Source organism: Aquarana catesbeiana, linkage group LG06 (genome assembly GCF_042186555.1).
Source record: "Aquarana catesbeiana isolate 2022-GZ linkage group LG06, ASM4218655v1, whole genome shotgun sequence".
In the NCBI taxonomy this organism is placed as follows: domain Eukaryota; kingdom Metazoa; phylum Chordata; class Amphibia; order Anura; family Ranidae; genus Aquarana; species Aquarana catesbeiana.
In genome coordinates this window covers 395183074-395313002 of record NC_133329.1, presented here as the reverse complement: position 1 = coordinate 395313002, position 129929 = coordinate 395183074, and the positions used below count along the sequence as shown (strand labels likewise).

Genomic DNA, 129929 nt, shown 5'->3' with positions numbered 1-129929 from the left:
ATTATCCTAATCAGGATAATTATCATTACCATGAGGGGGATGCTTCATATTATAAGGGTCTCCCGCCAGACATTATGATTATTCCAACAGTCATCCAAAATCCTCTCATTATAGCCATCCGCCAATATCTACCTATAACCGATACTCCCCACTTCGTGACCAATATAATGAGGGAGTTTATCCATATCCTAATGTTGAATATAATCAGTCCTCTTATGGTTACCAGCAATCAAATCACAATCCTCGTCCTAATCAGGTTTTTCACGAGGACCCCCAGGGCAGAAAAAGGGGTCCGGAACCAAGATGGGCCAGAGGAGGGAGGAGGACTCAGAGGCGAAAAAAGAAGGCAAACATAACCTGTCAGGGGGTGTTCAATCTAAGTAGTATACAATTATCTCAAGAAGAAAAGATCGTTTTAGACGAGGGCCTCTAATCTGCCCCTCCGCGGAAGCTCAACAAATTCAATACCTTCAAATCTTACTAGGAATATTGCAAGGGCGGCCACGTCAGGTACTGTCCATTCAGGTTTATCCAACCCTTCCCTTTTTAATCCCTCAGCTGGCTCCAGCTTTAAACATGTTTAAAGATCTTGTTTTGAAAGACCTAGCTAAATCACCACCTAAACGGATTTATAATCCTTTACCAGACACAGGTCTCAAATCTTTGTGTGATAACAAAGATTTAGTCATTTGCCCCGCCAATAAAGGCGGGGGTATAGTACTGCTGGATAAAGCTGACTATATGGAGGAAATGTACAATAAATTGAGCGATCAGAATACGTACAGTGAATTACCTAGTGCCCCAACAACTAAATATAAGAGAGAGCTGACAAGTCTTATCGTTAAGGGTTTTGACTCTTTAATTTTAAATCATAAAGAAAAATCTTTCCTTATTCCTTTTGCCCCAAGAATCCCCATTATTTATTATTTACCTAAGATCCACAAAGATCCTCTTCATCCTTCTGGATGCCCCATTATTACTTCCAGGAGTATATTGACTTTTTCCTCCCCCTGCTAGTTAGGAACACTCCATCCTATCGATACCAAGGATGTGATTAATCGTCTATCCCAATTAACCACCGAAGGTGACCTCATTATGGCCACAGCAGATGTGGCATCTTTGTACACCTGTATTCCACATCAGAGAGGAATGGAGGCCGCAAAAGAATTTTTGAAAAAAGATTCTACTCTTGCTACACCTCAGGATGAATTTATTTTGGAGTTGTTGGAGTTTGCAACCCAACACAATTACTTTTGGTTTGATCGGTTTGATCCGTTTTTATTTACAGCTGAAACGCGTGGCGATGGGAGTGAAATTCAATTCCCAGTCTAGCCAACCTTTTTATGGCCAAGTGGGAGGAGGACAGTTTTTTAGATCTTGTGATAGAAAGGTCAGAACAACAATTTAAATTCAGCACTCACTTCAAAACCACCGACAGGAACAGGTTTATACCGATGGACAGTTGCCACCATAAGTCATGGCTTAGTTCGGTTCCTAAGTCTTCGTAGGAATTGTACTGACATTGGTACTTTCCAAATTCAAGCCAATATTTTGCGAGAGAGATTTCTTGACAAAGGATACAATCAGGTTGAAGTCAATGAAGATCTTGTTAAAGTTTTGAATACTGACCAAGCTCTACTGCTGGCTGACAAACCCCAACGGGATGGTGACGACAATTCCAAATGGTCTTTCCTTAAAACTTTTTCGACACAACATAAACAAATTAAGGCCATTTTTGAACACCATTAGGGGATTTTGAAGAACGATTGGATACATGGGTCTCTCGTACCTGAGAGACCCAAGGTTATATATTGAGGGGTGCCTTGATTTAAGAATAAGATTGCATCAACCATTATCAATCCCCTGATTAGGCCAACTTTTTTCCACAACTGGATAGGCTATTATCCCTGTAAAAAATGTTCTGTTTGTCATCACAATACTTGTGGACGTAAAGTTACTAAAGAATTTAGATCTTCGGTGACTAACCGGGTTTACACAATCAAACAATTTTGTACATGTGCCACGACCAATGTGGTTTACCTACTGACTTGTCCATATGGCAAGCAGTACGTTGGTAGAACCATACGGTCATTCACAGCCAGGGTGACTGAACACATCAACAAAATTAAACTCGGCAGTACCAAACACACAGTTCCCCGACAGGCCGACACTATCGACAACATCATGCTTGTGACTCAACAGGGACTCAATTTATCGGCCCGTGGAGGGGCGGAGCCAACACTAGAGGGGTATCTAGATTAGAAACTTTATGGATATACGAGTTGCAGACCCACCACCCACAAGGAATGAATGTGGAGTGGGATATTAACTCCTTTATGAATAGAGCATAACGATATATCCATACACTATATGGGGATTCATATTATAAGGAACTATTTCTGCATTCAACTATCTTATTTTGAATTTTATTCGGTTTTTATATATATTTTATTATTTTATTGATATGTTTATAATCTCCAGTACATTATCTTATTGTTACATAATGTCTAGCAATACTTTCAGTTTTCCATGGATGAGTTTAGAACACAACCCTGTATACATACTTGGTTTATTGTAATAAATCAATTTTTAATTTTATTTGTTATTGATGACCCCATTTTTGAATTGATGCCGTAATCAGGCATATTTATTATCAATAAATATTGCTGCTCCCATAGGCTGCCTTAATACGAGGTCTGGCTTATTACACTTTTCAACCTTTTTATAATTATTCATAACAAGGACTGCCTCTTCTCTGTGATGATGGAGCACACAAGGGGCATTGTTGTCATCGGTTTGCCTCTTCACAGCGAGGCTTGGTTGTTGTTGTGAGAACCACATACATTCTGCTGATTGGTTTGTGGCTGTAACCGGCAGTGACGACATCCGTTCGTCTCATTCATAGTGAGGCTTGGTTTGTCGCCATTATAATCATATGCCGTCCGCTGATTGGCCTGTGAGCGGAAGTTATGAGGTCTAGCCTCACTTTCACAATGAGGCTTGGATGTCGGATCTACAATCCCGTATTTTTTTGCTGCTACTGAGGGCACGATCTTAATTGCAATGGTTGCCGTTCATTTATACATGTGGCATCCTCATTATGCATGGTTTATTTACCTGTTCCTAGGTTTGGCAGTTAAATTAATCTTCTTATGGAATTCCCTTCCATGATCAAAACAGGAAATGATGTCATATGGAGCCTTTTCCGGCGTCATGCACTCTTTGGGGTCACCATTTCTATATAAGCGGTGTAGAGGTAGTGTCAGGAAAGGGTCCATTCGCTGGTAAGTTATATTATTTGGCATGCAGTACTGGGGTCCACCAGCAGGTGTCTCCTGGCAGTGTTGAACTGTCAGGAGAATATTTCCCTGCTGGTGTCCTGTCATCTTTTGGCTGCAGTACTGATGTCCACCAGCGGATGGATCCTGGCAGTGTGGAGCAGACAGTACCTCCTACAATCAGGTGTCACTTGAGGCCAATCACAGGCCTATAAATACCTGGCAAACATTCACATGTTTGCCTTGATTTCGTCATTGCCTCCTGACCTGCTAGCTATCTGAACCCTGAACCCTGAACCCTGAACCCTGAACCCTGAACCCTGAACCCTGAACCCTGAACCCTGAACCCTGAACCCTGAACCCTGAACCCTGAACCCTGAACCCTGAGCCCTGAGCCCTGAGCCCTGATCCTGTCCGGGACCCTATCCTGTCCCACCTGTTACCTTGGGTCCCTGCCTGCAGTCTGACCCATCCATCCTCTCCCTGTCCTGTGTTCCATACCCCATCTACTGACTTCCCTGTGTATGACCTTGGCCTGGCTTATGTTTACGTCTCTGGAACATTCCCTGCTGATCTGCTGTGTATGACCCTGGCCTGGCTATTGTTTATGAACCTGGTATTTCCCATTTATTGCATTTATCTGTCTATTGTTATTTGTAGGTCTCTGTCTGTGGTTGGTTATTGCACTGTGTCATATTGGAGTTGGTTGTTATTTATTACTCACTTTCCTTAATAAATTAATATATATTTTCACTTATATACGTTTGGGTGTCCTCTGTCGCAGATCACACGGTTCTGGTCACACCAGTTCCTGACAGTAAATCAAGGCCATCTCTGACCAGAAGTGACTGCGCAAAGGAACCATTGTAGTGCTATGAAAATGCAATCAGAAACAGTTGTTCTCCTTGCCTCACTGGTGTTGGAGGATAACAATTACTGTCGTCTGGTATTGAAAGAGTGGGCCAGGGATCAGCTCCTGGAGTGTATCCATCTGGCCCATTCTCTGGTTGATCAGGGTAGATTGCTATTTGAAAATGTTCAGCCTCTGATCTAGCTGTGTGCAGAGCTAGCCTTGTCCAGTACTCCAGAGGGCAGGGATGATTTTTCTCCCCCCTTCAGTTTTGATCAGGTTGAGTCTCTGGTGTGGTTATTAGAGGATGACCCAGCCTTTTTCAAGGAACATTATGCCTCTTGTTCCCCGCAGGTGTTGTCTGATTGCATCCATTCAGTGCAATCTCTGGTTAGTCAGGCTGTGTGTAAATCAATGTTTGTTCATCCTGTGCTACAGGCATGGTCAGATCTCTTTAATTTAGCCAAGCCACAACAACCCAGCCCTGCCATTAATCACCTGCCTTCCCAAGAATCTATTCCCCCATCGCTCATGGCAACCTCAGCTACAGCCCAATATACCCTGCTCCCCACCAAGTATCAATGCCCTGTTTCTCCTTCCTGTACCTATCCTGCCTTTAACCCACCTGCCTCTTCTCTAATACCTGCAACTTTCCCACAAGAACTCCCTCTGGCTGCTGTTCCCCCTTCCTTGCCATATCCCAGCCCTTCCTTTCAGTATGCCTCACCTCCTGTCTACAGTCCTACAGCCACCTACAGATCTCCAGCAGTTAAGCCAAAGAAGAAACGGAAGTTCTTCCCTACTCATACAATCCTGCCAGTAACCCAACCTGCTCCCAATTTCCAGTCTGATGTTCCAGCTTTGCAGTCTGATGTTCCAGCCTTCCAGTCTGCTGTTCCAGCTTTGCAGTCTGCTGTTCCAGCCTTCCAGTCTGCTGTTCCAGCTTTGCAGCCTGATGTTCCAGCCTTGCAGTCTGATGTTCCAGCCTTGCAGTCTGATGTTCCAGCCTTGCAGTCTGATGTTCCAGCCTTGCAGTCTGATGTTCCAGCCTTGCAGTCTGATGTTCCAGCCTTGCAGTCTGATGTTCCAGCCTTGCAGTCTGATGTTCCAGCCTTGCAGTCTGAAGTTCAAGCTTTGCAGTCTGAAGTTCAAGCTTTGCAGTCTGAAGTTCAAGCTTTGCAGTCTGATGTTCTAGCCTTGCAGTCTGATGTTCCAGCCGTCCAGTCTGATGTTCCAGCCGTCCAGTCTGATGTTCCAGCCGTCCAGTCTGATGTTCCAGCCGTCCAGTCTGATGTTCCAGCCGTCCAGTCTGATGTCCCAGCCTTCCAGTCTGCTGTTCCAGCCTTCCAGCCTGATGTTCAAGCTTTGCAGTCTGATGTTCAAGCTTTGCAGTCTGATGTTCCAGCCTTGCAGTCTGATGTTCCAGCCTTGCAGTCTGATGTTCCAGCCTTGCAGTCTGATGTTCCAGCCTTGCAGTCTGATGTTCCAGCCTTGCAGTCTGATGTTCCAGCCTTGCAGTCTGAAGTTCAAGCTTTGCAGTCTGAAGTTCAAGCTTTGCAGTCTGAAGTTCAAGCTTTGCAGTCTGAAGTTCAAGCTTTGCAGTCTGAAGTTCAAGCTTTGCAGTCTGAAGTTCAAGCTTTGCAGTCTGAAGTTCAAGCTTTGCAGTCTGAAGTTCAAGCTTTGCAGTCTGATGTTCCAGCTTTGCAGTCTGATGTTCTAGCCTTGCAGTCTGATGTTCCAGCTTTGCAGTCTGATGTTCCAGCCGTCCAGTCTGGTGTTCCAGCCTTCCAGTCTGGTGTTCCAGCCTTCCAGTCTGACGTTCCAGCCTTGCAGTCTGACGTTCCAGCTTTCCAGTCTGACGTTCCAGCTTTCCAGTCTGACGTTCCAGCTTTCCAGTCTGACGTTCCAGCTTTCCAGTCTGACGTTCCAGCTTTCCAGTCTGACGTTCCAGCTTTCCAGTCTGACGTTCCAGCTTTCCAGTCTGACGTTCCAGCTTTCCAGTCTGACGTTCCAGCTTTCCAGTCTGACGTTCCAGCTTTCCAGTCTGACGTTCCAGCTTTCCAGTCTGACGTTCCAGCTTTCCAGTCTGACGTTCCAGCTTTCCAGTCTGACGTTCCAGCTTTCCAGTCTGACGTTCCAGCTTTCCAGTCTGACGTTCCAGCTTTCCAGTCTGACGTTCCAGCTTTCCAGTCTGACGTTCCAGCTTTCCAGTCTGATGTCCGGGTGTCTGCCCTCCAGCCTGATGTCCGGGTGTCTGCCCTCCAGCCTGATGTCCGGTTGTCTGCCCTCCAGCCTGATGTCCGGTTGTCTGCCCTCCAGCCTGATGTCCGGTTGTCTGCCCTCCAGCCTGATGTCCGGGTGTCTGCCCTCCAGCCTGATGTCCGGGTGTCTGCCCTCCAGCCTGATGTCCGGGTGTCTGCCCTCCAGCCTGATGTCCGGGTGTCTGCCCTCCAGCCTGATGTCCGGGTGTCTGCCCTCCAGCCTGATGTCCGGGTGTCTGCCCTCCAGCCTGATGTCCGGGTGTCTGCCCTCCAGCCTGATGTCCGGGTGTCTGCCCTCCAGCCTGATGTCCGGGTGTCTGCCCTCCAGCCTGATGTCCGGGTGTCTGCCCTCCAGCCTGATGTCCGGGTGTCTGCCCTCCAGCCTGATGTCCGGGTGTCTGCCCTCCAGCCTGATGTCCGGGTGTCTGCCCTCCAGCCTGATGTCCGGGTGTCTGCCCTCCAGCCTGATGTCCGGGTGTCTGCCCTCCAGCCTGATGTCCGGGTGTCTGCCCTCCAGCCTGATGTCCGGGTGTCTGCCCTCCAGCCTGATGTCCGGGTGTCTGCCCTCCAGCCTGATGTCCGGGTGTCTGCTGCCCAGCTCCAGTGGTTCCCGTCTGCTGCCCAGCTCCAGTGGTTCCCGTCTGCTGCCCAGCTCCAGTGGTTCCCGTCTGCTGCCCAGCTCCAGTGGTTCCTGTCGTCTGCTGCCCAGCTTAATGACTCTGACATGCCAGCCGTCTGCCCAGATGTGCCTGATGACCAGCCTGACATACCTTCCTCCACCATTCTGCCTGATGCCATAGACCATGGACAATTAAGACCAGTTGGAGCGTCCGGAGGCCGCTCCTTTAGGGAGGGGTACTGTCAGGAAAGGGTCCATTCGCTGGTAAGTTATATTATTTGGCATGCAGTACTGGGGTCCACCAGCAGGTGTCTCCTGGCAGTGTTGAACTGTCAGGAGAATATTTCCCTGCTGGTGTCCTGTCATCTTTTGGCTGCAGTACTGATGTCCACCAGCGGATGGATCCTGGCAGTGTGGAGCAGACAGTACCTCCTACAATCAGGTGTCACTTGAGGCCAATCACAGGCCTATAAATACCTGGCAAACATTCACATGTTTGCCTTGATTTCGTCATTGCCTCCTGACCTGCTAGCTATCTGATCCTGAACCTGAGCCCTGATCCTGTCCCTGTCTCCCTGTCTGGGACCCTATCCTGTCCCACCTGTTACCTTGGGTCCCTGCCTGCAGTCTGACCCATCCATCCTCTCCCTGTCCTGTGTTCCATACCCCATCTACTGACTTCCCTGTGTATGACCTTGGCCTGGCTTATGTTTACGTCTCTGGAACATTCCCTGCTGATCTGCTGTGTATGACCCTGGCCTGGCTATTGTTTATGAACCTGGTATTTCCCATTTATTGCATTTATCTGTCTATTGTTATTTGTAGGTCTCTGTCTGTGGTTGGTTATTGCACTGTGTCATATTGGAGTTGGTTGTTATTTATTACTCACTTTCCTTAATAAATTAATATATATTTTCACTTATATACGTTTGGGTGTCCTCTGTCGCAGATCACACGGTTCTGGTCACACCAGTTCCTGACAGGTAGGGGGGGTCCATGCCCCAGATGACGACTGGTTAGTCGAAACGCGTCGGGTCGACCTTCATACACACATCGCTCTTGTACCTGTATTATGAAAAGCCCATTAACGTTCTTCTAAATGCGAGTGTTCATTTTATATATTTTAATAAATACTACTTTCAATACGGTATCACGCTGTGCTAGCTTTTTCTCTCATTGCATGACGTTTGTCACGTGGTATCAAGCCTCTGCCCTTTTACATGAAGTTTTGTGGTCCATGTTCCATATCCCATTGATGTTTTGACCTGTGATGTCGATCAACTGATGTGGAGCCAGAACCTGCTGCATTCATTGGGTTTATTAAACCTAACAAGCCTGCAATGACTTGGGCGGTATAAGCCTCCATGATCCTCCATGATCTGGTAAGCCTCCCCCTATTTACGGTGGTGGTGTTTCTGGGTATTTTTCATCTAAAGGGTCATACCTGTGGTTGAATTCTACATACGTTTGCTGGAGTACATATGTTTTGGACTTTTTGAATTGTGCATTTATACTTTGGACTGTCTATTCACTTACTAAAGTGTGGTGAGCACTATACTCACACAGTGTAATTCATCTATTCACTTGTGGTGGATTCAATATCATTCTTTTGAAGTTATTATGTCTAGTGGTGTTTATATTTAAAAATACACTCTCACGTGGTTTACACAATTAGCGCTGCACTCATTCACATCCGGAAAGTATTCACAGCGCTTCACTTTTTCCACATTTTTTTAATGTTACAGCCTTATTCCAAACTGGATTCAATTATTTAATTATTTCCCTCAAAATTCTACAAACAATCCCCCATAATGACAACGCGCAATCAGTGCAGCGCAAAAACCCAATCAATAATAAACAGTTTAAAGGGGTTGTAAAGGTAATTTTTTTATTTTTTTAAAATAACAAACATGTTATACTTACCTTCACTGTGCAGCTCGTTCTGCACAGAGTGGCCCCGAACCTGCTTTTCTTGGGTCCCTCGGCGGCTGTTTCAGCTCCTCCCCGCAAGAACTAACCACCTCAATGTGAGCTCCCTCGCATGGTGGTTAGTTGTTGCGGGCGCGCTCCCGTGATACAGCCGGCGGCTATAGCCGCTCGCTGTATCACTCGGCCCCGCCCCCCAGCGCGCCGCGTCATTGGATGTGATTGACAGCAGCGCGAGCCAATGGCTGCGCTGCTTCCAATCCATCCACTGTAGCCAATCAGCGGCCAGGCTGAGCAGCGGAATGGATGTCGGGAACGAGCAGCCGACTTTCGAGGGGTCAGGTAAGTAAAACGGGGGGGCTGGGGGCGGCGGTATTGTCAGTAGTTTTTTCACCTTAATGCATAGAATGCATTAAGGTGAAAACATTTTTACCTTTACAACCCCTTTAAGGGCCGGTTCACACCACATGCAGTCTACTGTTTTTTGTTTTTTTTTTTTGCATCAAAAACGCATGTAAAGTAGGTTCTGTGGTTTTCAATGGCATAGTTCAAACCAGTGCTTGCAATTCCAGAACAAAAAGTAGAGCATGCTGCATTTTTCCTGCACGGGACTGTACTGGAACGCAGTAAAACGCATGAAAAACGCACTGGAACGCACCCAAAACACACCAAACGCACTGGAACACAAATGTCCTTATTTAAAGTGAAGAAAAAAAAAAGAGGGGGGAGGGGGATGCAGTGAAACACATTAAAAAAACGCACCAAAAATGCATCAGGAACGCACTGAAACAAGATATGGAAGAGTGCGCAGTTTCATTAATTCCCAAGCTTAGCTCCGTAGGATGTTTGAGAGGGAGAGTGACCAATAGGAATCCTAATATTTCCACCTGTGCGAGTGGTTAGAGCGTACCAACTTTTCAATAGTTTTGAGAGCTTTCATTTAAGCTAGGTTGGTGGTCTAGTGAGAGAGACTGGGAGCTCAGTGGGATGAGAATCTACAAGAAGTGATTGTAGAGGAAGTAAAGAAGTTTGTTACAACTTGTGTTGAAACCGTTATAAGACTGTTGCCATAGGAGACAGCAATCCTACACATGCAGATATGGCGTCTTGCTGGATGCCTTTCCCTGCGTGGCTGTCTACAGTGCCATCTTAAGAGCATTATAGGCCCCCGGGCAATACAGTGCACTACACAAGCGCATCTACACAATCATACACAATTGCTCATCAAATGCAGCTTTACTGTGCCCGTTAAAGCAGCCTCACTGTGCCCATCAAATGCAGCCTACTGTGTCCATGAATGCAGCCTCACTGCGCTCACCATTGCAGCCTCACTGTGCCCACCATTGCAGCCTCACTGTACCCGTGACTGCAGCCTCACTGTGCCCATGAATGCAGCCTCACTGTGCCCATCATTGCAGCCTCACTGTGCCCATGAATACAGCCTCACTGTGCCCATCATTGCAGCCTAACTGTGCCCACCAATGCAGCCTCACTGTACCCGTGAATGCAGCCTCACTGTGCCCACCATTGCAGCCTCACTGTGCCCATGAATGCAGCTTCACTGTGCCCACCATTGCAGCCTCACTGTGCCCATGAATGCAGCCTCAATGTGCCCGTGAATGCAGCCTCACTGTGCCCACCATTGCAGCCTCACTGTGCCCCTGAATGCAGCCACACTGTGCCCACCATTGCAGCTTCACTGTGCCAAAATTGCACCCTCACCATGCCCACCATTACAGCCTCACCGTGCCCATGAATGCAGCCTCACTGTGCCAATTAATACAGACTCACTATTGCCTGGTAACACACACACACACAGTGGGCATCTCCTCCTGTGTATCACGGAGCTGGCTGGGTCTGTGTTCGGCGGCCGCGCTGTAACAAGGTCCCACCCCCCCCCCCGACTGGCTCGTGTGATAGGCGGAACACTGATTCAATCTACTATTACACAAGCCGGTCTAGGGGGGCGGGACCTTGTTACAGCGCGGCCGCCGAACACAGACCCAGCCAGCTCCGTGATACACAGGAGGAGGAGGAGGAGAGAGGGAAAGAGCGGAGCGCTGCAGCCGCAACTCAAAGTGGCCCCAGGGCAGGCGGCCTCCTGGGAAATTTCCCGGTATCCTGGTAGGCCAGTCTGGCCCTGGCTGGGGTCGCTGGGCAGGTGGGGCCCCGGGCAACTGCTCAGCGTACCCATGCGAAAAGACAGCCCTTGCTGTCTACCTATAGAAGTCTCGGAGTCTGCCAAATCAACATTGCAACTACTTAAGGGTGTCCTGGCCCTAACTCTTTCTCCCACATTTTATACATATATATTTTTTTAGCAGACACCCTAGGGAATAAAATGGCAATCATTACAATTTTTTATGTCACACGGTATTTACGCAGTGGTTTTTCAAACGCAATTTGTTTGGAAAAAATACACATTTATGAATTAAAAAAAAACAAAACACATTATATACCCCAATTATTTTGTATAATGTGAAAGATGATGTTACGCTGAGTAAACAGATACCTAACACGTCAAGCTTTAAAATTGCGCACACTCGTGGAATGGCGACAAACTACGGACCTTAATAATCTCCATAGTTGACGCTTTAAAAATTTGACACACCATTGGATTGTTTCTCGGGTGAGTTGATGGAAACAGTAAGCCCGAGAAACACCATCGAGCGGCGAAAAGGGGGGACGTTCTTCTGCAAGCATTCCAGCAGCTCATGAGCCACTTGGAACGCTTTCATGAGAAAGCCAGCTGCTGGCTGAAAAAAAAAAAATACCGGGTTATAGCTTCAGCCACAATCCCGGTAAACCACTTCAAAGCCACAACGTATGTATACATATTGCGGTCGGCAAGTGGTTAATAGTTTATATATAATTTTAAACTAATAGTAATATTTTTAGGAAACACTAAAAAAGCCCGTCCAGGGGGACCACAAAAAAAGTGTTATTTTCCCGATCCTCTGCTCTTCCAGCAGCAGGCGCTCTTGTCTACTACCCTATGCTCTGGCGGTAGACTGCCCATCGGAGTCTGCAGGAGCAGGTAAGTAAAAGTGCTTTTACAGCAGGCCTGTGCTGGACATCGGGACTACCGGGAGATTCCCGGTGGGCCGATTGGCAGCGGGCCACTACACCAATGACTCTCTCTCTGACTGTGTCAGACAGTGACTGTGTCACTGTCTCTCTCCGTCCGAGCGTCGCCGGGCGGCTCCGCTCCAGCACTCGGCGGGCGGGCCGGCCGCTGGCGTCACAAAAGAACAGGCATTGACACTCCCCCAGGCATCAATATAGCCATTTGGGCGGCCTCTTTGTCCCGGCACCGTGACGTCACTCACGGACAGAGGGCGGAGGTGGCCCGGGGACATAGGAGGAGGCGGAGCCAGGGCGATGTCACAAACAAATGGAGATGGACAAGAAAAGAGGAGGAGGAGGGGCCGCCGGGGGGAGCAGCAGCAGCGTGACATGAGAAAGAACTTACTACAGAGGCTGCCTGTGCTACTCTGCATGTGAAGAAAACAAGTAAACGCTGTGCCCTGATATGCCCTGATTGTACCCCATGTGCCCTGATGTGCCCTGATTGTACCCCATGTGCCCTGAATGTACCCCATGTGCCCTGAATGTGCCCTGATGTTCCCTGATGTTCCCTGAATGTGCCCTGATGTACCCCATGTGCCTGATGTGCCCCATGTGCCCTGATGTTCCCTGAATGTGCCCTGATGTACCCCATGTGCCTGATGTGCCCCATGTGCCCTGATGTTCCCTGAATGTGCCCTGATGTGCCCTGATTATGCCCTGATGTACCCTATGTGCCTGATGTTCCCTGATGTACCCCATGTGCCTGATGTGCCCTGAATGTACCCTGATGTTCCCTGAATGTGCCCTGATGTGCCCCATGTGCCCCACGTGCCCTGATGTTCCCTGAATGTGCCCCATGTGCCCTGATGTTCCCTGAATGTGCCTGATGTGCCCTGATGTGCCCTGAATGTGCCCTGATGTGCCCCATGTGCCCGAATATGCCCTGAATCTGCTCTGATGTGCCCTGATGTGCCCCATGTGCCCTATGTACCCTCATGTGCCCCATGTACTCTCATGTGCCCCATGTACCCTGATGTGCTGTACCCTGATCTTGCTGTGTTGTGTTGCCCCGAAGTGCGCTGTGCCCCGATGTGCAATGTACCCTGATGTGCTGTGCCCTCATGTGCTTTTACCCTGATGTGCACTGTGCCCTGATGTGCTGTGCCCTGGGCCATTCTGGATAAAGTCCAGGGCCACATTTTTGTCCCAGTCCAGCCCTGTTTTACAGCCTGCTAGATCTAATGCCTTAAAGCTGAACTCTGGGCACAAAAATGTAATTTATAATAATTACTCAATAGCCATTAAAAAAATAAAACTCAAATGCCTGTACAAACCCAGATATTACCTTGTAAAAGTAACAGTGACACCATCACTGGGCTGTACATAGCCTGTGCAGAGAGCAGAGCTGTGGGAGGGGCCCAGCAGGCTCCACCCACTACAGGCTGCCTGCAGTAAAACGACAGGAGGGGGCGGAGACTAGACCAGTCATCCTGCACAAGGAGAGAGAGCAGAGCTCTGAGAGGGAGCCAGCAGGCTCCACCCACTTCAGCAGTGGGAGGAAACTAGATCAGTCGCATTGCACAAGGACAGAAAACAGAACTGTGGGAGGAGCCCAGCAAGCCCCACCCACTAAAGGAGGGGGCAGAGACTAGACCAGTCACCCTGCACAAGGAGAGAGAACAGAATTGTAGGAGGAGCCCAGCAATCTCCACCCTCTACAGGCTGCCTGCAGAAAACTACAGGAGTGGGCGGAGACTAGACCAGTCACCAGGCACAAGGACAGAGAACAAAGCTGTGGGAGGAGCCCAGCAAGCTCTACCCACTACAGGAGGGGGCGGAGACAATACCAGTCACCCTGCACAAGGAGAGAGAACAAAGCTGGTTAGGTGCCCAGCAGGCTCCACCCACTACAGGAGGGGGCGGAGACTAGACCAGTCAGCCTGCACAAGGAGAGAGAACAGAATTGTAGGAGGAGCCCAGCAGGCTCCACCCACTAGAGGCTGCCTGCAGAAAACTACAGGAAGGGGAGGAGACAAGACCAGTCACCCTGCACAAGGACAGAGAGCAGCAGTGAACGGTCTTTATTACAGGAAGTCTCACACTGGATTACTGCACAGATTTGGAGGAAATACTCAAAGCACCTCGAGATTCATGAAGAATACACATGAGGAATGGATTTGGATGATATTTGCTGATCCCGGAGTTCAGCTTTAATGCTTTCCAAAACTGTACCTCTTTCTCTGTGCACAGGAAGAGAGGCACAGCGCCATCTGCAGGCTGTGGAGGTTTGTAAACTCATTTCCAGTAAGCACCATGACTGGTTGTCATGAAGATCACATGATTGGGAACTAGACTGATTGGTTCCCTATCATTGGTCAGAGACCTGCCATTTATAGAGCTAGGACAGCAGCACACAGCTGCGCGCTCCTAGTTCACAACCATAAAGTAGAGTAACCATAGGTGTGCGCAAGGGGTGTGCCAGGTGTGCCTGGGCACACCCTAATCCTGTGGTTGACAACCCGCCACCACCCACCACCTGGCAGGTGACAGGTAAACCGCAATCCTTCCTTGCTGACCCTCAGAACCTGGACAGGAGAGGCGGCGGGGTGGAGCTTAGTGGAATCAATCTGTATTTTCCTCCTGCAGCAGCTGAAAGTAGGCTTCTCCTCCTCTCCCTCTCAACATTCAGCTGCCACAGGAGGAAAATAAAGGGGATCTGTACCAATATATGCAACCCCCGCCATCCCTCCTGTCCCTGTTCCTCTTCCTTCTGTTGCCCGGGTCCCCCTGTGTGCTCCCTGGCTCCCTCTTTCTCCCACTGTGTGCTCCCTGGCTCCCCCTTTGCTCCCCCTTTCTCCCATCGTTTCAGGATGGAGAGCGGGGAAGAGGCCGGTAAATATGTCAAACGTATATATGTGTTGGAGCTTTGGAGTGCACACCCTAATGCAATAGGCTGCGCACACCTATGAGAGTAACCGAGCTGAGCCAACAGCTCCTGGCATGCCAGACGAGGTCCTAGAACTTTCTCACACCCCGATGATATTGTAACATGAATAATATTCTACATCAGTTTTTGCAATATTTGGCTGCCTTTGTTTCCAACATTAAAAGCTTCTTAAATAAAAAAAAAAATTGTTTTTTTTTTTTTGTTTTTTTTTCTGTAAACAGCATTATCGGTAGAGGAAGGCTTTACCAAACACAGTTCTGGATCTTTGCCCGGATGTAATTCCAGCTCTGTGATTGAGAGAGGCTCATTTTACACCTTCCTAATTGCATTTACCTGCATCCTGCTTGTCCCTGGAAACCCATAAAAACAAAAAGCCGCTGCGTCGGTTCTTAGGAGAGCGCTCTGTGAACTGGCTACACCCTGATAACCGGTGACAGTTCGCTTTATCAGATTGGATGAGAATACATGTGACTCCCAGCGGATGATATGCAACTGATATAACCCTCATCGGATGGCGTTTCGTTTCCTCTGTGTATCAGAAGCTGTTGCATTTTTTTTTCAGTTAAATACTGTTGTTACTTTTTTTCCCCCCTATCTCAGTGCTGCTGATCTACTCCGGCCTCTTTCAGACACTTTTTGTCCACATGCACTCTCCCGAGCATGAGCTGCACTTCTTTTTTTTTTTTTTTTTTCTCAGTTGATCGGGACATGGCTGCAAAGAGGCTGCAGGAGATCAGCAGTACTGAAATGCAACAAGGGATGAGAAAAAAAAATGATAAAAAGTATTAAAACTGAAAAAAAAAGAGATATATATATATATATTTATATATATATATATATATAGATAGATAGATAGATAGATAGATAGATATATCTATATAGATATATAATACTATCTATAGATATAGATATCTATAGATATATATATATATATATATATATATATATATATATATATATATATATATATACACGCACATATAGTATTATAATAATAATAATATAATATATATATATATATATAAAATATAAATATTATAATAATATATACAATAATAAATATTGAACACGTAACCATTTTTCTAGGTAAATACAGTGCATCTGGAAAATATTCACGGTGCTTCACTTTTTCCACATTTTGTTATGTTACAGCCTTATTCCACAATGGATTAAATTCATTAATTTTCTCAAAATCCTACAAACAATCCCCCATAATGATAACACGAAAGAAGCTTGTTTGAAATCTTTGCAAATTTATTAAAAATAAAAAATGAAAAAAATCCCATGTACAGAAGTATTCACAGCCATTGCTCAATACTTTGGTGAAACTCCTTTGGCACCAATTACAGCCTCAAGTCTTTTTGAGTATGATACTACAAGCTTGGCACACCTATTTTTGGGCAGTTTTTTGCTGGACCTCTCAAGCTCCATCAGGTTGGATGGGGAGCGTCGGTGCACAGCCATTTTCAGATCTCTCCAGAGATGTTCAAATCTGGGCTCTGGCTGGGCCACTCAAGGATATTCACAGAGTTGTCCCGTAGCCACTCCTTTGTTATCTTGGCTGTGTGCTTAGGGTCGTTGTCTTGTTGGAAGATGAACCTTCGCCCCAGTCTGAGGTCCAGAGCGCTGTGGAGCAGGTTTTCTTCAAGGATGTCTCTGTACATTGCTGCATTCATCTTTCCCTCCATCCTGACTAGTCTCCAAAGTCGTGTCGCTGAAAAACATCCCCACAGCATGATGCTGCCACCACCATGCTTCACTGTAGGGATGGTATTGGCCAGGTGATGAGCGGTGCCTGGTTTCCTCCAGACATGAGGCCAAAGAGTTCAATCTTTATTTCATCAGACCAGAGAATTTTGTTTCTCATGGTCTGAGAGTCCTTCAGGTGCCTTTTGGCAAACTCAAGGCGGGCTGTCATGTGCCTTTTACTGAGGAGTGACTTCCGTCTGGCCACTCTACCATACAGACCTGATTGGTGGAGTGATGGTTGTTCTTCTGGAAGGTACTCCTCTCTCCACAGAGAAACACTGGAGCTCTGTCAGAGTGACCATCATGACCATCTGTCAGAGTGACCATCATGGTTTCTCATGGTCTGAGAGTCCTTCAGGTGCCTTTTGGCAAACTCAAGGCGGGCTGTCATGTGCCTTTTACTGAGGAGTGACTTCCGTCTGGCCACTCTACCATACAGGCCTGATTGGTGGAGTGATGGTTGTTCTTCTGGAAGGTACTCCTCTCTCCACAGAGAAACACTGGAGCTCTGTCAGAGTGACCATCGCGTTCTTGGTCACCTCCCTGACTAAGGCCCTTCTCCCCCGATCGCTCAGTTTGGCCGGGCAGCCCACTCTAGGAAGAGTCCTGGTGGTTCCAAACTTCTTCCATGTACAGATGATGGAGGCCACTGTGCTCATTGGGACCTTCAATGCTGCAGACATTTTTCTGTACCCTTCCCCAGATCTGTGCCTCCATACAATCCTGTCTCGGAGGTCTACAGACAATTCCTTGGACTTCATGGCTTGGTTTGTGCTCTGACATGCACTGTTACCTGTGGGACCTTATATAGACAGGTGTGTGCCTTTCCAAATCATATTCAGTTTTACCACAGGTGGACTCCAATCAAGTGGTAGAAACATCTCAAGGATGATCAGTGGAAACCGGATGCACCTGAGCTCAATTGTGAGTGTCATGGCAAAGGATGTGACTACTTATGTACATGGGATTATTTAATTTTTTATTTTTAATAAGTTTGCAAAGATTTCAAAACAAATTTCTAGCACATTGACATTATGGGGTATTTTTTTTGTAGAATTTTGAGGAAAATAATTAATTTAATCTATTATGGAATAAGGCTGTAACAAAACAAAATGTGGAAAAAGTAAAGCGCTGTGAATATTTTCTGGATGCACTGTATACTGTATCACTTTAATGTAAATATAAGAGGGTCAGAGGTGGACCCTAAATGGTGAGGTTGACGGGTCCCTGACATCTTATGCAATACAACACATGCTACATTGATTGAAAGGTCAGAGCAATGGAGAAGTGACAGCTGAACTCGGAAGTGATGTAACGTGTGTCACTTCTGTATTCATTCTACAGAGGAGGGACAGCGGAGCCCAGAAAACATGATGGGGCCTACAATACCGGGGGCCTGTGGAAGCGATTGTGCAGCCTCCTGATTGCTTTCACCTGACAGCTTGTCATATTTACCCAATACAGCAGCCAGGAATGTGTGTAAAACCACCCCCTGCCGGGTGAAACTGCCATCACTACTCCTGTCAGCTTGTAGGTAGGAACTAGGGTTGCCACCTGTCCGGGATTTACCCGGACAGTTCGGGTTTGGAATCATGCGTCTGGGTTTCTGACGACCTGAAACCCGGACACATTATTCAGGCTGGATTACCATCAGGGTTGATGGCTGCAGTTGTCTAAGCCAACAGTGTCTGTTTCACTCTCTTTCACACTGCCCAAAGCCAGCACTAAACACACACACATTCAGACTGGAGAAGAGAGAGGGATCAATCTGCTCCTCCTCTTCCTACCGCCTCTACCCCTCTGTGTCTGCCCACACTCCAATCCCTGGCGTTGTGCTTCAGAAAAGGAAGTCCAGCAGCCTCAGATACATCTGGATGAGAGGTGCTGACTGCCAAGGGGTGAGTGAGCTCACCATCCATCCCTGTCTGTGACTGAAGTCTCCTCCCTTCTCTCTCCTGCCTCTGAGTACAGTACGGTAAATCTGGGTTCTCAGAGTTCCCCTTTACACCAGAGGCCACAGTGTTCCCCCTTACATCAGAGTTCCCCTTTACACCAGAGCAGTGTTCCCCCATAAATCCGGGTTCCAAGAGCACCCCTTATGTTTGAGTCCCCAGAGTTCCCCCTTACATCAGAGTTTGCAGAGTCCCCACCTTACAGTGTAAGGGAACTCTGCGAGATCAGATGTAAAAGGGGAACTCTGCCGATTCAGATGTAAAAGGGGAACTCTAAGTGACTTTGGTGATTAACTTCATATGATTAGAAATGTTGTTTAGTTGCAAAATATATGTATAGTTTTTTACTATAAAAAAATATAAATAAATTGCTGTGCACCGCTAAAGTGTTCGGGTTTGACTTGAAGAAAAGGTGGCAACCCTGGTAGGAACGCACCATGTGGTGCCCCCCCTCCTCACATGATACCACCGCGCCCGGGGCAGTCGTTCCTCCCGCACACCCCTTGTCCTGGCCCTGAACATCGCCCACCTAAAGCAACATGCAGCACTTCGCAGCCATGGCAAAATTTTAAACAACATGTCGCTTGGTGGGTGATGTGGCAGCCAAACGCAACTACTGCAGTTCTATGGGGCCGTGCCGCAACCGTCGTCACTACTGTTGTGAACGACTGTGTGTTAGTGTTTAGGTGAAACACTGTCAGGAAAGGTTTCACCTGCTGGTGGCGCTGTCAGATCTTTGGGCCGCAGTACTGGTGTCCACCAGCGGGTGTCTCCCGGCAGTCTGGAGCTGACATCATCTCCTGCAATCAGGCGTCACCTGAGGGGGAGGAGAGCTGAAGGTCAAACTCTGCCGAACTCAGTGGGGAGAAGAGACATCCCCCCATCCACACAGCACACAGGAACAGAGCTGAGGCTGACTTGCCAACAATCCTGATTTTCCCAGGACAATCCCGATTTTTGGACCCTCGTCCCGATCCGAGGCCGTCCTGATTAAAATCCCGGGAAATTTTCTTTTGTCCCGGGAATCGGGACTGTTTTTGGCGCTGCAGCTTACGGCTCCGCAAGAAAAGGCCGCTGCTGCAAGTTCTCTTTCCGGCTTTTTTCCCCTTGTGTTTAGTGTATCTCTTCCCAGCGCTATTCAAAGAGGCCGCTGCGCCCGTCCTAGAGGGCACCCCTGTGCTGACCGCTCAGCGATACGCCAAGTGCGCATATCCTCTCCCCGCTCTGCATTTATTAAGCTTTTCACTTTTCCAAAGGTGCAGACCCCCAGGACGTAGTGTCCGATCTTCACCGTGCTTCTGCTCTTCAGCCATCTTTGCATCCTTCTCCTTGTATCCACAATGCAGCTGGGAGGAGAGGGAATGCCCAGCTGGCTCCTCACAGCTGGCATTTGTCAAATGTCACCCAGAGCTGACCTGACAGGCTGAGCAGCTACTGGGGGGCCCTTAAAGGGGCCAGGAGGGGGAAGGTGTGCTATTTCTGAGCAGGGTGGGGGAGGGGTGCCATGGCACCTGCCTAACCAAGAGGGGGGGCACTCCACTGGGGACATCTGATGTAAGGAGGCCCTCCGATGGGGACACCTGAGATAAGGAGGGACTCTGCTGGGGACACCTGCTGGCATCTGATGGTGGCAAATGAGACGCTCAGGGCTCCCACTGATTCTGCATTATGGTGAGTTGAACTATTTAATTTTATATCACAATGTAATAATAGAAATAATGCGCTTCAATCATGACACCTGGCACCATAACAACCATGGTGCCGTGATGATTGAAGCGCCAACACCAGGTGTTTGGAGTATCTTTATCTGCCGATTGTTAAACTTTATGGAATACACATATTTCTATTGTGGTGTAGGATCTGGGCCTGCTGTCCCTCCATCCCTCTTTCTTTGCTTTCTTCTCTCTCCTTCCCTCCCCATTTCTTTCCTTTTCTCTCCTTCCCTCCCCATTTCTTTCCTTCTCTCGCCTTCCCTCCCCATTTCTTTCCTTCTCTTTCTCCTTCCCTCCCTATTTCTTTCTTTCTCCTTCCTTCCCTATTTCTTTCTCCTTCCTTCCCTATTTCTTTCTTTCTCCCCCCATCCCTCGTTTATCTCAGACCACGCCCCATTAAGCCACGCCCACTATTTAGTTTAAACCAAGCCCATTTTTTGCCCCAACGCACGCCCTTTTTTCCCCCCAAGGCTAAAAATGAATGTCCCGCCCCCTGATAATAAGTCTCCGCCTATAGACAAAAAAAGTGCCCCTGTAAATTTTTTTACAATGTTGGCAACTATGCTGAGGCTGTCCATCACAGACTGTGTCCTAGAGCTCCCTCCCATCACCATTTTTCTCTTGGAGTCGAGAAAACTTGTCAGAAGTGATTCATGCTGAGAGCAGAGGAAGGAGGCAGCAGACAGAAATGACACTTATGCCGCGTACACACGGTCGGACTTTTCGTCTACAAAAGTCCAACGGACGCCGACGGACTAAAGCTGGCTGGTAATCCGATCGTGTGTGGGCTTCTCCGGACTTTCAGCAGACTTTTTCAGCCTCAAATCCGACGGACTTTAGATTTGAAACATGCTTCAAATCTTTACGTCGTAACTACGACGGACCCCGAAATCCGCTCGTCTGTGTGCTAGTCCGACGGACAAAAACCCATGCTAGGGCAGCTATTGGCTACTGGCTATGAACTTCCTTATTTTAGTCCGGTGTACGTCATCACGTACGAATCCGTCGGACTTTTGTGTGGTCGTGTGTAGGCAAGTCCGTTCGTTAGAAAGTCTGCTGCAAGTCCGCCGAAAGTCCGCCGGAAGTATGTCGGACAGGCTGTCGGACTTTTGTAGACGAAAAGTCCGACCGTGTGTACGCGGCATTAGAGCTCTGGATTGAGACAAGTACACACTATAGAGCAGGGGGTCTCAACTCCTGTCCTCAGGACCCGCTAACAGGCCAGGTTTGCAAGATAACTGAAATACATCACAGGTGATATCATTTGCTGCTCAGTGATTGCAGTATTCTAGTCTGCATCTCCCCAAGGTAATACTTAAAATCTGGCCTGTTAGTGGGTCCTGAGGACAGGAGTTGAGATCCACTGCTATAGCGGGATATGCTTTGTTCATCTTTCATGTCTGAGGTTTACAACCACTTTAAAGCCAACGGCAGCCAAAGGCTTGTTTTTAACCCTTTGTATACCATGGCGTTTATAATGGACAAGGTGTTAAAGCAGATCAAAATGCAAAACAGGAATGGGGTAGTACTAAGTATTACCAAAAGGGCGGACTTTTTAGGCTAAGAAACAATGGAGAGAAGACATACTATAGACAATTAAATTTATTGGGATTAACATTTACATAGAATAATCAAAAATGGATAAAAATATAACATATATGCATCTATGTTTTTGTGCAGTGAGCCCTTGTGGGTCTACGCGTTTCGCCGTTAGGCTTCTTCAGGACACGGCCAAGGTTCAAAGACGAAACAGATAAGAGAATAGGTTTCTCAATCCGAAATGAGATCAGATAGGGAAACATATTCTCTTATCTGTTTCGCCTTTTGGTAATACTTAGTACTATCCCATTCCTGTTTCCTCAAAACTTACGTACGTGGCTGTTTGGTGTGCACTCTTCCTCTTTAGTTGCTCAGATCAAAATGGAGTCAACTGCAGGTCAAATGTACCTGTCCATGAATTCTGAATGATGCCATTGACACAAGCCCTTAAATCTGCACTATGACATGTCAGAAGGGACAGTCGTTTCGGATACTTTGATCATCCATTCTGACAACACAGCTCATGCAGGAGCAGAGCTCGGAAGGCCCCCATTAGTACTCATGCCCCTGCAGGCTTGTGCAAGGTCGATTGTGCCCTGTGAGAAAAGAGTCACATTTTCCTTCTTGTAGAATAATTAGAGACAAAAGGAATGTCATGTTTATACACGCATTCCATAGACAGCTGTAGAACGATCTCTCATACGGCCTGATTCACTCAACTAAAAAAGTACAAAAGTCAGCCTGTCTTTAAAAGTTCTCTCCACTTAAAGGGGAACTTCATTCTTTCAGTCAGCATTGAATATTTTTAATCCTCATGCCGGTAGCATCAGTAAATAAATGGGATGTTTGTTTTTTTTTTTTTTTCAGTTAAGCACACCGTCCTGCCTCCATGCCTGAGCTAAGGGCAGATGGATTCCAGGAAGTAAATGCTACATGTATCATCTGCCCTTACTCAAGATACTGCAGCCAGAAATGCTATAAGGTTTGGTTTTTCGAACTGATTTCTCAGCACAGTAAAGCATGGAGACATGGATGAATGGGGGGAGTTTGCTTTGAATATTAAAAATGAATTAAATAGCGTTTTTGGTGCTCAGATGCAGTGTAGTTTTGCTTTAACGAGCACACATTTGGACCCTTCTGAGGACACGTGTGGAGAATACCTCTGTCTCCACGTAGGTCAAGGGGTAGGTTGTTGTTCTCAATGCCTTGGAGAACCCAGACCTTGGTCCTTATGGGGGGCTGCTTTTTAATCCATTTAGGAATAAGGCTGTAACATAACAAAATGTGGAAAAAGTGAAGTGCTGTGAATACTTTTTGGATGCACTGTACGATAGCTCATCCTCTTAAGTTGCTGCAGTCCAGGGGAACTAGACAGGTGTCACAATTTTAAGCAGCTACCACGAGCACCACTGCCGTTCAAACAGTTGATGGGACTTTTTCTCCTTTTATATTAATGAATTTCCTCAAAATTCTACAAACAATAACCCATCATGACAATGTTAAAGAAGTTTGTTTGAAATCTTTGCTAATGTATTGAAAATACAAAATGAAAAAAATCCCATGTACTGTACATAAGTATTCACAGCCTTTGCCCAATACTTTGTTGAAGCACCTTTGGCACCAAACACAGCCTCAAGTCTTTTTGAGTATGATGCTACAAGCTCGGCATATCTATTTTTGGGCAGATTCTCCCATTCTTCTTTGCAGGACCTCTCAAGCTCCATCAGGTTTTCAGATCTCTCCAGAGATGTTCAATCGGGTTCAAGTCTGGGCTCTGGCTGGGCCACTCAAGGACATTCACAGAGTTGTCCCGTAGCCACTCCTTTGTTATCTTGGCTGTGTGCTTAGGGCCGTTGTCCTGTTGGAAGATGAACCTTCGCCCCAGTCTGAGGTCCAGAGCGCTCTGGAGCAGGTTTTCATCAAGGGTGTCTCTGTACATTGCTGCATTCATCTTTCCCTCTATCCTGACTAGTCTCCAAGTACCTGCCCCTGAAAAACAACCCCACAGCATGATACTGTCACCACCATGAGTCACGGTAGGGATGGTATTGGCCAGGTGATGAGCCGCACCTGGTTTCCTCCAGACATGACGCTTGCTATTCAGGCCAAAGAGTTCAATCTTTGTTTCACCATACCAGATAATTTTGTTTCTCATGGTATGAGAGTCCTTCAGGTGCCTTTTGGCAAACTCTAGGGTGGGGTGACATGTGGCTTTTACTGAGGAGTGGCTTCCGTCTGGCCACTCTACCATACAGGCCTGATTGGTGGAGTGCTGCAGGGATGGTTGTTCTTCTGGGAGCTTCTCCTCTTTCCACAGAGAAACACTGGAGCTCTGTCAGAGTGACCATCTGACACTTGGTCACCTCCCTCACTAAGGCTCTTCTCCCCCGAACGATCAGTTTGGCCAGACGGCCCGCTCTAGGAAGAGTCCTGGTGGTTCCAAACTTCTTCCATTTATGGATGATGGAGGCCACTGTACTCATTGGGACCTTCAATGCTGCAGAAATATTTCTGTACCCTTCCCCAGATCTGTGCCTCGATACAATCCTGTTTCGGAAGTCTACAGACAATTTCTTGGACTTCATGGCTTGGTTTGTGCTCTCACATGCATTGTTAACGTAATTGTAAACAATCACCTTGTAAAACAACCCAATTTGTTTAAAATAGAAATGAAAGGCAAAACATTTTGTATAGATATAAAAAAAACAAAAAAAAAAACATTAAAAACATACATTTTCCCCTTTTTTTATAAGTGATCACATTCCATCTGTTCTCAGCTGCAGAAGAGCTAGGGGAGGAGGAGCAGCAGCAGCACACTGAGCTTCCCAGTGAATGGCTGTGCAGGGAGGGGCCTGTCAGAAGTCTGATCATTGGAGAGCACAGCATAGCTAGAAAACTGACCATGCTGTGTTCTCCTGCTTAGTGTGGTCAGTTTTTAATGGGAAAGCAAGGGGACTGGCAGGGATTTCACATAAAGGAAGCAATAAAGTACAAGAGACTTTCTCATACAAGTACATGGTACAGCAGGCACATATCAGTTGGGGTAACAAACACTTTAACTGTGGGACCTTATAAAGACAGGTGTGTGCCTTTCCGAATCATGTCCAATCAACTGAATTTACCACAGGATGACCCCAATTAAGTTGTAGAAACATCTCAACGATGATCAGTGGAAACAGAGCTCAGTTTCGAGTGTCATGGTAGTTTTGAACTACATCCATAGGAAACCACGTTAAATGGAATGTAGTGCGTTTCTGCAAAACTGAAAAAGCACTAAAAAATGCCTAGGTGTGAACCAGGCCTTAAAAAGGGTTCCTGCACTACTTTGGTCCGACTTTCATGCGACTTGTGTGCCAATGACTACAATGTAAACCCTCAAAAGTTGCATGAAAGTAGCACCTGAATGTTATACATGCGACAGTTGTCCATTATCATTGGTCAAAGCCAAAGTCGCACCCATCGTAATGCAACTTTGGAGTGATACAAGTGTGAATGGAGCCTCAACGGGACTTTTTCTCTTTATAAACCAATGTCTGCTCTGTAGCTCCCTACTTATCTTCTGGGTGGACCTGGATGTCAGCCCGGCAGGGGAAATGGGGGGACATTAGAGAGGTGCGAAGAGATGCCACTCTGTAAAGCAGCCATTCTCAACCAGTGGTCCATGCAACCCTAGGATGCCTTCAGAGGTTGATAGGAGTTCCTTGAGTTGTGGCGGATTGGCCTCCCATTTGATGGTGCATGCATAATTCCAGGACCAACACCATTCGGCAAAGCCAGCTGCACGGCCCCAACGATCTTTTTTAGCTGTCTATATGGGAGACTTTCTTCCATCAATGGAAGAGGCATTTTTGTCATTGACATCTGAGGAACTGGTTTTAGTAATGGTTCAGAGCCCTGAAATAATATTGGGGGGGGTTCTTCTGGAGTATAGGTTGACGTAAAGGGAACCTGTCAGATACATATACCTGATACGTTACATCGAGTAGAGAAAAGAATCACATTTTGTTGCTTTGCAGTCTGAAATGAAGACAGACGTTTTTATTTTACCCAGCTGTATTTACTCAGTGCTACTTATAACATCCAAGTGAAAGATATAACACCGTCAGAAAAAAAATATCCAAGAACAGAATCACTGGAGTTGGAAAAAGGATCACCCCCTTGTGTCAGTAATTTGTTGAACCACATGTTACTCCAATTCCAGTCTTTAGTCTGTTGGGATTTGTCTCTAACTTTGCACATCTAGACTTTGCAATATTTGCTCGCTCTTCTTTGTAGAACTGCTCAAGTTCAGTTATATTTAATGGTGACCGCAGTCTTCAAGTCATTCCACAGATTTTCAATGGGGTTTAAGTCTGGGCTCTGACTAGACCATGCAAGGACATTCACCTTTTTCTCCTTCAACCACTTCGTGCTCATTGTTGCTGTGTGCTTTGGGTCATTGTCATGTTGGAAGGTAAACCTTCCCATTGAGAACTTTCTGGCAAAGGGCAGCAGATTTTCCTCAAGAATTTGACGGTATTTTGCCCAATCCATTTTTCTTCTATCCTGACAAGTGCTCCAGTCCCTGCTGCAGAGAAACACCCCCATACTAGGATATTACCACCCCAATTAACAGGATATTACCACCTCCATGCTTTACTGTAGGAATGGTGTTATATTAATGGCGAGCTGTATTGGATTTCTGCCAGACATATCCTTGGGTGTTGAGGCCAAATAATTCCATTTTAGTCTCATCCGACCAGAACACCTTTTTTCATGTGGCCTCAGAATCTTCAAGGTGAGTTTTGGCAAAGCTCAGTTGTAACTGCATGTGGCCTTTCTTGAGGAATGGCTTTTTTTTTTTTTTTCTTGCAACCCCCCCCCCCCATCAAAGCCACATTTGTGGAGAATTTGTGATCTTGTTGTCACATGCACACAATGACCACTCTTTGTCATAAATTCCTGCAACTGCTTCAGAATTGCTGTGGGCCTCTTGGCAGCCTCTCTGACCAGCTTCCTCCTGGCTCTTTCATCCAGTCTGGAGCGATGTCCTGACCCAGCGAGGGTCTGTGTTGTACCAAATACCTTCCAATTCTAAACGATAGACGTCACCGTGCTTCTAGGCATTGATAAAAAGCCTTTGACATTTTTTTTTTTTTGTATCCATCTGACTTGTGCCTGATCACAGCTTTATCCCGGAGACAGTGGTTTGCTACCTATAGTTATATTGTTTGCGTCAGTTGCACTACCAGGGACTGAAATGCTCCAGGAAAGCTCTTTTCATGCCGAGCTAATCAAAGTGACCACAGCTGAAAGTCAAATGGCTTTGTTTGCCATTGAGGTGGTGATTAGTTACACCTGATTGAGTTTACAAATTTTTTTTTTTTTTTAGGAGGGGGAGGATCCTTTTTCCAACTAAACGATCCGGTTTTTGAATTTAAAAAAAAAAAATTCTGACGTGTTGGTGTTATATATTTCACTTGGATGGAGTTAATGCAGCTGGATAAAACAAAAACTGTGTCTGTCTTAATTTCAGGCTGCAAAGCAACACAATGTGATCATTTTAATAGGAGGGCGATTCTTTTCTACACCCGCTGTATAGCACTTAAAATAAGATCAACCTTTTACATTTTTTTTTAACTGCCCAGGGGGCCAAGTGTACCATATAGTAAAGGCATAGCCCACTTTTAAGTACGCAAGGGGGTTTTATTTACTAAAGCTGGAAAGTGCAAAATCAGGCTCACTTCTGCATAGAAACCAATGAGCTTTCAGGTTTTACTACCAAAGCTTAATTGAACAAGCCGAGGTTAGAAGCTCATTGGTTTCTATGCAGAAGTGAGCCCGATTTTACACTTTCCAGCTTTAGTACATAAACCCCATTGTGTGCTTAAAAGTGGGGTATGCCTCTACTTGGTTCCTTTAAATCTGTCCCTAGGACTCCAAAGTTGCGCAACTTTGGATGGGTGCCACTTGGCTGTGACACGTCCCTCTGCAAAGTCAGAGATCTGGAATGAGGGGAAGCTCTGCTGATTTTATCATCCAATCATGTGCAAACAAATATGCCGTTTTATCTTCCTTGCATGTCCCCCTCAGATCTACAGCAACTTCACTTGTAGTGCAAAGTGGATTTGCCTTTAGTAAATCAACCCCACTGATTTGCTAAACCTGGAGCATGCAAAATCTGGTACAGCCCTACATAGAAACCAATCAACTTCCAGGTTTTATTGTCAAAGCTTAACCGAATAAGCTGACGTTAGAAGGCGATTGGCTACCATGCACATCTCCACCACATTTTGCACTCTCCGGTTTTAGTAAATCCACCCCATTGCTCCACTGATCACCAATGTTTCAAGTGCCTCTCCGAGATCTTAGGATTTTGTGCAAACAAAAAAACGGCTTACGCCGGAAACTACCTTAAGTGCAAAGGTTTTATTAAACAAGCCGGGTGCCACAAAAAGTGACATTTGAGCAATAAATTTATATTTTAACATTTTAATTACCTGTACAGATCGAGATCTGGCTGTAGATGCCAGCTTTGATTAAAGGTGAACTATACTTTAGAAAAAAAAAATAAAATAAAAATAAAAAAACGCAGTCCATGCATTAGGCAGAGGCAGCCCATCTATCATGCAATAAACAGATACCGGGCAACTCCTAAAATACAACTGGTGCTCTTTAGATGGACCCCACAGTAAGGACGACTCACTGGGGGGGGGAGATTTACTAAAACTGGAGAGTGCTAAATCTGGTGTTAGCTCTGCACAGAAACTAATCAGCTTCCAAGTTTTATTATCAAAGCTTAAAGTGGTTGTAAAGGCACAAGGCATGAAGGTAAAAAGTGTAGGTAAAGGTAAAATGTGTGCAGCAGCCCCCCCAATACTTACCCAAGCCCCCCTCTCGATCCAGCAACAGCCATGAGGGCCTTGCCTCTCCTGGGACTCGAACTCCTGATTGGCTATTGGCTCACGCTGCTGTCAATCACAGCCAGTGAGGCAATCAGGAGACGGAGGGGCGAGGCCGACCCGCGGCTCCATGTGTGAATGGACACACAGAGCCGTGGCTTGGGTGCCCCCCATAGCAAGCTGCTTGCTTGTGGGGGCATGCAACAGAAGGGAGGAGCCAGGAACACGGGCGCGGGAAAATGAGGAGGGCCTGGACCACTCTGTGCAAAACCCCTGCTCAGAGCAAAGTAGTAAACCATGTTTATTATTTTAATGGAAAAAAAAAAAAAAATGTACAGCTTTACAATCACTTTAATTGAACAAATTGAAGTTAGAAGCCGATTGGCTACCATGCACAGCTGCACCAGATTCTGAGGTTTTTTTTGTTTTTTTTTGCTCCAGTTTTAGTAAATCTCCCCCATTGTCTAACTGCAGCACAATTGGAAGCTCTAAACACACGCCATCCACGATTGCATTTTGGGGGTTCCCAGGTATAAATACCTTCCCGGACAATCAGCCCACTCCTGCCTGATGCCAGGGGCTGTTTAACATGTAAGCTATACTTCAAATATCAAAGGAGGACTTGACTTAAACAAAAATATGCGTAAACTAAAATAGTAATCAGGTCACATCCACTTGCCAGGTCTTCATTTTATATGCACGCTCCAGTCTGTACTCCGTCCGCCCTTTACTACGGCCTAAATGACGTGGGAGAGCTAGGTCTGCTTTTGGCTCAGATCGCACTGCTTGGAATGGCTTGGGTGGCCCTGAACATACACAGAGAACCTGCAGACAAGGTACAATGCAGACACATGGAAGTAGAACATTTGCTTAGTTTATTAGAATATATCTAAAGCCATTTTTTTTTATCTCCACCTTGGATATATAGTAGGGAAGGACTAGAACCCCTGTTGGGTTTTTTTTTTTTTTTTGCTGTCTGTGTCTCCTCTATGAAGATCCACCCTCTCATTTTGGCCCTGGTGACCACTGTCGCCGTGAGTGAAAGTGAAGGAGAATCCAAACTTTTGAATTGTCACTGGAACAATATTAAAAGTGGTTGCAAAGGCTTAAAGTAGGCAAAACTGTATTTTGGATAGAGTAAGGGAGGGTTATTAACCCCCATCTGATTTTTTTTTTATTCACCATCTGTGTCCCATTCTGGAGATTTCCCCTCACTTCCTGTCCTATAGCCAAAACAGGAAGTGAGAGGAAATCTCTGCAAATTAAAAGGGCATTCCTTGGGGACCGCCAGGTCACCAGAACTAGTGTCCCCATTGGAAGAGTTTCCCTTCCATCACTTTTCTGGGGACAACCCAAAATTTGGGATTTTTTTTTTTTTTCTACTTTCACGGATAATGGTAAAACAGAACAAAGAGCGAGAGAATCTCCTTAACCTGGGCACAGGCAGCAATAAAAACTGACAGGGGTTTTAATTCCTCTCTACTCCATCCAAAACTAAGAAAAAAGGTTTTGCCTTTATTTATACTTTAAGGTTTTTTTTTTTCCTTCATGTATTCAATGCATGAAGATTAAAAAAAAAAAAAAAAAAAACCTTCTGTGTGCAGCAGCCCCCTCCCCTAATTACTTACTTGATTAATTACCAATTAAATTACTTGTGCACAATCGCTAGATCGAGATGGGGCTTGAGTGCCTTGACTCTCCTGAGTCTCTCCATCCTCATTGGCTGAAACAGCAGCAGTAGGCTGCCAATCACAGCCAGTGAGCCAATGATAAGAGAGCAGGGGTGTGCCTGAGACATGCTGTGTGTGTGTGAATGGACACACAGAGCAGCGGTTCGGGAGCAAGCCTAACTCGGGTGCTCCCAAAGGCAGGAGGGAGGGGCCTGGAGCGCCAGCAGGGGACCTAAGAGGAGGATTGAGGCTGCTCTGTGCAAAACCATTATAGAGCAGGTATGACATGTTTGTGAGATTGTATATTTTTTATATATATTTATTTTTTATTTAAGAAAAAAAAAAAAAAAAAAAAAAAAGAACTGTCACTTTGCATTGGAAATCTTCTGGTTTAGAAACTTGTTCCAGTGACAACTGTGTAAAAGGTTTGCCATCAATTTGTAGAGATTTCCTCTCACTTCCTGTTGTGTTTCAAGATAGGGAGTGAAGGAGAATCTCCCCAAAAGGAACACAGACCATAAAAACACAAGGTAGCAAATTTCTTTCGCAGGAAAGACTTTTGCGCTATTCCCATCAACACAGACACTGTTGACAGCGGAGTCCCTCCCGCTGAGCCATTGTGTTCTCCCATCTGGGGAAGTGCCCCCCCCCCCCGGTGGGAGCACACGATAATCACATGTAAAAACCCAGCAGGCTGGTTGTCCCCAAGTTGATCGCTCAACTTGGATACATTCAACCTGCTCATACATGGTTCGAATCTTGGCCGGTTCCTGCTGATCCGACCAAGATTTAAACCTTCTCTGGCCGGCTTTATTCAGCCCATTCAAAACAAGGCCTGGCCCCACTGTGATGCATTACGTGCACAACGTTGTGTTGGGACAGGTTATTCAATGAAATGGGCTGCCCAATGCGTCACAATGGAGCAAAGCACACGTGTGGTCAGAATGAATGGCACAGCATCACAATAATGCATGGAACATGAAGTGCGCACAAAAAAAAAAAAAAAAATCTGGCTTTAGATATAAGGCTAATGTACAGGGCTGATTATGGCAGTAGACCACCCAGATTAGCAATGTTCAGTGGGTAGTGCCCAGTGTTTCAAATCTGCAGACAGGAAACCTGTACAAATCAATGATAGGCTGACACAGCTGTTCACATGTAATTATCCATGGAGTGATTACCTGCAGTTAGGGATCAATGTGTTCCATGGACAGGAAACCTGTACAAACCCATGATAGGCTGACACTGTCTGCAGCTGTTCGTACCCATAGAGCGATTACCTGCAGTTAGGGATCAATGTGTTCCATGGACAGGAAACCTGTACAAACCCATGATAGGCTGACACTGTCTGCAGCTGTTCATACCCATAGAGCGATTACCTGCAGTTAGGGATCAATGTGTTCCATGGACAGGAAACCTGTACAAACCCATGATAGGCTGACACTGTCTGCAGCTGTTCATACCCATAGAGCGATTACCTGCTGATGGGTATCAATGTGCGCCATGGACAGGAAACCCGTACAAGTCAATGACAGGCTGACATTGTCTGCAGCCGTCTGTTTACATGTAACTGCCCATTAATTAGTTATCTTGGGTAAGAAATAAATGTGTGCGGCTGGATGCAGAGTCTTCACATCCAGAGGCACACATTCCTTACCCCAGATAATTACTCCAGGGGCAATTCCATGTGCACAGCTGCAGACCATGCCAGCCTGTCATCGATTTGTACAGGTCTCCTATCCATGGCTGATCGGATCAGATTCCCTAATTGGATTGCAGAACAAAAAGTTTTTCTCTTTGAGATCAATATAAAAAAAAGCAAAAATAGCTAACAGTGTTGTGGGACAAACACAATTCCTGAGCACCTTATTGCCGCAAAGCAAGATTATTAGACAGCCCTTTTAATTTTTTTTTTTTTTTTAACAAACTCGGATTTCATACAAAAGCGAGATTAAACGCTTTCATCTCCTAAAGCTAACCTGTCACTTGGAGGAGCCAATGACAGAGACCTCCGATGCACATTACTCTGCTATGTGCTGCAATGGTTTCCTCCAGTTCAAAAATCCCCGTGTCTCATCCACACACTCGCTGAGAGGTGTAGCACAGCTTCAGTAGCTGCATACAGGGCCCCCCCCCCCCCCCCCCCGTGCCCCTGAGAATAACCAGCTCTCCACAGCTTTAGCTCTACTTTCATAGGAAAGAAAAAAAAAAAAAAAAGAAAAAAAAATAATAAAAAAAATAATAATATAGCATGCACAATTGCTACACAATTCATGTTGTAATTAAAGGTTATTAAAAAGGACCTTTCTTTTTCAATCTGATAAAACCACTTCAATTCATCTTGCACATGGACACAGATAAACAAAACAAAAAACTATTTAAGAGCAACAAAAAGTAGGAATCTGCAACAAAGTTTGTTAAAATCCCTGCAATGTACATAGATCACCCAGAGGGGAATGTTTTGCCCCCCCCCCAATAAATGTGGAGTTAATCTTTAGGGTACATGCACACAGCCACTGTAGAGGAGAGTATATGAGGGTCTTTTTCAGGGGTGCAAATCTTTTAGGGCACATGGCCGCAAAGCGTACATTTGGGTTTAATTCCCTGTCCCCGAACTCACAGGTGCAGCATACGGCCTGTTGCCAGCAGCCTGTAATATGCAGCATCTGTACATAGGATATATGCACATCCGAGTCGTACTTGCATAGGAGGGATGAATGCGCTGCCCTGAGGGCAAACACTCCACTGCATATCTCAGCCAGTCATTGATTCTGACGGGCTGCTGGCTGTACACAGCACCCAAATGTACACTGAGCGGCCCCTCACGCAGCCGTGTGCATGTCCCCTAAAAGATTGACTCCCCTGCAGAAGACGACTCCATATGCTCATCTCCACAGTGTATATAACCCTTAAAGTGATAAAAAAAAAAAAAAAAAAAAAAAAAACTCAAATTTTCTTTAGTAATTACAAACATGTTATATTTACCTGCTCTGTGTAATGGTTTTGCACAGAGCAGCCCAGATCTCGGGTTCCTATGACAGCCCTTTGGGCTCCTCCCCCCTACTGAGTGTCCCCCTAGCAAGCTGCTTGCAGGGGGCATGCTCACTCGCTCCCCCCCTGCTCTGTGTGTCTATTGACACAGAATGGGGCTCAGCCCCGCCCCCTCCTCCCCTTGCTGTGATTGACAGTAGCAGGAGCCAATGGATACCACACTGCTGTGTCTGAGCCAATGAAGAGGGGGAGAGCCAAGAGAGCTGTTGCTCTCGTGCACTTTGCTCGGGCTCAGGTAAATATAGGGGGAAGGGGGTATCACCACACAGGTGGTTTACTTTCATGCATAAATGTTAAAAAAGAAAAAATTCAGCCTTTAGAACCACTTTAAAGCTGTAGAGAGCTGATAGAGCAGGGGTCTCAAAACTGGTGGCCCTGCTGCAAAACTACAAGTCCCAGCATGCCTCTGCCTGTGGGAGTCATGCTTGTAACTGTCAGCCTTGTAATGCCTCATGGGACTTGTAGTTTCGCAACAGCTGGAGGGCCGCCAGTTTGAGACCCCCTGTGATAAGAGTCTCCAGAGGGGTCACTTAAACCTAAGAAGCACTGTAAGCAGCTACTGGAGCTGTGCCACAGCTGTACGGCCCTCTTGCAGCCGTTTGCATGTACCCTAAAAGATTTTGCTCCCCTGCAAAAGACGACCGCATATACTAAACTCTACAGCACCACGTTTCTTCTAACTCTCCTCAATTCCAGCCACTTTAGCATTCAACATGTCTGGCAATGCCTGTGCCCCCTCTCCGCTGTGCACTGGTTCCTGCCTTTGACCCCCTATATCACTACAGGACTCTGCAGTAACATGGGAAGGAACCAATGCACAGTGGGGGGGGGGGGGGGGGGGGGGGAGACATGGGTACTCAAAAGGGTTGATTTTGCTAAAACCACTTTCACACTGAGGCAGTTTTCAGGCCATTTAGCACTAGAAATAGTGCCTGAAAACTGAGGGCTCTCGATCTGGAGCGGTGTGCTTGTGGGACGGGAAAAAAAGTCCTGCAAGCAGCATCTTTGGGGCGGTTTGGGAGCGCTGTATACAGCGCTCCCAAACCGCCCCCGCCCATTGGAATGCACGAGCAGCGCTTCCAAAGCGTCTGAAAAGCGATTCGGAAGCACCGCTACACGGGTACTTTTAACACCTTCGGCCGCTAGCGAGGATTAAAGGTGCCCCGCTAGTGGCCGAAAGGTGCCGCTAAAATGAGCAGCGCTTTAGCGCTAACGCACCAGTGGCCCCAGTGTGAAAGTAGCTTAAAGGCAAATAGACTGTGCACTCTGCAAGTGCAGTTGCTCGAGAGCTTAGTAAATGAAGTAAAGCTTCACTTTGCAAAGAATACCCAATCACATGCAAGGAGAATAAAAAAAACAAACAAAAAACACAGCATTTGTGCTTTCACATGATTGGATGATGGAAGTCAACAGAGTCTCTGATCATTTACTAAGCTCTGGAGCAACTGCACTTTGCAAACTGAAGAGTCTATTTGCCTTTAGTAAATCAACCCAAATGTGTCACACACTGAAGACATTTTCTGAGGCTGCAGCACTGAAAAAAAAAAAAAAAAAAAAAGAGGAAAGTTCGGAGAAAAAGGGCCGCTGCAATGCTGAGTACATGCCGTCCTCTGTAGCTAGTGAGTAAAGCTTCTAAAGCTGTAGAGACCAGACAGGGTCTCCAAGAATGTCCTGGCACACCCTAGACCAGTGATGGCGAACCTTGGCACCCCAGATGTTTTGGAACTACATTTCCCATGATGCTCATGCACTCTGCAGTGTAGTCGAGCATCATGGGAAATGTAGTTCCAAAACATCTGGAGTGCCAAGGTTCGCCAATCACTGTCCTAGACATTTATTCGAGTGACAGAGGCACTCTGAATCGGATTCCAGATTACAAATCCAACAGAAAGCAAAGTGTATTTATCTATCACAGTGGAGAGCGGCCATTTGCGTTTCTCGGAGCCTAAATGTATCACTAAAAGCTGGTTTGGTTAATTAAATGACAGGTACACTTTGACAAAACCCCTCTGATCAGGGTACCTTTAAAACATGGTCTTTAAATCGCCAATGTGACCCCGTAAAAAGAAAAAAAAAAAAAAAAAAGTTATGTGCATTATGTGAAATAGTGACTAGTAACACTCCCGGTTACGTATGTAAAAAAAAAATGCCCATTCCAGTATAGAAATTGAGATTTTTGCATTATATAACCTAATGCTCTTGCGTTAGCTCCTGCAAAAACCAACAGTCGGTTGTTCCTACAGAACTACGGGACAGGAAGTCAGCCGTTTGTTTAAAGTATAGCTCCCCACTACACCACCTTGGCTTTAAGTATCCTCTGTTCTTGAAAATTCGCCTGAAAATACGTGGAAGTATTTCTCTCCATGAATTGTTGGTAACGCCTCTTATACACCAGGCCAGTCTATGGAAAATTAGGTCATTTGGGTCTTGTGGCTTTTTTTTAAAGGAGCCAAAAGCATCAACCCTCTTTTCTCCTCCCCAAGTTAGTGTGAACATGTACATGCGCATCCATATACGCCAGTCTGTATAGATTAAATTGCATCCACACATATAAGTAAAGAAGACAGCTAACAGCTCCAAGCCTTTCAGAGAGAGAGAGAGAGAGAAAAAATAAAAAAAAGAGAGAGAGAGAGGCGCAACGACTGCCCTGTACACGGGTGCCGATGCCACCCCCCCACCCCCCGGTTAACGGTCGGGTCTCTGCACGCAGAACACTTTTGCTTTGTGATCTCCAGATGCGGTCACCACAATGGAGGCATCCCTGAAACAAGAAAGACAACAACTTCGTTAAGTAAACCTGAACATAAAAAAGGTGAAGAAATGTCTGCTATAGGGAATGTTTAGGAATGGAAATCACGCTTAAAGGGTTGTAAATGCATTCTAAAACCTTTCTGCGCTGCAGCTGCCCCCCCCCCCCCCCTTTCACTTACCTGAACCCGGTCTTTCCAGCGACGGGGACGAGCACACCCCCTCCAGCCGATGTCTCAGGTCCCGATTGGAAAGATTGATAGCAGCGCAGCCATTGGCTCCTATCAATCAAATCCAATGACGTGGGAGCCGGGGGGCCCCGAGTCCTGCTGTCTGTGTCAATAGACGCAGCAGCAGGACTCTGGAGCGCACCCGCACGAGTGTCCCGAGGGAAAATGGCACACCGCATGGTAGTCGAGAAGAGGAGGAGCCAGGAGCACCGCTAAGGGATCCCAGAAGAGGAGGATCGGGGCCACTCTGTACAAATCCAACTGCACAGAGGAGGTAAGTATGACATGTTTGTTTTTATTCTTTTAAACTAACCTTTAGTTACCCTTTAACCTCACTGCGACCACCTAACACATGTTTAGCAGCAAACAAGTAAGCTTTAACCGCTTAAGGACCACCCCCACGTACATGGGCTACGACAGGGCGGCCCTTAAACGCAAAATCACGTACCTATACATGATGATTCTTTTTTTTTCTTCGGCACCGGGGCGCACGTCACCGGAGCCCCCTGCTCCTGCTGGGTTTGGACACAGTGGGAGCCAATCAGCGAGTCCAGCGGACCCAATGTCCACCGGCCACCCGCGATCATTCATAGGAGAAGCAGAACGGCGGTCTGCCTATGTAAACAAGGCAGATTGCCGTTCTGCCAGAGGGGAAAATGGAGATCTTGTGTTTCAGCTAAGCAGAAACACGGATCTCAGTTTTCCTTTAGTGAAAGCACCTCCCCCCACACGGTTAGTAAGCACTCATAGGGAACACATTTAACCCTTTGATCGCCCCTGATGGACCCTTTCCCTGCCAATGTCATTAGTACAGTAACTAGAACTGCACGATTCTGGCTAAAATGAGAAGCGTAATTTTTTTGCTTAGATGATAGATCACGATTCTCACGGTCTAACATCATCTTTCACACTAAACAAAAAAATTGGGCTAACTTTACGTTTTTTTTTTTTAATTCATTGAAGTGTATTTTTCCCAAAAAATTGCATTTGAAATACCACTGTGCAAATACACTGAAAAAAAAATATATTGCAACAATCGTCATTTTATTCCCTAGGGTCTCTGCTAAAAAAATTTATATAATATTTGGGGGTTCCAAGTAATTTTTGAGCAAAAAAAAAAAAATCTGATTTTAACTGTAAGAAACAAGTGTCAGAAAAAGGTTTAGACTAAGGCCTCATTCACACAAGGCGGACTCCGTTTCCACGGAGCCCGCCTCGGTCCGCCGGCTCAGCGGGAGATCAGTCCGTTGATCTCCGCTGAGCCGGCGGATGACAGGTCCCTCTCTGCTCACTGAGCGGGGAGGGGCTTGTCAGGCGCCGCTGCCGCCTATGGAGGGATCAGATGAAAACGGACAGCATGTCCGTTTTCATCAGATCTCGCCCGATCCGATCCTCCAGCGACGGACCTGGACGTAGGGCCATCCGTTTTTAGCGGATCGGACGGGGTCGGATGTCAGCGGACATGTCTCCGCTGACATCCGTCGCTCCATAGGCCAACATGGAGCGCCCGTTCAGGTCTACCGTCAAAACTGACAGATCGTGTGAAAGGGGCCTAAGTGGTTAAACTTCCTGCATTTACACCCAGAAGTTTTTTCTCTTTGATCTAAGACAGAAGAGTTACAATGTTGTTAAAAACTTGGTAGACTGCCCGGTTTGGCAGACTGCCAGAGTGAGCAGAGAACTCTCTATACTTGTTACATGAAAGAATCGGGAAACTCAGATGCAATACAGATAGTCGGGGGGGTTGAATCGAGATTGCGATCTTTTAACGATTAATTGTGCAGCTCTAACAGTAACAGTGCATATTTTTTAGCACTGATTACAATGTCAAAAACGTCGGTTAGGTGTCAGATTTGTCTGCCGCAATCCCACAAAAAAAATTGCTGATCCCGGCCATTACTAGTAAAAAAATAGATAAATAAATATCTCATAGTTTGTAGACGCTCTGGGTGGGCACCTATCGACGCCTCCGCTGGCAGTGCTTCATTCATTTTTTCAAGTTGCATGATGGAACATTTTGCATGCAAGACAAAACTATGACTGCATATATCCTTATCAAATAGCCCTGACGAAGGTGCTTGAACCAGAAACGCGTCGGGTTTCGGAGACCACTCTGTACTGGAGAGTAAAATCAATTGTTTATGTCATGCAAATCATGTAACCTGTCGTGTTTTTTGTCTTTACTTTTTAATTTTGTACATTTTTTGATATGTCTTTTTTAAACTAACGATCACTTTATGATTGAACGATTTTATGTATGTATATACAATAAATATATTTTTCTAATCTACCCATGTGTGGTTGTTGCCTACAAAGTCCCAACAAAGGGGGGTTTTCTTTTCTTGTTATATAACAGTGATGTGGCAACAACACACCTGTCCGACATGGTGAAATCCCCACCTTTACTAAATTGTGGAACAAGTACTCACTTATTGAGAGCGAAGTCAAGAATTTCCTCCGTGTGTCCGCAGTATTCACTGATCATTTTCCCTGATCGGGAATCCCAGAGTCTGACGGCCCCATCCAGGCTGCAGGTGTACACCACCGGAGAGCTCTCTTCCCAGAGAAGGTGTACAATCCCGGACTGGAGACACAAGAGAGAAGTCACCAATTATAGGTCATCCTCCATGTAGGCAGGCCTGTTTAATCAGCAGTTTTATCTACTTCTGTTCAAAGTGCTAAATTTAAAATCTTGTCTGAGAGATCAGAAAAAAAAAAATGGGTCTGAAGTTACAGTGAGGCGAGCTCTGAGAACTGATTGGAAAGAGGGGAAGCAGCCCCCCCCCTTCACACAGGAACAGAACTGAGGCTGTCATTCACAGGCTGTGTGCTGGACATTTATCCCATATCACCAGTTATGATTAAGCACTGTCTAATGTGTGAAACATATTAAATGGTACAGCTTTGGGGTCACTGGTGTCACCTGTGTCGTTGTTGTCCCCGGCTTTTATGAAATAAAGCACAAGAATCTGCAGAAAGTGGTGTGCAGCCGTTGCCTTCTTTACCATTCTTTTTACCTCTTGGTGTCAGGAAAACTTGTCAAAAGCAATCCATGCACATAGAGGAAGGAGGCAGCAGATAGATATGTGACTTAGTGCTCTGGATTGAGACAAGTACACACTATAGAAGGATAGGCTTGGTTCAGATTTCACGTCCGAGGTTTACAACCACTTTAACTTGGATTTCTTATCATTTTGGGTCCCAGAGACAATGGTCCCCAAGGAAAAAAAATAGGGGTTGATTTACTAAAACTGGAGAGTGCAAAATATAACACGGCTGTGCATGGTAGCCAATCAGCTTTTAACATCAGAGCTTGTTCAATTAAAGTTTTTGTTACCCCAACATTTCATATTCCTGATAAGTTTCTGCTGTACCATGTTCTTGTTTGAAATCCCTGGTGTTCCTGACAGTCTCTCGGCTTTCCCATTAACCACTTCAGCCCCAGAAGGATTTACCCCCTTCCTGATCAGAGCACTTTTTTTGCGATTCGGCACTGCGTCGCTTTAACTGACAACTGCGCGGTCGTGCGACGCTGCACCCACACAAAATTGACGTCCCTTTCTCCCCACAAATAGAGCTTTCTTTTGGTGGTATTTGATCACCTCTGCGTTTTTTATTTTTTGCGTTATAAACAAAAAAGGACCGACAATTTTGAAAAAAAAAAAACGCAATTATTTTTTACTTTTTGCTATAATAAATACCCCCCAAAAATATAGAAAAAAAACATTTTTTCCCTCAGTTTAGGCCGATATGTATTCTTCTACATATTTTTGGAAAAAAAAAAAAAAAATCACAATAAGCGTATATTGATTGGTTTGCGCAAAAGTTATAACATCTACAAAATAGTGGATAGTTTTATGGCATTTTTATTATTCTTTTTTTTTATTTATTTATTTTTTTTATTAGTAATGGTGACGATCTGCGATTTTTATCAGGACTGCGACATTATAGCGGACACTCGACACTATTTTGGGACCATTGTTATTTATACAGCGATCAGAGCTATAAAAATGCATTAATTACTGTGTAAATGACACTGGCAGGGAAGGGGTTAACCACTAGGGGGCGATGAAGGGGTTAAGTGTGTCATAGGTCATGATTCTAGCTGTGGGGGGGATGGGCTACTACTCACATGACAGCGATCACTGCTCCCGATGACAGGGAGCAGTGATTTCTGTCATATCACAAGGCAGAATGGGGAAATGCCTTATTTACAAAGGAATCTCCCCGTTCTTCAGCTCAGTGACACGATGGCGGGCACCCAGTGGACATTAAGCCCGTGGGACACGCGTTCACGGAGCACGTGGCGCGCGCCCACAATGCCACCCGTGCCATTCTGCCGACGTATATCGTTGTGTGGCGGTCGGGAAGGGGTTAAAAACTGACTACACCAAGCAGGTGAACACACTGTGGTCAGTTCTCTAGCTATACTGGGAACTCAGCTTGCTCTCCTCCAATGATCAGACTTGTCCTCACACACTTGTCCTGACACGCCTCCTCTGCACAGCCACTCATTGAGAAGATCAGTGTGCTGCTGTTTCTCCTCCTCCCAGCTTATATGGTGGGGGGAGGAGAAACAGCAGAACAGAGGATAGAACAGAGGAAATGTGATCACTTATAAAAAAGGGGAAAAAAAAAAAAAAGTATTTATAATGTTTTTTAATCTATGCACAAATGTTTTTCCTTTGATTCCTAATTCAAACTGAATGGGTTGTTTTACCATCGTTTACGTTAAGCGTTGACCTTAAAACCTGGAAGTCGATTGGTTTCTACGTAGAGCTGCACCAGAATCTGCACTCTCCAGCTCTAGTAAATCTACCCCAAAAGGGTGAATCTGCCAGGCAGGGACACAGATAACAAATAGAAAACGCGATAGGGACTCTCACCAGTCTATTCCAAGACTAAAATTAAACTAATTTCCATGACAAATGAAGGATACATCTATGCAATGTCTTTATCACGTGTTTATCTGCGCCAATTTGACTTTTAAATACACTTTGAAACAATACCATCATCTATTCCAGGAGTACATTTGGTTAGCTGTGGGATCGCATTTTATAGGTTTGTACATTATAAAATCAACACTATAAAACAACAAAACAAAACATTTAACCGCGTACCACGCACATACACAGACAAAAAGCGTAAAAACAAATTCATAGAATAGAGGACTATGTAAATCTGGATTTATGTCCGCCAGGCTGGGATTAAACCATAAAACACAAAGTCCTGCAAACCTGACGTCACCATTGTCCTCTTGAAAGTTAAAGTTGGATGTAAACCCAATGTCATCCTTTCTAAACTCCTGCCATAGGGGTTATCTATAATGATATACATGCCTCCTGCATGTATCTTTACCTGTCAAATGTCTCCCCTCTGTTATGAGAACCCGAAAAACTGCAGATTCTGTGGGCGGGTCTGTTGTCTGGAGCTCGGTGGGCGGAGTCGTGATGTCAGTTGACTCCCCGCCCACCTCTACACTCCCCGCCCACCTCTACACTCCCCTTGTCAATATACATTTTCTCCTGTGTATTTCTTACACTGAACTTCTGCTATGATCTCTAACATCCAGTGAAAAGACAGGAAAGTGACCACATGACTTCAGCATGCCAAATCATGCTGAGGTGTGGAACAGCCAATCATAGTTACATAGTAGGTGAAGTTGAAAAAAGACACAAGTCCAACCTATGTGTGTGATTATATGTCAGTATTACATATCCCTGTATGTTGTGGTCATTCAGGTGATTATCTAATAGTTTCTTGAAACTATCAATGCTCCCCGCTGAGACCACCGCCTGTGGAAGGGAATTCCACATCCTTGCCGCCCTTACAGTAAAGAACCCTCTACGTAGTTTAAGGTTAAACCTCTTTTCTTCTAATTTTAATGAGTGGCCCCGAGTCTTATTAAACTCTCTTCTGCGAAAAAGTTTTATCCCTATTGTGGGGTCACCAGTACGGTATTTGTATATTGAAATCATATCCCCTGTCAAGCGTCTTTTCTCCAGAGAGAATAAGTTCAGAGCTCGCAACCTTTCCTCATAACTAAGATCCTCCAGGCCCTTTTTTTTAGCTTTGTTGCCCTTCTTTGTACTTGCTCCATTTCCAGTACATCCCTCCTGAGGACTGGTGCCCAGAACTGGACAGCATACTCTAGGTGCGGCCGGACCAGAGTCTTGTAGAGCGGGAGAATTATCGTTTTCTCTCTGGAGTTGATCCCCTTTTTAATGCCAATATTCTGTTTGCTTTGTTAGCAGCAGCTTGGCATTGCATGCCATTGCTGAGCCTATCATCTACTAGGACCCCCAGGTCCTTTTCCATCTTAGATTCCCCCAGAGGTTCTCCCCCCAGTCTATAGATTGCATTCATATTTTTGCCACCCAAATGCATTATTTTACGTTTTTCTACATTGAACCTCATTTGCCATGTAGTTGCCCCACCCCATTAATTTGTCTTGCAAGGTTTCCACATCCTGCGCAGAAGTTATTGCCCTGCTTAGCTTAGTATCATCTGCAAATACAGAGATTGAACTGTTTACCCCATCCTCCAGGTCGTTTATGAACAAATTAAAGGGGTTGTAAAGGTTCATATTTTTTCACCTTAATGCATCCTATGCATTAAGGAGAAACACCACCTGGCAGTTACCGGCCCCCCAGCCCCCCTGTTTTACTGACCTGAACCCCTTCATTCAGTCGGCAGGGAAGCACTGTCTCTCTCTCTCTTCACGGGCTCTCGGTTCTTGATTGGATAGATTGATAGCAGCGCAGCCATTGGCTCCCGCTACTGTCAATTAAATCCAATGATGCAGGCGCCGGGGCCAAGTCCTGCATTCGGCCTCTATGGACGCTGAATGCTGGACTCAGGAGCGGGCCCGCAAGGTAATCCCCGGGAGAGCGCTTCTCCTAGGGGGTTATCTGCTGCGGGGTGGAGCCGCGAGAGCTTCCAGAAGAGGAGGTTCGGGGCCACTCTGTACAAAACGAGATGCACAGTGGAAGCAAGTATATGTTTGTTATAAAAAAAAAAAAAAAAAATTACCCTTTCCTCATAACTAAGATCCTCCAGACCCTTTATTAGCTTTGTTGCCCTTCTTTGTACTCGCTCCATTTCCAGTACATCCTTCCTGAGGACTGGTGCCCAGAACTGGACAGCATACTCCAGGTGCGGCTGGACCAGAGTCTTGTAGAGCGGAAGAATTATCGTTTTATCTCTGGAGTTGATCCCCTTTTAAATGCCAATATTCTGTTTGCTTTGTTAGCAGCAGCTTGGCATTGCATGTCATTGCTGAGCCTATCATCTACTAGGACCAAAATGATAGGAAATCTTATACTATACATTATGACATAAAAAAAGAAAAAAACATAAAAAAAAAAAAAAAAAAAAAAAAAAAAACACAATAAAACCTTCTGTTCTCTTTGTATTACTTCCTTTGTTGGAAATCCCTGGTGTTCCTGACAGTCCCTCAGATTTACTATTAAAAACTGACCACACTAAGCAGGAGAACACACTGTGGTCAGTTCTCTAGCTATGCTGGGAACTCAGCCTGCTCTCCTCCAATGATCAGACTTGTCCTGACATGCCTCCTCTGCACAGCCACTCACTGAGAAGATCAGTGTGCTGCTGTTTCTCCCCCCCCCCCAGCCCTTATGCTAGGGGGGAGGAGAAAAAGCAGAAATGTGATCACCTATAAAAAAAAAAAAAAAAAAAAAAAGGGGGGAGGGGGGAGGGTATATATAGTGTTTTTTAGTCTATACACAAATGTTTTTCCCTTTTATTTCTATTACAAATAGGCGCAGATAAACGTCCTGCAAATCTGACGTCACCATTGTCCCCTTAAAAGTTGAAAGGGAAAAAAAAAAAAAAAAAAAAAAAAAAAAAAAAAACATAAAAAAAACAAAAAACAAACAAAAAAAAAAACCACACACATACACACACGCATGTGTGTAGTAGGTCTGGAAAATGTAACACACGTCATTAAACAGCTGAATAAATATGAATACAGAGGACACAAGAAGAGGGTCCAGAATGGTTTATAAACTTTGCAGAAAATGTAAATCTAAGATCTGATAACAAAGCCGGTTCTCCTTTTTCCCCAATTTAAATGAGATCTTATCTCCTGCCATCCAGATACTGCATTATAATGAGCGACGGACGGTTGTAAACGTTCCGTTTTATAGCAGAACTCTTTTTAACCTTTAGTCCAGCTTGGTTACATCGAAGGCTTCATTCACATGGCCGTACTAAACCCGCTTCAATACCGGGCACCTTCACCCCCTTCCTGCCCAGGCCAATTTTCAGCTCTGTCACTTTTTGAATGACAATTGCAACACTGTGAAATTTGTAATAATTTTTTTTCACACAAATAGATCTTTCGATGGTATTTGAAGTGGAGCTCCACCCAAAAGGAGAAGCTCTGCTTATTTGACTCCTTTTCTTTGGGGGGGGGGGCGGAAGCAGATACCTTCGCTGCTGCAAAGTCATCCGGACGTTTGGCACCCTGCCCCTGGGCCATTCACATACATTTTGTTATAAAAAAAAAAAAAAAAAAATTACCCTTACAATCACTTTAAACAGGATTGGTCCCAGCACAGAACCCTGGGGAACCCCACTACCCACCCATTCCGAGAACTCCCCATTTATCACCACCCTCTGAACTCGCCCTTGTAGCCAGTTTTCAATCCATGTACTCACCCTATGGTCCATGCCAACGGACCTTATTTTGTACAGTAAATGTTTATGGGGAACTGTGTCAAATGCTTTTTCAAAATCCAGATACACCACATCTACGGGCCTTCCTTTATCTAGATGGCAACTCACCTCCTCATAGAAGGTTAATAGATTGGTTTGGCAAGAACTTTCTTCATGAATCCATGCTGATTACTGCTAATTGGAGCTGCACGATTCTGGCCAAAATGAAAATCATGATTTTTTTTACTGTTTAGTTTTTTCTTTTTAATTAAAGTGTATTTTTTTCCAAAAAAAAAAAATTGCATTTGAAAGACTGCTGCGCAAATAGACATAAAATATTGCAATAACCACCATTTTATTCCCTAGGGTCTCTGTTAAAAAAAAAAAAAAATATATATATATATATATATATATATATATATATATATATATATATATATATATATATATATATATATATATATATATATTTTAGTTTTTTTTATAAATTATCTACTGCTAATGATACTGTTGTCATTACTAAAATCTTGTATATAATCCCTCATCCCCTCCAAGAGCTTGCATCCAATTGATGTTAGGCTAACTGGTCTGTAATTCCCAGGAATGTAACTTGGCCCTTTTTTAAATATTGGTGTTACATTGGCTTTTATCCAATCAGCTGTAACCATTCCAGTAAGACTGTAAAAATTAGGAACAATGGTCTGGCAATTACTTGACTGAGTTCCTTAAGGATCCTCGGGTGCAAGTCATCTGGTCCCGGTGACCGAATAATGTTACGTTTTTCAAGTCTATTTCTAATTCTGTCCTCTGTTAGCCAGGAGGGTGCTTCCTGTGATGTGTCACGAGCATAAACATTGCAGTTTTGGTTACTGAAGCCCCCGATTTCCTCGTGAAGACTGAGGAGAAGAATAAGTTCAATACCTTCGCCATCTCTCCATCCTTAGTAACCAGATTCCCTCCATCATTCTTTATGGGACCAATATGATCTGACCTTCCTTTCTTACCATTTATGTACTCAAAAAAATTTTTTTTTTACTCTCCTCCGCTATGTGTCTTTCGTGTTCTACCTTAGCCGCCCTGATTGCACCCTTACATTTCTTGTTGCATTCTTTGTAAAGTTGGAATGCTGATGATGATCCCTCAGCCTTGTATTTTTTGAAAGCCTTCTCTTTTGTTTTTATATGCGTTTTTACATTGGAGTTAAGCCACCCAGGACTTTTATTAACTCTTTAGAATGCATTTCCCAGTGGGACACACTGGCTAGTACCCTTATTTAATATGCTCTTAGCATACCCATTTTTCCTCCATGTTCTTTGTTCCCAAGATTTTATCCCAATTATCTTCTTCTAGCAAGGTTTGTAGTTTAGGGAAGTTGGCTCTTTGGAAATCAGTGTCTTTGTATTCTCCTTATGTTTCCTATTTGTGTGATTTCTACTAAAACGAATTGACCTGTGATCGTTGTTTCCTAAATTGCCCCGTATTTCTAAATCCCTGATCAGGTCTGTATTGTTGGTAATCAGTAGGTCTAGTAACGCTTTGTTTCTAATTGGTGCGTCTACCATCTGACCCATGAAATTGTCCTGCAAGACATTTAGGAACTGGTGAGCCTTAGATGAATGCGCGGTTCCCTCCGCCCAGTCTATGTCTGGATAATTATGAATTATGATCCCCCATTATGATAACACTTCCCATCCTTGCTGCTAATCCAAATTGTGATAGGAGATTTGTCTCCACTTCCTCCCTCAGGTTAGGGGGCCTATAGCATACTCCCAGTATTATTTTCCCCTTAGCTTCATCCCTTTGGATCTCTACCCATAAGGATTCCACCTCCTCCCTTGCTCCATTAGCGATGTCATCGCTCACATTCACAATTGTACTATCTCTACCTCTGGACACCCCACCCCCCACCCTCACTCCCAGCAGATCTGCACCTTCCCCATTTAGGTGCAGTCCGTCCCTTCTACAGAGCTGGTAACCGACTGAGAAGTCGCCCCAGTTCTCCAGGAACCCAAACCCCTCCTTAACTACACCAGCTCTTCAGCCACTTGTTTACTTCCCTAATCTCCCTCTGCCTTTCTGGTGTGGCTTGAGGTACCGGTAGTATTTCTGAGAATACTACCTTGGAGGTCCTTTTTCCTCAATTTAGCTCTAAAGACCCTAAAATCGTTTAGGATATTCCATCTTCCTCTGATGTTGTCATTGGTGTCTTCCTCAGCCCCTCCGAGTAATCTGTCCACCAGAACCTGAGCTCCCAGTATACAACATACAGTTTGGCGCTTCAGGTCTTGGTCACAGATTTCCCTCTCTGTCCTAAGAATTGAGTCCCCTACCATCAGAATCTGTCTTTCCTTTCCCTTGGCTTTACTCCCACCCTCACTGGAGGAGTCATTCCCCTGGCAGCTAGGAGCAGTGCTGGTCCCTGACTGGTGTCACTCAACTGGGCGTACCTATTGGGATGTTCCAGCCCAGGACCGGCCTCCCTGACAGGCACTCACGATACCCAGGAACTAACAATACACACACACTACTCAGGTACTCACAATACACATAGTAGCAGTGTGCTTTGCGCATACACAGTAGGGAACCGGCAGTGAGGCCGTAAGGCTTCAGTGCCAGTTTCCCTTAACCAAAATAGCGGCGGCAGCACCCGGGAGCCGATGGAAAAATCAGCTCAGGTGAAGACACCGCAGGATTCCTGGACAGGTAAGTGTCCCAATATTAAAAGTCAGCAGCTACAGTATTTGTAGCTGCTGACTTTTAATTTTTTTTCTGACAGAGCCCGGAGCTCCTCTTTAATCACCACTTGGTTTGTTTTTTTCCTAAATAAAACGAGAAAAGAACGAAAATTTTAAGAGAAAAACAAACGTGTTCTTCTTTCGGTTACAAAATTTTGCAAATAAACATTCTTCATACATTTAGGCCAAAATATATTCTGCTCCATTTCTTTGGCGAAAATAACCCAAATCTGTGTATATTACTTAGTCTGTGGGAAGGTTATTGAGCCCACAAACGATGGGATATATATCTGAAAACTAATAAATCCTGATGTACTGACAACCAATCTCATTTCTGGAGGTCCAAAAATGTCAAGACAGTACAGATATCACCCCCCCCCCCCCCCCACCTTCCCCCAAATGACCCCTTTTATGAAAGTAGACAGTCCAAGGTATTTAGTAAGAGGCATGGCGAGTTTTTTGAAGCTGTAATTTGTCGCAATTCTTTGGAATATGAAAACATTTTAAAAACTTTTTTTTTTTTTTTTTTTTCACAAAATATTTTTTTTTTTTTTTACATATGGTCACCAGTACAGCCTTATTATATGTCTGGTGTGGCTGTAATCAGGGACATGGACTGGTGACAGTATGTAAAAAAAAAAAAAAAAAAAAAAACACACACAAACACACACACACACGGAAATTTTAATGAGGTTTTCCAATTTTTTTTTTACATACGGTCACTAAAGCAATACAGCATTACCATAGTAACACTGCACTACTCTGGGAAGAGGATCCCAATTTTTTTTTATTTGCACACTGATTGCATATAACAGCGAATATAACTGTTATAAACAGCCATTTTTTCTGAATGAAATCAATTTATTCAGTGTTTACTATTGTGATTAGCCCTGTCTGTATCATGTGATCACTGTGACCAAAATCACAGAAAACATCACAATAGAACACAATGAATGGAAGCTATCCATGTACAATTGTCATGTGATCTGCTGCGATTGGTCACAGCAATCACGAGGTACCAGCAGCAGGCAGGTACACTGATCTGTCATCCGCTGTGTTCAGTGGACACACGGGGTGACAGATTGCACTGCAGGGCAGCGTGTGTTCTGGGGACGAGGTCATATGACCTCCATCCGGATCTAGAACAGTCTCGCCCAGCTGTCATTTGACTATAGGCCGGGCAGAAACTGGTTAACTTACACAGTGACAGAAATTGAGGCTGGCCATAGATGCCTCTTTTTTTCAATCAGCCAGCAGGTGGAATGAGGTATTCTCTCCGCTCTGCCATTATATTCCGACAGCCAGCTGATCAACAAAAGTTTTTCAACAGTCCCGATTGATAGAAGTCAATCATTAGATCAACTTCTGTCAAACAGGAATGGCCATAGAGGGATCGAAATTAGCTCAACAGGCCAAATTTCAATCCATCTATGGGCAGCTTAATGGTCCAAATAAAATTACTATCCCACAGTTCAGAATTAAAGTGCCTTTCTGTCAATTAACTGCATGTGTAGGGCTCCTGGGATAGTTTGGATGAAGAGAAAAGAAAAAGAAAAAGAAAAAGAAAAAAAGAGAAGAGAAAGCAAAAAAAAAAGAAGAAAAAAGAAAGAAAAGAAAAACTTTTGGTAGTGTCAAAGCTTGTATACCCTCTCCCGCACATACCTATGTGCCACTGAAGCAGCCCATCATAGTGAAGGTCCAATAGGAATGTATGGAAGTTGGAAGGGAATGGACAAGCTATCAATAAGGATCTGCACTGAGGTTAAAGTGGAGTTCCACCCACTTTTACAACTCTTCAGCATCCCTCACTAAACTGTGCACTGTAAACGAATTGGATATTTTCTTTCTCAGCACCTACTGTATATCTGCTGTATTCATTTTTCACTTCCTCCTCCCTGGCCGTGGCCCATCGCATCATTTCCTGTTTGCAGTGCCTCCTGGGAAGGGGCGGCAACCTCCTCTGACACTGCCGTTGCTATGGAAACCTGACCTGAAACCCATTACACTGCTTGTGCTGCACTGAGCATGTGCAAGATCTGCAAGGATGAGATCCAGGAAGAAATACAGTCTGGCTTCAGATGCCCACACTTAAGATGGCCACGGCCTGCTGTAAGTTTATAAAATAACAAACTACTGCTATAAACTAACAAAACAGACCTTAGTTTACAGACTAACTTTACTAGAATACATTAAGCTTGTGTATTATAGGGGTATTTTTTATTTAAAAAGTATAATTTCGGCCGGAACACCACTTTAAGAAGAGTTTTGTTTCGGTTTTGAATTTAGATTTCAGTCTTTCTAGGATCCCCAGCTGTTAATAATATGATCACTTTAGGGTTGATTTACTAAAACTGCAAATTGCAAAATCTGGTGAAGCTGTGCATGGCAGCCAATCAGCTTCTAACTTCAGCTTGTTCAGTTAAGCTTTGAGGAAAAAAAATTAAAAAAAAAAAAAAAAAAAAAAAAAAATCTGGAAGCCGACTGGATTCTATGCAGAGCTGCACCAGATTTTGAACTCTCCAGGTCTAGTAAATCAACCCCTTTAGGTCTGTCCTTATTCAATTCAAAGAACAAGATGGCCGCTCACATACCTCATGCTGACACCGGTGTCTTAAGGTCTGTGTTGAAATATCATAAATTGCCAAAGTTCCATCCAGGTAACCGACTGCTGCCAGGGGCAGCCTGGGAAAAAAAAATATATACATATTATTAACCACTTCCAGCATTCCTCTCCGACATGTAAAAAAAAACCTTTTTTTTTCTGCAAAATGACTTGGAACCCCCAACACATAGATATAGATTATATATATTATATCTATATATATTTTAGCAGAAGCCCTAGAGAATAAAATGGTGGGAATTGCACATTTTTAGGTCACACGAGATTTGCCCAGCGTTTTTTCAAACTCAAATCTTTAAAAAAAAAAAAAAAAAAAAAAAATTCACTTGAATGGATTTTAATGCACAAAAATACAATACAATACCAAATTGTTTTGTAGAATATAAAAGAAAACGGTTCGCCCGTGGAATGGCGCCAAGTTACGATACCTAAAAACCTCTATAGGTGATGCTTTAAAAGCCTTTACAAATTACCATTTAGTTACAGAAGAGGTCTGGGGCTAAAATTATTGCTCTCACTCCGACGTTCGCATATGTGTGGTGTGATCCCTGTTTACATATGCATGTGGGACCTACAGGCGCGGTCACCGTTGCGCATGACCACAGGGACTCCTTAAAAAAAAATTCACCAATTTTATTGCTATCACAAGGGATGAACAACATCCATTGTGACAGCATGGGCTGTGACAAGTACTCTTTATGGAGAGATCTGTGAGTCTATTAGACCCCAAATCTCTCCTCTGACCTCCAATGCAGCCGACCAGAAACAGATCGGTCTGATCGGCTGCTTCCCTGGCTATTAAATGGCCAGGTAAACAAAGACCCGAAAAACAGAAAGTGACAAAATCCTCATCGCCGACTGTTTCCAACAGTACACAGTGGGAGGTACAACATCTGTTCCTCACACTGTGTGCATGGAGCTGGATGCCGCCGGTCGCATCCTTGGCGGGCTCTCTGATTGCACAAGAGAGCCCAGTTAAAGCAGCAGGGGTGGGTTAGGGGTAGAGAGATGGCTTGAGTTACCTTCTGCTGTCTGTAAAAGTAATCCAGTAAAGTCAACTGATTTAAAGTATATGTAAACCCCAACAACTTCTCTTATTTGCTTCCTTTTGGGCTGTCAAATATCCCATTGAAAATAGTTTGTAATGTGTGTTTGACAAATTCAGTTTTTCCCTCCTGTTTTATGGTGACAGTACTGCTACTCCAAACATACAAACATACAGTATGGCGAGTGAGAGTTGTCACCCTGGGACAGGAAGTCTGTTACTGGCAGGAATGATCCAGATAAAAATTTTTTTTTTATTGCAGCCATCACACCTAAGGGCTGGTAAAATGTAAATTTTACATTGTTTTTTTGATACATAGAATTCCAAAACATTTTTTTTTTACTTTAGTATCACTTTAAAGGAGGAAGGGATCTAAAAGTCTGTTTTTTTTTTTTTTCTTTAAAAAATAACAAACATGTTTTACTTACCTGCTCTGTGTAATGGTTTAGCACAGAGCACCCCCGATCCTCCTCTTCTTGGGTCCCTCGCCGGCGCTTCTGGCCCCCCCCGTTGGGTGACAGTATGGTCATATAATTCTGCCCATTTACTGTGAACCCAGCCTACTCTCCACTCGCACATTATTAGATTGGGCTCACAGTACTCTAGGGCTGGCCGGTGCTCCCTAGTCAATATGTGAGCGCTGCTCAGTCCTGGAAAAAAATGCCCACCTCTGGAGCACCACGCCAGCTAGAAGACTGTGGGGAAAAAAGGTAGGTACACCTGGGGTGGTGGGGGCTTTGGAGGATGGTTAGAAATGGGTGGTGGGTCAAAGTACTGGAGTCTTACTTGGGGCCTCATTCAAATGAGCGCTGGCATGCATGACAGGCGTTTGCGCACAAAGCAGCGTGCACACAGCCGGTGAATGCAGATGCAAAGGCTGCACAGACACCTGCATGAAAAAAAAAAAAAACCTGACAGGTGTACAGGAGTGGGTGTGTAACCCCCAAACTGCATTCGGGACTAAAAGCTTAAATGTCTAAAAGCCACGGGGAGCCCATGTGTATCCAAGACCATGTAGGCAATGCCTATAGAAATTATACCAGCCAGTAACATTTCAGTGGCACAAACAAACACAGTCTAACAAAAATATGGTGACTACCAGCGTCCAAAGATGCTTACACATTGCAGAAGCCCAGAGACTCCACAGAATTGGACTCGGACTCCCCATCTTCCCGTCTTGAGGCTTTGGATACGTTGCTTTCTGTCTTGAATAAACCGACCACCTGTACAGCAAGAAGAACAAAATGTGTGAAATAGATCTGCTGAAGCTCATCGATCACAGAGCGCTACTTCTCCAGCTAAAGACACCGGGGTATGACAGCTCTAAACCCAGGAAGTGTTCTACAGATTGGGTTGGATTTTATTTAAATGCCAGTACTGCTGCCGCCAACAGTTATGGTGGCAGCGGCAAAATGATTAAATGCTACATCTTTTAGAACTCTGCTGTGCCTTCGTGGTTGTGCGACACAAAGGGGTTGATTTACTAAATCTGGAGAGTGCAAAATCTGGTGCAGCTGTGCATGGCAGCCAATCAGCTTCTAACTTTAGCTTGTTCAATTAAGCTTTGACAAAAAAATAAATTAAAAAATCTCTCTCTCTCTATAGATATATATATCTATTTTTTTTGTCAAAGCTTAATTGAACAAGCTAAAGTTAGAAGCGGATTGGCTGCCATGCACAGCTGCACCAGATTTTGCACTCTCCAGTTTTAGTAAATCGACCCCATAGTGTCGGGGCAGAAAAAGGGACCTCACCTTTCCAGTGGCCGTGTTCACCATCTTTGTATCACAATCCACAGAGCCCGTGAGCACGAGACTTCCATCGGCATTTGAAGACACGCATGTCAGAGGACGGGTATGACCATCTGTGCCTAGAGAAGGGACAAGAAGATGACACTCAGAAAGGGTAAAACCTTAATCCTTAGGCATTGCTGAACAAGGCAAGTCACCTGCTCCTCCCATACTCTGAAGTACTGGCTATGTAGCTTTGCTTCCCCGTGTGAACAGAGCAAGGGGGGGGGTGCGGGGAGAGAATTAGTAGATGCCAGAGCCGGTCCCAAAGTGAACCTGTTGCTCTGCACTGGATGAGCACTGGTATACTTAAAAAGTACATAGACCACCTACTATTTACACTGCCAAGGGAAAGTTAAAAAGGAACTTGAAAAATACAGTGCCTTAAAAAAGTATTCATACCCCTTGAAATTTTCCACATTTTGTCATGTTACAGCCAAAAACATAAATGTATTTTATTTGAATTTTATGTGATAGACCAACACAAAGTGGCACATAATTGTGAAGTGGAAGGAAAATGATACATGGTTTTCAATTTTTTTTACAAATAAATATGAATATAAATATAAATGTGAAGAGTGTGTGGGGATGCTTTTCTTCAGCAGGGACAGGGAAGCTGGTCAGAGTTGATGGGAAGATGGATGGAGCCAAATACAGGACAATCTTAGAAGAGAACCTGTTAGAGTCTGCAAAAGACTTGAGACTGGGGCGGAGGTTCACCTTCCAGCAGGACAACGACCCTAAACACACAGCCAGAGCTACAATGGAATGGTTTATATCAAAGCATATTCATGTGTTAGAATGGCCCAGTCAAAGTCCAGACCTAAATCCAATTGAGAATCTGTGGCAAGACTTGAAAATTGCTGTTCACAGACACTCTCCATCCAATCTCATAGAACTTGAGATATTTTGTAAAGAAGAATAGGCAAAAATGTCCCTCTCTAGATGTGCAAAGCTGGTAGAGACATCCCCAAAAAGACTTGCAGCTGTAATTGCAGTGAAAGGTGATCCTACAAAGTATTGACTCCGGGGGGCGCCATACAAATGTACCCCCCACACTTTTCACATATATTTGTAATAAATTTTGAAAAACATTTATCATCTTCCTTCCACTTCACAATTATGTGCCACTTTGTGTTGGTCTATCACATAAAATACATTTACATTTTTGGTTGTAACATGACAAAAATGTGGAAAATTTGAAGGGGTATGAATACTTTTTCAAGGCACTGTATATTCCAAAGGTCACTCACCATTGATTGTTTATCCAGGATAAACCTTTTCACAAGCTGAACAAATCCTGCGTTGTCCCTTTCTCCCCCCACTACTTTATCACTGCATGTTTGTCTCACACCCCCATTTTTACACACTTAGCCTCTGGGAGCCAGCTGTCTCTTCCTGTGTTTTTTAGGGCAAAGCATTTACCTCGATTCTAGATAATAGAAACAGTGGAACCAATTTTAATCTTCCATCCCTAATTGGTTCCTCTCTATTATCTAGAATCAAGGTAAATGCTTTGCCCTACTTACTACTCCACACTTCGGAGTCTTATTTTGATTTATAATAATATGTTGATATTTTATCTTCTCTCTCTGGTTACCAAAGGTCTTCTCACTTTGTAAATCCCACTTTGGATTCAATTTATGAATCAAAAATTAATACTTCATGAATACGAGCATCCGGTAGACATTCATCTTCAGTTCATCATTATTTTGTATAAAATGTATTTTGTATAATGTATGATTAAGCCTCTTTATAAAATATATTATTAGGTATGTCCTTTTGACATGCCATGCGATTTTATTCATGGCAATTTTCAAGCATAATCATTTTACAATTGTTGTTTCTCTTATAGTATATATTACTTCATGTGACACTTCCAAAAAATTCCTGAAGAAGCTCTTCTGAGCGAAACATGTAGACTAATGCCCCGTACACACGGTCGGATTTTCCGATGGAAAATGTCCGATCGGAGCGTGTTGTCGGAAATTCCGACCGTGTGTGGGCTCCATCGGACATTTTCCATCGGATTTTCCGACACACAAAGTTGGAGAGCAGGAGATAAAATTTTCCGACAACAAAATCCGTTGTCGGAAATTCCGATCGTGTGTACACAAATCCGACGGACAAAGTGCCAGGCATGCTCAGAATAAATAAAGAGATGAAAGCTATTGGCCACTGCCCCGTTTATAGTCCCAACGTACGTGTTTTACGTCACCGCGTTTAGAACGATCGGATTTTCCGACAACTTTGTGCGACCGTGTGTAGACAAAACAATTTTGAGCCAACATCCGTCGGAAAAAATCCTAGGATTTTGTTGTCGGAATGTCCGAACAAAGTCCGACCGTGTGTACGCCCTATAAGAAGTGGTTTTACATGTCAAAAGAAATAATACATGACTCTTGCAAATGTTTACTGCGATTTTAAAGAGTTGTTTAAATAAAATTAATATTTTTCTAAATCGATTGATTATTCTACTCCTTGGTACCTTAAAAGTCCTGCCTGCCCCTTCCTCTTTTTTAAAAAAAAAAAAACAAAAACATGGCGCCAGATCTCCATCTCTCTTGTTCAACAGTAACATTATAGGTTGTCATTGTGTTGAGAGATCTTGCAAGAGTTTTGACACCTAAGGCCCTGCTGCTTTTAGGGATGTGTGAGGTATATCCCAGGGTGCTGGGGGGTGGGGACTGGCTACATCACCCTTGCAAGAATTGGAACGATCAAGTAACGAAAAGTTATCTGCCAGAGTGGGAAAAAAAAAAAAACACACACACACACACAACCTCCCTAGTGTCCTACTTAAAGTGGAACTACACTGCATCTGATATGGTGGGGACACACAAATAAAAGGAGTATGGGAAACATTGAATTACAGAGATGGCAGTCACCATAGACTTAAAGCAGACCTACATGGCATCCGAGCACTACAATCAAAAAACACTATTTAATTCATTTGTAATATTCAAAGCAAACTCCCCTCATCCATCCATCTCTCTCAATACATTATTTTGTTGAGAAATCACTTTGAACCCCCCCCCCTAGCTCTTCTGGTTGTGGCCATCTTGAGTAAGGGCAAATGCTTTATGTAGCATTTTCTTTCTGGAATCCATCTGCCCTTTGCTCAGGCATGCAGGCAGGAGGGAGCACTAAGCTGAGAAGCCCCTCCCGTCAAGACTCCTGGGATGTATGGCATCTTTTGTCTAGGCCTGGAAGCTAGGAAGTAACTGAAGAAAAAAAAATTATAGAGTTAGAGATAGATAGAGATAGATAGCGATAGAGAGCGATAGAGAGAGATAGATAGAGAGATATCTATATATATTCGAGTATAAGTCAAGTTTTTCAGCACATTTTTTGTGCTGAAAATGCCCCCCTCGACTTATACTCGAGTCAAGCACTTTTCTGCAGCAAAAAATTTCATTTTCCGATTTTGGGGCCCCGTATCTCGGGGCTACTTGGTGCTAGGAAACCCAAAATTTGGTGTGCAAACCCAGTGGAACTGGTACCACAACTGGAGTTCCTAGCACTAAGTGGCCCCGAGATACGGGGCCCCAAAATCGGTTCGGGAAATGTCATTCTCTGCTGCAGAAAAGTGCTTGACATTTTGTGAACTGACTTTGGGGCCCCGTATCTCAGGGCCACTTAGTGCTAGGAACCCCAAATTTGGTGTGCAAACCCAGTGGAACTGGTACCATAACACATCCAAAGCTGGGGTTCCTAGCACTAAGTGGCCCCGAGATACGGGGCCCCAAATCGGGTTTGGAAAATGTCATTCTCTGCTGCAGAAAAGTGCTTGACATTTTCTGAACAGATTTTTGGGGCCCTGTATCTCGGGGCCACTTGGTGCTAGAAACCCCAGCTTTGGATATTTTATGGTGGGTTTGCACACCAAATTTGGGGTTCCTAGCACTAAGTGGCCCCGAGATACGGGGCCCCAAAGTTGGTCAACTGTGTCTATCTGCAGCAATGTCATTTCGGGACCCTTTGGGTTCAGAGACCCCAAATTTTGGCTGCAGCTAGGAACCCTTAATTACCGAGTTTGAAGTTCGGGGGACCTATGGCTGCAAATGAACACAGTGAGGCTGCAAATGGGCACAGTTGACCCTCTTTTTCCACTTACAGTAGCTGCGCATTTCTCACCCTCGTCTTATACTCGAGTCAATACGTTTTTCCCATTTTTTTGTGGTAAATTAGGGCCTCGACTTATACACACACAAAATATATATATATATATATATATATATATATATATATATATATATATATATATATATATATATATATATATATATATATATATATATATATATATATATATATATATACACACACACACATATATATATATACACACACACAAACACACACCTTCCTACCTGCTAGTGCTAGCAGCTTAAAGATTAAAAATAATCAATGTTGACTAAGAGTGTGAATGACTCCAAACATGCTTAGGACGAACAAGAAAAAGAAAAAAAGAAAAAAAAAGGCAGACTTGGACTACTCTGTCTTTTTTCTGCCGTCACTTTTATAGGTTTCTATACAAATTCCATTTTAAAAAGGGGATGTAAACCCTCACGGTTTTTCACTTTAATACATTCTATGCATTAAGGTGAAAAACCTTCTGTAGTGCTGCAGCCCCCCAGTTTTACTTACCTGAACGCTGTCTTTTTCCGGACGGGAACGAGCACACCAGATCTAGCTGGCGTGTCTCGCGTCCCGATTGGATAGATTGATAGCAGTGCAGCCATTGGTTCCCGCTGCTGTCAATCAAATCCAATGGCATGAGCGCCGAGCCGAGTCTTGCTTTCTGTGTGAATACATGCAAAAGCAGGACTCGGGAGCGAGTGTCCACCAAAGAGAGCGTTTCTCCAAAGTGGACACCCGATGCGGGAAGGAGGTACCAGCGCCGCCAGGGGGACGCCAGAAGTTAAAGATCAGAGCCACTCTGTTCAAAATGAACTGCACAGTGGAGGATAGCAAGACATGCTTGTTATTTATAAAAAAAACAAACAAACAAACAAAAAAAAACATGGAGGGTTTACAACCCCTTTAAAGTATAGCTAAAGGCAAAACTTTAGTGTTGGATAGTGGAGAGGAATTAGAACACCTGCCAGTTTTTATTGCTGTCTGCGTCCCCGTTAAGGAGATTTACCCTCTCTATTTGTCCTGTTTATCATTACTGAAAGTAAAAAGTAAAAAAAAAAAAAAAAAAAAAAATCACTAAATTTTGGGTTGTCCCCAGAAAAGTAATAGAGGGGAAATCTTCCAATGGGGACACGTCTAGTGACCTGGGGGTCCCCAAGAAATTCCCTAAATTTGCAGGGATTCCCTCTTACTTCCTGTTTGGCTATGAGACATGATGTGAAGGGAAATATCTTCAATGGGACACAGATGGTGAAAAACAATCTGATAGGGCTTTACCCCCCCCCCCCCCCCATTTGCTCTATCCAAAATGAAAAAAAAAATAGGATTTTTTAAAACAGCTTACCTGTAAAATCCTTTTCTTTCGAAGGACATCACGGGACACAGAGCCACAGTAATTACTGATGGGTTATATAGGTATCACTGGTGATTGGACACTGGCACACCCTATCAGGAAGTTCAACCCCCTATATAATCCCTCCCCCTTGCAGGGATACCTCAGTTTTGTAGCCAAGCAATATAGTGTATTAGAAGAGGGGTGGGACCTCTGTGTCCCGTGATGTCCTTCGAAAGAAAAGGATTTTACAGGTAAGCTGTTTTAAAAAATCCTATTTTCTTTCTCGAACATCACGGGACACAGAGCCACAGTAATTACTGATGGGATGTCCCAGAGCAATGCTACCTGAGGGGGGGGAACCACGACCAAGTAGGGTGCAATCAGACCTGAGGACCCTGTACTGCTGCCTGCAGCACACTACGCCCAAAGGCGATATCCTCATGCCTTCTCACATCCACCTGATAGAATCTGGTGAATGTATGAACTGAAGACCAGGTTGCGGCCTTGCAGATTTGAGCCATAGAGGCCCGGTGATGCACTGCCCAAGAAGCACCAATAGCCCTTGTGGAATGTGCCCTGATCTGAAACGGAGGAATCTTCTGTTTCAAACCGTAAGCTTGAATGATCAACTGTCGAATCCATTTAGAAATGGTAGCTTTTGACGCTGCCTGTCCTCTATTGGGACCCTCTGGCAGCACAAACAAAACATCCGTCTTGCGGATCTGAGTAGTTGCCCCTAGATAGGCCTTAACTGCTCTTACTACATCCAACGAATGTAGAGATCTCTCTTCCGGAGAACAGGGATCTGGAAAAAAGGAAGGTAGAACAATGTCTTGGTTTAAATGAAAATCAGAAACCACCTTCGGTAAAAAACTAGGATGAGGGCGTAGTACCACTCTATCCTTGTGTATAATCAAATAAGGCTCCTTACAGGAAAGGGCTGCTAATTCTGATACTCTTCTAGCAGAAGAGATGGCCACCAGAAAAATTAATTTCCTTGTCAACAAGACCAAAGGAATCTGACTTATTGGTTCAAAAGGCCGTTTCTGTAACACAGCCAGGACCAAATTCAAGTCCCAGGGGTTTAGGGGCGCTTTAACCGGAGGATTAAGACGCATCACCCCCTGCATAAAGTTTCGGACCAAAGAATGCGAAGCAAGTGGCCGCTGAAATAATACTGATAAAGCAGAGACCTGGCCCTTGATGGTACTCAAGGCCAGCTTCATCTCTAATCCCATCTGTAGAAAATCAAGGATTCTACCTATGACATATTTCCTGGGATGCCAACCTCTGGATTCACACCAGGTTATATAAGCTTTCCAGACTCTATGATAAATCATCCTGGAAGCTGGCTTCCTTGCATTAATCAAGGTAGATATGACAGGACCTGAGAGCCCACGACTCTTCAGAAACGTGGGTCTCAATAGCCAAACCGTCAAATTTATCGTTTGTAAGGCAGGATGGAACACTGGACCTTGAGATAACAGGTCTGGGCGTACCGGTAGGGTCCACGGGGAACCTACCGTCATCCTTACTATTTCTGCATACCAAGTCCTTCTGGGCCAAGCGGGGGCCACCAGAAGTACCGACTTCCTTTCCTGCCTGATCCTGCGAAGGAGTCGTGGTAGTAGCAGAATAGGCGGGAATGCGTAAATCAGTGAGAACCGATGCCACGGAATCACCAACGCATCCGTCCCGCATGCAAGAGGATCTTTTGTCCTTGCCACAAATCTGTCTATCTTTTTGTTGAATCGGGATGCAAAGAGATCTACATCTGGAACCCCCCATCTTTGGCATATGGCCCAAAAGACGTCGGGATGCAGAGACCATTCCCCTGGAAGTAACTGCTGGCGACTTAGATAGTCCGCCTGCCAATTCTCTATTCCCGGGATGAAAACTGCCGATATGCATGGCACATGCATCTCTGCCCAGACTAAGATCTGGTTCACCTCTTTTTGAGCAGCTCGGCTCCGGGTGCCTCCCTGATGATTGACATAAGCCACTGCTGTGGCATTGTCGGACTGGATCCTGACCGGACAACCCTGTAGCCTGATAGTCCAGGCTTTTAGAGCTAGATGTATCGCCCGGATCTCCAGAATGTTGATGGGTAAGGTCCTCTCTGTCTTGGACCATACCCCTTGGACCGCAGCCTGTTCCAGAACTGCTCCCCAACCTGACAGACTGGCATCTGTTGTTACCACCGTCCAGGTAACCGGTAGAAAGGATTTCCCCTTCTGCAGGTTTTCGGGTATGAGCCACCAATTGAGGCTCTGACGCACCGCATGCGACAGGTGCATCGGAAAGTCTAATGCCTGAACCTTCTTGTTCCAGGTCGACAGAATACTGTGTTGCAGCATTCTTGAGTGAAACTGAGCATAGGGAACTGCTTCGAATGAAGACACCATCTTCCTTAGTAGCCTCATACAAAGGCGGACTGAGGGACCCTTCTTGGTCCTTACTGTCAGAATCAGCTCTCTCAAAGCAGTGATCTTTGCCTGGGGTAGAAATATTTTCTCCTGGCTTGTATGTATAATCAGACCTAAATATTCCAGTCTTCTTACTGGTTTTAGGAAAGACTTTTCTAAGTTGAGGATCCAACCCAGGTGTTCTAGATACCTGACCGTGGTCCTCAAGTTTCCATTCAAAGAGGCTACCGACCGGTCTATCAAGAGCAGGTCGTCTAGGTATGCTATGACAGCTATACCCTGAGCCCTTAATCTGGCCAGAGGAGGAGCCAAGATCTTTGTGAACACTCGAGGTGCAGTGGCTATCCCAAAGGGCAGAGCCATAAACTGGAAATGGCGCCCTCCTACCTCGAAGCGCAGAAACTTCTGATGAGCAGGAAAAATGGGCACATGCAGATATGCATCTCTGATGTCTATTGATGCCAGAAATTCTCCTCCCTGCAGGGTGGGAACTACTGTTCGAATTGATTCCATGCGGAAGGATTGAATCCTTAGGAATCGGTTCAGATCCCTTAAGTCCAAAATGGGCCTGACATCCCCATTTGGCTTTTGGACCGTAAAAAGGTTGGAATAGAAGCCCAATCCCTGGTCCTTTGCGGGAACTATCATAATGACCTCCTGCGACAAAAGTCGCTCTAACGCTAGAAGGATCGACTGCTTCTTCTCTGGGTCTCTGGGAACATTTGATCTGAGGAACCGAGGAGAAGGGAATTCCTGAAACTCCAGCTTGTACCCTAAGGTTACCGTGGAGACTACCCATCTGTCCTGGAAGTCCTCCTGCCAGAGCTCTGAGAATTGTCGCAGTCTTCCCCCCACTCGAGTGAGCGGGGGCGCCCCCTCATGCAGAGGTCTTAGTGTTTTGCCTAGTAGGCTTCTTTCCCCAGGACTTCTTTTGTCCCTGGGGTTGACTCTTGTCTCTGGACCCCGATGGAGGCGGCCGTCGAGACTGCCTGGAGGCTGAAGCCCCCGGCGCTGGGGAAAGAGTCCGTTTGAAAGAGGGACGCTTACTCTTCTTCTTGACAGGTAAGAGAGTGCTTTTCCCACAAGAGATTCTCTTGATATAGTTATCCAAGTCCTCTCCAAACAACCTTGCACCACGAAATGGAAACCCAGCCAGTAGCTTCTTACATGGTGCTTCGGCTGACCAATTTTTCAACCATAGGATTCTACGTATATGCACCAACCCCAGTGAAAGACGGGAGGTTTGCACGATAGAATCTCTAAAGGCGTCAACCACAAAGCATAAGGCCGCTGGAAGGTTAGCAAACCCCTGGGCCTGCTGTTCAGGTAATACTTTGATGACCTGCTTAACATGGTCTCTCAAGTATTGACAGACTCCAATCGCTGCTATTGCAGGTTGGGCCACTGATCCTGCTAAGGAGAAAACATCCTTCAATAGGGATTCCATCCTTTTATCTACAGGATCCCTGAGCATCTGAGCATTGTCTACAGGACAAGTCAGGCTATTATTTATTGAGGAAATGGCGGCATCAATAGCCGGAATTCCCCACATTTTAATAAACTTTTCTTCCATCGGATAAAGTGTTGAAAACTTTCTCGGCGGAAAAAAACGTTTGTCTGGGTGATCCCACTCAGAATAAATAAGCTTTTCAAGTAAAGTATGAACAGGAAAAGCATGTGCTGCTTGGAAAGGTTTCAGTGACCCCAAAGCAGAAGAGGATTCTTTAGCAGTTTCAGGTATGGGCAACTTAAATGTGGAGCGGACCAATCCAGTGAGGATCTGCACTAAGACTTTCTCCTCTTGGGAAGTCGCAGAGGGTGCCTCTCCACCTGAATCCTCCGAAGAGGAATCATCCATCCCATCCCGATCCTCTGAAAGGGATTCATCTCCTTTATCCCAGAGCTCCTCTGTCTGAGGGTCTTGGGGAACAGAGGAAAGCCTAGTGCGTTTTCTTCCACTGAGTGAAGACGTAATCACGGCCATTAATCTTTCCTCTAGACCACTAATGGTTGAGGAAAAAACCTCTTGTGTAATATATACAGGGGCTGAAGTGCCAGAAGCAGGTGTAGCCCCTGACCCCGATGGCTCTCCCTGGCTAGCCGTCCCTGGCCCATCTTTAGGGGGGAAAGATGCTGCCGACAGGGGGCCCTCAGAACCTGAACGAGATCCCCTAGTGTCTCTGGTTCCTGGGGTGCTTGAACCTCTTCTACCCATAGTGCAAAGCAACAAGGTGTGAGGTATACAAATGAACACTGTCCGCTGAGCGATGTAGTCTGGCTAAAAGCCTTGCTACCCAATGCTCAGTCTGGTGTTACTTCAGTAAATGCTGCCTAGGAGAATGCCTGTGTCCCACCTTACATGCGACCGTCAGCTCTGTGTCTCTCAGAAGGCTGAGTGCACCTGTACAGAGTGCCTCTAATAGCCTGCAGCTGGCCTGAGTGGGAGTCTAAACACTCTGTGCTGACATCCCGCCCCCTCCTCTACCGCCCCCCCCCCCCCCTCGAGTTTTGAAAAAAACGAGCGCTTCCCACACTGCCGACTCTCCTGTCATGCTCTGGAGAAAAGGCTGGGGACGGGGGGGGGGGGGGGGGGGGGAGGGAGACTGGTAACAAGATTTGCCTGAACGGCTATCTTCAGAGATGGTGGCCATTAGGCCACAGAGCCCGGGTGGTATAACCACTTTCTAGACCCCTGTGGCCCCTCTCTAGCCTGGGGGGGAACATTCAAACATGAGAAATCCCCCCATCCACCTTACCTGCTTGCAGCCTGCTTGATACGCTGGGACATACACAGCGATTACAACACCTGAGACAGACATTCAGCATGCGTAGGTTTGTGCTCTTAGCAGCCCCCGGTGGTCACAATAGGCATAGCATGCATTTACCTTAAAGGAGAAAAGCCACTAGAACTCAAAAATTCTGTGGAATCTCCTCTTACCTTATCCAGCCGCAGGGTGCTGTTTACACAGACCCAATCTTCACCTCTCACGGTGGGCTCCGTTTGAAAAAAAACGTCAGAGACTGGGGCCCCCATCAGTAGGGGGATCCAACAGTTCTGGGACCGTAAAGCACCTCGCCAGAAATTAGGAAGTTTAAAGCCATTTTCTGATCTGCGGGGTCCAGCTCTCTAAAAAGAGAAGCATTACGGGTAAAACCTCGTTTCTTCGGACACGAGGCCCGGGTACCATTCAATTCGGCCATGAAAAGACACTTTGAATGGATCCGGTTCGCCTGGCTTGCCCCAGTATAGGATCTTAGGATATTCCCTTTGGAGCTCAGCACAGGACATCTTTACACGTCCATCACCTAAGACACTGGCGTAAAAACTGAGGTATCCCTGCAAGGGGGAGGGATTATATAGGGGGTTGAACTTCCTGATAGGGTGTGCCAGTGTCCAATCACCAGTGATACCTATATAACCCATCAGTAATTACTGTGGCTCTGTGTCCCGTGATGTTCGAGAAAGAAAAAAGTTTTGCTTATAGTTCTACTTTAAAATTTATTTTTTTTACCCCCCAATAAAAATAACAAACATGTTATACTTACCTGCTCTGTGCAGTGGATTTACACAGAGCAGCCCGGTCCCACTTCTGTGATCCTGGCCCCTCCCTCCTGTTCAGTGCCCCCACAGCAAGCAGCTTACTATGGGGGCACCCGAGCCGAGTCACAGCTCCCTGTGTCCAGGCACGGAGCCCGGCCCCACCCCCTCTCTCTTCTGATTGGCTAACTGACTTTGACAGCAGTGGCAGCCAATGGCGCCACTGCTGTCTCTCAGCCAATCAGGGCGGGAGAATCTTGGATGGCTGAGACACTCGTGGACGTGGCTGGACAGAGGGACCTCAGGTAAGTATTAGGGGGTGCTGGGGCAGCTGCTGCACACAGAAGGCTTTTTTTTCTTAAATGCATAGAAAGCATTAAGATAGAAAAACCTTCTGCCTTTACAACTCCTTTAAGGATGACAACAATGTATTTTCTCAAGAAGCAGCCTAGTGCTGTCACCCTCTAACTAAAATGAGCTCTGGCAGGATCTACAAGTATTTAATGGGGTTTATAAGGGAAATAACATGAAAAATACACACACAGGGGTAACTTTTCATGCTGAACATCATATCAATGTCTAATTGCTCCCCAAAGTTCTACTTTAAAACTTCCAACATATTTACCTTTGAGGACATGTATTGCATTCCCTTGTTTTAAATCCCATATCCTCACGCTTCCATCTTCATAACCCACCACGGCTTGCTTACCTGTGATGTAAGAATACAGAAGCAAAAGTTACTGTGGAACAAAGAAAAACAAATGCGACAAGATAACACTGACATCTAGGGTAAGAGTATTAAAACTGATGTTTTAGCAATATCAAAATAATTATTTTGATAAGAAGTGAAAAAAAAAAAAAAAAAAGGGAATACAATTATTTCCAAAGAGCTCACCCTATAAAAAGCAAGAAGGCGATTCATAGTGCAGGTCAAGCTGACATTTAAAGTGGTTGTGAAGAACATTTAGAGATTTACAATTGGAATATAAGATTCACAACAAATTTTTTTTTTGGCTACCTGCAACGCAATTTGGTGTGTGGGAGGTTTCACTCTGCCCTTCTAATCAAGAGAAACTGTTATTTGAGGATATTGGAGTAAGCGTGGAATTTGTAAAAAGGTGTGTATACTAGGAAATAGATCTAAAAAATATACATATTAAAAGAAAAAAACATTTTATTTTACATTAGTTAAAAAATATCCGGCTAGGAACCACAGGGACACGCATACACTCTACAGGACTACAGCTCTATATACGAGTGGCCTGTCTTGGAAATTTTTAATTAAATACCTCCTAAGGTCACCTGCAGCCCTTTGGCTTGTTGTAGAGTTTGTAGAATCCTTGAATCTCCATTGATTGCAGTTTATATAATTTGTCCTACATCCTAAGTGGACAGCATTCCCTGAGGAAGCCCATATTGAGGGCGAAACATGTTGGGAACTACATCAAACTTGCTGTATCCATAAGGACTGTAAGGCCCCTTTCACACTGGGGCGGTTTGCAGGCGTTATTGCGCCAGCAAACCGACCCAAAACAGCCTCCGCTGTTCGTTCAGTGTGAAAGTCCGAGGGCTTTCACACTGAAGCGGTGCGCTGGCAGGAGAAGAAAAAATCTCCTGCGAGCCGCATCTTTGGAGCGGTGAAGGAGCGGTGTATTCACCGCTCCTAAACCGCTCCTGCCCATTGAAATCAATGGGACAGCGCGGCTATACCGCGGCTATACCCGCGCTATAAGGAGGGGTTTTAACCCTTTTTCGGCCGCCAGAGGGGGGTTAAAACTGCACCGCTAGCGGCCGAATACCGCGGTAAAACAGCGCTAAAAATAGCGCTGTTTTACCGCCGACGCCCCCTACTGCCCCAGTGTGAATGGGGCCTAATATATGCACTCACTGTGAAATTCATTTTAGATATTTTTTAACTAAATGTAAAATACAACGTTTTTCTTTTAATATATATTTTTTGGATCTATTTCCCAATATACGCACCTTAAAATCCCACACTTCCTCCAATATCTTCTAAAATAAAGGGATGTGGTGTTAACTTCTGTGGTTTTGTCCATGGTTAAGTAACTATCATCCGTTATTTGAGAACGATCACTTAAAATTTATTTCTCTGTACTATTTATTTCTGCTGACCTCCTCCTCCCCTCGGATGGAGAAGATAGTTAGACAATGGACCTCTGATATCCCTTCCCCAAGGGAAGAATCATGGTCGGAGGTAATTGGATCTCTTTTACCCTCTGTGATATCAGCCAAAGATAAAACTAATACAATTTCACTTCTTACACCGAATTTACTATACCCCAGCATGCCTGTATAAGATGGGTAGTAGATTCACCAGTAGGTCACCGCTGCCATGCTGCAGTGGGTGACTATTTTCATATGATTTGGTTGTGCCCGTGTTGGAAGTCCTTAGGTTTTTAGAAGAAAGGCTGGCCATTCTAAATATCCGTTCCCTAGTGAGATGTCTGTGAGGCTCAATTCACATCTATGCATGTTGCTTTTGAGCGTTTCTGCAGTGCTTTTTGCGGTGCTTGCCGCGTTTTTACCGCGATTTGCGTTTTTTTTTTTTTTAATACACTGTATATAGCTGGTTGCTAAGGAGGGGGCCGGACACCGCGTCCTTAACAACCGATGAGTCATCAGTTGTCATCGGGCTTCCCGCTGAATGTAAACAAAAAAATAAATAAATAAAAATGCCATAAATCTATCCCTTATTTTGTAGGCGCTATAACTTTTGGGCAAACCAATCAATATACGCTTATTGCGATTTTTTTTTTACAAAAAATATGTAGAACAATAAATTGAGCCTAAATTGAGGAAAACATTTTTTTTTTTTCAAAAAAGCACATGTGGGATATTTATTATAGCAAAAAGTAAAAGATAGTGTTTTTTCAAAAATCGCTCCTCTTTTGTTTATAGCGCAAAACACAAAAAATGGCAGTGGTGATCACGTACCACCAAAAGAAACCTCTATTTGTGGTAAAAAAAAGAACGTCAATTTTTTTGGGTGCAGCATCGCACGATCGCGCAATTGTCAGTTAAAGCGACGCAGTGCCTTATCGCAAAAAATGGCCTGGTCATTCAGCAGCCAAATCTTTCAGGGCTGAAGTGGTTAATGGACACAGCAGCGGGTATTGGGTGCGAGCACACACACACACACACGCTCTCATGTGAAGCAGCTTCCCATGGGGGCTCCAGACACAAGGGAGGGGCCAGGAGTGCCAGCGGGGGAACTGAAAAGTGGAGGTTCGTGGCCGCTCCGCGCAAAACCCTTGCACAGAACAGGTAAGTACAGACCTGTTTGTTATTTAAAAAAAAAAAAATACATTTACAAATCACTTTAACCTTCCCATATTTTGCTTCTCCCTGTTCTTCCTTCCTCTTCCTCATCAACATGCAGGTGAAACTTTTCAATGAAACCTTATCATTTTCATTACCTTATTTCAGACCCAATGATGTACTCACTGAGTTCCTACGATTCTGTATCCAATGCAGACAGATCATGGCTGATGGGAGGGACCGGCCGGGTATACATAGCTTCCTGAAAATAGGAAGCTGTGATAATGCTCAAATGTGATGCCGAGTCTCTATGATTAAACAAGCTGAAATCCAATGAATAAAAAGGGGGCGGGCCAGAGACAAGACTGGGGAGGAAAGGGCTAGATCAGTGATGGCGCACCTTGGCACCCCAGATGTTTTGGAACTACATTTCCCATGATGCTCATGCACTCTGCAGTGTAGTTGAGCATCATGGGAAATGTAGTTCCAAGACATCTGGAGGGTGCCAAGGTTCGCCATCACTGGGCTAAATCATGCTGGACGTCCTTCAGCCAGGAAAATAGGTGGGTGTTATCTGACTTCTTGTAGCTTCTAAAAGGACAAGCTCGCAGTTTGCAGCGAAATCAGAATAAGTTGTTTACAGTCCAGAAGAGGAGCCAAGACCAAATGGAAGACTGAATCGCCCAGAACAAAAATACACATTATGGGTGTACCGAATCTAAAATGACACTAATCAATATCCTTATTCTCCACATCGCGGGCTCCCTGGACAGGTAAGTGTCCATATTAAAACACAGTGTTTGTAGTGTTTGTAGCTGCTGACTTAAAAAAAAAAAAAATTTGCAGTTGGAACACCGTTTTAATACAAAACGCGAGTAGAATTTTTTAGTTTTTTTTTTTTTTTTTAAACCACTTGCCGTCCATAGGACGTCATATGACATCCTGGACTGAGTGGAGATATCTGACGCCTGCAGTTCTTTTTTTTTCAGCCGGCAATTTCCTGCAAAGTGAAAGAAATCATAGTGGCGGATTGCTTTTACAGGCAGCGGGAGGAGACGCCTCCCCCCCCCCTCCCCTCCTGACGCTCCGCCTGGTTCGCCTGTGCGATCTCCGAGCCGGAGAATGAATCTGCCGCCGGTTTACCATAGAGCTGATCATGGACCAAATGGTCCCCGGCCATCTCTATGACCCTCGGAGGCCAGAAGATGACATCACTTCCAGCGCCTGTCATGCCCTATTCCTATTACAAGGGATGTTTACATTCCTTGTAACAGGAATAAAAGTGATAACATTTTTTTTTGAAAAGTGTAAAAAAAACCCAAAACAATAAAAACTAAAACTAGTTTTAAAGCGCATTCCCTTGTGTTTGCACGCAGAAGTGAACGCACACGTAGGTCGTGCCCACATATGTAAACGTCATTTAAGCCACATGTGAGGCATCACCGCAAATGAGGGCAATAATTCTACCACTAGACCACTAACTCTAAACTGCTAACCGCTAAAATGTTTTAAAGTGTTGCCTATGCAGAATTTTAAATACCGATGTTTGGCGCCATTCCACGAGTGTGCATCAATTTTAAAGCGTGACATGTTAGGTATCTATTCACTCTGCGTAACATCATGATTTTTACATGTAGAAAGGCCCGGTATGGAAGTGGTTAAACCAGAGATTAGTGTCACTTCAACCATCACAGGTTATATAAGCAAAATAAGAGGTTTACCATCGGGAAGGAATTGCCCGCAGGTAGCGGGACAGCTGGGTCCTTGGAAAGTTTTACACTCGCCACTAGGTACCTTCCACATCCAGGTGTTGCCATCTGCAGTGCCCGCTAGCAGTACATGGGCGCAGGGGTGCCACTGCAACCACTGGAATTGAAGAAAGAAAGAAGAGATGTCAGACCAAGAAAGCTGCCATGATGGGTGAGATGTAGAGAACTGTAAACAAAAAGGCAGAGCATGCTGCAGATCCTTTTTTTACATGATGTTTTATAACATGACGGTCTTACATATATCATAATTTTTTAAAGCCATATTAAACCTCAGTTGATGGAAAAAATAAAACATCTCCCTGCCAGGCAAGGTCATAATGTGCTAGTATGCATCACATACTAGTACATTATGAGAGACTTGCCTTACAAAAGGAAGCCCTCCGGCGCCGCACTGTCACCACTGAGAGGGCTTCCATTACCCCCCGGTCTTCGTTCCGGGTTTGCATTCCTCTGGCTACATGAGTGGCCGGGGGCGTGATGACATCACTCCTGCACATGCACTGTAAGCTGGACCTTCAGCGTGCATGCACCGGTGATGTCACCGACTGAATGCACTCTGAAGATCTCCTAAACGGTGCAAGTTTAAGAGGTACTCAGTCTCGTCCAACATCAGTGCCTGACCTCACAAATGCGCTTCTGGAATAATGGTCTAACATTACCATAGACACACTCCTAAGCCTTGTGGACGGCCTTCCCAGAAGAGTTGAAGCTGTTATAGCTGCAAAGGGTGGGCCAACTCAATATTGAACCCTACGGACTAAGACTGGGATGCCATTAAAGTTCATGTGTGTGTAAAGGCAGACGTCCCAATACTTTTGGCAATATAGTTTATACTTATGTTTTATACCCATATATGACAAGTCTTAAGGGTAGACGCCTTCTATAATAAATTTTTTGTGTCAAAAAAAAAAATGTTTACTTCTCCAAGAATCGTTCTTGCCAATCCAATCTATTAACCTTCTATGAGGAGGTGAGTTGCCATCTAGATAAAGGAAGGCCCGTAGACGTGGTGTATCTGGATTTTGCAAAAGCATTTGACACAGTTCCCCATAAACGTTTACTGTACAAAATAAGGTCCGTTGGCATGGACCATAGGGTGAGTACCTGGATTGAAAACTGGCTACAAGGGCGAGTTCAGAGGGTGGTGATAAATGGGGAGTACTCAGAATGGTCAGGGGTGGGTAGTGGGGTTCCCCAGGGTTCTGTGCTGGGACCAATCCTATTTAATTTGTTCATAAACGACCTGGAGGATGGGATAAACAGTTCAATCTCTGTATTTGTGGACAATACTAAGCTAAGCAGGGCAATAACTTCTCCGCAGGATGTAGAAACCTTGCAAAAAGTTCTGAACAAATTAATGGGGTGGGCGACCACATGGCAAATGATGTTCAATGTAGAAAAATGTAAAATAATGCATTTGGGTGGTAAAAATATAAATGCAATCTATACACTGGGGGGAGAACCTCTGGGGCAATCTAGAATGGAAAAGGACCTGGGGGTCCTAGTAGATGATAGGCTCAGCAATGGCATGCAATGCCAAGCTGCTGCTAACAAAGCAAACAGAATATTGGCATTAAAAAGGGAATTAACTCCAGAGATAAAATGATAATTCTCCCGATCTACAAGACTCTGGTCCGGCCGCACCTGGAGTATACTGTCCAGTTCTGGGCACCAGTCCTCAGGAAGGATGTACTGGAAATGGAGCGAGTACAAAGAAGGACAACAAAGCTAATAAAGGGTCTGGAGGATCTTAGTTATGAGGAAAGGTTGCGAGCGCTGAACTTATTCTCTCTGGAGAAGAGACGATTGAGAGGGGATTTGATTTCAATTTATAAATACCGTACTGGTGACCCCACAATAGGAATAAAACTTTTTTGCGGAAGGAGTTTAACAAGACACATGGCCACTCATTACAATTAGAAGAAAAGAGGTTTAACCTTAACCTACATAGAGGGTTCTTTACTGTAAGAGCGGCAAGGATGTGGAATTCCCTTCCACAGGCGGTGGTCTCAGCGGGGAGCATCGATAGTTTCAAGAAACTATTAGATAAGCACCTGAATGACCGCAACAAACAGGGATATACAATGTAATACCGACATATAATCACACACATATAGGTTGGACTTTATGGACTTGTGTCTTTTTTCGATCTCACCTACTATGTAACTCAGCCCTCACGGTTCTTACATTGTTTATCACTTCCCCCTTCCCTTTTACATTGTAGGCTCTGGTGAGCACGGCACTCCTAACCCTCATCCTGAATTGTATTGAAAATGTATTGTAACATAATAATAATAATAATAATAATAATAATAATATTATTATTATTAAGGCCCTTTTCACACGGGTGATCCGATCAGATTCGCCTGTCAGTTTTTCAGGCAGATCAGACCGGACCTTCCAGTCTCCTCTATGGAGCGGTGGACATCAGCAGACATGTCCGCTGACACCCGCCGCCATCTGATCCAGTCCACCAAAAACAGACAGATGGTGGACCTATTTCCCATCAGTCTGGCGGATTGGATCGAATGGAAAACGGACAGGCGGTTGGTTTCCATTGGACAGCCCCATAGAGGAGAGCGGGACTGTGTCCGTGTCCGCTCTGCCTAGCACAGCAGACAAAGACCTGTCATCCGCCTGCTCAGCGGGGATTAGCGGACAGAGCCCCCGCTGAGCAAGCAGATTCCGCTTCACGGAGGTGCCCATGTGAAAGGGGTCTAATGCCCTTCCAGGTACAGAGGAGCACGTGACCTCTTCCCAGGACTCAGGTCTGAGTGTCCAACCACCAGCTCCAAACACTTTCACGTGAGGAGGATGAAGTGGCCCATCAATAGCTCTGATACTATCCAGCATAGAGCTCACATAGTGTTTGGATTCTGGGTTCCAACAGAGTACTAGGATGATGGAAGCGTGAGGTTAAATTAAGCATCACTGAGTGGAGGGAAGGTTTGTTCTTACCACTCAGAATATGACAGCATGTAAAATAAAAAGGTAAACCCAGCCACATTCTTCTGCACTTATTTTTTTTTAAGCGAATCAGAGTAGGTAACATGCCAAAAAAAAAAAAATGATCTCCTCACCTCTAAGTCGCCAGCTTCAAATGACCAGATCTCCTGACCACCCTCCACTTTCCACACCTTGAGGAGCCCGCTCATGTCTCCGGTTGCAACCATGGCAGAGTCATAGCTGAAAGCTGCACAGGTGACGGAGTCCTTGTGACCTAGACGGAGAGAGGGGTCAACCAATAAGAAAGTGGCTTACTGAAAGAGTGCAGCCTAAATTGGCCAAGTTGTAAGATTAGGTTGATAAACTGGTGCAGAAATTATCCAAGATTAAAACAAAGGAAATCTATAGGGGTTTTGGGCTTTTAAAGGCTAACTCCACCTTTATAAAAAAAAATAAAAATAATAATAATAATTATTATTAATAATTAAATGCATATATCTGGAGAAAATAAATGAGCATTTTTCTCTTTTTTTGGAGTCTGCGAAGCACTGCACCTGCCGTCAGTGGAAGGCAGGTGCATTGCCAGGCTCCTGCATACTCTTCCTCCAGCTTCTTGTCCATACTGGAGGTACAGGCTTTCAGTTGGAGAGCTAGAGGAAGTATCGATGGACTTTGAGTGCGGTAATTACCGCACTCATGTTTCATTAAAGCGGAGCTCCAGGCTCCATCATAAAACATGAAAAAGTCAGCAGCTACAAATACTGTAGTTGTTGACTTCTATTATTAGGACACTTACCTGTCCAGGGATCCAGCAGTGTCTTCACCCGAGACGATTTTTCAATTGGCTCCCGGGTGCCCCTGCCATGTAGGCTAAGGGAAACCAGCAGTGAAGCCTTGCGACTGGTCTCCTAGTGTGCATGCGCGAACGGCGCAGCTCTTTGTGAAGGGCCCGGCGGCGGAGGAGCCGAACTTCCTGTTGGTCAAAACCAGGCACCTGGCTCCCTCCCAAAAGGTGCCAAATGTGGCAATTGGGGGGGGGGAGGCAAACAAGCGGAGCTTCCCCTTTTGGGTGGAGCTTCGCTTTAAAGAACAAGTCCCTCTGCTGTGGTGGAAGATGGGACTTGTAGTTTATTGCATTCACAGACCTCTGTGAATGAAAGATGCACCTTTGTGGACAGTGCTCCACAAACTTCAAAAGTGGCATCATCTGTGCGGGGAAGAATCAAAATCCTGTGCTGAAAATAGATGTGAATTATGCAGAGGAGGGACACATCTTAACTAGTAGATTAACTTAGTCTACCGAAACCATAAAGGCAGTACTGGGGTTTCCTATTAGAAATCCCACAATGCTTTTAAAAACCATGCACTGTAGCACCTAGTTAACCACTTATGGACTACCCCCGTTTTGAGATTTTGGTGTTTACAAGTTTAAAACAGGTTTTTCTTTTGCTAGAAAATTACTTGGAACCACCAAAAATTATATATTGTTTTTATCTAACACCCTAGAGAATAAAATGGTGGACATTGCAATACTTTCTTTCACACCGTATTTGCGCAGCGGTCTTACAAGCGCACTTTTTTTGGAAAAAAAAAATCACTTTTTTGAATAAAAAATAAAAATAAAGACAACAGTAAAGTTAGCCCAATTTTTTTTTTATATTGTGAAAGATAATGTTACGCCGAGTAAATTGATACCCAACATGTCAAGCTTCATTTAACTTGATTTTATTTATTTTTTCACTGCTTTAAAAAAAAAAAAAAAAAATTTGGGTCACTTTTATTCCTATTACAAGGGATGTAAACATCCCTTGTAGTTCCATTTTTATTGATGTGTTTTACTGTAGGCTATACAGACATTTCAATATATTCATGTATGTACTATTGTCAAGGCTATGTTGGTCTAAGTTGATTTATGTACCATGCATACTTTTTTCAATAAAGTTGGTTTTTCCAATTAAAAAAAAAAACATCCCTTGTAATAGAAAAAAGCACGACAGGTCCTCTTAAATATGAGATCTGGGGGTCAAAAAGTCCTCAGATCTCATATTTGGACTAAAAAAAAAAAAAAAAAAAATTTGTCATTTGAAAAAATGACATTGAAAAAATGACATTGAAAAAATGACCCTTTAAGACGTATGGGCGGAAGTGACGTTATGACGTCGCTTCCGCCCTGCTATGAAGTGGAGACGGGTGGGGACCTTCTTAGCCTCACTCGTCTCCATACCCAACCACGTCAAGGACTCGATAGCCTCCGCCGCTGTCGACAGCTCCGTTAAGCGGCGGAGGGCGCGGGAGAGCGGCGGGACGCGGCCCTCACCCGCCTCCGATAACTGATCTTGCGGCGAATCTGCAGAATCGGCAGAGACCACCATTATCGTAAATATGACCGGCTCCTGAAGAGATGGATATCTCGGTTGCGTTACAGAGATATCCATCTTCAAGGTGCCGACGTATATGTACAGGAGCCGGTCGGTAAGTGTTAAAAAGAAAAAAAAAAAAAAAAAAACCACACACTTTAGTTTTGCTGGACTGCACCTTTAATTTATTTACCAGTGCATTCAAAAAGGGTCTCTCCGTCGCTTATTCTCCAGACATAGGCTTTGTCATCTTCTCCCCCGGTCACTGCAAGGGCGCTGTCCTTTGGATCCAGGCTGACACAGAATACGGAACCTGAGAAGACATAAAAACACTTTGATAGAGCAGCTCAAGAAGTTACAAATTTCTAGAACCCCTACAGGGCTGCCAGACTCCCAATGGATGAACAGTGAAGTAGATCTCAGTATCAACCAGTGCTGCTTCCCTGAACTTTCAGCCCTCACAAGAAAGGGTTAACAATGGACAGTGCAGTCTGTAGTCAGTCTGTTAGCTTGCAGAAGGACAGGGGAGGTGGGAGGAGCTGAGGAGTGCCCTGCCATCCTAGGCTATGGGGCTGTGCGTTTCTAGTGGTGCTTACAGTGTTAGGAAGACTCAAATCTAGTCTTTGCATGCAATGGTGGCTCCATAGGATTGCCTCCCCTATGTCCATGTATTCATTCACCTAGCTTGTCCCCATTTGCTAAAAAGGACAGGCAATTTCTTCTAGGTCTCCTAGTAACCAGCCCCTGCCTCACTATTTCCGCTGTGTTACAATATAAATGTGGGAGTGCTAATGTGATGCAAGACTGCACATGATCTGTGATCTTTGTTAATTGCTGTGTCTGTGTCAGGTCCAATTACTCTGTAGGTCTCACCTGCAAAACACTAAACCAAGAGACCCAGGGACTGTTGGTTATGTACTGTCTTTACAGGAAGTGTCAGTTCTTAGACTACAGGCAGAGGTCATGCATTAACTTGTGCAGTGTCATGACATGTCTCATGTTTGAACACAAACAGAGGGCACCAAGGAAAATTAAGGCACTATCGCGGGGAGTGCTGGGACCAAAAAAAAAAAAAAAAAAAAAAAAAAAAAAAAAGAAATGAATACTTGGAAGTGTTAAATTAACACACCACTTTGCATAAATGACTTAGAAAAAATACAAAGCAGCCAAAAAGTCTACTTTAATTGTAACTTGAGGAAGAGAGAGGGTATGCAATGCCATATGCAAACAACGAATTTGAGAAGGTCTGCTCTGCATTTTTTGTATGATCCTTTCCATGGGGAGCTGCACCAGTGGACTGGAGCAGACAGGAGGGGTAATAGAAAAAAAGTGACGGAGGGGAATGCAACAGAGAGGAAACTCTGGTTTGCAAGCTATGAACTGCTATAAAAAAAATGACATTGTCCTATAAAATGTATATTTCTAGCGAATACCTGTGTATGCCATTAATATATTTATATGAGATTAATATGGGATATGGGCAAAGGTATGGATGTATGAAGAACTTGTGTGTTATTTACAAGACTAACAATCTACAACCAGCAACAGAAAAATAGAAAAAAAAAAAAAAAAAAAAAAAAAAAAAAAAAAAAAAAACACAATCATCTATACCCAGCTTTAATATGCTAAACCCAAAATGTTGCACATTATAATTAAAAGTAAAATTCCAGACTAAGCCTAAGTAGAGAAAAGAAATCCTGATTGCTGCACTCTAAAACAGACCTGACAAACATAAATGTGGAAGCAGCTGCAGCCTAGCTCCCAACTAGTTTCGCCCTGCCCCAGGGGCTTAGTCATGACCTCCCTGACTAAGGCTTGCCATACATCATACAAATATCTTGTACAATTTTCCTTTAGATTTACCAAAACCATATAATATGAGGTCACACCTAAACACTTTTGATTGGTATGCAACCAGACAGGCCCTTGCGCTACATTGCTGAAGGTAAATTTAAAGGATATAGCACAAAAAAGATTGTATAAATGTATGAACAGCTTTAGCCACAATTTGGAGCAAAACACGTTGGAAGGGCATGGCCTAAATGAAGCTAGGCTGAGGCTGCTTTAACAAGTATTACTGTCACGTCTACAGCCAGAGCTACAATGGAATGGTTTAGATCAAAGCATATTCATGTGTTAGAATGGCCCAGTCAAACTCCAGAACTAAATCCAATTGAGAATCTGTGGCAAGACTTGAAAATTGTTGTTCACAGACGCTCTCCATCCAATCTGACAGAGCTTGAGATACTTGCAAAGAAGAATGGGCAAAAATGTCCCTCTCTAGATGTGCAAAGCTGGTAGAGACGTCCCCAAAAAGACTTGCAGCTGTAATTGCAGAGAAAGGCGGTTCTACAAAGTATTGACTCCGGGGGGCGCCATACAAATGTACCCCCCACACTTTTCACATATTTATCTGTAAAAAATGTTGAAAACCATTTATCATTTTCCTTCCACTTCACAATTATGTGCCAATTTGTGTTGGTCTATCACATAAAATCCCAATAAAACACATTTACCTTTTTGGTTGTAACATGACAAAATGTGGAAAATGTCAAGGGGTGTGAATACTTTTTCAAGGCACTGTATTGCTGATCTCGGACTCAGAAAGGTCACACACAGTTGGCAGGTTCTTCATATATTACCTGTATGTTTAGTGTAAGTCAGTTCACTGTCATCATGAGGCTCAGTTCCTTCCTCCACACCTTCATCCTCTGTCTCCCACGCCTCATCGGCCATTTCTCCATCCTCAGGTTCATCCGCGAAGTCCACATCTTCCATCTCATCAGCCAGGTCATCTGAGGAACATTATCAATGTAAACTTTTACAGATATTTGGACCACTTTCTGGTATAATCATTTTCCTCAGTGGGAAGGAAACATTAACATAGTTAGTAGGTGAGGTTGAAAAAAAGACACAAGTCCAACCTATGTGTGTGATTATGTGTCAGTATTACATATCCCTGTATGTTGTGGTCATTCAGGTGCTTATCTAATAGTTTTTTGAAACTATCAATGCTCCCCGCTGAGACCACCGCCTGTGGAAGGGAATTGCACATCCTTGACGCTCTTACAGTAAAGAACCCTCTATGTAGTTTAAGGTTAAACCTCTTTTCTTCTAATTTTAATGAGTGGCCACGAGTCTTGTTAAACTCCCTTCTGCGAAAAAAGTTTTCTCCCTATTGTGGGGTCACCAGTACGGTATTTGTAAATTGAAATCATATCCCCTCTCAAGTGTCTTATCTCCAGAGAGAATAAGTTCAGAGCTCACAACCTTTCCTCATAACTAAGATCCTCCAGACCCTTTATTAGCTTTGTTAAACGGTTGATTTACTCCTTTCACTGCCACCATGTGATGTCTGCAGCAGCAGGGGGGGGATTTTACACACATTCCTGGCTGCTGTAGTGGCTAAATCTGACAAGCAGTCAGGTGACAGCAATCAGGAGGCTACACAATCGCACGATCGTCCGGTACTGTAGGCCGCATCTCGTTTTCTGGGCTCCGCTGTCCCTCCTCCGCACACTGATCTCCCCTAGCTAGAATGAATACAGAAGTGACACACATTACATGACTTCCGAGTTCAGCTGTCACTTCTCCATGGAAATTACCCTTCAATCAAAGTAGAATGTGTTGTATCGCATAAGATGTCAGGGACCCGTCAACTTCACCATTTAGGGTCCGCCTCGGGCCCTTTCATATAGTAATATTTAAAAAAAAAAAAAGGTAGACATTTTTTTTTCCTGTCCTTTATTTAAATAAACAAACATGTTATACTCACCTGCTCTGTGTAATGGTTTTGCACAGAGCAGCCTCGAGCCTCTTCTTCTCGGGTCCCCCCCGCTGGTACTCCTCCTCTTCTGAGTACCCCCATAGCAAGCCTCTTGATTGACAGCCACAGGTGCCAATGGTTGCTGCTGCTTTCTCTCAGCCAACAAGCAGGCAGAGACCCAGTAGAGCAGCCGCTGGCATGCACATGGCTGGATCGAGATCGGGCTCAGGTAAGTATTGGGCGGAGCCACAGGGTGAGATGCATACTGAAGGTTTTTTACCTTAATGCATAAAAAGGTAAAAAAATCTTCAGCCTTTAGAACCACTTTAAAGTAAAATTCCAGCCTCATCCTAACAACTAGCTGACCAGCGCACGACGATGTACGTCGGCACAATGGCACGGCTGGGCAAATGGGTGTGCAGGTATATCCCCTTTAAATCGTGGCATTGTGGGCGCCCGCCGCATGCTCCGTGACCATGCCTGCGGGTCCCGCGGACTGGATGTCTGCCGGGGGCCCGCAACCGTGTCTCGGAGCGGAAGAACGGGGAGAAGCCTTTGTAAAACAAGGCATTTCTCTGTTCTGCCTTGTGACATAACAGAGATCTACTGCTCCCTGTCATCGGTAGCCCATCCCCCCCAGGTTAGAATCACTCCCTAGGACACACTTAACCCCTTGATCTCCCCCTAGTGTTTAACCCCTTCCCTGCCAGTGTCATTTACACAGTAATCAGTACATTTTTATAGCACTGCTCGCTGTATAAATGACAGCGGTCCCAAAATGGTGTCAAAAGTGTCCGCCATAATGTTGCAGTTACGATAAAAATCGCAGATCGCCGCCTTTACTGATAAAAAAAAAAAAATAATAAAAATGCTATAAATCTATCCCCTATTTTGTAGACGCTATAATTTTTGCACAAACCAATCAATATACTATGCTTATTGCGATAGTAATGCGTTTTTTTACCAAAAAATACGTAGAAGAATACATATCGGCCTAAACTGAGAAACTGTTTTTTTTTTATATATATATTTTTTGGGGCTATTTATTATAGCAAAAAAGTAAAAAAAATATTGCTTTTTTTTTTCTAAAAATTGTTGCTCTTTTTTTGTTTAGATCGCAAAAAATAAGAACGGCAGAGGTGATCAGATACCACCAAAAGAAAGAGCGCGCGACAATGGCTGGTAAAGCCTTGAGGGGGGACCTCAACCCCTGCCCTAGTCATTGACAGCGCTGCCTCCTCTGCCCTGCAGCTTCCGCTGGACAACACAGGAAGTCACATGACTTGACCAGAAGAGGCTCAAAATAGACGAGTATGTACATATTTTAAAGGCTTCATGTACATCCTGCCTACATTTACCACCACAAAAATTGTACCTAGATTTTGCGCTCCCTCGCGGTCGGCTGTCAAAACACTCCTAATCCTGAATGTGATTCTTCCGTGTTCAGGAGAGGGAGGTCAAACCTCACCTAACCGCAGCAGCTCCTAAACGATCCTAAAAGCCTATGTGTACATGGACATGTGCAAGACATGTGTAATTAGTTTAGTTCCGAATTCGTTTAACAAACTTGTTATTTTCCGAAAATTTGAATTCCAGAAATTCGGAAATAAGAATGAAAATCTGAACATTCAAAAGAATTAAAATCTGAAAATTCAAAACCCGAAAATCTGAAATAACAACTAATAATAAAATATTAAATTATATTGGAATTTCCTTTCAAAATTTGGCTGTTAAGTGGACGTAACGAGTACGAATTTATCCGAGGTTACGAATTATCTGAAATAACGGATGCCTTATCTAAACTAATAGAACGTAACGATCTAATAAAAATAATAAACAACAATAATAATAAAAGCTTTTTATTATTATTTATTATTAATTTGTTCCACTCCATTTGTTTAGATTTGGCATTTGTTATTTTGGATAATTCGTAACTTCAGATAAATTTGTATTCGTTACGTTCACAAACAGCCAAATTTGAAAGGAAATTCCAATACCTATAATTTAATAGTTCGGTATTATTAGTTAGTTATTTCGCATTTTACTGATTTTCTTTCAAATTTTCGAATTTCTGAATTTTCGAATTCCGAAAATTCGGAAATTCGAAAATCCAAACTTTCGGGATTCCGAAAAAAGCAAAAAAAAAAAACCAAAAAACGAACGAATATTTTGTCAGCGCACATGTCTAATGGACACATATGCTTTCATGGAGTTGAGTTTAGGAGCTTTGGCAAAAAAATGCCAAAAGCTCCTAAACACAAGTTTAGGATCTGCTAGTGTACATGAAGCCTTACACAGGTTATTCAGCATAGGTGTTAAGAGAGGGGAAGGAAGCATTTTTTAACAGCAATTGTTCCACCTTTGCGCCTGTCAAAACTAAAAACTCTAAGCTCTGTGCTGAAGCATAATGATGAGGTCACCTCCTCCACCATGGAAGAAATCCCATGTTCCCCAATACCGAGAAGCACAGAGAATTTTGCACCAGTGGAGATGGGTATAAGGAGCAAATTCTGTCTCAGGAACCTTCCTAGCCAGAGAAAATAGGAAAAGGGTTCTCTCCTGCCCTCTAGACCAGTAGTTAACTGCCCGGCTACAGACCCCCGAATATACCCCCTGCTTCTCACCTCTCAAATACCCGTAGTGCCCCCAGCCCCCACAGGGTGTCTGAACTTCTCACAGTGTCACCCAACCTGCTGCAGAGCCTCCAGCCCCCAATCTCAAAAATTGCCCCACAGTACCTCCCAACCTCTCATAGTGCCTCAGCAAAGCTCCCAGCTTGCCCCAGAAACCTTATCCCTGACAGGTCCACCAAGTCCCCTCAATTCCCTCCAGAATCCCCATCACACCTCCTCCAACTCCATCCAGAGTTCAGTACAGGAAAGTACCTGGGTTTGGTTCTGCATCATTCAGCTCGAGAACTTCAATGATCTCTTCATCTTCGTGAAAGGCGACATCCGGACCAGCTGGACCTTCCCCTGGCTCTGGGTTTGGTGGCGCCGGTGGCCCTCCAGCATCGCCGCCACCGGCTCCCTCCATTGCCTTGCGAGCGCCGGGACACAGGGTAGCAGCGTCAAAACTGAAAAAGATCAATAAGATCAGAAGAAGATATCACATTTTAAAAATACAGCAAAGCAGTGAAGATCTCAGGAGGTCTAAGCTGGTCACTACAGACAACCGATGAACTGCCAAACACGGCAACTGCGCTGAAGTCAGAAAATTCCATTAAATTCAAAAGCTGAAGTCCGGAATAAGTCATGTGTATTCTTCTTGAATCTCGGTGTGCTTTGTGTATTTCTTCCAGATCTGTGCAGTAATCCAGAGTGAGACTTTTCCTCTAAAAAGGTGAGCTTAGCCATATCCCTCCAACCTCCAAGTTGGTCCATGAGGCTACCCTTCATCCTATACAAGGTAAGCGTGACCCCACCCAGTCAATGAGGCCACCCTTTAGCCTATACAAGGTAAGTGTAGCCCCACCCCTATCCCCCCCCCAGTTGGTCCACAAGGGCACCCTTTATCCTATGCAAAATAAACTTGGCCCCACCCCTATTGCCCCCCAGTTGGTCCACAAGGGCACCCTTTATCCTATACAAGGTAAGCTTGGCTCCACCCCTCCTGCCTACCAATTGGACGAGGCCACCCTGAATTCTATAAAAGGTAAGCTTGGCCCCACCCCTCCTAACTGGTCCATGAGGCCACTCTTTTCTCATAAAAGCTTGGCCACCACTCCTCTTGCCTACATGAGGCCCCCACCTATCATATTAAAAGGACCAATAAGATGTAACACAGCCAAACTCAACTACTGGCTATAGAAAATAAATGAAATGCATCTCTGGATCTACAGATCATTCTGATCCATGGATTCCACCACCCGTAACCTTTCCTCGTATCACTTTTCATCGGATGCTCACCTTGAATTGCCCGAGTTTCTGAACCAACCACTTTAACCCTTTTGCAGCCACCAAGGTTTGCCATACATTGGCAGAAGCAGGCATTTTACCCACACTGGCGGCTGCTACTCCGAGCTCCCATCAGTGCTCCTATCAGAGAATAAAGAGGCGGTAGTTCCAATTCTTTACGACACTCAATTATAAAAGACAATGGTTTAGGAAATGCAAAGTTTTTAGTAAAAAATACACTAAAGTAAATTTTAGAGCACATAAAAGCAATAAATTATAAATAGTTTTTTTAGTAAAATATAAAAGATGAGGTTGCACCGAGTAAACAGATACGGGACATGTCAAGCCTCAAAATTTTCACTTTCACACTGGGACGTTGGCAGCAAAGCGACGCTATTTTTAGCAGCTCTTTTAACCCCCCCGCTATCGGCCGAAAAAGGGTTAAAAACTCCCGCAAAGCACCGCTGCAGAAGCCCTTTGGTGACACTACCCATTCATTTCAATGGGCAGGGGCGCTTTATACACCGCTCCTAAAGCACCTCCAAGATGCTGCTTGCAGGACATTTTCTAGCGTCCCGCTCCAGTGCGAGACAGGAGAGGCGCTATTTTTAGCGCTAAAACGCCTGTAAAGTGCCTCAGTGTGAAAGTAGCCTTAGTGTCTCTAGTGGTGTCAGTTAGTGACCCTCCCAGCCAGTGTCTGTTAGCGCCAGATTTCCCACCACTCTATCACAGTCACACTAGAAGTCACGGATCACCACCGTAATCAGTATAGTGTCTATAGCGGTGTAACTTCCAGTATATACAGTGATTGGGGGGAGTATTGATCCCCTGCCGATTTTGTACGTTTGCCCACTGACAAAGAAATGATCAGTCTATAATTTTAATGATTGGTTTATTTTAACCGTGAGAGACAGAATAAGAGAAATATCCGAAAAAACACATTTAAAAAAAAAAAAAAAAAAGAAGTTATAAATTGATTTGCATTTTAATGAGTGAAATAAGTATTTGACCCCTTCGCAAAACATGACTTAGTACTTGGTGGCAAAACCCTTATTGGCAATCACAGAGGTCAGACATTTCTTGTTGTTGCCCACCAGGTTTGCACACATCTCAGGAGGGATTTTGTCCCACTCCTCTTTGCAGATCATCTCCAAGTCATTAAGGTTTGGAGGCTGACGTTTGGTAACTTGAACCTTCAGCTCCCTCCACATATTTTCTATGTTGGGATTAAGGTCTGGAGACTGGCAAGGCCACTCCAGGACCCTAATGTGCTTCTTCTTGAGCCACTCCTTTCTTGTCTTGGCCGTTTGTTTTGGGTCATTGTCATGCTGGAATACCCATCCGCTACCCATTTTTCAATGCCCTGGCTGAGGGAAGGAGGTTCTCACCCAAGATTTGACGGTACATGTCCCCGTCCATCGTCCCTTTGATGCGGTGAAGTTGTTCTGTCGCCTTAGCGGAAACCCCCCCCAAAGCATAACGTTTCCACCTCCATGTATGACGGTGGGGATGGTGTTTTTGGGGTCATAGGCAGCATTCCGCCTCCTCCAAACACGGCCAGTTGAGTTGATGCCAAAGAGCTAAATTTTTGGTCCCATCTGACCACAACACTTTCACCCAGTTCTCCTCTGAATTGTTCAGATGTTCAGTAGTGATCTTCAAAAGGACCTGTACATGTGCTTTCTTGATCAGGGGGACCTGGCGGGTGCTGCAGGATTTCAGTCCTTCACAACGTAGTGTGTTACCAATTGTTTTTTTGGTGACTATGGACCCAGCTGCCCTGAGATCATTGACAAGATTCTCCCATGTAGTTCTGGGCTGATTCCTCACCGTTCTCATGATCATTGAAACTCCACGAGGTGAGACCTTGTATGGAGCCCCAGACTGAGGGAGATTGACAGTTATTTTGTGTTTCTTCCATTTGCGAATAATCGCACCAACTGCTGTCACCCTCTCACCAAGCTGCTTGGCGATGATCTTGTAGCCCATTCCAGCCTTGTGTAGGTCTACAATCTTGTCCCTGACATCCTTGGACAGCTCTTTGGTCTTGGCCATGGTGGAGAGATTGGAATCTGATGAATTGCTTCTGTGGACAGGTGTCTTTTATACAGGTAACAAACTGAGATTAGGAGCACTCCCTTTAAGAGAGTGCTCCTAATCTCAGCTCGTTACCTGTATAGAAGACACCTGGGAGCAAGAAATCTTGCTGATTGACGGGAGATCAAATACTTATTTCATTTATTAAAATGCAAAGCAATTTATAAGTTTTATGAAATGCGTTTTTTTTTCTGGATATTTTTGTTGTTATTCTGTCTCTCACTGTTAAAATAAACCGACCAATAAAATTATAGACTGATCATTTCTTTGTCAAATGTACAAAATAATCAGGGGATCAAATACTTTTTCCCCTCACTGTGTGTGTGTGTGTGTGTGTGTGTGTGTGTGTGTGTGTGTGTGTATATATATATATATATATATATATATACATACATACATACATACATACACACACACACACACACACACACACACAAATAACATAGCAATGTGTGTATAAAAGTGTGTGTATGGGTATGTACATATATATATATATATATGCTACTTTCCAGCTTTAGTAAATAAACCCCACTGTGTACCTAAGAGTGGGGTATGCCATATTATATATATACACACACACATATAACACTTTTATACACACATTTCTACACACACTGCAGTCACCAGAAGCCCCCCCCATAGCAGTAAGTTGTCACCCGGATGTCTCAGTCTGGGGCCCCTCCAGGAAGCCCCACACACGGTCCCCAGAGGTAGGTAGACACCCTCCTCCCCCCACTACACGTGTCCAGCCTGGGGGAGGTTCCCCTGGCCCACCAGATCACTCACCTGTCACTGTGCGGCTCAGCTGGGCCCTCGGACACCTCCCCTCCCCCCCTGTGTGTGGCCCCTTTCCCCTCTGCAGCTGCACTCTGACACACGTGGGCACTCCTGGAAGGGTGACGTCGCCTGTCACGTGACTGGAAGGGGGGCGGCGAGCAGCGACCGAATCACGTGACCCAGCAAGGAACTCCGAGCAAAAGCTGAGGATAGGGGCGGAGAACTTTAACTCCCAGAATGCCCCGCTGTAAACAGGAAGTGACGCTACGGATGCGCCGGAAGTAGAGTCCTAGGTGGGGAAAGATGGCGGCTCCCTGTAGCAGGATGTTGGTGTCAGGGAGATTGTGGTGTGGTTTAGGTGAGGATATTCTGTGAATGTGTATGTATGTAGTCCTGCCTGGTGGTGTATGGAGTATATACCTACCAACATGTATGACAGGAGTTACAGCTTCTGACCTGTATTGGTAGACATGTCTGTGTCCTCTGACAACAAAGAGAACCTGTCACTATTTTCATGGGGGCCAGGAGTTTTCTTTAGTCTTTTTGATGATGTTCTGTTTCTGACGCCCTTTTTATGCATTGACGCCTCTCTATAGAGCCAGTCTGTGCGGACACGGCGCTCGCTTGCTGACTCGGCACCATCCGCAGGCAGCTTCAGTAGGGTTGCCACCTGTCCAGGATTCGCCCGGACACTCCAGGTTTTGAATCGTGTTGTCCAGCTTTCAGGCGGACTGAAACCCGGACACATTATATAGACCGGGGCTGTGGCTCCCCCCAAGTCACCCAAATCTGCCGCCGTCTGGGTGCTGCAGGCGGGGGTGTCTTGGGGCAGGCCCGGCCATCACTGATGATGTCAGCAAGAGCAATCTGACCACACCCGCTGTTCGCTACGGCACGCTATATGCACCGCATTACTACTCTCCTCGGGGCACCCAAAGGTGTCCCAGGCTGCTAAAGTGTTCGGGTTTGGCTTGAAGAAAAGGTGGCAACTCTAAGCTTCAAGAGGAACTAAACTGTATCTGAGCTCCGCAAACTGAGAACGCTATTTAATCACTTGACCTCCAAAGGATTTACCCCCCCCCCCCTTTTCATGACCAGACCATTTTTTGCGATACGGCACTGCGTGCGTTTCTTTGACAATTGCGCGGTCGTGCGATGTTGTACTCAAATAAAATTGATGTCCCATTTTCCCACAAATAGAGCTTTCTTTTGGTGGCATTTGATCACTACTGTGGTTTTTATTGTTTGCGCTATAAACAAGAAAAGACCAACAATGTTGAGGAAAAAACATTATTTTTTTTCTTTCTGCTTTTTTATTATTATACAGGATTTATAGAGCGCCAACAGTTTACGCAGCGCTTTACAATATAAAAGGGAGACAATACAGCTATAATACAATAAAATACAAGAGGATTAAAGCGGAGTTCCACACAAAAATGGAACTTCCGCTTTTCGGAACCCTCCCCCCCCTCCGGTGTCACATTTGGCACCTTTCAGGGGGGAGGGGGGTGCAGATACCTGTCTAAGACAGGTATATGCACTCACTTCCGGCATAGACTCCCATGGGAGTCTTTGCTTCTTCCTGTCCCCACCGCGCTGTCTCCTGGGAAACACACAGCTCCCAGGAGATAGCGAGGACCAGTTACGATGCGCAGCGCAACTCGCGCATGCGCAGTAGGGAACCGGGAAGTGAAGCCGCAACGCTTCACTTCCTGATTCCCTCACCTAGGATGGCGGCGGCAGCTGCCGAGAACCGAGCGGGTTCTCGGCGTCGCCTGCCGACATCGCTGGACCCTGGGACAGGTAAGTGGCCATGTATTAAAAGTCAGCAGCTGCAGTATTTGTAGCTGCTAGCTTTTAATATTTTTTTTTTTTTTTTTGGCGGTGTGGGTGGACCCCCGCTTTAAGAGGGTCCTGCTCAGAAGAGCTTACAATCTAATAGGGTGGGGCAGGTGGTACAAAAGGTTGTAACTGTGGGGAATGAGCTGGTGGAAGTGGTAGGAGATTAGTTGGAGACGTGATAGGCTTTTCTGAAGAGATGAGTTTTCAGGGATTGCCTGAAGGTAGTAGGCTATAGAACATATCCAATAAAAAATAAAAAAAAATCAAATTTCTTCAAATTTAGGCCAATACGTATTCTGCTACATATTTTTGGTTAAAAAAAATCCCAATAAGCGTATATTGATTGGTTTGCACAAAAGTTATAGCGTCTACAAACTATAGCATAGATTTATTTTTTCTTTTTTTTTTTACTAGTAATGGTGGTGATCTGTGATTTTTAGCGGGACAGCGATAATGCAGCGGACAAATCAGACGCTAAGTGACACTTTTTGGGGACAAGTAACACCAGTGCAGTGATCAGTGCTAAAAAAAAAATATATGCACTGTCACTGTACCAATGACACTGGCTGGGAAGGGGTTAGCATCAGGGGCGATCTAAGGGTTAAATGTGTGCCTAGCCAGTTTTTTTTTGCACTGTGTGGGAGGTGCTTTTTCTAGGGGAAGGCATGGATCCATGTACCTGCTTTGGCAATCGATGGAATGTCGGTAATGGTCTTCCCCACGACCCAAAAAAAAGAGTCGCCTGCAAAAGTCCACAGTCAAGACAATTGTTTTGCTGACGTGGCGGCAATCCAAGAATGTGTGACCGCGGCTCTGCGATTGATTTCCTAAAGAGGCCTTTGCTTACAGTTTCCAGAAGCTTTATGAATGTTGCCAAAAGAGTGTTGTGAAGGATGGCGATTATGTTAAAAACCAATAAAGTTACACCTCGGATTGTGAGCATAATTCGTTCCAGAAACATGCTTGTAATCCAAAACATATCAAAAATGTATATCAAAGCGAATTTCCCCATAAGAAATAATGGAACCTCAGATGATTCGTTCCACAACCATTTATTCATAAGTCCTTCAGTTTATAGTCCATATAAAAAGATTATAGCAATGTGATCTGGTTGTGTAACCATAAAATGTCCATCTACAAATGGAAACCTCCACAAGGGGATTAGAAGCAAAATCCAGCAGGAGCTCCAGAGTATTAATAAGAAGAGAGGCGCCTCTAAGTGTAGCAATATGGTTACATTTAATGAAGGTACAACATTTAGAAACTCACATGGTTGATGATTAAAAGAGGCACATCTAAGTATGCAGGCATCCGGGGTAAAGCTGTCATCCCCCGCACCGCCGGCTCTCACCGCTGTCAGTCTGCAATCGTGACCGGGAAGACTACCTTGCAGTAGAGCGATCTGAAAGCGAGGCTTGAATCGCTCGTGGAGCGCAGCGTGGAAGGGATGACGTTGATGGTGGTGCGGGGGACGGTCTATGTGGACAGCTTTACCCCGGATGCCTGCATACTTAGATGTGCCTGTTTTAACCACTTCAGCCCCGGAAGATTTTACCCCCTTCCTGACCAGAGCACTTTTTGCGATTCGGCACTGCGTCGCTTTAACTGACAATTACGCGGTCGTGCGACGTTGTACCCAAACAAAATTGACGTCCTTTTTTTCCCACAAATAGAGCTTTCTTTTTGTGGTATTTGATCACCTCTGTGGTTTTTATTTTTTGCGCTATAAACAAAAATAGAGCGACAATTTTGAAAAAAACGCATTATTTTTTACTTTTTGCTATAATAAATATCCCCCAAAAATATATAAAAAAACATTTTTTTTCCTCAGTTTCGGCCGATATGTATTCTTCTACATATTTTTGGTAAAAAAAATCGCAATAAGCGATTATTGATCGGTTTGCGCAAAAGTTATAGCGTTTACAAAATAGGGGATAGTTTTTTGGCATTTTTATTAAAAAATTTTTTTAAATGGTGGCGATCAGCGATTTTTATCGTGACTGCGACATTATGGCGGACACATCGGACATTTTTGACACATTTTTGGGACCATTGTCATTTATACAGCGATCAGTGCTATAAAAATGCATTGATTCCTGTATAAATGACACTGGCAGTGAAGGGGTTAACCACTAGGGGGGGGGAGGGATTAAATCAGTACTAGGGAGTGATTACTAACTGTCAGGGGGATGGGCTGTAAGTGTGACGTCACTGATCTCTGCTCTGATGACAGGGAGCAGAGATCGAGTGACACTGTCACTAGGCAGAACGGGGAGATGCTGTTTACAACAGCATCTCCCCGTTCGTCCTCTCCGTGAGGCGATCGCGGGTATGCCCGCGGCGATCGAGTCCGCGGGACCCGCTAACCCGACTCACGGAGCTTGCCGCGGGCGCGCTGGCCGCCTTTTAAAGGGCAACGTACAGGTACGTGATTTTGCCTGTACGAGCCCTTCTGCTGACGTAAATGTGCGTGAGGCGGTCGGCAAGCGGTTAATCATCAACCATGTGGGTTGATAAATGTACCTTCATTAAATGTAACCATATTGCTACACTTAGAGGCGCCTCTCTTCTCTTTTATACACAGTTGTGACGTGACACTACTTGTATATCAAGTCAAAATGTATTTTAAAAATTTGCTTGTCTTGCAAAACGCTCTCAAACCAAGTTACTCTCAATCCAAGGTTTTATTGTAATTTGTATCTTTTTTTTGATTTGTTTGTTTTTCTGATACCATTCACCAAACTTTTTAGACACACCTCGTATGTACAGTAAAGTCTGGAGTGGTGGTCAGGATATTTCGGTTTCATTTCCCCTTTTTTACTTATTTTGTGAAAAGATGAGCTTACCCATTTGACTAATTTTAAAGTATAACCAAACTGGGAATGAAAGTGTAAATAAAGCATTTTGAGTTGCCACCAGAACAGGAATCAAAAGGAAATCTTTTAATGGGGACACACTTGGTCCTGTAACATCTATCTAAGGGGGAATTTCCTACACATTGAAAAGATTATTCCCTGAACTTTTTTTTTTTTTTTTTTTTTTCTGGGGGGGCGGGGACTGCGTCTGATGACTTGAGTTTGTGCAGCTTGACTGGTTATTATGCTCCTTCTTTTTATCTTTTTATCCATTGTCATTACTTATAGATTGCCTTCATATCCTTTTAGATATATACCTTTGTTGGTTTGTCATGGATTTTATATGATGTCCTCTGTTTATTCTTTTTTTTTTTTCTTTTGTTATGTGGAAAAAATTCAATAAAAATTTAATAAAAAAAAGATATTCCCTTACTCCTGGTTGTGTCTATTGGACAGGAAGTGAAGGGAAGTCATCCTAATGAGACACAGATGGCAAAAACTTTTGGCTTTCGAAAAAGTGTACTTTAGTAACTTATTAAAAAAAAATGAAAGATGACTCTTTTTTTTTTTTTAATTTCTTTCTTCTTTTTTTCCCCTTTTTTATTATGTGGAAACATTCAATAAATCTTATTAAAACCAAATTTTTTCTGAATATTTTTTTTTTTTTTTTGTAGGCATGTTTCAAGGTGCAGGAGGAAGAGTCGCCACATTAATGCCATCAGGAGCTCCTAATGTCAAAACACTGCACACCAGGTCACCTCAGCGGAGAAAAGCTGAAGACCACGACCCCGGGTACACTGGCGGCTTCTATGTTGGGGGTGCGAAAGGACGCAACCCCATGAAAACAGTGGGCATTGCATGGTATGACAAACCACAGAGGGCTGCATCCATCCAAATGTGATGTTTGTTAAGGCGAAAGTGATTGTAAAGGGTTAAAATAACACACATGGTATACTTACCTGTAGCCCCGATCCTCCTCCTTCTCTGGACTTCCGCCAGCACTCCTGGCTCCTTCCCCCTGTTGAGTGCCCCCACAACAAGCTGCTTGCTATGGGGGTACTCCTGTGGGCTCACTCCAAAGCCACGCAGTGTGTACCTATTGAAACAAACTGTGTGTCTCACAATTCCTGTGTCCTGGGTGCATTCCTGCATGCCTGTTTTTACATTTGTTTTCAAACACATTTGTAATGCGTTTGCAGTGCATTCCAGTGCGTTTTTTTTCCCCCACTTGCCTCTTATACATGTTCCAGCGCATTTATATGCATTTACATGTGTTTAAATTTATTCTGCAGAAAAAAACATTGCTATTAGGGCTGGTTCACACCACAAGGCGAGTCTGAGCATGCGTGTTTTTTTTTTTTTTGTTTTTGTGTTTTTTTTTAGGGGGGGGGGGGGTGTGCAATCTTAGGCAGCCTATTAATTTCAATGGGATGTCCTACATTCTTGAAAAGTGCAAAAGTCGAAACGCAAAATTTGCCCTGCAGCAAACCGCATGGTACTGCTGTACCATACATTTTGGCAGGCACAAACTCACAAACATTTTCCAGATGGGTGCCATAGAGCTGTGCAATTAAAGTGATTGTAATGCCGTGTACACACGGGTGGATTTTTCCACTGACTTTCCGACTGACTTATCGAACAAACGGACTTGCCTACACACGATCACACCAAATTCCGACTGATTGGTACGTGATGACGTATGACCGGACTAAAACAAGGAAGTTGATAGCCAGTAGCCAAAAAAAAAGTCCGCTGGAGCCCACACACGATCGATTTATCCGCCGGAGTCCGGTCCGCCGGACCTAGTCCGTAGAAAAGTCCACCCGTGTGTACACGGCATAAGGGTTCGTTTTTTTTTTGGAGTAACAAACATATCATACTCACCTCCACTGTGCAGCTCGTTTTGCACAGAGTGGCCCCACACATCCTCTTCTGGGGTCCCCCGGCGGCTCCTCCCCCACATCAGGTAACCCCCTTGTGGAAGCGCTTCCCCTAGGGAGTTACCTTGCGGGCACGCTCCCGAGTCCAGCATTCGGCGTCCATAGCTGGCAAATGTATGACTCGGCCCCGCCCCCCGGCGCCCACGTCGTTGGATTTGATTGACGGCAGCGGGAGCCGAAGGCTGCGCTGCTATCAATCTATCCAATCAAGAGCGGAGAACCCCGGGCAGAGAGACAGCGCGTCCCCGCCGTGTCAAGTTCCAGGGGCTCAGGTAAGTAAAACGGGGGGGGGGAGGGGGGGATGTGCGGTCACTGCCAGGTGTTTTTTCACCTTAAGGCATCGCATCGAAAAAACACAAAGCTTCACAACCCCTTTAATCGAGGTCACGATTCTTTCCCCCTCACGATCTTAACAAAGCATTTTTCCGATTCTATGCAGAGTCCTCTGCTCAAGCCGACAGCTGTAAAAAAAAAAAAAAAAAAAAAAAAAAAACAGGCAGTCTGCCAAGTTTCACAGCATTCTTCAGCCGCTGAGCTAACTATAAACATTGTAACGTTTTGTTCTTTAGATCAAAGGAATGAAATCCGGTCTGTAAATGAGAGAAATGTAACCACTTAAAGAATAAAACCTTTTGCTGACATTTGTTGGTTTCAAGGTAAAAATCATGATTTTTTGCTAGAAAATGACTTAGAACCTCCAAACAGTATATATATTTATTTAGCAGAGACCCTAGAGAATAAAATGGTGGTTGTTGCAATATTTTATGTCGCACTGTATTTTTGCAGCGGTCTTTCAAAAGCAATTTTTTTGGGAAAAAAAATACACTTTAATTAAAAGAAAAACTAAACAGTAAAGTTAGCCCAATTTTTTTGTATAATGTGAAAGATGATGTTACGCCGCGAGAATCGTGATCTTTAGTCTAAGCAAAAAAAAAAAATTGTGATTCTCATTTTTCCCAGAATTGTGCAGCTCTAGGGTGCCAGTTAGAATTAATGGCACCTACGCTTGTCTGTAAAGGGCAGCGCGATTTCATGCGATGTGATTTTGCACGTTTCGGTACCACACCGGGTGTGAACAAGCCCTGACTGTGCATGCGTTGTAGATGTGTATAAGCACTTGACCTCCAGAAGATTTACCCCCCTCCCCCCCCTTCATGACCAGACCATTTTTTTGCTTTTTTGGCACTGCATAACTTTACCTGACCAGTATTTAGGTGTGTGCTGTGTGGTGCTTTTACTAAGGGATGTTTTTTGAAGGGAAACAAAATGCAGCACATCCCCGCTGACAGGACAGAGCTCTGTACTGTTTACACTCACAGAGCTCTGTTCTGCCTTCCTCCTCACCGATCAGCAGGTGCCGGTAGACATCCATTGTCCGGAACTCGCTGATTAGCTTGTGCCGTGACTAAGCACAGCCTTTGCGGCGCAGGAGAGCTGCTTTGCCACCGTACTCCTACATGAGGCAGTTAAGAAAAACACTTGGAAAGCATCTGGGGTGAACCTGCCCATATGTGAATTGCACTATTTAAATTGAACCTTTATTCCTGCTAAGAAACAGGAGCCTTGGAGGTGGTTCACACCAGCAGTTAAGACACTGTGATTGAGATACATTTTTACTGCCCCCCCCAACATTCCGCTCTTTAACTGCAGAAGCAGCGGTCGAGAGTGTACACATGCCACAGCTACAATGTTTTGCTCCAGGGTGGATATAAATCAATGTTTTTTTTTTTTTGTTTTTTTAAATCAAGAAAATCAGATTTTTATTTTTATCTAAATCTGATTTTATTTGATCAAATGTATTTTAATAGATTTTTACTCTAAAAGCATTTTATCTAAAGATAGTTTTCTATTTAAGATACATTAATGATTTACTTTATTTAGCATGAAATGGAGCTTAGTTATGTAGCATGAAGCTGTCTATTCTGCAATCATTTCCATTTTTGGTAAACTCATTCAATGAATCCAAGCTCTGGAAGCGGAGATAACATGCACTGCATTGATGCATTCACACAATTTCACAGTAACCATGAGATAAAACAAAGTTCAGGAATATTCCTTTACCCCATTGTTTTGCAAATTTATGTGCACTACAAACTGTATGACTGAATCGGTTGGGATATCGCTGTTTTACTAACCTGACAGCCTATTATTCTTTTCAATCTTAGTTTATTTCAAAATAAGGGTAGAACAGAAAAATAAAGTACTTTACAGTATAATATTGCATACATTATATACAGAGCATTAAGGGAACTCTTTACTATACACGCACATGAATATATGTTTTAACATACAGCTTCTGGAGAAATATTATATTGTCATATTGTATGTAGAGGATTTTAATGTAAAAATAGAATAACATGTGTGGTGGAATCATCCTATATCCTCTTTTGTGATTTCGCGTGTTTGTGTTATCTGGAGGTTCCTCCTACTCAGACTGGAACTCCGTGGGGATCATTCAATCGCTTATTATAAATATGCATGTTGTTGAGCAATTCTGGGTATATGATGTTTGTTTATATATTTGAGTGACTGGTTCAGTACATAAAGAAAAGGAAACAGAGAGAGAGAGGGGTAAGAATGATAGCATGTAGATAGATAGGGGGTGACAACAGAAGTGGGAAGCACCCCAGCATGGCTAATCGGTGGGTAAAGATGGGGCATCCCTGACCCATATGAGGAAGTCATCGGAATAACGAAACATCGACCATGAGGTCCAGGTGGTGGAGAACTGTTCCTCCCTTCCTGCTTCCTGCGCCAGCAGGCGCTCCAGATCTCTTATCTGATCCACTTCGACAGCCCAATCACCCAAGGAAGGTACATCCGTTGTTCTCCAATGTCTGGGGATTACTGTCCTGACTGCGGCCAAGAAGTGGCGCAGTATGTCTTTTTTTAATCAGCTTGAATGGGCCCGTAAGCATAGATAGTAGGGCTATCTCTGGTGTGGGCTTAATTGAGGTCGCCATCAGCCTGCTGTATAGATCAAAGACCTTTTGCCAAAGTTTCCGAATTGGAGGGCATGCCCACCAGATGTGGAGCATTGTCCCACTTGAGGACAGGCATCTCCAACAAGTACCTGATAGAGAAGGGTTGAATCGTTGAATAGTCACCGGGCATCTGTACCACCTTGTTAATAGCTTAAACCCTTTTTCTTGAGTCTTAGTTGCCAAGGAGATCCTATGCGTTAAGATAAAGCTTTTTTGCCAATCAGCAGGGGAGATGGAATGCTGTAGGTCTGTTTCCCATTTCTGCGTATACGTTGGATAGTCAGGGTTAGATATGTTCAATAGAAGGGAATATAACAGTGATACTACATGTGTTGGCGGGTCTGGTTGTAAGAGCAGCTCGTCAAAGTCTGTTGGGTCATCCAGGATTTCTGAAATGGGGGAGAAAGTACGTATATATGACATTAATTGACTCCTTTGTAGCCACATGATTGGGAGCTCCGGACCCGTCTGGGGGGGTATGTCTGGTCTCAAAGATGGGTCAGCGCGTAATACCTGTGCTAGACGTCGATGACTATTCCTATTCCAGGGTCCAAATCTCTCCTTATCCTCCGCCGGAGGGAACGCTGGAGTCCCAAAGAGAGGAGTCATTGGGCCTCGAGGTTTAGATAATTTACTCGTTAGTAGCAGTCGGTCCCATATCTGAAGAGTCTGACGAGTAAGGGCAGTAGAGAGGGTACTATCCTTCCGCCGAGCCGTAGGTATCCACGGCAGGGCGCAAAGATCAGCCCCATTGAGATGTTTCTCTAATTGAACCCAGAGCTTGGAGGAAGGGTGGTGAAACCAATCCACAATACGTGTGAGTACCGCTGCCTTATGGTAGGAAGAGGCATCCGGGACCTCCGCTTCCCCCCGGGCCTTCGGAAGAATCATTGTGTCATACTTTATCCTGGGGCGGTTTCCTTGCCATATGAATTTAGAAAAAATCTGACGAAGCCTTTTGAAAAATGGGGTGGAAATGTGAATAGGAATGGTTTGAAAAAGATAGAGGAATCGAGGGAGGACATCCATCTTTAAAACATTCACCCTACCCAACCAAGAGAGCTGTTTAGATGCGTATGTGGTCAGATCCGCTTGTGTTCTAAGAAGTAGAGGGGTAAAGTTGCTGGTGAATAGTTGGGAGGCGTCTGTTGGGATATGAATTCCTAAATAACGAATAGATGTGGAGTTTGTCTTAAAAGGGAAGTTAGACGCGAGCTGTTGGAGAGCTGCTTCTGGGAGTGAAATATTGAGTATTTCTGACTTACTATGATTAACTTTAAAGTTACTAACATCTCCATATCTCTGAAACTCCTGTATAATGGAGGGTAAAGAGACTTGCGGTTGGGTCACAAATATGAGCAAGTCATCTGCAAATAAGGCAAGTTTAGTATGTATGGGGCCTATATTAACACCGTGGATAGCCGGGTTGTTTCTAAGGGCGATAGCTAGGTGTTCCATAGCAAGAACATAGAGAATGGGGGACAAGGGGCACCCCTGTCGCGTTCCATTGCGAATCGTGAATTTTGGCGCTAGAGATCCATTTAGTCTAATCCTAGCGGAGGGAGAGGTATAGAGGGACATTATTCTGGAGAGCATGTTTTGGCCTAGACCCAGTTGTTGCATTGATAGGCGAAGAAATTGCCAGTCGACGCGGTCGAAGGCCTTTTCCGCATCTACCGTGAGAAGACATAATGGGACATTGTGGGCTCGAGCATAGTCCGCAATGAGAAGAGTTTTCAGGGTGTTATCTCGTGCCTCTCGTCCACTCACAAAGCCCACTTGATCTAAGTGTATTAATCGGGGTAACAACGGTTGTAGTCTATTTGCTAGCACCTTCGCATACACTTTCAAATCTACCCCTATCAGCGAGATGGGTCGGTAATTAGCACATATAGTCAGGTCTTTGTCGGGTTTTGGGATGAGGGTGATATGTGCCTCTAGAGTTTGCGGTGGTAATACTGATCGCTCAGAGATTGAGTTAAACACTTTTGTTAAGAAGGGAGTGAGAAGGGGAGCAAATTGTTTATAAAATTTCGGGGTGAAGCCATCAGGGCCCGGACTTTTGCCAGATGGGGTAGATGCAATGGCGCGGGCAACCTCGTCTTCCGATATCGGAGTTTCAAGGTCCTCTATTGTTTCGTCGTCTAGAGTAGGCAATGCATTTTGTGCGATATATGAGGCTTGTGCGTCCGCTCTAATGTAGGGGGGCTCAGTGGGGCTTGTTGTAGGTATGTTGTAGAGGGATTGATAGAAGTCCCGGAAAACCTGTCCCATCTCAGAAGGTGACGAGACAGTTTTCCCAGAGTTGTCCCGTATGTGGGGTATAAAGGTGTTAGGTTGTTTGGTATGTAGGGTGCGAGCTAGTGATCTACCACATTTATCCTGGAATTTGTATTGGTGAAAAGCTAGTTTGTTTGCAAAGGTACGGGCGGAAGCCTCATATAATTCCCTAAGCTGAGAGCGAGCGGAGGAAACCTCCGCAAGCACCTCCACAGTCGGGGAGCGTTTATGGGTAGTCTCTAGTGTCCTGAGTTTGTGTACCGCCGTGGCTATCGCAGCCGAACAGCCTATTATTCTAAATAGAAAACCTTCATATTGTTTTCAAATATTAAATATTCTAACTACCAGCAAGAATAAGTCCTTACATTCAAAGAGCACCTGTCATTTCAGATCCATCATGGAAGCGCCTGTTAGCGGGCATCCGATCACCCGCTGCCGCCACGTCCCTCACCTTGTTGTGTCACTGCCGCATCACCAGCCGTCTCCCATTAAAGTGAATGGGACAGAGGAGGAGCCAACAGCGGGACAGAGGAGGAGCCAACAGCGGGACAGAGATGACAATTGCTCTTTAACCGCTTACCACCCGTCGGCCATCAAATGACGGCTGGGCGGCGCGGCTCGCGTTCTGGGTGGATGTCATATGACGGCCCTCCAGAACGACCGCTCTCGTGCGCCCGTGGGGGCACAAATCGCGGCGATCGGTGGTGCGGTGTGTCAGTCTGAGACACCGCTACACCGATCTCAGTAAAGAGCCTCTGACGGAGGCTCTTTACCACTTGATCAGCCTTGTCAATCACCACCCAGGACCACCAGGATGCCGCCAAGACCACCAGGGATTGCAACCCTAGACCACCAGGTAGCTGCCAATCAGTGCCCATCCCCAATGCCTGCCAGTGCCAGTAGTGATGCCTATCAATGCCATCTATCAGTGCCACCCATAAGTACCCATCAGTGCAGCCTTTCAGTGTCGCCTATGAGTGCCCATCAGTGCTGCATATCAGTGCCCATCAGTGAGGGAGAAAACTTACTTATTTACAAAATTTTATAACCGAAACAAAAGAAAAACTTTTTTTTTCTTTTCAAAATTTTAGGTCCTTTTTTTTTTTTTTTTTTTTTATTTGTTTAGAAGGAAAAAAAAATCGCAGAGGTGATGAAATACCAACAAAAGAAAGCTCTATTTGTGGGAATAAAATGATAACAATTCTGTTTGAGTACAGTGTTGCATGACCGCGCAATTGTCATTTAAACAGCGACAGTGCTGAAAGCTGATAATTGGCCTGGGCAGGAAGGGGGGTAAGTGCCCGGTATTGAGGTAGTTAAAAATCATGATTTAAATCAAATCCACCTTGCTTTGCTCTGAGGTCATGGCAGGAATTCTACCCCCTGTCACTTTCAAGTGAATGAGGTCTGCAAGCACCCCACAACCGCATGCAATGCGCGCACTAATGCAGGGTTCAAGGGTCAAATCAGGCAGTGAGGAGGTGATCCAATGCCTCCTCACTGCCTGTCAAATGCTCTATGAAGAGCAATCCAAATGCAGATCACTCTTCAGAGATCAAAGCAAGTATGAACAAGCCCTAAAACAGCCGGGGAGGAAGTGACATATCACCTCCCAAGGCTCGGTGTGCAAATTGGAGGTGGTTATCACCGCCTCCAAGTCGCAATGCAGGCGAGTGTGACCGGCTCTCAATGGAGCCAGTTCCCACATCTCTGGGGCGGCTGCGGTGCGCATTCCAAAAGGGTCCTGTGCGTTTTTCGGGCCTGGTTCCGGTGCGAATTCAGGCAAAAATTTGGACCTGAACCGGTGAACAGACACGCACCGGACTCCATGCTGGGGACCGGGGGCCGGTACATATGTGAACTAGAGCTGCACGATTAATCGTTAAGAATTTAAATTGCAATCTTTTTCCCTTGCCGATCTTCAAAACAGCATGTCATGATTCTTTCTAACAAATGCAGAGAGTTCTCACAGCTGGGAAAAAAAAAAAAAATCCAGGCAGCCTGCCAAGTTTTATCACAACATGGGAATAAGTAGAAACAAAGTATCTTTTTGTTCTTTTATCAAAGGAAAGAACTCCGGAGTGTAGATGAGGGAAGTGTAACCATTTAAAGCAGGGTTCCACTATCTCCGATTTATTTATTTTTTTTGGCCAAATGACATTGATTATGATATATCAATAGAGAACTCACTTGTTCCGTTTTTAAGTGACAGTGCTGTCTGTTTTCACCTAATAAAGAAACTTATAAAACCACATCTAGACGGTTGTCATCTTGCCTGTGGGCATGTGAAGCCCACAGGCATCCTCTTCCGGGATACGGTGCTGCTGATTGACCAGCGTGCACCGCCCGTTCTTTTCCTGATCATGCGCATTAGACTGAAATCGGAGCGCCGTCAACAGCTCCGGTTGCCATCACAACGTGCATCGTCGTAGGAAGTCCCGCCCCGTTGTGATGGCAATGAAGATACTCTTGAGATGACAGGCCGCCGCACTGACTCCTGGGAACAATGACACAAGCTCCCAGGAGCCAGTGCGGCTAAGAGGAAGTGACAAATTAGCCGCAGAAAACACGCCCCTAACCGCAGCCTGTCATTCCTGGAAGATACAAAGAGACTATCAACAAGAAAGGTACAGTCTGAAAAAAAAAAAAAAAAAAAGTGCAGTTTTGTCATTAGGACATTGCGGTAATCCGCTGTAGCTAGTGTAGAAAAATCGGGTGGAGATCCGACCGAACCTTTTCTGACATTTGTTGCTTACAAGTAAAAATCATTATTTTCTACTAGAAAATTTATTGGAACACCCAAACATGATATATACTGTATATATATTTTTTTTTAGCAGGGAGCCTATAGAATAAAATTGTGGTTGTTGCAATTTTTTATGTCAAACCGTATTTGCGCGGCGGTCTTTCAAACGCAATTTGAAAAAAAAAAATACACTTTAGTGAATTAAAAAAAAAAAAAAAAACTAAACAGCAAAGTTGGCCCAATTTTTTTTGTATAATGTGAAAGAAGATGAAAGGCCTCTTTCTCACGGGGCGCCGATCCCCACTGAGCAGGAAGATGACAGGTCCATCGCTGCACCTGTCAGAGCGCCGCTCTCCCCTATGGGGGATCGGATGATGACGGACCGTAGTGTCCGTCCTCACCCGATCCGAAAACGGATGGAAAAGTAGGTTTTTCCTCCGTTACACTTTTCAGATCGGAGCGGCGTCGGATGTCAGCGGACATGTCACCGCTGACATCCGACGCTCCATAGGGATGAATGTATGTCCGTTTTTCATCCGAAAACGGAAGGATGAAAAACGGACATACGGATCGTCCGTGTGAAAGAGGCCTTACACTGCGAGAATCCTGAGAGAATCATGATCTTTATTCTAAGCAAAAAAATAGTGATTCTCAGTTTAGCCAAAATCGTGCAGCTCTAATTAGGGCTGGGAGATTTTCTAAAAAAAAAAAAAAAAAAAAAATCCTCGATTTTCTTAAAAAAAACTCAATTCACGATTCGAATCTATTTTATTTTTTGACACCGCGCCGGTCCTGAGGAGCTGCGGGCAGGACTTTTTAGGTGTCCACGGTGTCCGGCCTTGCGGACCAGGCCGAAGCCGCAGCCTCACCTAAAAACTCCTGCCCGCAGCTCCTCAGGACCGGAGCGCGGTGAAAAAAAAAAAATCTAAAAAAATCGATTTGCTTACATTTTGAATCGATTTGACCTCTCAACTCGATTCAAGATTTAAATCAATTTTTTTTTTTTTTCCCCAGCCCTAGCTCTAATGTGAGCCCTGCCTAACTGTTTTGTCAAGCTCCCCTGAAGATTGATTCACTGCGCATTGCTTTTCAGAGGGGGGCAGCCACGCATATAAACGAGTCCTGAACTGTTGCTCAGCAGGATTATAAGGGGTTAGGCATGCTGTGATTGTACACAGACCCGAGTAGCAGCATGCAGATTAGTGTCGGGTGCCAGCTGCTCTGATTTACGTTTTATATCAACCTCTCGTAATCTTATTTTTTTTTTTTTTTTTAAAACAGGGCGATCGGGTTCCCGTCCGGCATCCTACTATTTCTGTATGCAAAGAGGAAGGTGGATCAGAGACGTGTGCTGCAGATGAAAGCGTTGCAGCGGATGAGAGACGCCAACAAAGGGCCATATCAGAGCGAGAGATACAAGACTGTGTAGACGGCCTCCATGTTCTATCAGCTTCCGGACTCAGAAGACGCATTTTAAAGTTTTTTTTTTTCTTTTTTTTTTTTTTAACCCGAATGTAAAATGTAAAATATTGCAGCTCATCAGTCTTTAGATAAGTGGTGGCTGCATTTGTTTTCTTTTTGCAGGCTTGTCTATAATGGTGTTGCATTTGTAATTATTTTTTGTGGATGGGATGGTTAAATTGTGCAATAAATATATTCTATTAAATGAAGAAGTAAAACTTTTTTTATCATGGCTGATCATTGTCTCCTATAAATAAGATATTCTTTGTTTTGTTGTTCTTCTAAAGATTGATGAGCAGAGGAGATTTTATATCGTGGATTTGCATTTTTTCATGCAGAAATATCCATAACCCAGAATTCAGCTTTTACATAAAGGTTTGGTATCGGAGAAAATTGTAGATAATTGCCTCACATCCAGTATAAATATTGGCACCACATCCCTAAAGTATACAATATAAAGAACATAGAAGGAGCTGAGGATTTTAAAGGTGCAATAGATAACACAAAATTTAGGTAAAAAATTCACATTTTATTTAGAAAAATTGATAAAAACATATCTATAAAAGAGAGTCTACATTCATTGTACAATACAATCTTGAATAGTGCAACCGAAGGAATTGTTTCTCAACATGTTTCACCACATGCAGTGGCTTCTTCAGGAGTGTAATATCTATCAAGCACTGAAGAAAATAATACAAAAATTTCACAATGAACAATAACAACATATAAAACAATCAAAACATTTTTTAGAGATTTTATAGATTCAGGTAAAAAATTCACATTTTATTTAGAAAAATTGATAAAAACATACCTGTAAAAACTCTAAAAAAAAAAAAACAATCAAAACATTTTTTAGAGATTTTACAGATATGTTTTTATCAATTTTTCTAAATAAAATGTGAATTTTTTTTACCTAAATCTATAAAATCTCTAAAAAATGTTTTGATTGTTTTATATGTTGTTATTGTTCATTGTGTAATTTTTGTATTATTTTCTTCAGTGCAAACTTATCTCCTCTCCATCCCAACGCGTTTCAATCCTTTCTTCAGGGGTATAGTAGGAGGAGGTCACAAACATTTTTTCGTTTCATACATGGTGGTCATCAATTGTTAAAGCTGTACGAGATATAAAAGCCAGGTTCACTTTTGCCAAGTAGAGGGGTCATCCATATGTTCCCACAACCAGGACCCCGGGTGACCCACACAGAGGTTTCCCAGTGGTCTTTCCCAGACCGCTAAAGGGTGCAGGAAGTTTGGTGTGGATGGCCAGGGCAGAAGAACTTGCAGGGTAGTTGCAGTGCAGCGCCATTCACTTGAATGACTCAAGGTTGGTGGTGGCGCCACCTGTCCAATGAGACAAGCCATTTAACTTCTAACCAGCTGCAATGCTTTGTTTAGGTGGGTGGTAAAACCGTGGCTCAACTGCCTGTTTTTACCGTCTCATGGCCACCTTTGTGATCGAACATGGGGCTAAGGGTGGGGGATAGATAAACATATAGCCACAGTTAAGCCACAGTTCTACTGCCCCTTGTCCACCCCCCTTAAGCTGCGACAGCAACCGAACGTTGTAAATAAACAAAAATGATGCCCCATGTGAAGTCCAGTGAATAGGGGTTTTCCACAACCGCATTTCCAGCACCATGGCTGTTTAGGGCTCGTTCACACTAGTGGGTGGGGGTCGGTAAGGGTTCATTTTTTACACCAGATGCTGCCAGGTGCATTTTTAAACGCAGCAAAAACGTAGTGTGAACACATACAGTGCCTTGAAAAAGTATTCATACCCCCTGAAATTTCCCACATCTTGTCATGTTACAACCAATAAACGTAAATGTATTTTATTGGGATTTTATGTGATGGACCAACACAAAGTGGCTCATAATTGTGAAGTGGAAGGAAAATGATAAATTGTTTTTCAACATTGTTTACAAATAAATATGTGAAAAGTGTGGGGTACATTTGTATGGCGCCCCCCGGAGTCAATACTTTGTAGAATCACCTTTCACTGCAATTACAGCTGCAAGTCTTTTGGGGATGTCTCTACCAGCTTTACACATCTAGAGAGGACATTTTTGCCCATTCTTCTTTGCAAAATATCTCAAGCTCTGTCAGATTGGATGGAGAGCGTCTGTGAACAGCAATTTTCAAGTCTTGCCACAGATTCTCAATTGGATTTAGGTCTGGACTTTGACTGGGCCATTCTAACACATGAATATGCTTTGATCTAAACCATTCCATTGTAGCTCTGGCTGTATGTTTAGGGTCGTTGTCCTGCTGGAAGGTGAACCTCCCCCCAGTCTCAAGTATTTTACAGACTCTAACAGGTTTTCTTCTAAGATTGCCCTGTATTTTCTCCATCCATCTTCCCATCAACTCTGACCAGCTTCCCTGTCCCTGATGAAGAAAATCATCCCCACAACATGATGCTGCCACCACCATGTTTCACGGTGGGGATGGTGTGTTCAGGGTGATGTGCAGTGTTAGTTTTCCCCCACACATAGTGTTTTGCTTTTAGGCCAAAAAGTTCAATTTTGGTCTCATCTGATCAGAGCACCTTCTTCCACATGTTTGCTGTGTCCTCCACATGGCTTCTCACAAACTGCAAACTGACTTATGTCTTTCTTCTTGTCACTCTTCCATAAAGACCAGATTTGTGGAGAACACGACCATAGCTGCCAACTGTCCTGGGACTTGGACTTCATTCCCGGATTTGTGGTGTCCCGGGAAATGTCCCGAAAAATCCGGTTCCCGTTTTCGAAACCGCCGCTGCCGCCGCTAGAGGTCGGCGGCCGGCGGAGACATTGTCTCCGCCGGCCGCCATTTTGTGGAAGTTCAGCAAGACGGCTGGGGGGGGCTAGACGAAGCTTCTGCGTCGCCGCCCACCCCCTGCCCCGCTCCGCCTCGCCCCGCTCCGCCTCGGCCCGCCTACCCCCCGCCCCGCTGCCAGTCTGATATGGAAAGGGGCGGGGGTTCTAGCCATGCTGCGGACACACCTCTGAGGTGGGGGGGGAGCGCGCGCACCGCTGTGGGACACCTGATGTGAGTGGGGGGGGCACTGGGGACACCTGATGTGAGTGGGGGGGGGCACTGGGGACACCTGATGTGAGTGGGGGGGGCACTGGGGACACCTGATGTGAGTGGGGGGGGCACTGGGGACACCTGATGTGAGTGGGGGGGGCACTGGGGACACCTGATGTGAGTGGGGGGGCACTGGGGACACCTGATGTGAGTGGGGGGGGCACTGGGGACACCTGATGTGAGTGGGGGGGCACTGGGGACACCTGATGTGAGGGGGGGGGAATGGGGACTCCTAATGTGAGGGGGAGCTCCGCCGGGGACACCTGATGTGAGGGGGGGCTCCGCCGGGGACTCCTGATGTGAGGGGGGCTCCGCCGGGGACTCCTGATTGTGAGGGGGGGCTCCGCCGGGGATTCCTGATGTGAGAGGGGACTCCTGATGTGAGGGGGGACTCCTGATTGTGAGGGGGGGCTCCGCCGGGGACTCCTGATGTGAGGGGGAGCTCCGCCGGGGACTCCTGATGTGAGGGGGGGCTCCGCCGGGGACTCCTGATGTGAGGGGGGGCTCCGCCGGGGACTCCTGATGTGAGGGGGGGCTCTGCCGGGGACCCCTGATGTGAGGGGGAGCTCCGCCAGGGACACCTGATGTGAGGGGGGACTCCTGATTGTGAGGGGGGGCTCCGCCGGGGACTCCTGATGTGAGGGGGAGCTCCGCCGGGGACTCCTGATGTGAGGGGGGGCTCCGCCGGGGACTCCTGATGTGAGGGGGGGCTCCGCCGGGGACCCCTGATGTGAGGGGGGGGCTCCGCCGGGGACACCTGATGTGAGGGGGGGCTCCGCCGGGGACCCCTGGTGTGAGGGGGGGCTCCGCCGGGGACCCCTGGTGTGAGGGGGGGCTCCGCCGGGGACTCCTGGTGTGAGGGGGGCTCCGCCGGGGACTCCTGGTGTGAGGGGGGGCTCCGCCGGGGACTCCTGGTGTGAAGGGGGGCTCCGCTGGGGACATCTGATGCAAGGACGGACTCTGCTCGGACATCTGAAGCAAGGACGGATGGCTGATGGCAGACGACGTGGCTGGTGACACGCTCAGGGATCCCACTGATTCTGCATTATGGTGAGTTGAATTATTTCATTTTATATTACAATATAATAATAGAAATAATGCGCTTCAATCATCCTGACACCATAACAACCATGGTGCCGGGATGATTGAAGCGCTAACACCAGGTGTTTGGAGTATCTTTATCTGCTGATTGTTAAACTTTCTAGAATACACATATTTCCATTGTGTAGGATCTGGGGCTGCTGTCCCGTCATTCCCCTCTCTCTCCCCCTCTCCATCCCTCATTCATTTCAGACTCTAACCACACCCTCTAGAGCCACGCCCATTTAAGCCACGCCCACAATTTCGCGTAAACCACGCCCATTTTTCGCCGCACTTGTCTACTTTTTGCTAGGCCACGCCTGCTGACGAATGCCCCGCCCCCTAATTAATGGACAGCTCCGCCTACAGCCACAAAAGTGTCCCACATTTTTTTTTTACAATGTTGGCAACTATGCACGACTAATAGTTGTCCTGTGGACAGATTCTCCCACCTGAGCTGTGGATCTCTGCAGCTCCTCCAGAGTTACCATGGACCTCTTGGCTGCTTCTCTGATTAATGTTCTCCTTGCCCGGCCGGTCAGTTTAGGTGGACGGCCATGTCTTGGTAGGTTTGCAGTTGTGCCATAATCTTTCCAGTTTCGGATGATGGATTGAACAGAGCTCTGTGAGATGTTCAAAGCTTGGGGTATTTTTTCATAACCTAACCCTGCTTTACACTTTTCCACAACTTTATCCCTGACCTGTCTGGTGTGTTCCTTGGCCTTCATGATGCTGTTTGTTCACTAAGGTTCTCTAACAAACCTCTGAGGGCTTCACAGAACAGCTGTATTTATACTGAGATTCAATTACACACAGGTGGACTCTATTTACTAATTAGGTGACTTCTAAAGGCAATTGGTTCCACTAGATTTTGGTTAGGGGTATTAGAGTAAAGGGGGCTGAATACAAATGCACCTTACACTTTTCACTTGAAGAGCAATTCATGCGCAGATCATTCTTCAGACAGCAACGCTTGTGTGAACGAACCGTTAAGCCTACCTCCCAACTTTTTGAGATGTGAATGAGGCACACCTATTAGCAAAAGTATGTAGGCATAGGACACACCCCCTGCCACGCCCCCATAAAAGGAGAATGAAAAAATAAATAAATATTTAGTTAACTATTTGCCGACTGTCCCATCGCAGTGTAACTGCTTCAGGGCAGCTGTGCTGCGCAGGATCACGTATATATATATATATATATATATATATACGTCAGTGGCGGCTGGTACTCAAAATTTTTTTTTGGGGGGGGGCAAAAAAAATTTTGAAAAAAAAAATCATCATTTGCAGCCACTGTGCCATCAAATGCTGCCAGTGTGCCCATCAAACGCTGCCACTGTGCCCATCAAACACTGCCACTGTGCCCATCAAACGCTGCCACTGTGCCCATCAAACACTGCCACTGTGCCCATCAAACGCTGCCACTGTGCCATCGAACGCTTCCAGTGTGCACATCAAACGCTGCCACTGTGCCATTAAATGCTGCCACTGTGCCATCAAGCGCAGCCACTGTGCCCATCAAATGCAGCCACTGTGCCATCAAACGCAGCCACTGTGCCATCAAACGTAGCCACTATGCCATCAAACACTGCCACTGTGCCATCAAACACTGCCACTGTGCCCATCAAACACAGCCACTGTGCCATCAAACGCTGCCACTGTGCCATCAAACGCTGCCACTGTGCCCATCAAACACAGCCACTGTGCCATCAAACGCAGCCACTGTGCCATCAAACCCAGCCACTGTGCCCATCAAACGCTGCCACTGTGTCATCAAACGCTGCCACTGTGCCCATCAAACACAGCCACTGTGCCATCAAACGCTGCCACTGTGCCCATCAAACACAGCCACTGTGCCATCAAACGCAGCCACTGTGCCATCAAACCCAGCCACTGTGCCCATCAAACGCTGCCACTGTGTCATCAAACGCTGCCACTGTGCCCATCAAACACAGCCACTGTGCCATCAAACGCTGCCACTGTGCCATCAAACACTGCCAGTGTACCCAAATGCTGCCCCAGTGTGTCAGTGTTCCCCTTTCCATGTGTATGCGGTACTAGTGTCTGGTTCAAAGTTCCCTAATTTGGCTGTTGAGGATATGGTTATTACCGCCGTCCCACACAAGTTATAAGGACCTTTCGAGCTCTATATTGCTTAAGGCATAAGAAACCGCTGATTGGTGAATGATTGGTGGATGATTGGTGGATGATTGGTGGATGATTGGTGGATGATTGGTGGATGATCCCGCCAGGTTTGCCTACGTATATTGTTTTATATACTGTGCACCACTGCAAGCGCTTAAGGGCGCGTAACATGTAGAGTTTTCTTCGCTACGGCTCTACCACCAACCAGCTGCTCCTTCCATTTGACGTGATCTTATTTTGAATCATTATTGATCGATCGGTTCCACTGTGATAATAGTTGGTCGTGTTAGGTGGTGTGAGCGTCGTTTAGACCAAACACCATGTTTTTTTTTTAACATGTCATTTCAATAATGTGAATTTTAAAGATTAGTAAAAGTTCATTTTATATTTAAAAGCCACAAGATGTGCCTCTAAAGTCCACGTTTCCTTCTTTTGAATACATTTTGCAAGATACATTAGGAAGTAAGCGCCTTGTCCAGCAGGGAAAGGGTTACCCTGAGGACTTGCACTTACAGGACTTGCCCAGCAGGGGGTGCTCCTGCCATGCAGCCATTGTTTGACATTTGGAGTTGAGAAGAAGGGAGTGTAAGAAAGTCTTGAAAATTCACAGCCAACACCTACCTACAGCCTGACTTGTGAACCAGCCAGACCAGAAATACACAGAGAGAGAGGCAGAGGAGGGAGAAGACAGCTCAGGTAAGTCAGGGGGGAAGGGGTTGTGGGGGGGTATAATGGGGGAAAACTCTTATTAATTGCATTATTTAAAGCACATGCACCCACCTCCAGGTCACATGGCCGTGTGTTTACCAAAATAACTTCTAGGAGGGGAAGCGGAGAAGGGGGGCAGCAGGATCCTGGAGTATAGGAGACAGAACCATTAGATTGCAAGCTCTGCTGACAAACTGACACCCTATCGAGCCTGGTTGTCGCAAGCGATGCTCAATTTGCGCCTAAGATGAGACGCATGTCAGTTATTTGGCTGATCAGTGCATACCTTTCTCCGAATTGCGTCATATTTCAATTATTATTATTTCCATATGTTAATACATAAGTTGAGAACAAAAACAAGTCCGCTAAGTTCATCCAATAGAAATAAATTGAAAAGCTACATTTACAGAACGCTAAAGTCGTAGTTGATCTGAAGGATACAATTATCTTGAATTATTGGTACCAACAAGAAAAAAAATTACAGATCACATGACCAGCTGTAAAGCGCTTCTGTTTTGTCAACTTTGCGCCCACCGCCAGGATCATGGATCATCTGGCCGCGCATATCCTGTTGACGCAAAAAGCATGCGCCATTAGCAACGCTCTGAAGGCACCCTTAGGGCTTGTTTACACTGATCTGCATTTTTGCGCACTTGATGTGCATCATGGTGAGCTAAAATGAGGCCTGTCTTCTTTTTCTGATGCACTTTGGATGTCCCGCTCCGCTCTGCTATGCAGTGAAATGACGCATCGCTATGTGACATGTCAAATTAAAGTTAAGAAGAAAAAAAAACAACTAAGCAGTGCGATGCGCTAAAACAAAACAAGTCCGCTAAGTTCACCCAATAGAAAGAGGAATACATAAATTGAAAACCTGCATTTACAGAACGCTAAAGTCGCAGTTGATCTCAAGGATACAATTATCTTGAATTATTGGTACCAACAAGAAAAAAATGACAGATCACACGCTTCTGTTTTGTCAACTTTGCGTCCACCGCCAGGCCAGGATCATGTAATACACATCTGGCGGCGCATATCCTGTTGACGCAAAGCATGCGCAATCAGCAGCACTCTGGAGGCACCCTAAGGGCTTCTTTACACTAATATGCATTTTTATACATTTTATATGTGGCACGGTGAGCTAAAATGCAGCGTGTCTTTGTTTTTCTGATGCGCAACTGCTGTGCAGTGACATGACATGTCACTATGTGACATCACATGTCAAATAAAGTTAAGAAAAAAAAAAACAACAACAACTAAGCAGTGTGATGCGCTAAAATGTGGACAGTGGCGCAGCCAACGCTGCGTATTCCTGTACGGGCTAGTGTAAACATAGTCTAAGGGCTCGCTCCCACCATGTACGCTGACCTGCGCTTTAATGCAAGGACCTGAAGAATACAATCGTTTTCTATGTGCCCTGTTCACATTCTAGAACTGTGTTGCGTAAGGCTGCTTTCACCCTGCTCATTTGCAAAAATGCTGTAAAAACACACATGCATTTTTGCCGCATTTCCAGTGTGTTTTGTGGTTGCCTGACATCAGCCTGCACCTGTGAAAAAAAGGACATGTGACTCAAAAAACACACCAAAAACGCAACCACTGGTGAATTTTTGATGCATTAATGAAACGTTTTTCTATTCATTTCAATGGGGAGGTGTGTTTTTGGTGTGTGTTTTTTTTTTTTTTTTTAATCACACCAAATACCAAAATTTCAGCATGGAGGACTTTAAAAAACACCACTGACCTGCAACTGACTGAGGAGAATCGCTTCCATAGGATTTCATGGTCATGTATTTTTCTTCTGCTTTTTTGTAAGGCGAAAACGTAAGAAAAACTGATCGGTGTGAACGGGCCCTAGAAATGCAGCATGTTTACAATTTTTTTGTGTGTGTTTTTATGCACCTTGTGGTGTTGAAGGGCCCCAAGCACGCTAAAACAGAATGGGCGATGTAAACAAGCGTTAAAAAACGCACAGAAAATGCATGCTTGGTGACATGCATTTTTTTAAACACACATCAGTTTTTGCCTGCAGGGAGCTGTGGTGAGGGGGCAGTGTGACATGCGTTTAAGCGCATCTCACTGTTTACTTCTTTTCTATTTTTTAACCTTTATTTGAAGCGTACGTAGTGACGCTTCAGTCATGTCGCCACACGGCAGTTTGGTGTATCGCAGCTTCTCCCTGTGCGATGCGGTAAGATGATACACGTCACCTCCAGGCAGCGTTACAGTGTGGTGTGTTGCGCTGCTGTGCGGTGACATGCAGCGTCTTCCTGTTTGATGCGACAACATGATACACGTCACCTCCAGGCAGAGTTGCAGTGTAGAGTGTTGCGCTGCTGTGCTGTGATATGCAGCGTCTTCCTGTGTGGTGCGGTAAGATGATACACGTCACCTCAAGGCAGCATTGCAGTGTGAATGGGCCACATAGAAAACAATCGTCTTCTATGTGCCCCAGTTGGCGAATAGCAATTATTCAGTTTGGAAAACCGCCAGTCACCGCCAGTGTGAACAAGCCCTCCGGGCGGTCTCACCGTACCCGATCGTCTGACTGACTGACCCAGGGCAGCTTTAGGTGTGGACTATCCATAAACCTAGGAAGGGAACTTTTCCAGCCAGGAAATTATTTAATTGCGTGTGTCCCAGTAGCAATTTTGTGGTAATGTTATCTTGACATTATGAAGTGACTAAAGGGGCGATTATTACTCCAATGTGATGATGCTGAAAGGAAAACGTAAAAATAAAAATCACCCTAAATTTGTTTCAGCCTAAACTGAAAGTAATAATGGCGATTACAAAGAAGGGAGATAAGAGAGCGCTCGGTGACTCTGCAACTTGTTGTTATCTCGCCATTTCATTTTTGGTGTTCTGTAATGTCCAATCCTCACTGACCAAAAAAAAACTGACTTGAGAATGTCTAATTTAAAAAAAAAATAGAAAAATTCTGTTACCTACGGCAACCGCCGTAGGATCTCTGCCACATGGATCTATGGGAACTGCCATTGTAGATATGGGGGCTTATGTATTAAAAATACACCAACAAAAAGATGTCTCGTTGCTAATAGCAACCGGCCTGCGCCCGACTGTCCTTTCTGGAGTCCAGAGTTTAGAATGACAAGACATGGAGTCTGGTTGCTAAGGGCAACTGAGTATTCTCATTAGCATGCTTTTAGTACATTATCCTTTTTGAAGCCACAGCTGCCCATTCTTTCTGAAAATGCTAGCTGCCTGGCTATCGTGCTGATGTCTTGGCTTTATGGCTTCCAGAGTCCCTGACCTGGAACAGGTATAGAGATGAGGAATTCTGACACCATTGACAGCATGCTTGTTTTAGGTAAAGGATTGATATTAGAGACAGCCAGGCGTCTTTAGGCTTCATGTACACTGCTGATGGTAAATGGACGTTTAGGAGAAGTTGAGCGTTTTTTCAGCTGCCCCTGAACTCTCCTCTATGTTATCTTATCAGTACATGTACACAGGGGCGTTTATAGTCGTTTCTAAGCAGTTGAGTTTAGAAGCATTTTTTGGAAAGCAAAAAAATGCGTTCAGGACGGATGTTCAGAGGTATTTGAAAAGCCAAATGCCTGTAACAGCTTGTAAACTCGCGTACACATGGCAACTCACGTTTAGTTTACAGGTGTTTTTAATGGAGATACATTTTTGACTATTTAAAAAAAAAGCAAAAAAAAAAAACACTGCTAAAAGCAAACGCACTTAATGCGGCAAAACGGACGTTTTTAAACGTCGGTTACTATCTGTCAAGTTAAATCGTTCAGGAGAGGCTTTAAAATGTCCTGTGTACATAGATCTCTTATGACAGGGTCACTTTAACTAGTGAAGCAAAGATGACCATGAGAGAAAAGGAGCGTCTGTCTTCATTTCCAAGCGGCCGCAACAATAATTCTGTCCTGAGGGGACCATTTTAGGCCTCATTGGGAAAATTAAGCAAGAATTTGGTTGCCGTGGTGACAGCCCTGTGTTTACATCCCTTTCCTCCATATTTCATAGTTCATCCTAACAATGTCTGGACCTTGTTTGTAAAGACTGGACTGACAGAAAATGTTTTGTGCCAATATATGAGGTAAAATCAGACATTGGTAAAAACCACTGGGCCCTGAGACTTATAGCAGAGAACTGCTGGGCCCTATATTATATGCCGGGCCCCCAGGACTCGTGTCTAAGAAGTGTCGGGCCCTGGGACTTGTGTTCAAGAAATGTCGGGCCCCGGGACTTGTGTTCAAGAAATGTCGGGCCCCGGGACTATCAGCCTTGTGGCCTCAGACTATCGATCCTGGTTCCTCAGGTGAGCACTATCAGACTTGGATCTTGGCAACCAATGTAGACAAGGCCTAATTATGAAAGTTGAGGGTGAGACACTTCCTAACCGGCCTATAGCAAAATGACGGGCGGGCTGTGGTTCCGTTATCCTGACTGGACATCATATGACATCTTTCAGGATAATAGCCTGCGCATGCTGTTAAGGGCGCGCAGTGCTGCGATCGGTGGTGCGGCGTGTCAGTGTGACACGCCACAACATCGATCTCGGTAAATAGTCTGTGACGTAGACTCTTTACCATGTGATCAGCTGTGTCTGATCAAGGTGTAAACAGAAAGAGCTGTGTATTGGCTTTTCCTCACTCGCGTCTGACAGACGGGAGCAGAGGAGAGCCAATCAGCGGCTCTCCTGACAGGGGGGGTCTGCGCTGATTGGTTATCAGCACAGATCCCTGGGGATGCCCACCTAGGACCACCAGGGATATCCACCACCACTGATGACCAGCAGAGATGCCAATCAGTGCCCATCAGTAATGCCCATCAGTGACACCTATCAGTGTCGCCTATCAATGCCCATCTGTGCTGCCTATCAGTGCCCATCAGTGCTGCATATTAGTGCCCATCAATGCCAACTCATCAGTGCCAACTCATTGGTGCCACCTTATCAGTGCCCATTAGTGAAGGAGAAAACTTACTTATTTACAAAATCTTATAACAGAAACAAAGAAAAACTTCTTTTTCAACATTTTCTGTCTTTTTTTTATTTGTTTAGCAAATAATTAAAACCCCAGTGGTGATCAAATGCCACCAAAAGAAATCTCTATTTGTGGGAACAAAATGATAAAAATGTAGTTTGGGTACAGTGTATCATGACCGCGCAATTGTCCTTCAAAGTGTGACAGCGCTGAAAGCTGAAAGTTGGCCTGGGCAGGAAGGGGGGAAAGTGCCCAGGAGTGAAGTGGTTAATGTCTTTATTATGTATTTGGGTCAAATATTGCATCTTGGCAAACGTTGGACCTCAGCCTCGGGGTCTGCAAAATTAAAATTCAGGATGAGACCCTGTAGGTCATGCTGGAACCTGTAGTCCTCCAGCCTCAAGGATCTCTGACGTTGCGTGTGGTTTATAATGACTTCTGGTGTATCTGACATATACCAGCTCGTCTCTTCATGACAATGACCTCTTAAACTGCACTTCCATAAGAACAGATTATTGTGGCCTTCCTGGTGTATACAGATTAATCATGGTACAGTAATATAGGAAGAGTCTGCACAGGCATGGCAGCTGTCCTGCCGCTGCTCCATCATGATTACGGATCATGTGACTGTGGCAGCTGGGCGGCAGATGTTGAACGCGGTTCTTGCTGTAATTTTCATTGTACTCTGCTGTACGCTGTATAATTCTAGTCTGTGCATTGGGATTGAGCGGAAGATTTGCATATTTTTAGGCTTTGTTTTCGGCCTGGTGGGGATCAAGCTTTGGGTCTGCATAGTCACAATAGGGGTGAGGGGCCAATGCTGCTCGCAAGTCACTGGGACCCAGGATTTTTCTAGGGCCCCATTGCCTTAAAGTATAACTAAAAGCAAAAATGTTTTACATTTTTTTTTTTTCTTTTTATTTTAGCTTTGGATAGAATGCAGAGGGATGAGAGTATCTTGTCGTTTGTTTTTTTTTTTTTTTTTCTCTTTTTTTTTTTATTGCTGTCTGTGTCCCCCTTAGGGAGATTCACCCTCTCTATTTGTCCTGTTTACCGTTATCATCAAAAGTGAAAGTAAAAGAAAATCGTAAACTTTTGGGTTGTCGCCAGAAAAGTAAAGATGGCCGTAACGCTATACGAAAAATCAGCCGAACCCATTTTCGAAAAACAAACATGCGGCCGTGAGCGCAAACGATGGTGCCATGTAATGACCGATAAATCGTTGAGTGGACATTAATGAATGCATATATATATATATATATATATATATATATATATATATATATATATATATATATATATATATATATATATATATATATATATTATAATATTTTTTTTTTTTTTTACATATACCCAGTGCAGACGGGAAACACATTAACCTTTCAATTTATCGTTCGTTCGGCAGAAAATTTCCAAACTTGTCCTTCGTTTTTTCGGCTCAAAAAGTCCCAATGGTTATCGATTTTGTGCCCATTAACTGGTCGAAAAACGAGCAAACTTTTTAAATGACCGAATTTCGGACGATTTTTCGAATAGTGTTTGGCCAGTAGGGGTGCTACGGATCTTCAGCGATCCGTGATCCGAATGGTTCACCCTGTTTGGATCGGCACACTTGCGCTCCGCGGAGCGCGCCGCTGCCTCGGGCTTAGGAAGGGCCGCGGCTTCGGCCTAGCTCCGGAGCGGCGGCCATCTTGGTACACCCGGCGGCGGTGCGCGCTGACGTCATCACCCCTTAACCCCTCATCGTGGATCTGATCTGGCCGACTTTGCGGCCGGCTTCTATTCTGTATTCTGTAAGAGCCGCTAAAAAACACTAAACACAAACAACACTAGTCATCTAATAGTCTTCCTTCCTAATTCCTATGCTATACTGTGTATATACAGTGGTGGAGATGACGTGGATATTACAGCAGTGGAGGAAGATGTGGATATTACAGTGGGGGAGATTTTTTTTTTTTTGTTGATCCGAAAATGATCCGAACCGTGACTCCTGATCCGAGGAACGATCCCAACCATGAGTTTTTTGATCCGTTGCACCCCTATTGGCCAGCATTATAGAAGAGGAAATCTTCCAATGGGGACACTAGTTCTGATGACAAACCAGGATTCCCTCATTTTGGAAAGATTTCCTCTCACTTCCTGTTTTGGTTATGGGACTGAAGTAAAGAGAAATCTCCCCAATGGGCAGGGTTGCCAATTTTCAGTAAATTTACGAACAGTTTGTAAAATCCAGAATTTTTTTGCATCTGTCCGTAAAAGGCCGTTATCCCCATCTGTCTGTTTTTAGAGGACAGGATCGGATCAGATGTTGGCGGGTGTCAACAGACATCCATAGAGGGCAATGGATGGTTTGATCGGGTCTTCCTGAAAAACTGACTGGCGGACCCGATCAGTCCATCTGTGTGTAAGGGGCCTAAAGCCCCATACACACTATTACATTTTCTGCAGATTTTTGTCTTCAGATTTACCAAAACCATATAATATGAGGTCAAACCTTAAGAGTTTCAATTTGTATGCAATCAGGCCGGCCCTTGTACTACATGGTTTTGGTAAATCTGAAGACAAAAATCTGCAGAAAATCTAATGGTGTGTATGGCACCTTAGGCTGGCCATACATGGGTCGAATTTCGAAAGAAGAGAGAACAGTTGCTCTTTAAAATTATGATTTAAATCGAGTTGATATATATCGAGCCTTTTTACTTGTGATTTAAATGGAGTTGAATTAAATAAATCCACCCTGCCAGCTACGTCTTGAATTTCAGTGTAATTTTAGCAATAAGCTGAGCGAATATAAATAAATATCGCATGTTGTCATCTGTGATGCTGTTTTCATGTTACATTTTGAAAGAAGCTGGACGTCAGCAGTAGGAAGGTGGCGGAGGCCATGTTGGTACACCCCGCACTGCTCAGTACTAAGCCTTTAGGTTTACAAAATTAAACATCCAAACGGCACCACAGATGTCAATATGTGATGTCAATATGTTGTATTTATTTATATATACGCTCACTTTATTGCCAAAATTACTGTGATATTCAAGACGTAGCTGGGTGTAGTAAGATGTCCGCTGCCGCCTTCTGACTGCAGGTGTTCTGTCAGGTTAGAAAACCTGGTAGCGGTGGAACACAATGCGCAGCTGAGGGAACGTCACTTCCGTTACCTAATCTGATGGATTGCCGATTCTGTCAGAAGCCATGAAATCAGGCCGAGACAGAAGTACAGTTAAATCACACTTGTTTAATAATAAAAGTAAAAAGAACAAACGTAGTCAAAACATAGCCAAAGTTCAGTAACCGGAATGGATAGTCAGCCAAGCCAGAAGTCAGGGATCAATGTAGTGGAACAGCAAGCAGGATCTGGAGCCAGAAGAGATGTCAGCAAAGCAAGTCTTGAACAGGATTGCAGGAGATGTTTCTGTGATGTTGACCAAGGCGAAGGCAGAGATCCTCTGGACTGGACGGCTTAAGTAGGCAGGACTGACGAGCAGGATCAACAACAGCTGAGTAACTGTGGAGAGAGATAGGAGCTGGCAATTAGCCGACAGCTGAGCGGCCAGCTCAGAGAAGGAAGGGCTGAGCCCAGCCCTGACAGATTCTAAGACCCCATTCACACAGGGGCAACAAGACTTGCAGGTCGCCTCAGCGAGGCGACCTGCAAACGACTGCCCGGGCGACTTGCAAAACGACTTCTGTATAGAAGTCTATGCAAGTCGCCCCCGAAGTCGTACTGGAACCTTTTTCTAAGTCGGAGCGACTTGCGTCGCTCCCCTTAGAACGGTTCCATAGCACAGAACGGGAGGCGACTTGTCAGGCGACTAGGTCGCCTGACAAGTCGTCCCTGTGTGAATGGGCTCTAACGGGACACCGGCATCTCAAAAAGGGAAAACAGGATGTGAAGCCTCGCAGCTTCAAAGCCGATGTCCTACAGTGGATGTGTATGGATTTTGGACTTTTTTTTTTGGAGCATAAGGATAGTGTTTAGGATTGTAAAGACTCCTGGTTTTTCACCTTAAAGTGGTTGTTAACCTACATTTCCTAGTTTTATACAATCCTCCTTGTCTCCTAAGGATATGTCTCCCACCCTGTGTGTGTGTATCTATTAAAATAAGCTTTCCTTTATCTTATCTCAGAGCGCCGTTTGGCGCTCCCATGACCTGCCAACTCTCGCCTCTCCCCCTCTGACAGATGCAGCAGGCGGGGCCAGGATTCCCCCACTGATGTCAGAAGGAGAGGAGAGAGCTGGTGGGTCACCAGAGCCCCGAACGGCGCTCTAAGATAAGGTAAAGGATGGCTTATTTTAATAAACACACACACGGGGGGACATATCTGTGGGAGACAAGGATTATATGAACTATAAAATGTTATTTCAGCAGCGGGGGGGGGGGGGGGGGGTTCTGGTCCCTGACACAGGAGTCAACAGGCAGGGAGGGAGGGGGGAGAGGAGGACAGGAGAGACAGGAGAGCTGAGGATGACCGAGGCTGACCACGGTGTCAGGGCTCAGCAGCCAAAATACACCGTGGTCAGCTTACAGAGGGGAGGGTAGAAAGTGGCAGGATCAGCCCGGTTGTTTAGGTGTTACAGGGGGCCAAATTACACAACATGAGCACTGTGCTGTATACCATGCTTCAAGGGAACAGGATCCATTTTTTTTTTTTTAGGTTAACAAATGCTTTAATGCATTCTAGGGTGAAAAACCTTCTTTACTGCAGCTGTCCCCAGAGCCCCCCCCCCCCCCTTTTTTTTTTTTTACCTGAGCCTATCCTTTCCAGCGATGTTCACGAGCGCAGCCGCTGTCTCTGTCCTCATCGGGACGGTGACACTGAGGCGGGTCTGAGTCCCGCTGTCTGTGTCACATGGATTCAGCAGCGGGACTCGGGAGTACTCCCGCATGGGCGCCTCCATGGAAAGTGGCTCTCCGTGGGGGCACCCGATGAAGGGAAGGAGCCAGGAGCGTCGGCGGGACACCCCAGAAGAGGAGGATCGGGGCTGCTCTATGCAAAAACATTACACAGAGCAGGTAAGTATAACATGTATGTTATTTTTATAAAAAAATATATATATATAATATATATCTCTAACCTTTACAACCCCTTTAGACTCCATTCACACAGGGGCAACTTTGGATCCGACTTCAAGTCACCCCAAGTCGCGCTACATAAAGAAATCAATGTAAGTGAATGGATCCATCTTAATGCACACTACTGCAGTCGCTCCGACTTCAGAAAAGGTTCCTGTACTACAATCCGACTTCTAGGAGACTTGTACCCATTGATTTCAATGGAAGTCGCCTCCAAGTTGAATCCCCGTTCATAATAAGGCAACTTTACAGGAAAAAGAAAATAATTTACCCAGGAAGAGTGACCGCGATATGCCAGTGCCGATCTGGCTCGCTCATCGGGGAAGGAAAAATTAGTTTTTTTCCTTTCCTGATGAGCGACAAGCAATGCTGACGTGTTTGGTATGAATCATGAGGGGGAACTCCACGCCAAATTTTAAATAAAAAACCGGCATGGGTTCCCCTCCAAGAGCATACCAGGCCCTTAGGTCTGGTATGGATTTTAAGGGGAACTCCCTATGTCGAAAAAACGGTGTGGGGGTCCCCCCAAAAACCATACCAGACCCTTATCCGAGCACGCAGCCCGGCCGGTCAGGAAAGGGGTTGGGGATGAGCAAGCTTTGGGGAAGGGGGGCGCAGGGGGTTCCCCTTAACATCCAGACCTAAGAGCCTGGTATGCTCAGTTCCCCGTCCTGGAGGCGACTTCAAGTCATGTTGTAAGTCGCGCTGAAGTCGCCCCAAGTCGCGCTGTGATTCATACTCAAGTTGTGTCAAAGTTGACTCCCAAAGTCGCGCTGGAAGTCGTGTTGCCCCTGTGTGAATGGGCTCTCAAGGATTTATATAATGAGCCATTTGAAGTATGTAGGGCGGCCATATTACATAAATAAATGACATAATATCACTGCATCATGTCTCTATTAATGTTGAATGTAATTAATTATTTAGGACAGCCATATTACATAAACAGGATTGACTGCTTCCTCCTCAGTAGTACTGCACAGAGATTGTACCTATGGTTCAGGTCTGAGATCACTTATATCTAAACTCAAAAACAAAAAAGTAATATATTTGCCCGTCCTTAGATGTGCCGACTGCATTCATTTTCTTTTTGTCAATCCTTCGTTTACACCCGGTGATCCTGCCAATAATGCTTCCTCCCCTAGGGTGACAACGCTCACTCATTGCACAATGTCTATGGATCAACGTTGTCACTCCTGGAAGGAGAAGTGTGATAGAACTACAAAACACCTCCTCCTCTCCTCGTTTCCATAACATAAAGGGAGAGGGACATGGTTTTGTAGTGCACAGAGAGAGTTAAGTTACATGTGTGGCTATCAATGGCGCACCTCTGAAAATTGATTTGCGGTCAAATTGATTTTCAATTTTTTTTTCTTTGTTTTTTTGTTTCCTTTTTTTTTTCTTTTTATTATTTTCAGCATTTCAGAAAATTCCAAACATTATCTTGAAGCATATATCATGCAATTTTTCTTATTATTTCCCCTCCTCCCCCCTCTGATAGCAAATAGACTGCGGGGACCACACACAGAAAAAAAAAAAAAAAAAAAAAAACCCACAAAAGAGCAAACAAAAGGAAATATTCCAAGGAAATAAGATTTTCAAAAGTAACATGTCACCCCCCTCGCCACCTCTTTAACCCAGTAAATGCCACACCAGTGCATTGCACATGGTTGCAGGGCGGCCCCATTGTAGTAGTGTCCGCCGAACGTAACGTGGGGAGGGTCATTCTTGCTGCAGCGCGTCTACACCCCCCACCCAATGTCTTTGCAGCTTAAAGTGGTTCTAAAGTGTTATTAACCGCTTCAGCCCCGGAAGATTTTACCCCCTTCCTGACCAGAGCACTTTTTGCGATTCGGCACTGCGTCGCTTTAACTGACAATTGCACGGTCGTGCGACGTTGTACCCAAACAAAATTGACGCCTTTTTTTTCCCACAAATAGAGATTTCTTTTGGTGGTATTTGATCATCTCTGCGTTTTTTATTTTTTGCACTATAAACAAAAATTTTAAAGAAAACACAATATTTTGTACTTTTTGCTATAATGAATGTCCCCATTTTTTTTTTTTTTTTTTTTTTTTTTTTTTAAACAAATTTTTTCTGTATTCTTCTACATATCTTTGGTAAAAAAAAAAAAAAAAATCGCAATAAGCGTATATTGATTGGTTTGCGCAAAAGTTATAGCGTCTACAAAATAGGAGATAGATTTATAGCATTTTAATTATTATTATTTTTTTACTAGTAATGGTGGCAATCTGCGATTTTTTTTTTTTTTTTTTTTTTTTTTTGTTAATGCGACATTATGGCAGACACTTTTGACACATTTTTGGGACTATTGGCATTAATACAACGATCAGTCCTATAAAAATGCACTGATTACTGTAAAAATGTCACTGGCAGAGAAGGGGTTAACACTAGGGGGCGATCAAGGGGTTAAGTGTGTTCCCTAGTGTGTGTTCTAACTGAAGGGGGGAGGGGACTGACCTAGAGGAGATAACAGATCGCTGTTCATACTTTGTATGGACAGATGACCTGTCACTTCTCCCGTGATCGCGGGAGCCCGGCGGTCATCGAGACGGCCAGGCACTCGCATCGGCTCCGGGGGCGAGCAGCGGGCGCACACGCACCTCCAGTGGCCGCCTTTGGAGCCGACGACGTAACATGACGGTGATTCGCCTGCCCGTGCCATTCTGCCACAGTGTAACTGCGGCGGCTGGTCGGCAAGCGGTTAAACCCACAACAGTAAAATCTGTATATGCAGTAAAGCATGCTTGTTATACTCACTGTGCAACCTAAGGGGTTAATCCTCTGCACTGTGTAAAAAGGTTGTGTGATCCTGTCTTTTCTGATCCTCGACTTCTTCCACTGTCCCCAATCCATCTCCTGAAAGAACAGAGGCTTTGGAGTCACTCTGCACATGCTCAGTTTGGTGTGTATTGCTAGAGAGTGTTTTTTTTTTTTTTCACATGTGATCAGCACAGGGCCAATCAGCATTGTCCAGACAGAGGGTCAGGGGTCCTGCAGCCTCATAGGACAGTCAGAGGAGAATGAAAACTCCTCCTACAAGCTTTAACCAGCTACTGATAGAAATCACAAGACTGCTATATACTGCTGATGAGAAAATTTAGCAGTTTATATTTACTAAAATAATTGCATGTCCATGTTCTGTGTACTGTGGGAGACCAGAACACTGGCTTGGCTCACACAATCGCCGCATCTGGCTCACAGCAGGGGTCCGATGCGTCATGGTTCACCGTTTCAGGTCCGCTTTCAGCCCGGATTTTGGGCTGAATTCTTACCCCAAACGGACCAAAAGACGCACAGTGCAAAATGCACCGGACCCACTGCGGAGATATGTAAACCTTAGGGAGCCGGTCAAAATCTTCTGCTATTTTGAATTGGATGTAGGGCTCCCGCATCCAATTCGCAATGGTGTTATGCCAGCCTTAAAGCGGGATTCCGGCCACCAAAATTTTTTTTTTAAAGTCAGCAGCTACAAACACTGTAGTTGCTGACTTTAAATAAGTAGACTTACCTGTCCTGGGTGCCCGCGATGTCGGCCGCCCGAGGCCGACCCGTCCCTTGGCTCTCGGGTCCCGGCACCGCCATCCTAACTAAGGGAAACAGGCAGTGGAGCCTTGCGGCTTCACTGCCAGTTTCCTACTGCGCACGCGCGAGCGGTGCGGCGCGGCGCTCTGTGAATGGCCCCGTGGTTTTCTGGGAACACACACAGTTCCCAGAAGGCAACGGGGCCGCTCACCGAGGAGCAGAACACGCCGCGGAACAGGAAGAGGCAGATTAGGAAGACTGCCTAGCAACAAGGGTTCAGGTAAATTAAAAATTTTTTTTTTTTTCAAATGTTTTTTTAAAAAAATTTTTAATATTTTTGGTGCAATTTTTTTTTTTTTTTAGGGTGGCCCTCCACTTTAAGCTCTGGTTCACACTGAATGCGGCTTTAAAATCGTGCGACTTCACTTGAAATTGCATGATTTCAAAGCCGCGGGTCAGTGCGACTTGGCTGACATCTGTGGCGACTTCATGCACAGATGTCTATGCAAGAAATCAGCAAAAGTCGTGCAGGAACGACTTTTTCAGATCGGTGCGGAGCTGCAAAGTCGGCATATCTTGAACGGTCCCATTGCCGACAAAAGGGTGCGACTTGTCCTGCGACGTAACAAGTCGCACCGGTGTGAACGATGACTCAAGGCTCAAGGGTTTTTACCTTCTTGCATTCTCTACATCAAGGGGTCTCCAAACTTTCTAAACAAAGGGCCGGTTTATTGTCCTTAAGACTCTAGGAGGGCCGGACTTTGACCAATTTTCCTGGCATCAGTGGGAGTAAAGATCACCACGTTTGGTATTAGGAGGAGGAATAGTGGCCCATCGTGGTCATCATAGGGAGGAATAGGGACCCGTTACTGATGTCAGCGGGAGAAAAAGCGCCCCATTGTCGGTGTCAGATGGCAGAGTCGTGTCATCAGTGGGGGGGGGAATAGAGCCCCAAGGGCCAGATAAAGGCAAACAAAGGGCCACATCCGGCCCCCCCGGGCCACCGTTTGGAGACCACTGCTCTACATGAAAGTAAAACTCCCCAACCCCGCCAATACTTACTTGAGCCCCGTCTCGATCCAGCAAGATGGGGCTCGCTCCTCATTGGCTGAGACCGCAAACGAATGGGCTGAAAATCGACTACAGGGGAAGGCATAGGAACATGCACTGCGATCCTGTGCGATTCTGGTGTGAACCGGCCCTAAGGGCTTGTCTGGTTGGCCACAAATAGAATGAATTGTTTAGGTTTAGAGTGTTTAAAGAGCAATTTATCACGGATAATTGTCATGTGAACTCTTCCCCTTCCATTACATGCAATTCATTTACTCTGCATCCTTGTAGGAAAAAAAAACCAAAACGCACGCATTGCTTTGTGGATGAATCATGTAGGTGCGGCCGTGGAGTTTCCATCCATAGGGGTGTGGTGAGAGGAAAGACTTGGCTGCTTTGTATATAAACATATTCGGAACAAGCAGACCTTTCAGACCCCCTCCTACCCCCCCCCCCCGACCCGAGATCTGCCCCCCCTCAGATCCTCCCCCCCTCAGCCAACACCGCCTGGCAGGAAATCCACTCCTAATTGTAAACGGGTGAAGGAGGGAGATGGAGGCGTTGGGTGATTGTGCACCGGCCATTCCGCAACTTAGAAGATAAACTACACATAGATTATGGGGGAGAGATTTACTAAATCTGGAGCACTCAGAATCTGGTGCAGCTCTGAATGGCAGCCAATCAGCTTCTTCACTTAACCACTTGCTTACCGGGCACCTAAACCCCCCCCCCCCCCCCCCTCCTATCCAGACCAATTTTCAGCTTTTAGCGCTCTCACTCTTTGAGCGACAATTGCGCAGTCATACAACACTGTACCCAAATGACATTTTTATCTTTTTTTCCGCCCACAAATAGAGCTTTCTTTTGGTGATATTTGATCACCTCTGGGGTTTTTTTATTTTTTGTTAAAAAAATTTAAAAAGACCGAATTTAAAAAAAAAAAAAAATACAAAACCGTTTTATATTTTGTTCATAAATTTTGCAAACAGGTAATTTTTTCTCATTCATTGATGTACGCTGATGAGGCTGCACTGATGGGCACTGATGAGGTGGCACTGGTGGGTGGCACTGATGGCCATTGATAGGTGGCACTGAAGGGCACTAATAGGTGGCAGTGATGGGCACTGATGGGTGGCAGTGATGGGCACTGATGAGGTGGCACTGGTGGGTGGCACTGATGGCCATTGATAGGTGGCACTGAAGGGCACTAATAGGTGGCAGTGATGGGCACTGATGAGGTGGCACTGGTGGGCACTGATGAGGTGACACTGGTGGGCACTGATGAGGTGACACTGGTGGGCACTGAGGTGGCACTGGTGGGCACTGATGAGGTGACACTGGTGGGCACTGATGAGGTGGCACTGGTGGGCACTAATGAGGTGGCACTGGTGGGCACTGATAAGGTGGCACTGGTGGGCACTGATAAGGTGGCACTGGTGGGCACTGATAAGGTGGCACTGGTGGGCACTGATAAGGTGGCACTGGTGGGTGGCAGTGATGGCCATTGATAGGTGGCAGTGATGGGCACTAATAGGTGGCAGTGATGGGCACTGACGGGTGGCAGTGATGGGCACTGATGAGGTGGCACTGGTGGGTGGCACTGATGGCCATTGATAGGTGGCACTGAAGGGCACTAATAGGTGGCAGTGATGGGCACTGATGAGGTGGCACTGGTGGGCACTGATAAGGTGGCACTGGTGGGCACTGATAAGGTGGCACTGGTGGGCACTGATAAGGTGGCACTGGTGGGTGGCAGTGATGGCCATTGATAGGTGGCAGTGATGGGCACTAATAGGTGGCAGTGATGGGCACTGACGGGTGGCAGTGATGGGCACTGATGAGGTGGCACTGGTGGGTGGCACTGATGGCTATTGATAGGTGGCACTGAAGGGCACTAATAGGTGGCAGTGATGGGCACTGATGAGGTGGCACTGGTGGGCACTGATGAGGTGGCACTGGTGGGCACTGATGAGGTGGCACTGGTGGGCACTGATGAGGTGGCACTGGTGGGTGGCACTGATAAGGTGGAACTGGTGGCTGGCACTGATGGCCATTGATAGGTGGCAGTGATGGGCACTAATAGGTGGCAGTGATGGGCACTGATGGGTGGCAGTGATGGGCACTGATAGGCAGCACTTCTGGGTGGCACTGATGAGGCACTGATTGGCACCACTGGTGGGCATTGATAGGTGGCACTTGTGGGCATTGATTGCTGGCACTGATTCAAGGCACTGTGTGGGCACTGGCAGGTAGCATTGGAAGGCGGTACTGGTGGGCACAGATGAGGCAGCGTCGCCTCTTCCTCTTCGGGACCGATGTCCCTTGCACTGAAGCCGGTGATCGGCTTTTTTTTTCTCCTCACGCTGTCAGCTATTACCGATCTTCTGTTTACATCACGTGATCGGCTGTCATTGGCTGACTGCTGATCACGTGGTAAGGGCCCAGGATCAGCCCCTTACTCCGATCTGTGATCACCCGAGTCTCGGTGATCACAGCATGCGCCGCGCGCGACCCGCAGGGGGCACGCAAAGGGGAGGACGTCTGTTGACGGCCTCCCGGCAAAGTAGATCTGCGCTGTAGCCGTCATTCGGCTATAGCGCGGATTTGAAGGAGTTAAAGTGGTTGTAAACCGTGGTGTTTTTTCACCTTAATGCATCCTATGTATTAAGGTGAAAAAACACCTGGCAGTGACCGGCCCCCCACAGCCCCCCACAGCCCCCCCCGTTTTACTTACCTGAGCCCCCTTCATCTCCTCGGCGGGGACGCGCTGTCCCTCTCTCCACAGGGTCCCGGCTCTTGATTGGATAGATTGATAGCAGCGCAGTCATTGGCTCCCGCTGCTGTCAATCAAATCCAATGACACAGAGCGGGGGCGGGGCCGAGTCCGGCATTCGTGTCCGCGGACGCAAATGCTGGACTCAGGAGCGCGCCCGCAAAAGTAACCCCCTCCGGGAGAGCGCTTTTCCCAGGGGGGTTATCAGATAAGACGAGGAGCCGCGAGAGCTGCCGGGGGGACCCCAGAAGAGGAGGACCGGGGCCACTCTGTGCAAAACGAGCTGCACAGTGGAGGCAAGTATGATATGTTTGTTATTTTTAAATCCTTTGCAAGAAGAACTATGGGCAAAACTTTTTTTTTTTTTTCCATTTTGGATGGAGTATGGGAGGGTTATAACCCCTGTCAGATTTTTTTTTTTTTTTTTTCCGCCATCTGTGTCCCATTTGTGGAGATTTCGCTTCACTTCCCGTCCCGCAGCCAAAACAGCAAGTGGGATGAAATCCCTGCAAATAAACGAAAACTCCTTCTGTAGACGTTATAACCTTCGTGCAAACCAATCAATATACACTTATCGGGATTTTTTTTACCAAAAATATGTAGCAGAATATATATTGGCCTAAATTTATGAAGAAGTTTTTTATTTTTTGTATTTTTTATTATTGGATATTTTATAGCAGAAAGTAAAAAATATTGTTTTGTTTTTTTTCGAAATTGTCAGTCAGTTTTTTTTTTTTGTTTTTTTTTTTTGTTTATAGCGCAAATAGTAGAAAAACCGCAGAAGTGATCAAATACCACCAAAAGAAAGCTCTATTTCCGGGGGGGGGGGTGATGACATAAAATGTTATTTGGGTACAGCGTCGCACGACCGCGCAATTGTCAGTTAAAGTAACGCAGTGCCGTATCGCAAAAAAAAAAAAATGGCCTGGTTCTGAAGGGGGGGGGGGGGGGGTAAATCTTCCGGAGGTCAAGTGATTAAGCTTTGACAATAAAAAATGGACGATTGTAAAAGGTAAGCGGTTGAACTGTGGTTTTACCACCCCTGACTGTCCATTTAACCTAAGGGTTGCTGCCACGGCATTGCTGCTTTCAGCAGGTGGCACCACTGCCAAATGCAACCCGATGGGCCCACCGCAGTTGCCCTGTGTGGCGGGAAGGTGGGTGAGCATTTTGAGGATTAAAGCAAACATTAAGGAGGTGAGATATCCCCTCCCCCACCACCTATCCTATGCCCTCTGAAAAGCGACCAAGCACAGATCAATCGCTTTGTAGAAGGGTGGTGGTATAGCTGCAGTTGTGAATGAGCCTTAGAAGTCCGATCTCTAGATATAAACCAATCACAGCCCTCGGCTCACATCATTGAGTTTTTTTTTCGGAGGTGAACGTCTCTGCCGCTGTTCTGAGATTTGGCAATCTGGACGCTGATCTGCCGAGGAAGAAGTGGCGCTTTATTTCCTGGCATCGGTGCCAAGGCTGGTAATTAGAATTATTATCTGCTGGGAGAGGACGGGAGGATGACGCATGGCGCTGCGGGACACGGGAGAGATGTGATATTATCTGTGTCACTGACTGCCGGAGACACAAGTGATCATTAAATAGACTTCACACTGAAGTTTAATTGGCTTTGCTTTAAATAAAACCTTCCTGTTGTCATGACATACCTTATATTGGTACCGGTGACATCATCACCGGGTCTCTGTGCTTCTCTATGCAATGCAGGCAGATCATGACTGGTGGGAGGGGCCTGCAGGGGGGCTGTACACAGCTTCATGAAAACATCCCTCAAAACTCCTCCCAGGAGTCCTCGGCCCTGATACAAGCAGTGTGAGCGGCTCTTGGAAGGAGTTAATGACTTAACCACATCCTGCCCGGCCTATAGGGAAATGACAGCCGGGGGTTTAATTGTTCTGACTGGACGTCATATGATGTCCTTCAGATCAAGCCGCTCGTGCACGCCACCCGGGGGGGGGGGGGGGGGGGGGGCGCACAGCGCAGCGATCGGTGGTGTGGTGTGACGCTCAGGCATGCTGCATCTCCGATCACGGTAAAGAGCCAATGATGTAGGCACTTTACCATGTGATCAGCTGTGTCCAATCACAGCTCATCATAGTGTAAATAAGGAGTGCCTGTTATCACCATTCCTCTCCTCATGCCAACAACACGTGAGTAGAGGAGAGCCAATAAGCATCTACCCTGATGAGGGTGGGGGTGGGGCTCTGCCCTGATTATCAGTACATTGATTATCAATGCAGCCCCATCAGTGATGCCAATCGGTGCCGCTTGTCAATGTCTTCCTACTGGTGCCCATAAAGGATGCCCATTAGTGCTGCATATTAGTGCAGCCTCATCAGTGCCGCCCACCAGTACCACCTATCAGTGCCCATATCAGTGCTGCATATTAGTGCCTCCTCATCAATGCCATCTATCAGTGCCCATATTAGTGCCTCCTCATCAATGCCGCCTCACCAGTGCCCATATCAGTGCTGCATATTAGTGCCTCCTCAAAAATGGCGCCTCATCAGTGCCACCTATCAGTGCTGCCTATTAGTGCCGCCTCATCAGTACCACCTATCAGTGCCCATATCAGTGCTGCATATTAGTGCCTCCTCATCAATGCCATCTATCAGTGCCCATATTAGTGCTTCCTCATCAATGCTGCCTCACCAGTGCCCATATTAGTGCCTCCTTATCAATGCCATCTATCAGTGCCCATATTAGTGCCTCCTCATCAATGCCGCCTCACCAGTGCCCATATCAGTGCTGCATATTAGTGCCTCCTCATAAATGGAGCCTCATCAGTGCTGCCTATTAGTGCCTCCTCATCAATGCCATCTATCAGTGCCCATATTAGTGCCTCCTCGTCAATGCCGCCTCACTAGTGCCCATATCAGTGCTGCATATTAGTGCTTCCTCATCAGTGCCCATATCAGTGCTGCATATTAGTGCCTCCTCATAAATGGCGCCTCATCAGTGCCGCCCACCAGTGCCACCTATCAGTGCTGCCTATTAGTGCCGCCTCATCAGTACCACCTATCAGTGCCCATATCAGTGCTGCATATTAGTGCCTCCTCATCAATGCCATCTATCAGTGCCCATATTAGTGCCTCCTCATCAATGCCGCCTCACCAGTGCCCATATCAGTGCTGCATATTAGTGCCTCCTCATCAATGCCATCTATCAGTGCCCATATTAGTGCCTCCTCATCAATGCCGCCTCACCAGTGCCCATATCAGTGCTGCATATTAGTGCCTCCTCATAAATGGCGCCTCATCAGTGCCGCCCACCAGTGCCACCTATCAGTGCTGCCTATTAGTGCCGCCTCATCAGTACCACCTATCAGTGCCCATATCAGTGCTGCATATTAGTGCCTCCTCATCAATGCCATCTATCAGTGCCCATATTAGTGCCTCCTCGTCAATGCCGCCTCACCAGTGCCCATATCAGTGCTGCATATTAGTGCTTCCTCATCAGTGCCCACCAGTGAAGGAGAAGAATTACTTATTTGCAAAATTTTGTAACAGAAACAAAGAAACTTTTTTTTTTTTTTTTCCTTCAAAATGTTCAGCTTTTTTTTTTCTTTTTTTTTTTTGTTTGTTTGTTTGTTCAGCAAACAATAGAAAACCCCAGTGGTGATTAAATACCACCAAAAGAAAGCTCCGTCTGTCTCAAAATAATGATAAAAATGTCCTATGTGTTGTGTGACCGCGTAATTGTCATTCA

At 45.1% G+C, this 129929-nt stretch overlaps 2 protein-coding genes across 2 annotated transcripts in view; one reads left to right on the top strand and one right to left on the bottom strand.

Annotated features, from left to right (window-relative positions):
• Positions 1-30792: 30792 nt before the first annotated feature.
• AAMP (angio associated migratory cell protein) lies at positions 30793-85892 on the bottom strand. The gene is made up of 12 exons (XM_073634386.1): positions 85691-85892; positions 81797-81987; positions 77788-77940; positions 75339-75458; positions 72923-73062; positions 69795-69939; positions 65420-65503; positions 53319-53434; positions 52684-52787; positions 50491-50581; positions 38912-39066; positions 30793-36265 (listed from the first exon to the last, which is right to left on the bottom strand). Exons 2-12 carry the CDS (start codon positions 81945-81947, stop codon positions 36190-36192), a joined length of 1335 nt encoding a protein of 444 aa, XP_073490487.1. The 5' UTR covers positions 81948-81987; positions 85691-85892; the 3' UTR covers positions 30793-36189.
• Positions 85893-108629: 22737 nt separating this feature from the next.
• Positions 108630-129929, top strand: part of TMBIM1 (transmembrane BAX inhibitor motif containing 1) — a gene marked incomplete in the record, with an annotated part of 128651 nt that continues 107351 nt past the window's right edge. The window contains 1 exon segment of the mRNA XM_073634385.1: positions 108630-108786.

Excerpts from the sequence above, each read along its gene's own strand:
- AAMP (XM_073634386.1), bottom strand. The coding sequence starts at position 81,947 with ATGGAGGGAGCCGGTGGCGGCGATGCTGGAGGGCCACCGGCGCCACCA. Across the intron at positions 73,063-75,338 it reads GACCCTTTTTGAATGCACTG|GTCACAAGGACTCCGTCACC; the intron begins GTAAATAAATTA and ends CTCTCCGTCTAG. Across the intron at positions 69,940-72,922 it reads TTGAAGCTGGCGACTTAGAG|TGGTTGCAGTGGCACCCCTG; the intron begins GTGAGGAGATCA and ends CTTCAATTCCAG.